The sequence below is a fragment of the Agelaius phoeniceus genome, chromosome 9 (assembly GCF_051311805.1).
Source record: "Agelaius phoeniceus isolate bAgePho1 chromosome 9, bAgePho1.hap1, whole genome shotgun sequence".
Lineage (NCBI taxonomy): Eukaryota > Metazoa > Chordata > Aves > Passeriformes > Icteridae > Agelaius > Agelaius phoeniceus.
The window spans coordinates 24,968,683-25,112,861 of record NC_135273.1 but is presented as its reverse complement, the minus strand read 5'-3'; the positions used below and the strand labels follow the sequence as shown (position 1 = coordinate 25,112,861).

Sequence of the window (144,179 nt, the reverse complement as noted above, 5' to 3'; positions counted from 1 at the left end):
TTATTTATGCTGGTAGCAACTTGTGCTATTCTCAAGAAGTGAAATCAGCGCACCCAAGAGACTCTGATTTGTACTACTTGTAAGTTGCTGCACTACTTAGGAAGTCAACTACAGATGCTTATAGAGGGTGTTCTCATGGGTTAATTGAACAGACAGATGCCAGTCTTACCATGCTGCTACCCCCAGGCAGACTGAGCAGGAGCTCAGTGTTGAGTGCTCACACACACAGGAACAGTTTTCTGACTGATGACAGCAAGGTGAAAGACATTGCCCTGGCTAGGAAAAGGCAGTCTGTACTCACAGCACCTATGCACACAAGATGCACATTCACATCATATTCTGTAAGGTTTGTTCTTCCAACTAATGGTTACCACTTCCTTGTGTCTGCCAGCTGAGTTGCTTGAGTGACCTCTCAATTTTTTAATCAAAATGAAACAAAAGGAAGTCACTCAGTATAAGCAAGTAAAAAATTAGTTACATCAGTCCTCCTCGGGGCCTTAAAAAAAAGGCAATCTTTGGCGTTGGGAAGTATACTCTTGCTAAAAATAGCCATGAGGAAAGCAGCACCTTTTCCAAAATATATAGCAATAGCTGCAAGGGAAAATGTGCCCACAGCACAACCAGTCATATACAGATTGCTTGGGGTTACCAGGAGGCTTTGGGACAATCGAGAGTGTACTTTACCAGAGAGGGCAGACAGAAAAGCCTCTAAGAAAACCAAGTGACAGACAGGATAAAATACCTCCTGAGGTGATTGCCAAACGTACCAGTTTTAATACAGCCATAAGCTAGACAGAGAAAATAGAACTGTGTGTTGGCATTAAAGCTGAACTGGTTTCCCTGATAGGCTTACTGCTGGGGCAGCTATTAACTCTTATCACGGGACACCTAAGCAAGGTTTTTCCTTTTTTTAAATGGCAGGAACTAAAAGCCATTCTGCTTCTGACAAGTGCTCTACTGCTGACTGTAAATAGATGTGTTCCTAATACAGTGATTGCCTAACGTGAGCTGTGATGAAAATACAGGAATATAGCTGGAGCACAGATGGCTGGAACTGGTTGTCGCCATCACCAGGGGCAGAGGGGAAACTACATTAGCCAGAGGTTGCACATCCAACACCTGATATTCTGGATTTGAGGTATTGTATGTTTGCTTTTCTTGCCCTAACAAAGCCCTGGTTACCTTCTTTCCAGGTGCACCGGGGCTGGCTAGATGGCATGGAACTTCACAGCTGCCTGTGAAGTTTTGTGACATCGTGTTTTGAATTTGTGGCTAAAACAGTGTTGATAACACACTACAGTTTTGGCTATTGCTGATCACCACTTGCACAGCACAAAGGCTTTCTCTTTTTCCCGCTCAGGCCCTGCTGGCAGAGTAGGCTGGGAATAAGGGAGAACTAGGAGGGGACACAGCTCAGTTGGTTAACCCAAATTGGCCAAAAGGACATTGTGTACAAGAAGGGTGTCAGGGATTTGAGCTTCCAAGGTGGCCACTGAGAAAGGTTTTATTTAAATTAGGGGAGGACATATATTTTAGTCAAATGTGACACCTACGATCTTCCCATGTGGAAATATAATTTGTGGACATGTAATGTCATAGTGATCTCTGAGGGGACACTAAGGCAACACAAAACTGATACTACAAAACAAGTGAGATAAAAGCAATATTTAAAAGACAAGGAATTTAGAAGAAAAATAACCTGAGACTGAATACTTAAAAAATTAAAAGCTGTGAAGAAAAAAATTATAGAATAACTCTGAGACTAGAGTGAGAAAAAGATAAAATAGGATGGGGAACTAGAAAAGAAAGGATGAAGAGGAACTATAAGGGTGGCTAAGAAAAAAACAGAATTAAAACTGATGAAGATAGGGAGATGCCAGATGAAAACAATTTATGCTTTCAGAAACAGTGCTCCTATTTAGTTACAGTCTGGCAACAAGAAACAGAACCTAGAGGTAAAGTAATTCAAACCCATCTAAAATCGAATAGTAAATTCCTCTTGCAAAATTGTTTTGGGTAATAAGAAGTGACCCTTAATACATCCCTAAAAGAGAGCCCCTCCATGTTCCCTTCTTTAGTGCAGGGTCACACTCTCTTGCTTTTGCACATTACAGCCCTCACATCAAAGGTAGAAAAATACTGAAATTTCATTGAAAGACCTTTCTATGGTATTTCCAATCCAATTTTCCACAGCAAAAAGGCTCAGAAAGCGTTACATCTGTCAGCCCTTATTAGGCCATTTGTAGCCAAGGAGAGTACACACTGTACAAAGGGACACAAGTACATACTGGAGCACTTGAAAGAAGGGGAAAAGCCTTCTGATTCACTGCAACAGAAGTATGAATGTTACAGCTGGGCTTAGTGTACAATATTCTTTCCCACTATGGTCATTCCTATTTTCCAGTGTGGTTTCAAGCTATATGGCTCCTCATTAAGTTATTAATCCATTCCACTCAGCTATTGATCTCCACCTAGCAAGTGTTACCTTGTGAAAATCAATCAGGTCAGTGAGCGTTGGGTGTCGGTTTGGATCCACCCCCAGGAAGCTGTAGAAATCCCCCGAAGCATCCACCAGGAAGTGCTTGAAGCCGTTCTGCTGGCGGTAGGACAAGGCATAGCCCCAGATTTTCTCACTGACTCGCACCAGGAACGCGCCTTCAGATTTATTCATCAACAGCTCCTCTGCTTCCTGACGGCTGATAATGCCTGGCAAGAAAAAACCCCGTGCTTATGCAGGTAACAGGTCTGCCAGAGGCAATCAAATGCAGCAAACACTGAACAGAAGTGAAATCACAATGGCCTAACTTCTGAAGGCTGGAATGTTTCTAGGAGGAGATGGAGACAATGTTTATGCTGTTTGCTTCTGAAGGGTAGCTGTAAGGGTTTTGATGGAGTCTGGTGAGATATGCTTTTTAATTTGATGATTAAGACTTGCTTTTTCCCATCCTTACTTCTTTTTCAAAGGATAAATAAATGCAACTGGCCTATCAAACCAGCAAATTCTGGACAAGCTGTCATTTAAGCAGACTAGAATAGCTAGGCATTGCAGCTTGAATTTGCAATGCATTGCTGATATTTGCAATTGTATTGCAGTTCTGCAGACTCTGTTGTCTTATAACTGCTTAATATGTCCTACAAAAGGAATGTAAAGCAAATGTCAGGAGAAAAATAATTTCTCTGCTTTTGTACATCCACACACATACACATGCATAGATCCATATAGGTAAATTTGAGGGAAAGGTTTAACGGGAGTAGAGTTTCAAAAACTTTCCCATTTTATTCTTTTGTGTTGAAAAAATTTTCATCTCTCTTGTTCCTTCTGATTCTGGGGCACAACTCTGAAGTTGCTGGTGCTTCTGCTTGCATAGAAGTTATAACAGATAGAACCTATTCTAATCACAACCCATAACAAGGGTGTAATCAGAATTACACCTGGCACTGAACCAGGTCTTACCATCCACCCAGAGAGCCTGGTTCCAGTCTGTCTGGTCAGCCTAGAGGACAGTCAGCTCATGTCTCAATTATCTGTGAAACACCAGATGCTCCTTCTCATCAGGAGCAGATGTTGAATTAGGCCATTCTGAGTGTGAACATGGCACCATACGTCAGTAAATAATGTATGTACATGTTCCAAAGTTACTCTCTGTGGGGATAACTTTCTCCAAACAATGTATGTAATATTTAATGGAACTGCTTGTCATCGTAGAAACCTACACATGTCCTAGAGAGAGTTCCATGAAGCCACCTTGTTTTAGTGTAATAACACACATAGTTCAGGGATTATCAGTTTGCACAGAGATGGGTTTACCTGACAGTTTGGAATGCTCTAATTAAGTCCTTAAGGAAAATTATGCATCTGGGAGACATAGGAAGGGACTGAGGAGGTCTGAGTATTAAAAGCAAGCACTGTGTGATATTTGGAAAGGTAGAAAAACATCTTCTTTCAATTTTTTGTCTACTTTGAGAATATGAATTTCTTTTACAATTTTACTTGGTGCAGTGACGAAGGGCTCAATCTCAATGGGGCTCAGAGGTCCCCTTGGGAATACCCTCAGTACTAAGAAGAAATGTACACATATATATAGTCTGCTGAATGACACCCATTTCTCTTTTATGAAGGATATTGCAACATCTTTGCACCAGACATGAAGAACAGGCAGTGCAAACATAAGCATTTGTTTAGAAACAGCAAGTAACTAACTGCTCAGCAACAGTGTCAATTGATGCACTTTCCAAAATTCAAAGTACTTTTCTTGGAGGTGTTCCAAGATGAATTATTAAAAATTTTTCAACTCTGTTCAAATGAAAATACAGTACCAATATGAATCCATATGATATTATGGGAAACATATTATGGGAAGCTGCACAACCACATCCCCAATACCAGGTACCCAAGAATTACACAAAACCCCATTCTGAAATCACAGTATCTGTTAACCCAGTCTTCTCTCAAACTGACCTAATTTAAATATGCATTAAATGTGTTATTAGTGATTATGATGGCTACTTCCTTGACAAATCTCTGCTGGAAATAAATGTAGATGAGCCACACTACCAATCTCACAGCATTTAATGACAGGAAAGGATAAACAGTGCCATCACCAGCAAATACTACATTAATTACCATAAATCAGTATTTACACTGTAGTTCTAGATTGAAGGCATGCTGATAACTTTTGAGATAGGAAGTGGGTGCTGTTATAACTACCTCTTCTCCAAACAGTGTCAGAACTGTTACACAGCCCTGACAGGGAATGAGGTAGACTAGACAATTCAGCCTTGGTGAATATAGAGAATTTGTAAAACAAAGAGAATTGTAAAAAAAAAGTGGTTGTATTATACAGTGAACAATATTAGGATATTTCTAGGGTTTGAATCACTATCAGGCATATAATATGAAATTCATTTAACATTGATTAGTTTAATGGCAAACAATCTGTTCACCTGCTCTCAACTCCCACCAGTGGAGCTAAAACACTGTAGGCTTCCACACAATGCCATCTTCTTTGCCAGAGCTTAGTTGTGCTCTGGGCACTTCATATCATTGAGTAGGTAAGAAATGCTGCATCGCTCAAAGCCAAGCTCTTTTTTGGTTTTAATTCACTTTTCTGCTAAAGATGGTGTAATAAATTATCAGCCAGCCACTCTCTTCCCTTTTACTGTCCTGATTCTGTTAATAGCTCACAACAAACCATCTCTCCCCACAATTTCCTCCCTCTCCCTGCCTCCCAGTTATTTTGTTTTTCTCTGGTTCAATTCTTCAGAGGGTGGTTATTACAGCAATGAAAGTTTCCCTCTACCCTTTAAAAAACATTATCCTCTTCTCAAGACAATTGGAAAAAGAGTGGCACTGTTCACTCCTGAGATGATTGTAGAAAGATAGACAACATCTGTGAAACGCCTACATTTAAAATTGTTTTAACTAAAATCAAGAATCTTTGGTTTCCCAAGGCTCTGATATGAGGTATAGAATCACAAATGCTCTTATCCGTGCTAGTTAGGACATTAATGACATATATTATATTAAATAGAAACCACTGATGCTTTGAAAACTAATTTCCCCTCACTCTCATTCTTGCTAATCTCTTAAAAAGATTAAACAAGGGGAAAGCCTAGTCCAGTTTTTGATGCTTATAGATATTAACAGCTCGGATTCTTAGCAGAGAAAATAACATTTTCTAAGACAGTTATTTCAAATCATAGAACATTTATCATCAACTGACATGTTCCTAACTAACAGCTTCATTTTTAAAATACAGGACAAGTTTTAGATTATGATAGGCACATCTTAACTTTTTTTTTGCAATTATGTTCTGTTTACTGCCACCAATCTTTCAAACAGGAAAAAGAACATCCTAACATTTAGGATGTATTAAGCTCATGTGAGAAGTGGTGAGTTCATTATTAATTTAATAAGCCCAGCTAAAAAATCCTAATGCTGCCTTCCAAGTTTACAGGAGCCTCAGCAGTAGAAAGTGCTATTCTGCAATATTCTGCAATGACACCTCAGCTTCCCACTCTACTTTCAGGGTTATCCTACATACATCCTTGAGTGAAACTCAAGATATATGTATGTATTTGTTGCAAAAAATGCCACACCAAGCGTGAATCCAAGGCTGATAAATTTTGCCAACAAGATAGACAATGTAATAGAAGTCTAGAATTATTTTTTCACGATTATATAGATAAAGTAACATCACATCCTTTGTTGTAACCTACCAAGGTTACAACAAAGAAAGAAAGAAATGAAAGAAAGAAAAAAGCTGAAGTAAATTTCAGGAAAAAGAAAACACTATAGAAGCCTGAAAATAACTTTGTTTAGAACAGATTTTATGGTCTTGGGCATTTTGATCAAAAGTTTGGTCATAGGTTTTTCTCCTTATTTCATTACGATTTTAAAAAATCATGCAGTTAAAAAATCATGCAACCCCCAGATCAAAACTGCCTGGGGCCAAAATCTGAATGAAGGCAATCAGTTTTGAAAGAAATAATCAAAGTAAACAGAAATTCAGAAGGGATTGATCCAAGTGCAGCCAGTGTGGTTTCAGAGGAGCTGACAGGCTGTGTCACATGGCAGTGTTAACATAAGCCACTGCCAGGAGGAGCAAGAGCAGCTTCTGAGAACACTCTGTGAACCTCATGGAGGGGGGCAGAGCTTCCAGAGCCCACAGAAGATGGAGATGCTCGTGAGGAGGCAAAACAAGGTAAAATGAAAACTGAAACTGGGGAACTAAAACTTAGAATAGATCTGACCTTTTTGATGTCCCACAATAAGGTGGGATAGTAAAGGCTTGGAGCAAACACTCAAATGACACTAGCAACCATCTCTGGTCTTTCATCTCATCTCTGGTGAGAAGATGAAAAATCCAGCTCCTTCAGCCACTCAGAAAGACCAAAAGCAGAAAAGCAGGGATGATGAACTGATGGCTTCCCTGCAGTGGAAGAACTAGAGCAGCTATGGTTTATACTCTCAAGGAAAAGCATCACTCAGAGCAAGTTTCCTCAGGTTGACTTTTCCAATTCTCTCCCACAGGTGCAAGTCTATACATGGACTCTGAAACTGACTGAATATAGTTCTGGTTGTTCATTGGGAAGGACACAATCTACAGCAGGGTCATGTCTAGACTGAATACTTTATGTCATCCTTGAGACTGCCAACGTCACACAGAATTTAAAGAACGCTGTTATCAGTACGGTGGTTTATGGACTGTGCTGCAACTGAAAGAGTCAAAAAATAACAAAGGGCCTAAAGTACCACATATAATAGTCATGCCTATATAAAAAAAAATCATTCTGCCTTTAATGATAAATATATACGAATAGAAGTCATACATTGTCATTTCTCTGGTGTTTCCAGCAGAAGTAGCATGCACAACTAAATACACCCACAAATACTTGCAGCAATAGGATCATACAGTGTACTGCTATTGAAGAGGTTTCACCCTCTCCTTCCTTTTAGTCACAATGCTTTTTTGAATAATGCCACAAGAAGAGATCAATAGTATTGTGTGAGAAAAGCTGGAGCTGAGAGGTAACAATAGCTCTGCCTCTGCTATTTCAGAATAGAAGCAATAAAGGCCAGAAAGCAAAGCAAGGGAGTAAATCAAAGACATCTGGTAATAGAAACAAAGCTGTTGAAGCTATTCACCATCTGCTGTTAAAACAGAACAAACTCACATGGGACTAGATCTTCAAAAGAGTTCTGTTTCCATTTAGACATTGAAATAAATGGCCAAGCTTAGTAAGAAAACCAACAAATAAGAAAACAAAAATTCAATAAAAAACCCAAACACAAAACCAGCACAACAACTGGTAGGTTTGTTGAGGTTTGGGAGGGAATTGTGATTTTTTGTTTTTTCAAACTCTGGCTTGAAGTGTCATGGCAAGAACCCAAGAGCCAAGGGGTTCTGAATTCCTATGTAATGCTTTTGCTATTTGCAGCTCGTAAGAATGCAGCTTTTTCATGCTGTGCTGCAGGTTGGTAATGTGAGTCCTAGTAACTAGTAATATTTATGGTCACAAAAAGCAAAACATAAATATATGTAAATAAAACCTTCCTTTCTCCATAGAACTGCACTGGTAGACAAAGCTGGGTTGTATTTAGAAATCAACAGGTAAAACACACATTTGAAATATACTCACAGATGAGTTTTGTCAGTACTCAGGGGACAGTGTGGGCCATCTTCTCTGAGCTACATAGGCAAAGCAAAGTGAGACTCTCTAGGGAGCCTCTGGACAAAGTTTTCTCTGCTCCACACTCACCACCTCTTCTGCACAATCTCAGGAGTCAAGCATGAGTAACATACCTCAGATAGAGATAAATCTGTGCTGGGGAAAGGTGAGCAGGAGCCCATTAGCCATTCTTCACCATTCCTCTCCTTTGTAACCATCCTGGCACATTCCTGGCGTATGCAGAATTGGGAAGCAACACCTCAGTGAGATTCAGCCAACTCTCCAGTGTGCCTTGCTCACTACAGGAACTATGCCCTGGGCTATGCACAGACACTATAGCAAACCAAGGCCCAGAGGAATAATGTATTTCTGATGGCAAGAGATCCCTTTAGGCAAGGATGAGGCACCTTGATAATTCATCATGTGCTAAATGAGCTCTCCTTGAATCTCTATACAGGAGAAATTCAAGGAAAAGTATTATAGATAAAAATATATAGGACTAGTTTTGTTTGGGTGGAGTTTTTAAATGGGTTTTTTGTAGTGTTTTTCTGATTGGTTGGTTTGGGGTTTTTTTTCTAATGTGGATTCAGCTCCCTGTTTTGTCAGGATACAACAGTTAGAATAAAGCAAACTCAGTCTTCAGAAGATTTCTTAATTTGCTAAGAATAAGATTCTCTAAAGCAATTAAAAACATACTGAAATTCTGAAAGGAATGGATGCCTTACTCCCCTGGGAATCTTAAAAAATCCCATCTAAATGAATAATGCAGTAATAAAGAGTAGTTTTCTTCAGGTTTACAGAAAATTGGGTGTGTTACATCCATTGTTGCCAGTGCAGCTCACAGTTAATTCCCTATGCACTCTGCAGAAAATATACCTCTTAATTGTCTCCTTCAGAGTTCATTCTACATCCAACTATCAAATACTGTAAAAACCCTTTATACCCACTGTCAAAACATTTACACCTTATTCACTAGCAAGCAGTGCAGCACATAAAAGACAGGTGTTGGCATTACTTGTCTGAATATACCAGTGTATAATAAAGCTGTAAATTTTGCTGTTAATGTCTCCTCAAAGCCTCATGTTGGTTTCTCTTCTTCCTTCTTTTCAATACAGCCTATAGAATGCATTAGCTGTGAGGAAAAGAATTTAACCTCTCTCTTCTGTTTTTACATTATTGTCATGTATCAGAAGAAAAAATATATAGCACAAAATACTTTTAACCTTTTATATATAGCACAAACCTTTAACCTTTAATATATAGCACAAAATACTTTTAACCTTTTACTTGATATATAGATTACTTTTTTTGCTTTAGATAAAGGCTCTTCTGACCTGAAATCCCTGCATTAAATCTCTGCTACTGCCCTTTAATTTTTGTTAGTTTTCTCTTCTTGTCTAAATAGCTTCTAAAAAGAAGCTTATGCTAAAAGATTGAACAGTTAACCATTCAATTTTCAGTGGCTTCTTAAACTAAAATCCTGTGTGTAATTTAGTATGTATGATCAGTAAATTGTCAGAAATTGTGGGTCAGGAATATTTCATTTTGTACTGCTTTCCCTGTTGGAACACTGCCATGTTTCAAAGTCAGAAGCCTCAATGTTCCAGTGAACTCAATGGAAGATCAACAACAGGAAGGTTGGGGTTTTGGTTTTGCTTCTGTTGGTTGGGTTTTTAAATCAGTAAATACTTCCAATCCTACATTAAACCTTCTACACTCTGTTATAGATACCTGCCATTTCCTGCAAGTAGCATGGAAAATAAATATATGCATGAGAATGTCTTCAAACTTGAGAAAATATCAGTACACTAATCCAAGCAGGGAATTTTGTTACAAATATTATTCCTGTAGGATGCATTCACCTCCTTACAATACAGATGAGATTGAATTTTTATTTCTATCATGTACAAAAAGTTATAGCAAACTATGCAGACCATCAACAAAGTTCTGTGATGGGGGCAGGATGTAACACATGCAGTGGATATTAAGACCTTGCTGTATCTACTGAAACATTGAAATTTGCTTAATCAGTAAAGAACACAAATACCTCACTAAAACCTGACAGGGCTAGAAACTGTACAGTGGAGTAATAAACACAGAGCAAAGAAACTGATTTATGCTCTGATCCTTGCTCAGTAAACTGAAACACCTCTGCCCTGGTACAATAGTCACTGATACTGTGTTTTGTGTGCAAATTGAAGAGTGGGACAGTTTTTTTAAAAGGTTAGTGGCAGTATTCATCATCCTTTCACCAGGCAGACAGAATGCTTGCATTCATTCAGTCTTGGTCTTGCAAGCAAGAAACAGGAAATTCTAGTTTGTGGTCATCTTTTGCAAGCATTTCACTTGTTTACATTACTCAACTTGTTACTGCTCATCTAAATTCTCAAAGTTTACTGAGTTTGAAAATGAGAGAAAAAAAACCTTCTAGTATGCAAATTAGATCTAAATCAAGGAAAAGGATGAGAAGACTGATATGTGCAAGAAGAGGGAAGAGGAAAAGCTCTCCTGGGACCTATTTATGTTTTCATAACTCTAGCCATCATTAGGCTCTTGTTTCTCCTAAATACTTCTGAGGGAAACACAGACATGAACAAACATGAAAGACTGAGCTTTTACCAAACCGATTGCACAAAACAAAACAAAGCCCAGAGTGAGATTCTTGTTTACTTTGGATTTCTGCAAAAAGGAAATATAGAAGAAAAGTAGAAAGTAGAAAAATTAGAGTAGAAGAGTTAAACTGGTCTTTCAGTAGAACCTTCCTGGGTTTGTACAACTGATTCCAAGGCAACATTGCCAGGTGACTCTCATTGCCAGGGGGAGCACCTGGACCAAAGGCATGGAACAGCATTGCTGCTAAGTAGCCTTGGCTGGGGTAACCTTCCTGCAGAGATCTCAGAGTCCATCACTGGCTGATGGGCAGTTGGAGTAGAGGACATGGGGGGCACAGTGCTGAATACACAGAGAATAAGAAACTTTGTGAAGCTGGGGGTAATTCTTTCTGGAATCAAAGGCTCCTTTAAAAATTAATTTAAATAAATATGTAAAAGCAGAAATTATTTGCAATTCAAATTCAGCAGTCACTGAACACTTCACCCGCTGAAGGCACCACGATGAGGACTGAGTGCCAGTTCCCTGACTTGCTGTGCAAGCTGCATTTGGAACTCAACCCACTGCTCACTCAGTGTGTGGAGATGTTACCATTTCCCACTGCCTGCAAGTGGAAGACAAGGGTGAAAAACTGTAAGTGTTAAAACTACTGTCAATCTCAGGGATTGTTTTGGAAAAAAAACCTGTCTCCTTAGATTTTTGTTTACTTGCAGCATCTTCCTTCTCTCAAGGCTATACGTACATTTAACCACCAGGATTTTCTTTTAAAAACAGTGTCAGAAGAAATACTTGTACTTGCAAATCTATAGGTGTTTAATCTCAACAAGAAAGACAAGTCAAGCACAAAACTTCAACTGTGCAGTCTTTTAAAACAGCTATGTATTTTACTATCTCTGAAAAAAGCATTACTGACTGAAGTGTGGAATACTTTACAGGACAAGTAAATCCATAATCATTATTTTAAAAATTAAATACTAGTGGATATACATATATATTTACTTATTTTAGCACCAGGTTCTTCTTCTGCACTACACATTTAACATATTGATGTTTCTTAATAAGTAAGATGCTTCTTTTTGTCTTCAATTAATTCTGAGATAAGAAAAATACTATATACTAACACCAAATATATTTTTTTTTCTTTTACAGTATTGATACATAAATTATTTTTGATGCTTCTGAATTGTGAATACTTGGTTGCTTAGGCACACAAACGTTTTCATTTGCAATGCAGACTGGCTCCTTTGTGTAACCTGTTCTAAAAACACAGCCACATTTACAGATATATTGAAGAGACAGTAAATAATGAACATTCATTTTAAAAGGCTGCTGTGGGCTAAGAAAAAATGAACTCCATCCCAGCCAAAAGCAGGACATTACCCCACCATTTGCATGCTCTATCATGAGTATACCACTTGTAGAGGAAAACAGGATTTAATTCAGCACCCATGGATTTCATAATATCTACACTGTGGCTGATATTATCCTGAATAAATTATATAATAAATCAGCATAAACTCCAGCAAAACAGCTTGGGCCTGATTAGACTTCTTCGCCTTGTATACTGTGCAGCCATTTATCCTGAAGCAGGTTTTGACCCATTATACCCATTTTTCCGTCATATAATTAAATACAGAAAATAAAGAAGAATTAAAAAATCAGGCCCATGTCCACACAGATTGGATTGAGACAATCAGCTGCCAAAAAGCTTTCTAATAATAATAGCAATAAATTACTCAGAATTGTAACATGCTCTGATTTTCTATCAAAATTAACAAGACAGCAACATTAAGTCCTAGTGCAGTTCCCCGTGTCACTATTGCCATAGTTGTAAATGGCTAGGAGAGGGAGTAACTGTATTTACTAAATGCAGAAAAGGAATTAATTGCTTAGGTAATAGGAAGCTACTGGCAAATTGCATCAAGCCAAGCAAAAAGCAGAAAAATGGACAAGAATATTCTGAAATCATGGCAGCCACATGACACAAACGATACAAAGGCAAACAAAAGCAAAGCAGATGTGTCTGTAACACTACATTTTATGAGTATTCCTGCCTTTATCATGTCATCTCCACTAAGCATTAAAAAACCCACCAAAACAAAAACCCACTCACACAAACACACACAAAAGGTAAAAATAAAAAAACAACAACTAAAAACTGGAGGGAAAAGCAGTGCATTCAGTCATGAGCCAAATTATAAAAAGCCTGCAATTCTTAGGCTCTAAAGCTCAGAGAAAAACAAGTGACACTTTTTCAAGCTCATCTCTTGAAAAATAGGAAAATAATTTTAGAAAAAGGTCATTCTCAGGCATTCTTTCCTTCTTCACATTGTTATAAAGCTTTTCAATATCTTGTATAAAAGGAATAGAATGTTTCATTATGAAAACAAAGAATGCTTAAGAATCTTTTCAATACATATTCCAGTTTTTCATGATTTTGTTGAATTAAGATAAATCCCAACACTTCAAATTCGGACTTAGAAACTGAACTCACTGTCTTTATCAGAGGTTTCACATGTTTTACTTGGATGTAACAACACAACCGAAATATAGACTATAGCTTCAGGCAAACAGGAAATATATCCTAGTCCTATTTAGGAAAAGTCTTAAAATAAATGAGATGCACATTTTAAAACACTGAAGAAAAGTTACCATGTTAGTGTTTATCAGGACGAAAACAACTGCATTGGCTTTAGACTGGCAGATGGATTCAAATAATTTTCTGTATGATGCATCTCTAAATGAATTCTTGAATTACTTTCCATAAAGTCAATTAATCTGCTGTTCTACCTAAAACCTACAAGCTTCACAATGACTTCAATGAAAGAGCGAAGTAAAATGTTGACATGAGTAATGATTCTTAGATATTCAAAATCTGCTTGTGTGTAAACTGAAACCCAAAGCTCTCCACAGACACCCATGCTTAGTAAGGTTTATTCACATGTCAAATTGCTGTGAACAAATGTCTTCAATAGTGTAACACAAAATACACCTGGGTAGGAAAGGTTTTGTAACTCTACTGATTGCTAACAGAGAGGTGATACCTAGGCTGGTCATGTTTTTTGAGCATTATGAATGTTCAGCCTTCTTTGGGAGCCTTCCTGCTACATTGCTAGCTTAAATGCTTTATTTATGCTAATATTGATTTGCTATTCAGTACACAGGGAGTGCATTATGAATTAAACTTCATTAATTCAGTGGTCTCACTGTAAAAGCATTTGCCCAATGAACAAACACTGAAATGTCTAGAAGATAATTGAGTTACATGGTAGTAAACAAAATATTACACTAAGCCACTGACAAGCTGCTAACTTGCTAGAGTTGCTAATGTCTTCCACTAGCCTTACATATTGATACTGATTTGTATTGATGTATCTATGCTTTTTATCTGACTATATGGAAGGTAGGTTTGGATTCTTCTTGCATCCAACAGAATTCTTCAGACCTGTAGTTTAACTTCAAGCAGCAAGGGGTGGCTTTTAGATCCTGGGGCCAATTCTCAATGTATTGTCTTTCCATGTGCTTCATGACACAGCTGAGGGCTGCTGCATGCTCCCAGGTGAAACTCTGAATTTCAGAAAGAACCTAGACTAGTGCCACAGATTTGGCCCACAGTTTATAGCCTCTCATGAACACCCTGAGCAGATACCAGCTGATAAAGGCAGTCACATGGTGCAACTGGCTCTGCAGGCACCACAGCAATGTGTGAGTACAAGGCAAGGAAGCTTTCCAGGAGGCTTTACTGATACCCTTCTTGGCCATTAATTAGACAGAAGAAAAGTAGTGGAATGCATTCTCAGTTTGTTTTTATCCAATAAGGAAGCCCTCCGTTTTAAAGAAAAAATATAGCCCACAATCAAAAATTACAGATGAGCCCTTCTCCTTTCTATATTTAAATTAATAGATCCAAAAAGTACAAAATCCTGATTATATAACCACAAACACATGCTCACAATGGTCTTTAAAAGCACATATATCTTACAGCTCACCTAGAATGCTATAATCTCAAGGGTGTTGAAGAAGCTGTCAAGACACATTTTCCATAAACTTAAATGACAAGTGTACTAGTAAATCACAGTGTCAGCAGAGCTCACTCAAAAGGAGGAGAAAAACAAAAGCCACAGTTGACACGGAGCCCTGGAAAATTCAAATTTTACAGCTGAATGTTTCAACAGATAACTAGGCAGAAAATATACTGTGTTCTTTACTTTACATGCTTTTCTCTCAGGTAAAAGAAAATGGTTTTTTCCTTAAATATATTCCCTTTGTGTAAAGTTTAAGAATGCATTTATTTTATAGGTACATTAGCAATCTGAAATCTCAATTCTATTTTTATCTGTGAGAAGCTTCCAGATGACATCACTGATCTCATAAGAAATCATTCTACATGTTTTTTTAATCAAGTAATTATTAGAACCTTTATCTCTAAAAGGGGTACAAATTTAAATCATGCTATATCTGGAGTAATTTCCCATATTCAAATTAAAACAGCAGGTCCAGATAGATTTCTACAAAGCATTTTCTGTAACTGCTTAAGAACCTGTACTTCTTTATCTAGCTCAAAGAAAAGTAAATGTAGGCATAATATTGATAACTAATTTTTCTTCTCACACACTTGGCTAGATTTGGGAACCTTAGGCTAGCTTTGTTAATTACACTGCTTTCTAGCTGCTTGCAGCATTCTTGAGCATTGATTTCTTGTACTGTTCCTCAGGGGGAAAAGTTACCTTTAATCACTCAATAAAGTGAGCCAGACACTGAAGCACTGTTGAAAGTCAAATGAGAACAACATTGGGATAGTAAAAACTTCACACCTACCAAGTGGCAGTGTAGTACCCATGTGCAGCTCTGCCAGTGACCCAGTTCTGGACATCCCCTGGGGTCTGACACAGTTCTCAGTTAAGCCACCCAAAACCAGGCACTAAATTGCCTCATTTCCTACCAGCAGTAGAGCTAAGGTGAGTGAGTAAGCAGCTAGGCTCAAACTCACAGCAGGACAATCTGAATGAGGGGTTTGAAGCCACTACTCAGAAACAGAAATTACTTCAATGGAGGAACCAGCTTCATCTCAAGTTCCAAAAAAGTTATAAACAGAAGCAGGCACAAATTTTTACTTACTTTTTGAATCCAAAGTCTGGAATTAATTGTGTTAATTAATCCAGTGTCTTTCATCTACAGTAAATTTCATTACTGAAACATGATAAAGGAACTCCACTCATACAGCAACAGTGCAGAACAATTTGTTCCTCCCACTATCTAGCTTCTCAAAATTTCTGTCACCACCCTGTAAACAGTAGCATGATTAAGAGAGAAAATAGGAGAGGGAATTCTGTCCCATGACTAATGAGCTACTACTTTCTTTTACTTTGGATTGAGTATCTATAAATGTTTATAGCACACCTCAAGTCAAAAAGAAGCATAGTAGAATGAATTTATAATAGCCACATGCACTCATGAAAGATCCATGCTGTGTTTAATTGTGAGAAGCAGTGGTAGCAGCACTGGCAGAATGGCCATGGAATTACATATAATTTAGATTTCAATCCTCTCCACTGTGGATTAAAAACTCTTGTGTATTTTATTATGGATGTTAATCTTGGATAGAGAGCAAGGGTTTGAAGCAGTCAGAGCCAATGCCAATCAGTGTGCCAACTTGCATGGCTCTTTTGGAGCTTTTCAAAAGAGTCATGAGTTTGTGATTTGACAATTCTATTCACCGAAAGGCCAGGAAAAGAGGGAAGAACTGACCTTTCTGAAATTGAAAAGGGAAGGAAGCTGTCATTCCCTTAATATTTGCAAGGGAAGGGCAAATTTCTGTCTCCCTCCCTCCACCCCATTCTGCCTCCATGCCAGCAGCACACAGTGCAGTGACACACGCAGGTTGGTTGCCTCAGTCACAGAAATCTCTTCCTTTCTCTACCATCTCCTACTGTTCACCTCCTGCAGGGAAAGCAGTTCAAGTGTCATGATCTGCTTCTAACTGGGTGAACTGGGATTAAGCTAAACCAGCAACATATTTTCTCTCAGCCTCATGCTTTCCCCCCTGCATGGCTACACACAATACCTGCTGGTACTCTGTTTGAGAGAGTTGTCTTTGCTTAGCAGGAAAATAGTATTACTTCAGAGGAGCTGTCAAACTAATAACTTGTAATCTTTTCCCTTGAGGCTAGATCAATAGGACTGCAGGTTCAATGCTTAGCAGAGCAAGAAGGACCAATAAGGCATCCAGCTTCTGGGAAATCAGGGAAATTTACTGACCTCAGGTCTGCAAGTCTTTGCTGGGCTTTAAATAGATAAAATAATAAATATAACTCAGTCTGTTGTAAGCGGATGAAAAAATATACAGAAGCCTGTGAAAGAGAAAGCACATTCTTGTAAGCATGCAGGCAAAGGAACAAGAGCTGCAGGCATGGCTGATGGACACTTAGATATAGATAACAATAAGCAGGATATGAGCAATTCATCCAGGACTAACAAGGTTCTGCACAGGATACCTGTGGTATGCTAGAGGGGGTGATCAGGAAACAAACAGACACAGCACTTAAAGGGGCACAGTATGAGCTCAATGTCTTGTGCTGGTAGTGTCTGATATCTTAAGGTGCCTTGTGCATAGATAAACTCCAACAGAGGCATCCACAATGCCACTGCAATGAGAAAGCAGGATCCAGCAGGTAAGAACCAGACTACAGTACCTGGAAAGGGTGCCACTGCTCAGATTCAGGCTGCTGGACAGATGAATTAGGCCCTCTGCATTTGCTTTGGTCACCATCAAATAATCAGAATTCCTTTCAGTCTTACTATAAGCAACCTTTGGGATTTTACTTGTGTGTAACACTCCCTATTTTGTGTAAAATAGGACTTTATATCTTTACATATGTTTTCTTCCAAATAAATCTTGTTCTTATATCACGTGGTTTTTATAAACGATTCTTCATATCTAAGCACTAACAGCAGAGCTTTCTGTCCAGACACACCTCTCTTTGTTTCATGCAATGTGATAAAGCCTGAAGGAGCTGCAGTAACAGAGAAATGTACTCACACCCAGACCAGCTCAAAATGGAGACAGAACTGTAATGAAAAAATACAGGTAAATACTGTAAGCTACCATGATGGCTTACTGAGCAAGATCATAATTGCTTACAATGGCATGATCTAACCATAGCAGATGGAGAAGAAAATCTTAAAAGTGTTTTAAGTGAAAGGGGAAGATGTCATCAAAATGTAGAGTAATTTGATTTTCAATATTTTTTCAGTAAATTCACCTGGGAGTAAACTCTCTGAAAAAGTTGCTCAATATTCTTCACTTATGCAAAGAACTCTCTGACAAACTTGAAAAGCCTCTTTTAAAAAATTATTATTTTTAACTAACCCTGCACTGTCTAGGCTCTGTACCTGACCTGTTTGTGTCAGTGAAACTGTTAGCACACCACACCTGTTTCCCCTTTGTGCTCACGTGTTCTTTATTATCTCTCATTCTAAATGTCTGCCATACCTGCCAAGAAAAATTGCTGCCTTCTATCTTCAGAACATGCCAAATCTTTAGAATATAGCTTCCAGTTAAAAAGCAGTCAAGAAGGACAATGTGTTGTAAAATAATAAGAAAGCTCATTTCACATTAGCAATTAGCCTATTTACATTAATTATTCAACTGCCTCATTCTACAATTTCCCTGCTGTTCTTTTGTGCTTCCTTTCTCCTTGCAGCCTGTTACAGCTCACATTACCTCACTTTGATACTTTGCTCCCTTCCAAGAGGAGCCATGAGTCTAAAACATTTATTTTGTTTGCTAATAACCTGTCTGCGTAGACACTTTGGAACTCTAATGGTGTAAGAAAAACAATTCCAAAGCCTTCAAAAGAACTGACAGACTGAAACAATCATTATGACCTAAGTGGAATGAATTAGTGTGTGAAGGATCAACTTATTTCTCAGAAAACAGAAAAACACCTCTCATTTCTTAAAAAAGAAGCCAAGAGCTGAATTGAAGCTGAGGAAGCATTTGAGTTTTTTCATGTTATGGGTCTGACTGAGGACAAAAATAATCAAGTACCAGTATCCACCATAGGACCTCAACACTTAACTCCAAATACTGTGTGATCTTTGAAAAATATTATCAGAATATTTTTGATAAATGTTTGATAAGAATATGTTCAGGAAATACAGAAAAAGAATGTTCCATCTCACAGGAAGCAAAAGAAGTAAAAATTATCATGACTCTAATAACAGCTCATGCTCATATCCACCCATGTAAAGAATATATATAAAACTACAAGGACAAACTGGCTCATGTCTGGCGCTGCATTAAAACCTGTATGTGTAGGTTATAAAAATCACTGCTTTATAATAATTCTGAAGTAAAATTACAAGAGTGTTACTATTTAAAGGCAATGGTACAAACCCAGCTTGAGCCAATCCTCAGTCCTTGAAATGCAAGACAGATTTTCCAGCCTCACAGAGGGTTTAGCAACCCCTCTGTATAATACACCAGAGGGCTCTCATTCATCCTGCAGCAGCACTGTGACAGGAATATCATCCTTCTGTGCCTCAGTTCAGCAGTGGGGGAAAGCACAGGACTAACAGCACAATCTCCTGTGCTCTGTGTAACCACAGGGTGGGGACAGCAGAGGTGGCAGCTGAGCCTGCCTTCCCACTCAGGCCTAACTACTTCTCAACACACTTTCTAATGTAGGTTTATGTGATGAGAGTGCAATTTGGTGTCCAAACTTATTCCATGTCTATTCTTCCTGCCAAGATTCCCAATAAAGGTGACTTCCATCCCTACCTAATTTTTCTGAGAAAACCACACAGATTTGGGATGCTGATTGATACTAATTGAGTGTGACATTACTTGTTTTACACAAAATCAACCAGGTGGCAATATCTGGCAGCCTGTGTTGACCTGGCTGTATCCCTGCAGCAACCACAAGCCACAAAGCCTACAGATATTTGAACTGCTGATCACAACTGTGTCCATCCTCTCTCAGAACTGACTGGCAGAGAAGAGAGAACTCTCTTTTTAATAAAGGAAGTAAGACATAATCTCTTCTAAATCAATCATCTTGAAAGAATCCTTTTTTTTTAATCTTTCCCAGACAATGGTTGAAAATAATTTTTTATTTCTGTAACCCCTTTTTTAAATCAAACTTTCCCTTCTTCATTACTTGCATAAATTAGAGAACTGGATCTGTCCTGCAAATGTATGCAACAGGTGCATTGATATTCACAATTTTCATTTGAGTCAGGAATTCTCTGATTCCATTCCAGATGTTTCCCAGCCACAGAATGTTTTAGATACCAAGCCTTGCATATAGCTATTTTTTTTTTGCATCCTTTAATTCCTGTGGAAGACAGTGAAAAGGTCTCAGTGAATTCAGGAGATTTTTAACAAACTTTGTATCTTTTTATCATCAGCTACAATTCTAGAAGAGAGAAAAAAAATCCCAGACCCCTAGGGCTCAGTTTACTTAAGCAGATAGTCTATGTGCACATTTTCTCAAATAGATGGAAAAACCTAGATAATGATAAGACAGTGAATTAGAAAATAGATCATTAATATCAAGAAGGCCATACTTCTGCTAGATTTACAACACTTGCTTTACATCTTCCTAAAATGCATTTATTGAAAAACTGACAAGCTCCTCTTCAAGAGCAGAAGAAAAAGCATGCTTTTGTGCTCAAAGCAGCAAACTTTATTCACTGTTAGATGTTTTTCAAACAAACCACTGCCATTTCTGTGTCTTTTAAAAATATTACAACACAGACTACATGTTATATTTCCCACTATATGAAATATTCAGCTATATGAATATTCTGAGTGCCCTCGCTGTTGTTCAAGGACTCAGAATAATTAGACTTTCCTTTATTGAGAACACCTGATTTGCAGAACCATTATCACTCTTTTGGTGTGCTAGATTTTCCTCTTGAAACAAGTTTCTTCCTGAAAACAGCATTAGCCATCTGGGTTAAACCTTGATCTGTAAACGTTTGCAACACATTCCTGATAAACTGAAAATTTTCTTCCCTGGCTCCCCTGACCTCAGAGATTATTCAGCTCCTGCATCTCTCAGAATTCTTTCAATCCATCCTTTGATCTGCTCTGGTCAACTCCTCCTGACTTCCCCTGGTGAAATGGTTCTCCACAATAGCACCCATGCTCCTGCAATTACATTTTAAAGGTACAGCCTTTAGAGCAACTACCTCATGTTTCCAGATCTGTGATATCAGCCTCTGAACTTTCCTTTCAACCTGAAGGCAAGTGGAGATCTGATAGTGCTGCAGCAGATGCTTGGCAAGCAAGCCCACAGCCACCCACAGACAGGCAGTGAATAAATTCTGTACTGTGCTCACAGCACACCTGAGAGATCCCTGTTATATTGTGTATAAACAGCAACAATCATAAAACATTGCTCTCAACTAAACCTGGGGAAATACTTTGCAATCAACACCCTCTGCAAAGACCAGCACCCCTATATTCTGAATAGAAAATAACCAAACACAGAACATAGTATGTGAGGGTGAACAGTCTAACATCTGAAGTTAAAAATATCAAAACTGTCAAAATAACAGCTGACAAACTAATTGGAACGGGAAAAAAAGTTCAGAAGAAGATTGCAAGCATAAGAGAAAGGTTGAAAGACAAATGGAAGAGCAAATATGGAAATAATGCACACTTCAGCTACCAGCAACATTTTGTCAAATACTTAGGGGAGGAAGAGTCTTTAGATTTGATGCCCTATGGAATTCTATCCCAAGTGTCTTATGCCTGCAGTAAACTGAAAACCACAGTTTGCTAATGTCTGTGACAATTTGGCAAACTCTTCAACAGGTAGAAGGGGAAGACTGCATAGGGAAGACTGATAACTTTCCCTTTACTCAGCATGGGTCCCAGAGGGGTTTGAAAAGAAAAATCCTGTTCAAAGCTAAACTTAGAAAAACAAGGAATGTGTCCCCCTTTCCAGCCTGTTTGAGAGACAGCTCTCCCATCCTAAACACCAATTTATTTCCCTGCTTTCAAAGCATATCAGCAACTGCAATCTTGGCAAAGAATGCCCTTAATTTAAATTAATAAAAACCTTTCATACAACTTGATACAACATTAGGATGCCCATATAAGTTTGATTAATATGCTTATAGTCATCAATTAGCAGGTAGGAAATCAGAATACAATTATTAATTTTCTGGTTATCACATTGTATACAGAGTTTACCTTTAATTTAATTCAGACCAATTTCTTAGCTTTCGTAGTCAAACAATTAAATATTTCTTTTCACTCAAACCTAAGGAAACTATTAGACAATACAAAATAAATAGTCACTGATTAGATTCAATCCCAAGATAGTCCTGGTGACACCTTAATCACTGGCACCGATTCTTCTTTGTTTTAATCGTTTAAGAATTGAGCATTGAGCACTGTGGCCACAAAGTGGGCATAAGCTACTTAAAAAAAAGGTTCATTGCTTCACAACCCAAATGAAGTAAAGATAATTTTATGATTTAGGACAGAATTCGAGTTGAGTTTAATTTATATAAAACATTTGAAAATAGATACTTTTTTTTTCTTCGCAAACTTAAGAAAATCATTCTAGATTAGAAGGGCAAATGAACTGGGTTTTGGCAGGGATCTATTACTCAAACAGAGGAAAACATAACTGAGTTTACATCCAGAATTCAGCTGTATGTTACAATTTGTATCCTTAACATCAATTTTTTTTAATGAAGAAAACAGTAAAGCCTATTTCAAATGAGCTAAAAAACATCTGCTGAAATTTAGATAACTGATGATGATTTCAAGAGACAAATAGAGATAGATAAAGTTGAAGCTGATATTTATTTAAGAACTTCTTGTGAATAAAGAAAGAAATGTTCTGATTTGAAAGAGCTTTTGTTACTACAGATTTTACTACCCTGCTTCAAATGAAACATTTTGTAGTGATTCTTCAAATGAAGACAAAAGGAAAACTTCAGGTACATTAAGCAAGCCATATGTTACCGTGTTTCATGTACCATGAAAATGCCTCAGACAATGTGTATTTTTAAACAGAATCCAGATTGGTTTGATGACTTAAAGTGGAAAATAAGCCAAATATATGAGGAAAAAGACGTTTGCATTATGATTTGTACTTTGCTACTTTAGCTACACACATCTGTCTCAAAGCTTCATCTCTGCATAACTAGAATAAGTTATATGTCCACAGTACAATTTGAAGACAGTGAATCAGCTAATGCTTAACTTCAGCTAAAAAGCTGAACAGCCTGACAGTCAAAGCAGGCAAGCCAAGCTCCACTGACCCTGGCAAAAACATATAATTCTGTAATAAACTGGTATCTACTTTTTCAGTACTGCTGCAATAGCTCTCTTAGTGCATTGCATTCAAAAAACCCTTAACGTGAGGCAGAATATTAAACTCCCACTTTGTGGTCCAAAACTGAGATATAAGAAAATACAGAAGTTGCTCAAGGATGTGAAGGACCTGATTATACCTGCTGTGAGAGATGCTTGAGGTGAGCCAGTGGCTCAAGTTGTCAGCTGTAATTCTGGGCTTTGCAGAATGGCTTTCATTTGTACTGCCAATTTCTTATACGAGTTAAATATATTCTGCTGCCTATTTGTTCATAGACAAAAATAATTCATCATGTATCCTGATTCCCTGAATTCAATACAAAATAACAGGAGGCCCAGGATTCAGACTCGATGATCCTTGTGGGTCCCTTCCAACTCAGCAGGATCCGTGATTGTGTTTGTTTGGCTTTCCTCAGACTTTTTGTCCATTACAAACAGTAACACAGACAGCAGCTAACACTACCAAACACTAATTATTGCACATGTAAGAGCCTCTTTAGATTCCACCACTGCAGTAGAGTTACAAGGCAGCTGAGTTGTTCACAATTTACAATTGTTACAATAATCTGACCAGAGCTGCAAAAGCCAAAAGAACTCATGCAGCAAATAGGTACCAAAACAGCACATACAGGAGTCCCTGCAAAGAAAACAACTGAGCTTTAGGCTGGGAGTGTAACTTGACTGTCTTTGTCTGGCTCTTTGAATGAGAGAAGGAAAAATCAGATACTTGTCTCACTTTTATAAGTCATTGCATTCAGTTTCTCAAGATATGAAGAGCATGATCTGGGAAATTAATAAATGATCAAGAATGTCTAAATCCTTTCAGAGATTAGCAAACTAATCCAAAAGCCACCAAAATTAGTAGAAAGACTGCACATGCATTGGCTCAAGCCTAGATACCTCCTTTTACAGAAACATCCTGGTTGGAAGCACGTCTGGCAAATGTCCACAAATGAAATTTTAATCAGTTTATCTTTCAGAAAGCAACCACACCTAATATCTTCCCTAAGGAAACACACAACACTGTCTGCATCACTGTTTGTAAGAAATGAAAGTATTTAGAATTTACAAGCTGTACATGACTGACTTCAGTGTCTTAGACCAATTGAGCCAATGAAAATAACAGCTTGTTGATGTCTTTTAACACATAAGGATTTGTGTCTCATAAACAAAATCTGAAATACATGAAACACTACACTTATTCAGAAATCTTCCTTGCCTGACTCACTTCAGAACACCCACACATCATCATCCTAGCCTTAGAGAATCATGAATGAGATGAGGGTCAGCTTAGTGCTTTGAACTAAGCAATAGACTCATCTAAAGCAGCAATGAAAAAAAAAAAACAGATTTAACTTTAAAGTCTTGCTGGTCCTTCAATTATGTCAGCTATTAAACCAGAACTTTTTTTTCATGTCTAAGAATACTGAATATAAAGATCATTGCTAATACATATGAAAATAAGACATCTTACCTGTGAATTTGATATCAAAGATTCAGCTGCATTCCTAACACTATACAAAGCAAAAGTCTCAGAGATGCTAGCAACTCCAGCAGATAAGACAGCAAATTTTGGATTTGCATATGTCCCATTTCAAGAAAGCTGCCCTAAAATTATACACTCTCAATTATTTTTGAGGGAAAAAAAATTTGTTTGCAAAAGAAAGTAAGAAACAAAAAATGCTCCCCCAGTTTACAAAGTAAAACAATGATTAAAAAGATATGAGCTCAAGTCATTCTTTGCAAATCTTGCAAAAGCTTGAACCTCGGTCATCTACCTACCACATCATTGTAGTATTTTCCAGTTAATTTTGGAGTTCTTCTCACCCTATCTTGGTATCAGTAATCTCACTTGACTTGCTATTTTACAGTAAGTATATTTTGGCCCAAATATTCCTGAATAAAACTTTGGTGATACGAGTCCCACATTAATCTACTTAATAAGTAGATATAAAACAGGAAAATTGTATGCTAATAGTAGGAAAGATGCAAAAGTCTTGTTTTAACAGGCACTTGGTTTCACCATATCAGTAAGCTTTTTTTTTGGGATAGAAGCTGGCAAGATTAATTTCCCAAGCAGTTGCTCACAGCCCTGTTATACACAAAATGAGAGATGAAGGAATTACCATGGAACCACTGAGCAATCCTGTTGGTGCTCCTCTCCAAGCCAGCCCGCCGAGGGATCTGCTCCTCCTTGAACCAGCGGATGATGACGTCTCGGGAGAAGGGCCGAGCAGGGCGCTCCCAGATGGTACTGCACACAGAGTACAGCAGGGTGGGAAAACAAGGGACAGCATAAATAATAGTCTCTTTTATATATTGACAAAGCATACAGCTGCAAAATGGTCAGTGTAACTTCTGCTCAGTACAACTCACTGAATAACTTTCTAAAATTTGTTAAATTTACTTGGTGTTTTTATGGAAACCACAGTAGTGTGAATTTTATATTTGCAATGGCACCTTAAACATTTTCTTACAGAACTTAAACTGAAAAAACAATTTTCTACAATGGACATTTCAGTCAGCTTTCCTTTTCCACCTCATCTTTATTCCAATGTAAATATTGACAAGCAACTCTTTTTTCTTGAGTATATTCCTTTTTACTGGCAAAAAAACCTAAATCACTATCATCTATAATACACTGTGTCTCCAAACAGGAAGCAGTAAATGCAATAGAGGGAATGTTTAGTTTAAACTTTTATGTTTCCTTTGCATTCTCTGCTTGACAGCCTGCCTTACTCTTTCTACTACTTTCTATGTGTTTTAGTTAGTAGGAATCATCCTCCAGTTTAATTCTTCTCCTCTCCTGCAATTAATTGTGCTCCCTAAACAGCCAAATGAAAGATTAAAAAATACCAAAGATATTTGGTTTTGCCTGAAAAAATACCACAAAAAACTAAAAGCCTCTGAAACTTAGGACTGCTGTCTGTAAAAAAAAAAAAAAGAAAGAAAGAAAAAAAAAGCTGTAAAAAGCTGTTAAGCAGCAGGCAGTTTTAGGCTTGAGGCTTAAGACATTTGTCCATTTGACTTCAGCCTCACATGCTGATCTCATACTGTCTTCTCAAGGAGTCATCTCTGTGTGAATTCTAAGAAATCAGCCTGAAGATAAATGACATTTAGTTTGCATCAAATACGTTTTTCTTTTCTTTTAAACATTCTTTTTTCTGATCACAAGGAAATAGCAAGACTGAGGACTCCCAAAACCAGAAGAACAGCTTGTTGAAATGGTAGGGATTGGAGAGGGAGCAATCCAAGAGAAAACTGTTTCAAAACCACTCCAGCACAAACCAACCTGGACGCTGCAGGAGACAGCAAAGGACTCGCACTGTTGTTGTTCAGTTTGATGTCCTGATCATTGCTCAGGTTTGTCCCCTGGAACAAATAACTCAGGCCAGCCACCCTTCCCTTCTGGATGGCGCGCAGGGACTGCCGTCGGTACTCGTCCCGCGCCCTGCGCGCTTTGTGGCTCCTCTCCTCGTCAGCAGCCTTGGAGCGGCGCACTGGGTGGAATGGATGGGAGGAGAGATTGAGGATTGCAAACAGCCATGGAGCCCTCTGCTTACAGAGCAGCTTAGTGCCCTTATTCCTACATGAGCTGGTTTTAAGAGTGTATAAATTGAACACATGACAGAAGGCAGTTAACTGGATGGCTTCCCTGATGCTTCAAACACAGGCCCACCTCTAGAAGGAGCCTCAAATTATCAATGATCTGACCACTACTGGCAATTACTGAGCTTCTACATATTGTGATTAAATCTGACACTTCTTTTGGCTGTAATAAGAGAAATTCTGCTTGGGGATATCTTTTCCCTTGGAAGTGCACCAAGTTCTATGTTTCAAGAAAGGATGTTAATTACTGCTTTAAATTAAGTCTGTGTCTAACAGTGTTCTTGGCCACTATGAACATAACTAGAATTGAAGAGTCAACTCCCAAAATTTACCATTATAAAAACTGACATGTAGGTTGCACTTTGTCAGTGCCATTTGCTTTCTGAAAGGCCTATGCTATCTTTGTCATGGTACTTATAGTCACAGACATTTCCAACTTGAAATTTGCAGTCTAAAAATGCTTTCAGTAACAATGGATAAATTAACAGCCATTGGAAAGGGCATGCTGATGCTATGGATGGGGCTGCCTCACACTTCAGTCTCTGAAATTGCATATGGAGAGCCAGAACTTGTACTGGAAGATTTAGTACACACCTAACCATGGCACTGACCAGGGAGCTACCCATTTCTGTAACCTGCAATGAGACTGCTGTTCTGGCCACTGTGGCTCAGGCATCTTTCACTAAAGCTTCTTCATTTTAATGTTCCAACAATCCTGTCTTTGACATGGTATAACTTAAATGCACCAAGAATTCTACTGCAAATATTCATCATCTATCAGCTCTTTTCTGGTGCCTCAAGCCCTGTTTGGATGATGTTTTTGAACAAATAACTGCAGGCAGGCAAATTATTGCAGTGCAAAACAAACCTTTAACATGCAGTGAAGTAAATATTAAAGAAGCTAGCTATGGCCTCCAGTAGCAATTATCAATCCTACCATGACTATCCTGGCTCAGATCATACCCAGTTCATAAAGTGAGCACTCCATTTCCTACTCCCCTGTGACTGTACCTGTGACTAGGAATGCATGATATAATACCAGACAGCTGCATTTCATTAGTCTGCTTGCATCTCTCTGGTTTGCACTCCCAGTTTAAAGCAAGCAGAAGTATAACTGGATTTAACTCCCAAATTCTAAGGTTTAATGGAATCAAGAAATAAAAGCACTCAAAGCCAAATGAAATGAAATAAAACCTTGTGGGCAAATGAGGGAAAGTGAAAAGACCTTTAAGCTGAGAATTATATAATATTATCATAAGCAGGAAGATTTGCAGGACTTAAAGCTCATCAAGATAGCATAATAAACGAGTCATAGATGCTTCATGTGTATACAACTGGCAGGATTCCAGTTTCACTTAACTACATACCCTGCAGTTTTGGTGAAACACAGTAACAAACAAATGCACAGCACAGGAAACACAAGTAACAGACTACTATTTATCTTAGAGATCATTATTTTTAAGGGTAGATAATGTCATTTACATATAGTGCTTCAATGGCTCCAGTATGTCTGTGATTTATCCCTTATAAAGCCACTCATAATGGTCACTTTAAAGATGAACTTTGTGCTTGCAGCACAAGGAGAGACTGCAAGGAAGATGAGTGTTATGCAACTTTGCAAGACATCAAGAAACGCTCCACTGTTTGCCACCATCACAATATTCACTTGGAGGGCAGAATGCGTGGAGCTTTTGGAACTCGTTTCCACTGATGTACAGGCTGCCTGGCAATGAGAAAGGCAAGGTATCATGTCCCTCTTTCCTCAATAATAGGCACTCTTTTCAATAGTCATTCCTATTGTATTTTTGCCAGCCAACAAATCTGTACCATCAGAAGTCAGTGACCCAGACTATATTTTCCCAAACTATCAAACTTTAGTACTTCTTATCACAAAATGTATGACATGAGGTAGCATACTTAAATATCAATAGCAACTGTTAAATATCAATATTCAGAAAACCTTTTGAAAGTATGACATGTAGCCCTCTCTATGCAGACATGTACATGTATGTATGTGTGTTTAAATTTATGTACATGCTCATACATGTGTGTATGTGTCTGTGTACACATAAGGATAGGGAAGGCTGCATATAGATATTGAGATTTTAAATACAAAATCATCTCTTTCATGTTATGAAGAATTTTTATTGAAATTTCCCAGTGGAGGTATCTGAATTGTATCACTAACCATAGGGATACATAGGATCTCTTAATCCATTTTTCTCATTACTGGACTCTTGATTTTCTCCCTATCCCTCTCCTTGTAGTTACTCCCAAAAACATCCTTCTCTTTCCTCTACCTTTAGATGTTGTCTAGTACAGCTTCACCTGTGGACCTGTGTTCCTAGGTTGTCCTAAGTTTCTTTTAATCTCTAATTGGTCAAGGGGCTTTTTGAGCAAATAATGACAGTCACTGGTATCAATAACCACCATGTTTGGTGACTAGAAATAGTATTGGGAATAAAGCCATCACAGTCAGGAATCTACAGAAAAGTTTATCACTACACCCCAGACAAAATGATATATACCACATGAACCATCCTCCCATACTGACATTTCCCACAAATTTATCTATCCTGAGAAAGTCATTTAGAGTCTGAAGATAAACCTGGGTGTATTTTTGTAGAAAGTTTTTCTTACAATAGAATTTCATTACTATTCATATTTTTCTTTATGGCTTAGAACCATCTCACTAGGAGGGAGAACTTTACGTCTGGATCAAGTCTAGCACAAATATTTTAAGATAGAAGAAGCCAAAATTCTACATTACTTTTATTCTTAGACATATCATAACCTTTCCAGTAACAAGAAAGCAAAAGTAGTCAGGACTTCTAGTACTGACTTAAGTAGAAACAGATTCATTTTCTTAGCTGGCTGTCCCTTTACAGTAAATTTACTTCTGGCATGACCCCTGTGAAATACACTAGTAGTGTAGCCAGTCAGTATTCTCAGTGGGGAGATTAGATATCTGGAAAAAAACCTAAAAGCTCTGATCACCATAACAGATCCATATATCTAGCATAAAGAATTACTACAAATAATAATCTATAATTACATCTTTCTTTTATTTCATGAAATAATGCAAGGACTGACAAGGTGGGGAAATTAGGAATTTGTCAAGCCCATGGGAGATTTACAGTTCAGCAGGTCCTATAAGACCAGCTCCAAGACTAGTTTTCTCTTCTGGTGTTGGTGGTACCAACTACAGGTACATCCTCTGGTGCTCATAAAATGAAGAAATTTTGGCCCTTCTGGAACTGGAACTTGTGTAGAAATGCCTGAGCTGCTCAGAGAGGTGTGTACCACTGTGATTGCAGCCCCAGCACAGCAGGCCAAAAATGGGTGACCAAGCCCTCCTGGAAAACTGGTGAATACATCCAAGACTGGACCATGCTGCCACCATTGTCTGGTTGTCAATACTAGAAATGAACAGTTCTAGTAAAAAGCCAGCTCAGAGATGTCTCTGTGAAATGCAGTGTGAACATCCTCTTACCAACAAAGAGCAAACCACAAAGCTGGGTATGCAGGGGCTCTTTGGGTCCTGGAGGGGTTGGCTTGGGATCACCTTGTTTTCCATGAACAGTTTATGAGAATCTGTTCTTTCTCTATGCTAACCTAAGGTGCCTTTTTTCTTCTATATTTTCTTCGGGAAATCCCTATTAGCAGTCCTGGCAAAGTTCTAATACCAAATATTTTGATATAGATGAGGATTAATTCATACTACGCTGCAGCTGAACTTGATCAAATAGTTTGTCAAAGACTAAGACCTCTCCATTTTTTATAATCTATTTTCTAAATCAATCTATTTTTGATTTACAGTCAGATATGTGAAAGCTGGAAAAAACCCAAACATATGCTATGAATATCCATTGTAATTTTAAATTTTTTTTTGTCTGAGCTTTCCCCTTGTTAAAAATTCTTGGAAGCTTGTTTATGAGCTGTTCAAATTGACTAACTAATAGATAAAATTCAATCTTTAGATTTTCTGAGTGCACATACAAATCACTCAGTGTTTTTTTCCCTTTCCTAAGTGGAAAATATAACTTCCCACAAATACTCTGCAATATGGCTTCAGTTCAGCAATCTTATCTAAAAGCACATGAATAATCTCCTTCCTATTCAACAATGCACTGCGAGACCTATTGGAGTTCAGAGGGCACATGTATATGTAAGGTTGAGCACTTGCTTAGTTAATGCATAGCTGAACTGGGGACCACTCACTTTAAAATTCAGCATTTTATCAATGTTCCTGCAGTAAACTCACTTGAACTTTTGGGGAACATAAATACCCAATGAATTTCTTTAAAAGTCAGGCAAAAACAAATCCATAGACACATTCATAGAAGAACATAAAAATACAACAATATAAAAGAAGCTATAATGACTCAGCCTCGTATCCTTCTTCCAAGAGAGACCAAAAGTAGGTACTCAGGGAAAGGCAAAAGAATAGATCAACTCACTCATCTCTGTCTTCATTTCTACTGGATTAATTTTTTTCTGGAAATGAATAAAGCTGGTCAGATGGCATCTGAGCACTTCCCTACCTGATGCAGTTTGCAGGGCTTTGTAAGTGTATTAACAGAATGCCTTTTACAATATTCAATCAGATGAATATTTGTGCTACAGATTTTCCTATCATGTTTCACAGATTCTTTTTTTGCTTTCTCAAAGAGAGGTCACACTTAAACTAGAAACCTGAAAATGAGACAGCACACTAGAAATGTCCAAAACTAATGAGAATATGTAGAATATGTACCCTCTGCTATCCAAGTTTAGTTTTGTGTTTCAGTTTTAAAAATAAGAGTTTTGAACAGTAGAATCTTTGAATAAATCTTCCACAAGTCATCTTTTCACTTGCCAACCATTATTCCTGCTAAACTTACTAACTTACAACTGCCCTCTAAAATGCCCCAATATAAATCTTTTATATGAAATCAAAGTGTGTAATTGCTCTTACAACATAATTTTTCCCTTTTAGCACTGATTTCCCAAATTGTTCTACACTTGTTATTTCATATATGAAAAGCCCTAAAATCATGTATTTCAGTTAACACAGTAGTTCTATGGGCCATTATTGTTCTCTGGCAAACAGCAGAAGCAAACTGAACTGAACAACAGAAACTAATATTAGCACCACTTTGCTAATTGCCTTGGCAATAAACAGCTGAGGGATAATGTGATGAGGAGAGATGAATCCCCATCACATTCTGAATTCCATCTACTAAACAAATTAGTAGTGTCATCAATATAATTGCTACATTCCTGTCCCCAATACCTGCTCTAGCACTACTGTTCCACTGAGCCCCAGCTCTGTGGAACAGGACTGGGCTCACTTCAAGGAGGTAAGAGCCAAAGGAGCCTGGCCTTGTTCCTAATAGACAATATGGTCTCCACTGCAGGTTTGCAGTGGCAAAAAATGTAAACACTACATCTACTTGTAATTCTCTCATGCATTCATGCATTTATTTATTGCTTAGAAAAGCTGACTCATGGACAGCTTTGCCTAACTTCACTACATTTCCTCTCAGTGCCCCACAGGAATATTGCAGACAAAATTGAAGGATTATCATAAAAAGAAAAATATATCTGGAAATAAAAAATGAAAAATCTGGCGAGCCTGAGGTACTAACTAATTTCATAGCAATTTTAGATGTTCCCACTTCCAAATATTTGTTGCTATCTGCTGCACATTTTGGCTCCTGCAGTAAAGTTAAGGAAATGGAAGATGTTAATACACCTGAAGAAACTCAGTGCAAAGTTTGATAGCACAGTCTAAACCAGACAGCAACTGGTCTCAGAGAAGGCATGAACACTGCATCTTCCTATCTTCAGTTGTTGCACCCATTTGCTAATGGAGCACAGTTCTGATCCCTGAAACCAACAGGGATAAATTGAGAGTCTGAGATAAGCATAAGAGGATAAACAAGGATATGGAACACTCCAGTCATTAGTCTGCAGTTAGTTTAATGCTAAATCAATTACTGCTAACAGCATAACTCTGGCAGCACAGAATTTATAGCAGGCTGCAAACCCAGCAGCAGGAGAGAAGGTGCTGAGGCAGAGCAGCTGCTGGTGACCAGGCTCAGCAGCTCTGAGCCACCTGAGCTGGTCTCAGTCACCTCTGGCTGAGGGGACAGGCCTGCAGGTACTGAGGCACACAGACTGGAGGTGATGGAATTCCTCCAGAGCATACAGGAATACCCCAGAGCTTCCACAAGAAAAAGGACTGGTGGCAGAACATCTCCTCCAGCATGTGATGCAGTCACAAGTGTTTTAACAGACCAAAAATGCCATTACAGAACTCCTGGTCAAAACTTTCCATAGCTTATTCCTTTTCCTCCCTCCCTTCTCCCATAATTATTCTACTGCATTTTTTGAATTATTCTACTGCATTTTTGATATCTATCCCTGCACAAACAGCATTCCTCAAGAAAACAGAGGCAACAATTTAAAATATCAGCTACTTCATTTATGTAATAGTAAGAAAATGATACCTGGTTTTAGTAGTGTTTGTAGTATTTTGTTTTATTTCAATGCAAAGGTAACCTGGATTCCTTTTTTTCTTCTAACATTATGATTGAAATGTATTTTCTTTCCTTATATAGTACGAAAGAAATCCTTAAGTACATAACACCATCCTCTATGCTGGGTTGCCAGCTGATGCTGATTTTCTGCAGACCTAAAGGGCAACTTTTTCCTGAACTCACTTTACTCTCACATACCCAAAATACAGAAAGTTAGTTTTCCTTTCCATATAAACATGTACACCTGGATTTGGATAATTCTCCAGAAAATAATTACTTTATCTTTATTGACAGGGTAATATGCAGAGGTTTTGTTGATCAAAATTAACATACTCGGTTATGAGCTTGGAAAATGGCACCAGTGTATCATATAGATTTAATTCAGCTTGTACAGAATGATTCATTATCAGATCAATTCCAGGTAATAGCACTACAGTAATTAGTCCTCAGGAATTAATGAAGTGATGACTAAAGCCATAAAATAAACTAATTGTATATTTTCAAATTTATTCATAATGTGGGCCATTACTTATCTACAGTATTAGTGTATACATCCATATAATATTACAGTTGTTTTGTTCCTTATACACATTTTAAAATTACCAAAAAATGAAATTAATTACAATTATGATAGTCATAAAGAATTTCAGGCTATCTAAAAAGGAACAGTACTTCCATAGAATGAGATCATCATCATCAGGTGTTTTTTAAGAGTAACAATCTAAGTATGATTTACTGTAATCTTTTGGAATGAAGTGAGTTTCAGCATTGATATCATAGCTTCACCCTACTACCATATGGAAGCAATTAAAATACTGATGAAGACAGATTCTATCTCTTCAAAGATAGCTGAGGACAAGCTGTCAAAATAACTATGCCCTGAGTTATTATTACTAAGCCAAAACTGTTTATTAAGTACATTAGACAGAATTTAATGATCTCAGTCATTGTACACAAAAACTTTTCTATATGGCATTGACACACATTCAGGAAGAAATCCAAAACTCCTGTTTGTAATTTTAAGCTGGCAATTTCCACCAATATAATACATCACTTTGTATTGCTCTAGGTAGAAGATTTTTTGGCCACACCATCTCCATTCTGTAAGTTTCCTTTTATCTGCTTTCAGAAATGCATGATTGCTGTGCAGGTAATTTTACTCACACTGTTCTTCCCACTCCTGGTCATCATCGCTGTGCTGACTGTGCTGCTGAGCTTGCTTCAGGCTCAGGTACAGCTCCTTTGCCCGGATTTCTTCCTGCTGCCTGATTAGCTCCTCACCTTTCTGTCTTTCCTCTTCTTCTCTTTTCTAGAGAAAATGAAGCCAGAAGTGACTAAAGAGGAAGAATGTGCCAAAAGTTGAGACATTGCTTCAGTTGCTCCTTATCTCAGAGAAGCTGCATTACCCTGGACAAATCACTCTCTCTTCCAGCTTTGGGCTTCTCACCTCTCACAAGTGCCATCACTGAACTTTCCCACCTCCTAGGAATTCCTGAGGAGGGTACATTTTGAGACCACAGGTATCAAAGGAATGAGGAACATGTAAGCATCTAAGATTGGAAAACTATACAGAAAACATTTTATCACATGGCCCCAAAGCCTGTGCTATTCTCCAGTCTGTAAGCAAAGCTTGGTTTTAGTCCATGTGTACCCCCATTGAAGATACTGCTGCCTTTGAGCACTACACACATCATCCACAGAACCTTAGAATTCACCAACTGATTTATTGCTGCTCTTGGTTTAGCAACTGTCCCAGTGTGTCATCATAACCAATACAGGGAAGAATATTTTCCAAAAATTAATATCACTACATTCTGGATTAAAAGGCAGATCCTTCAGCACAAAACAGTCACTTTGTAAAATGTAGCTAAGAGTAGCAAGCCAAAAAAGTTCCCTTCCAAGAAAGCCTTAAAAGAGATGGAAATTGAGAAAGATTGCTTCTTCCGTTGGCCTCCCTCACATTTTCAATAACATAGGAGCTCAATTAATGCAGAACTAGGAATCTCTATCTGTTTTCCAATGAGTTTTCCCAAATCCCTTAGGTAGTGAAGAAGCAGATTTATATCATATAGTTTAATTGAAGCCCAAAAACCTCAAAACTGAACTTCATTAAGCGTTAATCATATTATTGCAATAACTTGAACTACAAATAAAAACAGTTTTTATTTAATTTTATAATGGAACCAGCACTATACCCTTATGGCTAACAAACACACAGTTAACAATTATTTTATAAATCCCTGAGTAAAATCACCCTGAATTACTGTCCTAGTTACCTGCCCTAAACTGTAAGTACAGGAAACCCAAGTAGATTGTTGCAAAACGTTAATCCTATGAAATGTCTAGGGTGAAGGTTAAGGGTCCAGCCCTTAATATTATATGGGTCTGTGAACAATACATTAGACTGCTCTTAATATTTCTAAGAAATAAAAGCCTAGTATTGTTCTTCAGTGGATTCTAATGCTGCTATCTTGGATTATTTCTAGCATCATCCTTCCATTGTTATTTCCTGGCTCCTAAAAACATGAGCTGAGTGGACAGTTCAGTAATTTTGAGAAGTAAATGCTTTCAGACAATGCTAATTTCAAAGCCAAGCAGCTTCCTCAGAAAAAATAATTATGTTTTTTAGTATCTCTGTAGAATTAAGGATTGCACATTTTAGCTGCAAGTAAATAGTTCTATTCTCTTCTTGAAAAAAATATGAGTTCAACTGTTCTTTATTCTTGTGAGGAGAACATTTATTCACTTAGCTTCACTACCTAAAAAAATTCAATACATTCAGTCTATCCTTCAGGAAGATGGACAGACACAGAAGCAATCCTGGGTTATCAGAATATTTTCTATTCAACATCTTAAACCACAAGGTAAACTTAAAATAGAGGAGAGGGGGAAATCAATCTCATTGCAGTTTCCCTGAATCACACCAGAGTTTTGTTGTAAGTTTGGGCTTGTTTTTTAATGTAGCTGTTGTCGAAACATTTCTAGTAAAAAGATGGAAGGGTCTAAGAAAACAAACAAAAAGCACCCCCACACAACACCAAAAATTAGAATTCAGGTAGAGTTTGCGTTCTTAATGGAAGGCAACAATGCCAACTAAGAAAATCCTTTCTCTTTAACTGCAAAGGAGATTTAAGTCAAAGAACAGATAACAAAAGCTTAACATGGGCACTTGATTCTGAATTCACCAAAACTTTTTCACATAAAGAAGAGATTTCCTTTTTATAGAAAGAGGAGATTTAACTTATATTTATTAAATTAGTGCAGAGATGTGCAGGTATATTGCCCAACTCCCTCAAGGTGTGTGTGAGAAGAAACAATCCTTGCTGGTATGACACTGGAAAAGAACAGTCATCATTTAGTCAAGTACGGTAAACAGTGTGTGTTTGAATTTAAAATTAACAACAATTGAATTAACTTACTCCACTGGAAGAATACAGCAAGCAGTCTGTCTGCTTCTCCCCAGGAATCTAATCCTGCACATCAGAGCTGGGAGTGAAGAGCTGTGATACCTACAAACACCATCTTCTGCCTGACAGTTGAGAGAGATTGTAGTCTTTGCCTGACCCTTTTAGCTCTGCCAAAATAATTAGCAAGTGACAATTCAGTTCAGAGTTGCAAATTGTTGAGAAATACCAAGCTGCTGAAACAAATCACACTGGCAATTCGACAGGCAGCAGTAATCCTCTCCAGCCTTTACTCCACTGCAGAATTTGAACATGCTAAATGATCTTATATATCCTCTGGCAGTTGAGAATTTACCACCAACTTGTTTCTGTCTATGTGTATCTCACTATGTTTGACAGCTTTACTATGAGCAGCTCTAAATAATATTTAATATTAGCCATGGTTAAGTTTTAATGTTTTAGTCCAAGGCAGATGAGAGGAAATTAGGTCATCATTTAGTTTTTGCTGCAGAAAGATTTTAAAAATACACTGAGGAAAAGGTAAAATAGAGCAGTGGGGTTTTTTACAGAGGACAACTGGGCTTCTGGTTGCCACAGCTCTTGGGGTCTTTCTGGGGAGTCTTACAGGTTGCAGGGCAGCTGAATGACCACTCTTCTGCTGCTCAGGGCAAAACCCAACCCAAGGTGTGCTTGTTACAACAGCCCTCTCTGAAGCAAATACTACCTGGGATGCTCTCAGGGCTTCAGGCTGGCAGGAAGTGTCCTTGGCAGCCCTGAAAGCTGCAGCCAGCTGGATGCACTACAGTTGCATTGAACCTCCTGAGCCCACTCAGCAACCACCTGGGCAGGCAAGAGAGTCAGGGCTCCAAAAACACAGCTGAGAGCCCTCAGGGACTCCCTGCTCTGAGGAAGGAAATCTGGAAACCCCAGGGTCACCAGCTGCAGCACAGGCTGCTCTCAGCAAGGCTGACACAGCCAGCTGAGTTCAGAGCTCAGACGTCTCTCCAGACACATCTGACAGGTGCCAACAGAGCTCTGAGTAAAGGCAGAAATATGTCCAACTCCTTCCCAGACTTGTTCTGAGAAAATTCTCTCACTTGCATCAGAAAAGAAAGTGTTTGCAGAGGCATTATTTTGCTCCACTACCAGTGTCTCAAAAAACACAGGCTTTGCATCACTTCACTGTGAATGTGTTTGCACAGAGACAAACATATGAACTGCACTCATGCTTTATGCAGAAGCTATGAGATTCCTGCCATAGGTGTGTCCCAGGACATGCTATTCACACATCTCATGCAAGGAGGTACCAACTTACTCTGATCACAAAGACCCTGTGTTCCATGAGATGGAAAGCAAAGCTAAGAACTGTTCCTGGTTGGGAGATATCTGACATTTGCTGCACATGCTGGAACAGGCTCTGCTCATGTAATTTGCCATAGATCCAGTGACCATCTACTTAAAATTTGTCTCTGGAGCATAGAGACTCTTCACAGCTTGAATTCCTAACATGTAAGCTACTCTCATTAGTGGCACAGATTTTGCCATTTACCCATAGAAAACACCTGAGCTTTGCTAGTTTTTATCAGCAATCCAGACTGAAGACAGTGGCTTCAGAAGCACAATCATTACTGATGTCACTGAGGAAGATACTTTCCTTTAAAATTAATAACAGTTACAAGTAGGATAGAGAACACCTGAACACCCAGTTCCCAACCAAAACTAACAGTTTCCTCATTTACAACATTGTTCAAGAGACAACAGCATTGGGGGAAAAAAGAATTACTGAATTGTAGTGACCCAAAAGGAAGCAAAATGAATTATTGTAATTGCCATTGAAATAACAAAACTAAGGCACTTTCAGAATGAATTGGGTGCTGAACCCCAGAAGAAGCTGTTGTCATATTCCTAGATTATAAATATGCTCTCTTTGGGAAAGAGTTCAATGTTTTCTTGGCACAGCAAAACACAGAGCTGAACTTACAGATTATTTGCACTTGGAGATAACTGTGCTTGACGTTTACTTGGAGACAAGAGTTTTTTTCAGATCAAGACAGAATGCTCACTGCTCTATCATAAGAAGCCCCAGTACTCCAAATGGCAATGGTGACAGTTCACTGTATTCCTAAACTCTACATCTGGCAGCAATTTTCTGAAGAATAAGGTCCACAGCCCTTGGGGGCACAGTAAAGCATTCAGGCATGCATTGAAAGCTTATCCAAGCTCAATAAAAAGTGTATTCTTTCTACTGAGCATAAGGTTAATTAGATATTTCCTGAACAGAAGCACTAATTGTTCTGTTCTCTGAACCTATCTTCTTTGATGAGACACATTTCATCTCCCAGGGAATTTTTAAGAAGCAATTCAGCTCTGCTGTCAACTGTGCTTATATTATTAAATTTGGCACATATCTGATGTTGTCATAAGGAGAGTACTTTACTATTAATATTCTCCTGCTTTATGTAGACCACATGAAAACTGAACTGAAAGATCTCTTATTTCTGAATGTAGCTGAAGGATACCCACCCCTGGCTGGATGACACTCACATCTTCAATTTGCCTTAGCTCTGCACATTGTTCAGACTCCTAATGACAGCTACTGATAACCATAGAAAATTATGCCTATGAGCTCCTAGCCTTTGTGAATTAGCAAAAAGATTAATGATAGTAATTGGCTCTCTTATTTGTCCTTTGCAATAGGTGCATAAAAGAATAGCTATCCTTAAACTGCAAAAATAGAGTAGTCAACGTTTATAGTCTAGCATCATAAATTAAAGACAATTCTACTTAAAATCACCAAGGAAAGCAATGCCTTTGGAATAGTGTTGGAAAAGGAAATAGGGACCATTACTCACTTTGATATGTAAGATGTCATTTATCTAGTGCAGACAGCCCTGACGTCCCATGATTGGTCAAGAGGAATAAAAGCTTCTTAGAAAGGAGTTTTTGTGACACAATATAGTCAGAAATTAAACATGCCAGCAGAAAGGAGACAGTTTCAATTTCCCAAGTCAAAGTGCTTCAAGAGGATGAAGCATTAGCAGAGAGTGGACTTTCCATACCTCAGTCTGGAGACATCTTTAAACATGGTCTGGTCATCATCCCAGAAGGATGATTACCAGTGTGTTAAATATTTTAAATCTGTTGAAGCAAGCTTGCCTACAGATCTACATCAAATTCCACATCCTTTTCTTCATTCTATCAATTGCTTCTGTCATACATCAGTAGATTCATTAATTCATCTTTTTCCCTGAACCTTAGTTGTATTCCTTCCTTCTAGTTGGACGTGGATGCCAGAAACACAACTTTCTTTCCCTGTCTATGCACTATGCACAACGTAGAAGATCTGATCTTTCAAGAGTGTGTAACAGATAAGCTGCTTTTCTGAGTAGCAAAGGAGTGGTGTCAAAGTACCAGGAATCAATACTGCATTTGGATTTCTGCTGGTGGAACCCTATTCCAGACCATGTCTCTGCCAGCAGATCTCAGATTATAGACCTAATTGAAGAGCCTATGCTGAAAGTGGAATAAGACTCAGTCTGTTGTTGGATTAATACAGGAAATTATGGGGAACACTTGATAAAGGGCATTTAAAGAAACAATCACTGCATCGTATCTGGTTTCCAAACTAATTCTTTAAGTCAGGAGTTCCTTTCAGCTGGGTCTTGTCTTGAAAACTTTGGTCCATTTACTTAAATTTTTGCAAAGTCTATCTTCAAATGCTTGATTTAAGAGAAATCATTGGGAAGAAAGGGTTTCTACCTTCCTTAGCAGAACAAATATGTTGGCAACTTTAGGAAGAGAGATAGAGAAATCTCAGACGAAGTTAAGTATTTGAATTTCAAGGTAGAAACTGAACCATAATCTCATCTCACTTCCAGCAGTGCTCCTACCAGGCACACAGCTGGATGGAGGACACCTGCTCATGTCCTGGGAAACAGTGGAAACACAGATCACTGTGACATTACCTTTCCATCAATATGAACATGAACAAAATTTAGTGCCATTCTTTTTCATTTTATCAACAACTGAACAACTAGTTTCCCTTAATAGAAAGCTATGAATACTGGCCACTGAAAGTCTCAGAAGTTGCTCACTCTACTCTTTGAAACAGAACAGTAACAGTGAGCTTGTGGACATTTTCCCCATCAAGTGTCCTGTGAGTCAGCCACATAGGCATGAGTGAACACTGTCAGCCTTTGTTCAAGAGGCCTTTACTTTCCAGAGAGCAGAGGAAAGAGTGTTTAATTAGTTGCTCTGCTCATGATTCATACATTAATAAAGCAGAAAGGTATACTTCCATTACTCATTGAATTCATATTTCAAAGGCCCCATTCTCTCCTGTGAATTCAAATTAATTGTGCAAAGGTAAATCTGCCTCCTCTGCAGGAACTGCCCTGGCTTTGTGCTCCACAAACACCTCAACTCCCAGGCCCATAGTCTGCAGAGTGACAAGAAATTTGCTATTTGCAATCAAACCACAAATTTAACATTAAGTTTTCAGCATTCCTCCCATCACCAAGGGGCAATGGGAGAAGTCTATCCCCTCTTTCCATACCTTAAATCACTGCACCAGGAAAGGAAGAAGAGACATAGCAAGCTGTCAGCAGGGGAGAGGAGGGTGGATGGAAGTTACTGGATCCTCAGAGTCAAATTTTCTAAAGCTTTCTCCATGGAAACTCAGCCTCACCAATCGTGTGCAGTCCCAGCATGCACATCCCAGTCTCAGAGGACTGTCCTGACTTCTCTACATGAACCCATTATATTTCACTTTCTCATTTTTAAACAACATTTATCTTTATCAAGTAATATGAAAAGAGTGGACAGATGTGTTTCCTATTTTGTTTTGAAATTGCTATTTTCAACTAAAAAATGTGAAAAAATTATTATTCCCAACAAACATTAAAATATCATAACTGAGCTCATAAAAAGTTCATTGTAAAGTAAAAAATCAAGCAAATTAACTTCTCCCAGAAAAGCCAACTGGACTTTTCCCATATGTTGAGTAGGGGAAGGATCCACCCCTTATTATTTTGAAGGAAGTAGTGACACAGTTTTAAAGTTCATTATGTGAACAAACTCATCCAAAATACACAGAATACATTCAAGCAAACTAACTTAAAATGAGATCTTTCCCAATTGTACATTTTTTTCCCCCGGATGATTCATCCAGCACAGCTGACTGAACAATTCTGTTAATGTGTGAGCTGAATAACCAGTTTGATTGTTCTGGCACTTCTGAATGAGACCTGTAATTTTTTCTCATCGCTCACCCAGCTGTTCTGCTGAACACCATGTAACTATCTGTATATTCCAGAATGAAAAATTACAACTCTGGATTTTAAAGCTTATTAATAAGCATGCACTGAAGGTGACAAAAACTGTGAATCTATATGAAAACACTATAAAAAACCCCTAAATTTCTCTATGCAAACCTTCAGTTCCTCCTGAATTTTTTCTTCCTCCAGTTTGGCTGCTTTCCGATCCTCCATTTCTATTTTCCATTTTTCTGCCACTATTCTGGCTTTTTCTTGAGCCATAGCATCACGGAATTTCTTTGTTATTTCAGCTTCCTTTTGTCTCCTTCAGAAAAGGATGTGAAAACAAAAATTTAATGCACTAATTTTCTTAAATTGAGGATCAATGCTTACTCACTGGTTGCAATAAATAATTAGCATAAGACTTCATGGAAAGATGCAAGCAAAGAATTAAAATGTATTTAACAAGAGACCTAGCACAAATGATATTTGAATAAACCATCCAGAAAGCAGACAATTTACAATTTCTGATAAATTATTAATTAAAATGGTACTTCTAAGTTAGACAAGTACTTCTTGGATGTCTTGAAGGCAAACCTTATATTTTTCTATTAGTCTAGCAAAGCATGGTTGGGAATTTACTGTCTTTCAAATACCAGTAAAAATGTCTCCCAAATTCTTATGCTAGATTGTTTATTCATACTGACAATGTAAAAGGAATTCAGAGGACAGGTTGAAGGTTTCAATCCCTGCTTAAATATGCAAGCACTCAAAGCAAGAATAATCTCATATGAAAAAGGATAACATAGAATAACCTGATATTAAAGATTCACTTTTCAGTGCTGCACTACAAAGGGAAGTGTGTGAGGCAGGTGGCCTAATTTCTAACAATATCAATCATCAAAACACTTTTGAATCTCCCCCAAACCTGGAAGAGGCCCTGCTAGAAACTGCCGCATGGCACTTTGTATAATGAGTTTTGAACTGCTGGAATAAAAATTAATACAAGCAAATTGCAAATAAAACCAATTTCCAAAAGGATTTTGTGTACTAAGCCCCCATTGTGGGCTCTGAACTGTGATATAACAAACATATCTAATTTAATCATCTCAAAACCAGACTGCTTCATTTTTCTTTATTTGCAGGCTGGTTAATTGCTTTATCTAAATTCCCAAGAGAGAAAAAAGTTGGCACCACTTTTTTTGCAAATAGGGTTTTTGGCTTTCAATATTCTATAAAAGCAAAATGACATTTTTAACAAGCTGAAAACCTGACAAAGCAAGTGAAAGCAAATGTTCACAAAACATACTTACCAGTTTTACCCACCATTACCTCCCACCTTTCCACAAGGTCATGCCTCCCATTATGCCAAGTGGACCCTGAACTCTTAAATCCTCACCATAGCTCTTCTGCCTCCTTCTGTGCCTGCAGCCTGGCCCGCTCTGCTATGAGCTCCTCCGAGATCTGCTCGTAGGGTTTGTCCCCCGGGGCTTCTCCCATCACCCAGACCCAGACCTCGCCGTCCTGGCCCCGCAGCCACTGCACGCGCTTGCCGTTACCTGCAACACCAGCGAGAACACACCACAACGTAAACACCGCCTCCGATCCTGCACAGACAGACATGAAACCGTGGGACACCTGCAACTTAGAAAACATTAAGCATGCCATTTACAATTTGGAAGAAAACATTGCTCAGAGGTCCAAAGAAATCTTCAGATCTGACCGAATCATGTCAAATGCTGGGGAAAAAAATTAAAAGGTTTTCATGCTGAGGATTACGCAATCTTTAAAGACTCACTGTCCTACAAAAATAAAAATTATTAATTCAGGCATGCATTTCCCAGAATTCCACTATTATAATCCCTTTTTAATTGCTATATTTGCTCATTTCACTCAACAAGGGATGAATGAAGAGTGTGGAAAAAGAGATGAGGCAAAACCAATAACCAGTGATATTATGTGACTAAAAATGCTTTGTGCACAAAGAATGTCCAGTGTTGAACAGGTAGAGAAACTTCAAGGGAAAACCTTCAAAGAATGCAGGAATTTCCTGCTCAAACTGTGTGAAGCAGGAGTTTCAGGGAGTCTGCATGCTCAGAGCATACCACTCAGTGCTTCAGAGCCTATTCTTGCTCACAGAGGCAATTGAAAGGGATTGAATTTCTGGTTCAGTTTTCATGACACAAACTACACAAAAATCTATGGTTACTGTGTTGACAGAGTGATTTTAAGAGTACCACAAAAGGCCTGAGACCTCTTTACAAAACAGACTGCATTTGGTGAGCCATCAAGTACAAGAACCAACTGTAGGACTACAAAGGACACTAGATTAGATCCTACCTGAATCCATTTTAATAGTTATTTAGATTACCTGACTTCGTGTGGTTTGGTCTTTTCCTTCTGCTTTTATAAATACAGCTGTCAAATATTATAAGCATTTTGGAGGTTTCATAATAAGGAATTTGTAGAAACACCTCTTATGCATCAATTTTTATGTTACATTTCTTGCAAATTTCTTGCAAAATTGTCCTCCACAAAAGGAAATTCTGCAATAAAGACCATTGCCAAATTAACACTGCATTTATTTCAAAGAATTCAGACTACAAGGCCACAAAGGGTCAGCAGTTTGCATCATTCCCTGTATATTACAGTCCCCTGGATTTCATCCTCTCACACAAACATTGATATGAGAAAATTGTGCATCACAAAAGGAAACTTCTAAATCTTTATCTTCTAAAAGAAATCTTGTCTCATTTAAAACATGGTGAAATGGACAGAGTACCATTTTCCTAAGGATTTTTTTCCAGTGTTCCGATAAGAGTTAAAAGAAACCTATCCTATTTGAACAGGCAGGTTTCACTTCCACTTTTCCTCCATCTCTCTCTAGCACCATCAGCTTAGCTGCTCTCACCTTAAGCTACCACTTGTTCTGTGTGAGGACATATCCATTTAACCAGATTAAGTTTCCCAATGCACAATCAATAAAGTGTTTCTGACATCCCAGGCTGAAGGCAGAAAACTGCAGGAGGCAGCGGAGTGGGGCTGTTGACAGCAGCAATGTCAGCACCAGCCCACACTCACAAGTGTTGACAATCCAGACTGAAGGCAATGAATGGATCAGATCTCACCACGAAAGCTGATATTCTATATCAAATTTGAAAATGTAATTTATACGAATCCCCAGTGTTGGCCTAATGGTACTAACTTCAAAGAGGGGTGGAAATTTAAGCTAATAGCGTTTTCCTTCAATAACTCTCAAAAGCATTTGCTTTTTCACAGTCTATCAGATTATGTCTCAGGTTATAACTGTGAATGTATTTCATTGTGGTTCTTATTCTGTACATTGTGTTCCTGTCAACACAACATTTATTTTGAACTTGTATTTTTTGGATACACCATTAGAATACCATCTGCTGAGACCTGACTGGCCATATCACTACTTGCCTGCAAGGTTTTCTCCTACTACAGTTCCTGGTAAAGTACCTTGAGAAGTATGGAATGAGTACTCCCAGGAACACTAATTCCATAAAACCAAAGGCAGTTTTTGTTTTAAAAGCACAACATGTCTTCTTTCTTGTGAGGAGTCTGAATATCCTAGTTTCTCTCCTTTATTTAGTACATTAAAGAAAATATTACAAACAACACCCCTTCCATTAATTGATCTGTACCATAACTGGTGGATACAAAATACTAGTCCAGTTCTGAGACAATTTCACTATTTCTATTCATTTATGAACTTACTAGAGGGAACCAGGAATGAAAAAAATATATATATAACTTTTCAGGTAAGCAGACAAATTTTATCTTTGCTTCTCTCAAGGTTTTCTGTGCCAAAGGGTTATTAATGTGTTTCTCAGAGGCACAACTAACCCATTGCAACCCAGCCCAATAAAACAAATAGCCGATTTGTCGATGTGTCTTGAGAAATTGTTCTTTCTTCTTTTAAAACAATGGATCTTTTTTATAAAGTTCTAGCCAGTAGATGAATAAACTCCTTTGAAACCATCAGTATTGTTGGTTCAGCACTACACACAGACTACTGTATATGTATAAAGTACATGTTCAAATACAGTCAAAGCTGAAAGATTTGTGTATTAAACAAATGGCAATTTTAACCTTCAGCATTAAACAGATAGACCCTCATATATATATATAATTTTTAAATAATTCGGCTTGAGCACAGATGCCTTAATTCAGATTTTTCTCTAGAAGAAAAGAAAGCCTTTTCACATCCAACCACTGAATTTACTTCAAGAAATGACTCCCATGTAAACCTTCCTTAAACCTCTGCTCCTATAAAGCTGCAGCTGGGCTTTACTGTACAATCTGATCATAAAACTCAGATTCTTAACAAATAATAACATCAAAAATGAGTGTGCAGGAAAAAAAAAGAACACCTCAGAGAGAAAATCTGGCACTGTGAAAGCAGAATTTCTGCCATACAAAAAGCCTCTGTGGCCTGCAGAATCACATTCACAGTGAGAGGGTCAGCTTTCCTAGGCTAATGATATTTTAAACTGCAGAACCTATGGCAAGATCAAGAAAGTCCTGAAAATTATTTCCCCTAGTACTTTTAGGAAACTGGTGTTGTCTGCTTTGCAAGCAGAGAATTACTACTATTTAGGGCTGATTATTACAAAATAATTCCTGCTTTAAAATGCCTCTCAAGTATTAAACTTTTTCTGCAAAATAAGATGTTTTGTTAATACACTTTACTTCCAAATGAAAGAGAAAAACACAAAAAAAAAGAGAAAAATTCAGCTAAATGTAAAAGGAAGAGACAAGTCCTGACTAAACAAATTTGAAATGTAGATGAGAAGGAGGCAAGAGAGCCTCATGTTTACTGGTCAGCAGTAGGGCTTCTGAGCCCAGTCACAAAGCCTAATGCAGAGTCAAGAAACAAAAATTAAAACTCTTGAGCCCCAGTCTTGTGCCTTGACCACAAAAGTACTTTGTTCTTCTTGGAGAGACTGTGACAGGCTGCAAATAATAACCTTAAGGAAGCAGTGGACATCAAAGTTAGTCTGGATTGGACAGTAGAAGTGGAAGTACTTTAGAAACAAGCAATGCTTTATTAGGAAAACCTACTGAATAATTTACTAGGTCTTTGCCATCCCTACTCTCCCACCATTTTTCACCTAAAACAACTTTGTAGCACCAAAAGAAGACAACATGTTCTTTTCACCTGAAGCTCATCCATGAATTAGTATCTCACATGGAGTGCCTCTAAATCTACACCCATGCTGCTTTGAGACCAGTAAACTGGCTTCTGGCTCCTTACTCCAGACAAATGCCAGGTCAGAAAATGCAAAATCAGGTCTCTCAAATTTGCAGCACAAAGGGATCACAGCAAAAACTTTCTCGGAGACCTAAAGTCAGAACCAATAGCAACTCAAGTTTGTACATATAAATGCACACAATCAAAAATAAGACCAAATCATGTTTTCCATTTGTCTGTTATTTGCACAGCCAATTCTATAACAGCAATGAAAGTTTAAAACAATGCCCTAGAGAGCAATTGGAAACTCGAGCTCTCACCTATAAGAACTACGAGGCTCTGCCAGCAGCACTCCTGATCCCACCCACAGAGTGCTGGAGTGCTACCAGAGCTGAGCCATGGGGCACCACAGGCTGCTCTGGCCTCTGAGCTGCCCCAGGGCCAGCAGGGCATTGTCACCTTGTCAGTGCCATGACATTGCCAGGGAGCACCAACACTGCCTGGATACCTGGGGATAGAGACAAGCACCAGGATGGGGAATCCCAGCTCAGGCACACTGGGTTCCAACCATATCAGCTCAGACCTCCACGCTGTATCTGAGTCATGGAACAAACACAGACACACTCCACACACAGCTCTGGAGACCAGAGCTCCACACTGCCTCTGCCAGCTGGAACAGAGGAGCTGAGCCACTCACTGGGTTTAGGAGTTTCATGGGTTCTTGGGCTCCTTTTTTACATCTCCAAATAAAAGTGCTTTGGAAATAATGGCAATTAGAGCAAATAGAATACTGCTGGAGTCAGCTTCCTTTCTCCAAGCTTGGTCACCATTGCTTTAAGTTAGAGAATCCCCAGCAGCCCCCATTTGTGTCCATCCCCAGTGTTTACACAGGAGCTATTCCAAGGGGCTAGAGGCCTGATTTGGTGCCAGGATTTCCATCACCCAGTCTGCCTGCTCAGTCCAGTAAAATGACAGAGAGCACCAAGCACCGTCCTGCCTCTCTGTGGTAGGAAACACCACAGGGCGTAAATTCAGAAAATTTTGTGATCACTGATTTATACTCTCACAACCACAGGACAGCATTCAAATTCTGCTGAATGTTGTACTAAAGAATCTGCTATTTCCATGAACAGCCTTGTTTCTCTGGGCTTCCCACCATAATTCTCCTGCTTGGAAGCTACAAATCTCTGCAATAGCAATTGACTGTCCTCCCTCAGCCGCTGGGAAGCTTTGCAGTCACACAAGTATCTTTTGACTCTCTACAGAAAACATCTCTATTCTTTATTCTCTCTGGGCTAGAAAAAACTCCTGAAATTTCTTAGGCATTTGAAACAGGCTGCATGTGCATTAAAAGCTGATCAGCCTGATCTACTTTTGCCATGGAGAGCTAAACCATAGCTCATGGAGTTTGCTGTGTTGTAGGGTTGTGGTTTTTTTCTTCTGCAATTCAAATATCGGGTATACTCTGGTCTAAGCACAATGCCCTTTACTTGAGATTTCTTGGCTTTCCAAGCAAATTATTTTTTATGGCTTCTTTCAAGTAGAGGCTTGAATTTTGCTAGTCTGCAGGGTAGATGAGGTTCCATTCAGAGTTTCATTTAGCTAGAGGACATGTGTTAGAAGCTCATTGATTAGGATGAAAATGAGGATGTGAGCTTTAGACTCTTCTCAATTCCTTGAGCTTAGCCAACATAAGTATTGAATTATCTTTCTTTTCTTTTTTTTACTAACACACAAACAGAATTTCACTTCTTTCTAAGGAGAAAACCTAGGAAATTACTGTGAATGTTTTTGAGAGACTATTCAAAGGACAGAATGTGCTTCTCAAAACAATAACTGCTATAAATCCATTAAAATATACAGAGAAGAACTAGATGATAATGAGGAAAATAATGAAAATAACATCATCCCACAATAAACTGAAGATCTACAATTAATTTGTGCTCTGCCTCTGCTAATTCTATGCTATGGAGCATAGAATCTCTCTCTTCCCAAAACACCTTCAAAAAACCCCTTCATTTCAATTCTTAGAAGAATGGGGGGAAATTCTGCCCCTGACATTTCAATTTACACACCTTTGAATTTCAATACTGTGTTATGTGCCTTTCCATTGAGGGGAGGATTTGCAAAGGCAGAAAGAAATTCAGCTGATGACATTAATATATCAATGAGGGTTGCAGGATTTCAGCATTGCTCAAAAATCAGCCTTTTATGGCTCTCCAGCTGCTTCCTGATCATATAACAAACTCAATCTTCTGTTTATGGAATTACAGCCTGTTACCATGGAAATAATTATGCTGCAATAAACCCCTGCAGCATCAAATAAAGGAAGAGTGACTGAAGAGAGCAAATATTAAGGGAGGAAGCATTTACTCACATAGGACTCTGGTAATTAACAAATGTAGCAGGGATACTGTACACAACACTCAAAGGTAAGTGGGTTTGCATGAGGACATGGTATGTATATATGTAACACACACACACATGGGTTTGCATGTTAAAAACCAAAAAGAAGAAGAAAAAAGAGACACAGAAATAAAATACCATTTAAGCTGCATCTGCCCAGTATGTTCCAAACAATTTTGTGGCTCCCTGGCCAAGGCACACCCAATTTTGGGGCCAAAATTGTTACCCAGGAGGTAACATTCAAAACTCTTTCTTTAAAGACATTTTTCTAACTCCTTGTACAATCTTGTCTGTCCATTTAATGGCTGACCCTCTCACTGTAAACAACATAAAAATATAGGCAAGCATCAGAGGAAAACTGAAGGTTTTAAAATCATTCCCATCAGTATTGCTCATTTGAGATTTCTTTTCTTCATTAAAAAATTTCAAGAACATAGCACCATATTTTCTGATTCTTCATCCAAACTGAATCTTGTAAAGTGTAAAAGCTATATAGAAGGCTTAGTTTCTCTCACAGACCTATCACAAAGCTTCCAGGTTTTCCCTTTGAGAATAAAATAAAACCAAGTCTGCATGGCAGCTTCATGGTCTGCTGGAAACTCAAAGCAGGAGGATAAGGGTTCTGTGTCACAGAATGAACAGGGAGCTATGGATCATTTTCTGTACCAGGCTCTCCTGATTAATGCAGCGTGCCAGGTTTGCACTCACTCCTTTATCAGGCACACAGGACCATGGAAGCAGGGAGAACTATACCCTGCAGTGAGGCTTTTTGGCACCACAGCAAACAAGTGGACTCAAAGGTTATTGAACTGCCATCAGTGTCTGGATAAATCCACTGCTGACTTGAACACATTGAGTTTTCCTGTACCTTCCAAATCCTGCTCTCAAAACCTGGTTCCTTTGTCCTTGAATGTTTTAGTCATTTATGTAAAAAAATGGCAGAATCAGCAAGAAAATATTGAATTAGCTTGGGCATATCCTATTCTCCCCTTGGCCACAATTCTGCCCTCTTTCCATATCAAGTATTCATGAGTTTGCAGACAGTCACCACCTCATATCATTACTGAGGCACGGTATGTGGGAGAAAGTCCAACACTGCTGTGTCCAGACAGGCAGAGGAACACGACACTGCAGAGAAACACAGCAATGCCTTCCATGCCAGAGGCTCACTAAGCCAGCAGCCTCTCTCAGAGAATGCCTGATGTCAGATGTCTCAGGGAACAGGAGCACTGAGGATTGCATGTCTGCAGGAGAAGGCCTCAGGTAGGCAGCAATATTCTGCTGTCACTTTTCTGCAAAACAGAGAAATCAGCTGCAGGACAAGATAGAAAATGGAAAAGCACAGACTTATTGCTGATCATAGGACATGAGTGAAGCCCATCTGGATTTGTTCCATCTGGTGTACACCTAGGTCATCCAGCAGCTGGAGGTCTCTTGATAGCCCTAGGTTCAGAGAACTGAGTTCAGAAGCTGTTCTCTAACCCTACCTCAGCACTCAGCCACACCAGGCACAGGCCCTGAGCAGCTCAGTTCTGGCCTAAGGTACAGAGCATAACAGAGCTGCAGCATATCTCAAGCTGCTCTACATTGTGAGTGTTACATTAAAACTTGTCCAATGACTTCAAATTAGGTGGCTCAGTACCCTAACAAAAATGGTTTTAATGTTCTTGCTCCTGTTCTCTTGTTACTTTTCCATCTATATCTGAATTGGAAACAAAGGACAGGACTGTTCAGAATTCAAGATCACATAATGCCAGTAATTTCAGAAATACTGAGGTCTGATGTCCCTGGTTAGATCCATATCCAGTGATACAGAGAAAGAGACACTGAACACTGACAGGAGCTTGTCTCCACAGGAGATAAAATCTTAGCTAAGTATTTCCAGGGTCTGTAGAGGCCTGAGCATAAATAAGGAATACATTTCCAAGTTCAAAGTCAGAAAAATGTCACTGCATGTCCACCCACTGAAACACATGCTCACTCACTGGCCTTCCTCTGACACTGATGTATTCTCCAGCCATCCACTTGGTATATTTGAGATACTTGCTTGCAAACAGCATCATCTATTCTCTAATGACCTTTCTAACACAAATGTCATTTAGATAGATAAATTATTTTCTAGCCATGCTGTGATAAGCCTACCCTATTTTCTCCTAGCTTCTCTTGTTAAGGACAGGTAAATAAGAGCATTTACAAATAGCTCCCATCTGAGCACCACAAGCTGCAGTTCACAATGAATAAATGGCAGAAATAACTGCAGCAGGCCAGCATTGTCTCCCCTCCCACATGACTGTCCTTCAGCTACCTAATGCTCAATAGTTTTTGAGATCTCATTTTGGGAATGCTGACAGTTCTGGATACTGCATCAATGTCAAAACTGAAATTGGCAGGGCCCTCCACTTCCTCCCAGCTCAGCTGTAGTGGCTAAAGAGCTCCTGCCTAATCACACAAATATGTTTCTGTGCAAATTGCAAAGCTGCCTGTCTGTCAAATCTCAGAATATCCCAAAGGATCTTGAAATTTTGAGGAGACTTCTCTCAGTGATTTTAGCACAGTAGGAACAAGCAAACTGTTTAATTACAATGAAGATATGTTCCTGAAACCTCTGCCCAGGAACAATTTGTAAGTGAATTGAAGGTGGACCTCCTAGAATTCAGCTCACCTGTGATACTATTCCAGCACCAGCCAGCAGTCATTATTCAATTAAAGCTACAAAAGGTTTCCTATACCTTGAATAAGCTCACTAAACGCTGTCATTTTGATGGGACCCATATAATGCCCAAATTCTACTAATTATTTTAGGCAAGGTACAAAAAGCAAAAAAAAAAAAAAATGGGAACAATTTATTCAGTATAGGAATAAATATAAAGGAAATACTTCATTCTGAATGATGTTTATGCATTGCTTCCCTTTAGACATCAATCTGTGTTTTTTAATTGGCAAAGAAATTAAAACCATTGAATAATCTGAACACATTTCATTCACCCTCAAAGTGAAATAATTCCTTCAACACTGACTCATTTGATACTAATTTCAATTTTAATTTTTCCTCAAGACACAAGGAACCAAACAATCCAAATAAAGAAGCAAGCACTATTTAGCATTACATTTTGCAGGTGACTAATATTTTTTTAGAAATTAGGAATAAGACTACATAGATGGGTGCACTATTTGGCTTGCTAAACACTCTCAACAACTTAACGTCTTTTTTCATGGTTTGGACTTGTTTTCTAAATGGCAAATTTCATAGTACTGAATAGGACATTTATGGACAACCTACATTCAGTGGCAGTGCTTTAAAAATGCAGATTTTGGCACCTTTGTTAGTTAGTTTCCAAACAATTAAGAATGATCATGTTAATGAGCATTCCCTAAGTCTGAGGATGATTTTAACTCTATCACAAGGCCTTTCTGACCTGCAAATGCCAATCCTTTTGCCCCCAGCTCTGCACTTGTGGTTTCAGTAAGACAGCACACTTAAAACACAAGAACACTTCATCCTTAAGTCACCATAGGAAATCAAAATTGAACTCACAATCACTGCTTTGTTTTGAAAAATCTAATCCTTTTTCTGTGCTGCTGGGTGCACACATCCCACTGTAGCTAAGCTCCTGAATCCATGGGGAATTGCAGCAGCTGGGGTATAGAACTCTAGATCAAGCAGAAGGCACTTTTCAGAGCATTTTAATTAGAGAAGTGCCCATTAACAGCTTTTGTTCAATCTCATCATATCCATCCCAAAGAGATGGGAAGAAGTTTTCATATGTGGCTATTCAAACATTGAGGAAAGCAGAAGGATTTGAAAGGCAGTGCTATAAAGATAATTCTAGTTAAATTAGTATAAAATTATTTTATATAAATGCTATGTTGTATTCACAAACAACATCCACGTTTTCAGAAACTCAGCACAACATTAGCAATATTGAAGTCTCACATCTATTCCACTCTTTCAGGCTACAAAGATATCTACAAACTCAGAGTAAGTCCTGGCCTAAAAAAAGTAGCAAGAACATAAAACATGTCATGCAGCAGAGTCAAAACCAAACCCACAGGTGAGAAAACTCTGATCCCTCAGTTTCAAGGGAATAAAGAACATGCAATTGGGGTAGCTTTGCATTTCTTGGTAGCCACTAATTTAAAACAGGAATAAAACCATTCTACAGTCTATACTGTGTAGCATGGAAAGAAGGTCTGGAAATTCACTTTTGTATTAAGGGCAATTTAAAATTAAGCAGCTTCAAGGTCCAAAAAATGCTGATGTCAATTGTCTTCAAGGCAAAAAATATTTTAAGATAAAAAAATATTATTGTCATCTACTCTGACCCCTTGACTCTATAGACAAGACTATTGCACAGTAATTACTATTTTATATCCATAATTTGCAGTTGGCTTTTTCATCTTTTTTGTTTTAAACAAGAAACCATCTTCACTGAGAGACCATTTAACATCACATTGTGGAGCTGTGCAGTAGAAATCAGTTACAAGTATCTGTACATTTAATGATCAGAACACCTGAAAGAAGTTATATTTTCCAACTCTGGTGCACATCAGTTTCATGAAAGTAAAAAAATATTTCCAGCAGAACCAGATGTCTGACTTGCAAATCTGATTCCAATAGTTCTTCACTACAGTTCTGAAGAAAGTAGAAATTTCCTAACAGTGGGCAAAAGTCAAACCTAAGCAATACCTTTAATTGGCAATTTAAGAAGGTAAAATGGAAATGGGTTTTTCTGAATGCCTATTTGTGACTACCTTTGTCAGAGCAAATATAATCTATAGGGTACTCTGCTGGTCTCCTTTCTCCTATTACTTACTAATCAGAAAATTACTTACCCAGAAAATGGTCTCCTGTAGTAGGAAGCTGAAGGTTTAATGTATAATTTATATATGGAAATGTAGGTGTCAACACTGTGACAATTCATCAGATAAATATTTTTTGCAGTTAGAGTTTTCTCTATCTGTCTCCCTCAAAGAATGAGTATGATACAGATTATCTCAATGATGTGATGTTTTGGTATGTGGAGCTGAACTGCATTTTTAATTTTTTCTCAGCTACAAATCAATCAAAATGAACAAGGCTTTTGTGCTGTATGAGAGAAGCTGTTCTGATGCCATCCTTCTCAAGAGGGCCATTCGCAGTGAGAGCACTAACGTGAAAAAACTAAAAATTTAACAGAATGACGTTTTCCAACATCCACCTTGCCATCTCTGAGGGTCATTTTCAACTCTTCTATGGCCAGCTAGGGTGTTCTGGTCATTCCCCCCTCATTTTAAGGCTACTGTTGTAACTTAGTCCAGTCATTCCATGCAGGTCTGTGCTTCAAGTGAGTCTCGGAAAATCGTTTTGCTTTGAAGCATTTTTTCTAATAAGAGTCTTGGAATTGATAACTATCTAAGGGGCACTTTGTAAGGTTCAGAAGCTCTAGATATTTCAAGTCTGACAACTGAATCCAGCAATGTCTCTGTATTGAGGTGTTTCTACCATGGGTGTCTTCAAACAAGCAACATTTGAAATGGGATTGCAGTCTCATAACCATTATAGAGCTTTCTCAAAATCAGCTACCAGAAGTTATAAGAAACTTTGAATATTCAAGCTTTACTAGATTTAAAGATATGATAAGATCTTTGGCAGGGAAATGAGTGGTTTACATATCTCTGTGACATCTCCTTGTTGAGTGAGGAATCACTGCAGTTACATTTCCAAGATGAAAAGGTTTTCTATGTTACACCAGCCTAACAGCTTCATCTTATGAATGGAGGAAAGAGCTGGAAAGGCACTAACTCAGAGAAAAGAGCAAGAAATTATTTCTGTTTACTTGAAACCACTTGCACCCAAGGCCAAAGTTGGAAAAGACATTTGAAGAAGTTATTTTCTGATGTTTCTTCAATCACTGCCCTATTTGCTTTTCAAGTCAACACACACATTCAGCATTCATAGCAGCCTCTGGGTGGAGCTCCATATTTTAACTACATATTGCATGCAAACACATTTCTGGATTCTTCTCTTTGGTTTTGGTTGTTGGCTTGCCACACTATTGTCCTATTCCCTAAACAATCTCTCGGAGACTATTTACCAATGCAGTTGGAAATTTAGTCTCATATAGTATGGCTCTTTTGGTGTTACATTTATTCACAAAGAGCCTTTCATAGCAAGCTCAAATTCATAAAATTATTTCTTCTACAGCCAGATGGAAATATTTAATGCCAAGTCATGAAACTGCAACAGCATAGGCTTTTGCCTGACCTAGAATGAGGATGTCAGGTGACAAAAAAAAAGCCTTAGGAGTAGAGGAGAAACTTGGTCATGATACATCAGTTACCACCGACAACATCAGCAGTGACTCCCGACTGAAACAGGCACTTGAAAAGAATTCCCCTTACTCCATCACTAAGATAGTCCCAAAACAAAGGACTAGCCTGGAGATACAAGGAGCAGGAACACGTTGCTTTTGCAGCTCCTGACTGTCATTTTGCCCATGGGGACAGCTGGCACTCAGCCAGTTGCAAGCCCACCATCCCCAGCTCTGAAGCATAGAAGGAGGTCAGAAATCTTACTCTGGTTGCGCCTTGCTGTCTTTCTCAGCACAGCCTCCTCCATTCGGGCTTTTTCTTCCCTTTCCCTCCAGCGCCTCAGCTGCTCTTCTCTCATCTTGTAGAATAAAATCTGCTTCTGCTCTTCGTTCAGCTCTGCCAGGAGCTCAGGGTCAATATACATATCACGCAAAATTTGCTGCAGCATGGTGACTCCAAAAAAATAAAAATAAAAAAGATAAGGAAAAACAAAAGAGAGAGAAACCTGCTTCCAATTATACCCACTACAGTGACAAAAGCCCACTGATTGCACTCCAGAAAGCAAACTGCAGCAAAGGAGCTCTCCCACACCTGCCTGCCCAGGAGAGGCTTGATTCTTGCTCTGGCCCTTTTCTTGCAGGCATATTCTGCTCCTTGTCTTGACAGGGACAAAGTTCTTTTCTTATCTCATCCTCCAAATGTAGGGACAGGTGTCAAGTGAATGTGAGAAAAATGAACAGAAAAGGCTAGGGAAAAAACATAAAATGAAAAGGCTGGGAAAAAAGTAAAAGGCACTTGAGTGCTCCTGACTGCAAGCCGGTAAAAATAAGGGATTCTTGATTGAACCCAGCAGCTTTGCTCCCTTGAGCAGTAGGAAATTCAACATAGAGAGTCTCAGAGTTTCAGGTCAAGCAGCTCCCTTCAGCAGCAGTACACTCCCAAGGGCGTGAGCGTTGCCCAGGGGTTTAAAGTGATGTCATGGTTAAAGGTATCACCTACACCCACAATATCCATGTCACTTTGGGAATTGATCTCCCCTGATAAGACAGGAGTTTGCATATTATTTCTCAGTCTAGCCTGTTAACTAGTCTCAACAGAGTAAGGCATGTTAGAGGTCATAGTTACCTGGTGTTGACAAATACTGTCATGCAGTAAATTGACTAAAATGCTTCTAAAATTAAAAGCAGATGTTACAAAAGCCACAAGAATCTTTTTATCACTTTATAAATAAATCAATATGAATTAAACAAGACTAAGTTCTCAGCAATTCACGCAGGCTATGCAAGCCCTGATGTTAATTCACTTTCCACTTGCTGACTGGAGAAAGTTACAATGCTGCTCTTCCAGGAGATTATAGCTCTTTACTATGTAGCAGTTTTATCAAAAACAGCAAAAATAATATTTCAGCACTAGGGACAACAGCCACTTAATTATGTAAAAACCCAAACCAAACCAAAGCCAACACACTAAAAAGCAAACCCTCCAGATTCAGAAGCCTATTTTCACTGGGCAGGGGCTCAGCTCCTCTGGAGAGTGAGGGCACTCTGTGGGAGGGGGCTGGTTTGTGAGACAAACCAAAGTGTGGCCACTCAGAGGCACAACAACACACAGATCACACCAGTAGGCTGAACCACATCCCACTGCTTGATTTTTACACAAGAAGGAAGAGAAAGACCAGGCCTATGTTTCCTCATGAGAAACCTGCTTTATAGATAAGGAGCTATCAAAGCCCTGTATGACTTCCAAGACCTCATAATCGAAAACATTTTGCTAATGCACCTATATGTCCTTCTTTTGAGGAATATAAAATACTATTGCCCTAATTTAGATGGAAAATCAAACTGATGTAAACCAAAATTCTGATGAAGACATTTTATCACCTGGAAACACAATGCCAAAGATGCTGGAATGATGCTTTCAGCTGAAATAGGATTTTAGACCCATCACGTATGGGCTGTAACAAGTGTAATCCACATGCTACTCTGCCATTCAGGATTGGTCTTATGTTCACATTTTGTCTCCTAAAACAAAATGCTTTTATTATTACTATTATTTTTTTAAGAAATACAGCTTGGCAAGAAAAAACCTAGAGTAAGAAAGATTTTGTTATGCTCTTCTATTTTACTTAGTCAGGTATAGAAAGGGGAGACCCTGAGGGGGTTGGCTCTTATTTCTCTGCTTCTATTCAATTATATTAGATCTGTGCCTCCACATTTTGGCACTAATTGAAAAAGACTCGCCCTTGCAAAGGCTTCAGGGCAAGCAGTTTCACTGTTTTACTCATTTGTCATCATTCTTTATTTTATTTTGCTTGACTTCACAGACCAGAAATTAAATCCTGATCAGAAGCTATCACGGTGCAGAGAACAAACTCTTCATCATGGATTATGTGTATTTGAGCATGACAAGTAGCACCATCTCTGAGCAGCATTCAGCTGCAGAAGCAGCTCAGGATGGAGATACAAGACACAAGACAGAATGCAAATATTCGGGCAACTACTCGTAATGTTCAATGAGCAACCACACAACAAAAGCAGCAAGAGCAAATAGATGGAATGACACTTCACAAACAACTCATTGCCTGAAGATTATTCAACAAAAATATTTGAGGATGGTAACCAAATGATCAAATGGAAATTATCTGTGTGAGAATTTTTTTTTCTTTAACAAAGTAAAAGGTCACGTGGTCATGTGGAAGAGTTATCATCTAATCACAGCAGCCAATCCAATCAATTTCCTTGTTGTAGATTCTCTTTGGGATGCAGCAATCCCAAAATAAAAAACTGAAAATACAGAGGAGAAGAAAGATAAAGAAACATCCCACCTGATATAAGCCAACATCCAACAGAAGTAGAAACAAACATCATAAATTTTGCCATTAATTTTTAACCTATTATACACTGATTCTCACTGCAGTTCATGTTTCCACAAATATTCCAAATACATAGATGGAATTATCACAAAAAAATTCTCATGATCTCTCCTGACTTCTCAGAAAATTAAGCAAATCTATGAAATCCAAAATAACCTTGAAGAAACACCAAACCTACTATAATCTTGCTATTTCTAGGATTAGCTCATATTTTGGAAAGTGATGAGCTTTGCATCTCTAACCAATGTAGAGTCAGAAAACTCAGGAATAGGAAATAACTCAGGTAAAACAAAAAATAAAAATTTTATTGCAAAATAATTATTCTCTCTCCCCTTCCTGTCCCAGGTCAAATTAATATATAGATAAATTAAAGACTGAGAAGAGCAGGGAAATTTGTATTAAGGATGCCTGCTTCCTGATTTTGGCCATCCATCATCTTTCCACCCTTCTGAGAAGTATTTTGAATAGTTTAGGAGGACAATGAACTCTCCCATTGTTTTTCCACCTTGGTTGCCCCTAGTTCCATAGTCCAAGCTAAAATCATTACAGAAACATTACAACTCAACAGCCTAGGCACAAAATAAAAGTGGCTATTAACGGAGTTCTTTGTTGGCAGTTAGAACCCTACAATAATTGCCACAAAACTTGATGCTCTAATTAGTAGCAGTCTCTGCAAGGAGCCCAGAGGTGTTTAAAATTTAAGCTTGGAGTTTCCTTTAGTCTTAAATGGCATCTTCTGGGACTAGACACACTCTGCCCTACCTCTGGTGTAGCATCTGGCTAAGCACTCCTCAATGCTGACACTAGAATCCATCTGCTGGGGGAAGGGAAGGGAGGGAGAGGAAAAGGTACAGAAAAACATTATCATTTCATTTTTTAAGGGAAAGTCCTTTATTGACTAAGGGCTGCAAATCTCTTCATCCATTTTCCTCTAAGCATGTGTGTCACAGATATCTTTTCATTAAAATCCTTTTCTTAGGATTTTTTCTTCCTGAGAAGCTGAGAGGCTCCAGGAACAAAATGTAAACAATGATTATCTGCTGCTGTGGAATGCAGCAGGTGGATCTGTGACTGGTCTCCTGTGGATGTTTGGATTTAGTGACCAGTCATGGCAGAGCTGGCTCTCCCTCTCTGTCCGAGCCAGCTGCCTTTGTTATCATTCTTTGCTATTCTATTCTTAGCTTAGCCAGCCTTCTGAAATGAAACCTTTCCTTCTATTTCTTTTAGTACAGTTATAATGTAATATATATATCATAAAATAATAAATCAAGCCTTCTGAAACATGGAGTCAACATTCTCATCTCTTCCCTCATCTGAGAACCCCTGTGAACACTGTCACACATGTGCACCTTCCATTCCCTGAACTGAACAGCTCACTGGCAATGCTGATTATTGCTGAGCCAGGAGGGCAGCATTTGTGTTTTATGACACAGCCATATAATCTACTCTAGTCATGTAATTTACATTAAAATATTGTGCTATAACCTACACATTACAGGGGAAGAGAGGGCTGTAATGCATCTCTCTCCCTAAAGCTTCATATGATTAAGAAAATATTAATAAAAAAAATTCTTAATAGGATTAAGAAAAAAAAAAGTAAAGAAAAAATTATTAAGAAAAAAACCCAGCAAAGAAAAAAATCATGTTTTTCAGACGATCATGTTTTTCAGACTCTGAACTCCATGGTCTTAATCAATTTCTTGTGGTTTGTGTCTTAATATTTTTCATTTTTTAAGAGGAAGGAGCATGCAGTATCTTAATTTTTCAAGTCCTGCTGTGTCAGCATCAAAAGAAGAACGGTAGAACCTGGAACTGAACGGTGCAGGAGGGAGCTGACCGTGTAAAGGGGAAAGGTAAAATTAACATTTGGTTGAGGTCTCCAAAACCCTACAAATCTGTCACTACAAAAGCAAATGTGCTTTGGCATTCCCCACGAACTAGCCTTATGTCTGATTTGAAGTCGCTGTTAATTAAAAGCTAGAAAAAACCAAAAAACCAATTGAGAACCATCTCTTCCCCACCTCCTCTATCACAGATGGGCACAGCAAAACCTGCCTAATTTTACTCCGTTTCCATAGTCAAGTCTGTGGCTCCCTCTAAGGGCTGAAATGTGTTTCTCAGCAGCACAATCTGCAGCTGGGTCAGAATGATTGTTTCCCTGAAGCTGCTATTCCATTACAAAGCACCACATAAAGCAAAAATGAGGGTATGTTTTTCCAGACCTTCCTTTTCAATAGAGCTCTAACATCAGTAAATCAGACTGCAGTGTGTTTTGGAACATGGGCAGGCTTTGCATGCTCATCATCCTCTCTGTACTCATTAAAGATTGCTATTTCTGCAAGGCACTGTGTTAACAACAAAGAAAAGGAAAATTAAAAAAACTAAGATATGCATAGAAAAATAAGAATTAAATAGATAGATTAAAATCTCATCTTAATGAAATGAAATGCAGCAAGAGAGCTACAAACCAATCCACAAGAAAATACATCTTATACTGTCAGCCTTACAGCTGCAAGTGAAACGATGCTAACTGGGCATTTTAATAGTGCAATGAAGATTTACAGTGGCAGGAGTCTCATCAGATAGATGGGTTTTGCTTGGTTTTATTTTAATTCAAATCTGTTATTCCTCAGTTCCACACAGAAATCAGACAATCACAGTTACAGAGATCACCTACAGTAGGGAAAGCAAAGGGATGGGCACTAACCCAGGGAAAGCAGTATTTGCAGTCCAGGGCTGCAGAGAGCAGAGCCATCTGTCATTACTCTGGTCTCCCAAGGTTAGTTTTGTACTCTGCAATGCTACCTGCCCTTCAGAAGAAGTCCCATCAGTGATTATTTTTGCCTGGCACTGTGGCAATCCTACCTAGCACGATTACTTTAGGGCTAACCCTTTGTGTTCCGTGCCACAGCTGTCACACAGACAATTACATGGGGGCCTGTGATGCCTTCAAGGTTCAGCACAATTTATTAGAGATTTGGGGACCTAAGTGGAAAGGACAGCCCTTTGATTTTTCTTCAATTTTATAATAGATATTCCAAATTCTGAACTGCATTACAAAGGTCTGACAAGTATGTAGAACAATATATACTTGATGTTTATTGCTACTAATACACTAACAATAGCAAGACACAACAAAGAGCTGGCAAGTCCCATCATAATTTTTCAAATGGAGAATAAAGCATCCACTATTAAAATAATTCAGAACGATAGTGAGTAAAGTAAACCAAACAGAAAAAAAAAAGCCAAGGTTCCTTGGCAGAGTTGATCTGAGAAAACATGGTAAAAAGGCTACAACCAGTGTTCCCTAAGCCAGCCACTGAAGAGAGAGACTTTGCAGAGGAAGGGCAGAAGATGATGACAGAACACTCCCACACACTGCAGTTAACTAGAACAGAGTTCTTGGTACCTCACCAACCTCTCCCTGGGATTGTGCTGTCTGATTCAATTGGAGTATATTTCATTGACAAAACAGTAATCAAGCTCTTCAGGTTGGGCTCTCAGCTACAAACGGGGTATACTTGGTTGGCAGGCAGCAGACTCAACCTGGGAAGCAATTACAGCTCACTAAGTGTCTGCAGGATCTAACCTTGTCAGATTAAAAGGCACACTGCTAACAGCCTCCAAGAACTTCCTTTGTTCAAAGTGATATGCAGAATGCACTGCCTCCTGCTCTGCTATTTACACTTCCTTGCTCACATCAGGACATTATATTGCACTGTATGGAACACAGCCTGTGCTTACACTGCACACTGCAGGCCAGCTTTGTGCTGGCTAAGTACAAAACACATCAGCCCATCTGTTTCTCAGCAGAAGTCTCCAATGGAGACTGAAGGAGGCCATCCGTGACCCTTCAAAGCAGAAATGGTTTCCTTTCAACCCTGGAGTGATAGGCTTTTCTTAAGGGTCTATACACCTTTTCTTTTTATTGATTTACCTTTATCTGATCTTTATAATGATCTGTTAACCAAGGAGGAAACTCTAAGAGCAGACAGCTGCCTGAAGAATATTGCTGTGGTCTGCTCTTCTTTCCCTGCCCCTCAGCACACACCTTTCCAGACCCAGCTGTCTGCATAGCAACAGCACACTTATCTTCAAGCAGGAATTCAGCATTCTCCTCCATATGAATTACTTGATTTGTGTATCCACAAAGCCCAAAGAGACCTTTGAATTCCATGACCTAATTGCTACATGAAATTATTCCAGCATTTGGTATGTTTTCAGTGAACTTCATTACAATGAGCTACCCAAGAGATATCATGCTCTGCATTATGCAAGTTTCTCCTCTCAAATATATATTAACTAATGAAAATGCTCACTAAGTTCACTTTTTTCCATCTCACCATAAGTGCATCAGAACATATCGTGTAAGAGCTAATTTTCTTTAATATACTCCCTGGTACCATTCAGCTGCATTTTACATAATGCAGCAGTTGTAGCATATCAACTTCACATCATATCAGACACTTCATTATGGCAGCTGAATTGATTACTTGTGCAATTGAAGGGCACCAATAGGAAAAGTTTTAATCATTTAAGTGACTCATCAGCTTTATATACAAAATATCTTGCTTTAGTGGCACCATGCAAGTGACTTACTCTCAGGCCATAGCATTTTAAGCCACTTCTTATTCTTGTCATCTTTGCAGTACAGTCCTACAGATTTACAAAAGGCAGAGCATAAACTGAATGTTGACTGTAAAGGATTTCTTTTGACTATCAGGCTCCTGTTTGCAAGACCTAATAAAAATCCAGCTAGACAAAAGCAGTTTTGATTCTGATGGGAGTTTTTGTGGGTCTGTTTTTGTTCTGTTGTTCTTTTTTTTAATTGTAACATTTCACTCACCATAAGAAGCCAGCCTTTTCTTTGTTTTCAAGGGTCAGATGGAAAAATCCACAAACATTTATATTGTTCTATCATATTATTGTTCTATATATTGTTCTATTATATTGTTCTTTTATTTTCAGCTTCACTTGCTGCCCCTCTCCTAAGGTAGCAAAACCTCTGCTGCAAAAAAGTGCCTAACTTGCTGCTGCAGATCACATTTAGCACTTTCCATGTCCTGACACTGAGGTGCTGTTCAAAAGTTTAAAAAGCAGCACCTAAAGGATTTTGAAAATCCTTCCCTTTTACTTGAAGTCTTATTAAGACCTTCTCCACTGCTGTCATATACCATAGAACAAAGAGTAGCTCAGGACATTCCTGAAACTTACTTGATTATTTTTTTTTTTTTAACTTAAATCATCTTCACAGTTTCAAACCACAAAACCTGGATTAATCCTACTGGCTCATTTTCACAATACAAGCCTGCATAGCTTTGGCATTCATGTCTGTGCTCTATTCACCTGACAGAAAACACCATTTTCAAAGCTATTTGCAAAATTATGACAGATCCAAGTTTCACAATAGGAATATGTCCCTATCAATCCCTTATGGCAGACTTATGAAGTAAGAGCAGCTCTACTTCATTCTCTCTGCCCTTGTCATATCCTCAGTCATGAGAGTCACCTCCTGATTCTTTTCCAACAGTACCATGCACTGCACTTCTCCGGGCTTTTATTTTCTAAGTTTCTTCTTTTTATATTTCTATGTTGCTTCCTGCACTAAGCCTTTGCCCACTATCAGCAGCTCCTGCCTGAGAAGGATGACCAGCTCAAGCAATTTTATCCCTGCTCCACTCATTGCAACAGAGGACTGCAGTGTTTTCATGGCATCCCAACTGTTCCCTCTCCCAACAGGAAGATGAGCCCCTCTACAATCCCTGTGACCCAAATATGCAGAGGTAATAAACTCCATTATATTAAATATATTGTACAGTATGACCACAAAATGACTAAATATAAATATTTATGTCTAAATACTCAGAGTTGATTGAGGAATTTCTTCCTGCAGAAACTCTTGCTTTGCTGTAACTGACACTGTACCATGCAAGCTAGTTCATGCAAAGAGACATCACATGAGCTGGGTAAATATTCTAGCCACTCCTGAGTGGCAATGGATTCAAGCAGGTTATGGCTACTGCTCCAGGTCTTTCTATCCTTTTAGTAAGTCATCTTAAGCTACCTTCATGCCCTCAGTTTAAAAAAAAAAATTATGATTTCTAATTGACAAACAAGCATCACATACATGTGCTCATCTTAGAATTCTCTAAGTACCTCCTTATTTTACCATGGTGCAATGAGCGAGCTGCCCAGGGGGCAGGTGATGTATCCCTACTACTCTTTTGTATTTTTCTACTCTCTTATTGTTAACCATATGGATCATCAGCAGTGGGGATCTCTTCCATTCCCTGCAAAGCATTGGAAGACAGAACCTGCTGTTAGCTGCCCTCAGAAATCTGCAGTAGGGTTCAGGTCCAGCCACCAAAGTACACTCCGGTCACAGGCCTGTAATGGTTAGAGTTTCCAGCTGAAAGCCACTCCCAAGTGGCTGCAGCTGCCCATAGATCCACTTCTATCACAGCTGGAATATCCTTGAAGTTTGTTAGCACAGCCCTGATTTGGTTCCTGTCATATTTTAGGGTTCTGCTGTCTCGTACCAAGCTTTAATCACCACACTCCACTCTAGCAGCTGCCTTCCAGACAGGCCCTGTCATCTCTTCCACAGAGCCCTCGGCCCGACTGCACAACCCAAGAGCTGCAAGCCCTGCTCCTCTCACACCAGCACACCCTGCAGAAGCCTTGAGCACTGCTCTGCTCCAAACTCCAGAGCAGCTCACTGCTCTTCATCCTCAGCCTCCTCTCAGTGCTCTCCTCACATGCCCAAAGCCAGGCTGGCACACCATGCCATGGCTGCTGTCAGCACAGCCTGAGGCCCAGCTCTCCGTGCCATGGCCGCTGTCAGTGCAGCCTGAGGCCCAGCTTTCTGTGCCATGGCCGCTGTCAGTGCAGCCTGAGGCCCAGCTTTCCGTGCCATGGCCGCTGTCAGTGCAGCCTGAGGCCCAGCTCTCCATGCCATGGCCACTGTCACTGCAGCCTGAGGCCCAGCTCTCTGTGCCATGGCCGCTGTCAGTGCAGCCTGAGGCCCAGCTCTCCGTGCCACAGCCTCTGTTAGTGCAGCCTGAGGCCCAGCTCTCCGTGCCATGGCCACTGTCAGTGCAGCCTGAGGCCCAGCTCTCCGTGCCATGGCCACTGTCAGTGCAGCCTGAGGCCCAGCTTTCTGTGCCACGGCCTCTGTCAGTGCAGCCTGAGGCCCAGCTCTCTGTGCCATGGCCTCTGTCAGTGCAGCCTGAGGCCCAGCTCTCTGTGCCATGGCCTCTGTCAGTGCAGCCTGAGGCCCAGCTCTCCATGCCACGGCCTCTGTCAGTGCAGCCTGAGGCCCAGCTCTCTGTGCCATGGCCGCTGTCAGTGCAGCCCAAGGCCCAGCTTTCCATGCCATGGCCACTGTCCAAAAACTTGTGCAGAGCTCCAGGCACACTGCAGCTACAACAGGCATGCCAAGGGGAAACAAAAATCATATAGAAGGATATGTTTCTGTATTTACACACTCCTTTATCACACAAGAATTGTAAAAAATTATATATGCAACTCCACTCAAAAGAACAATCCTAATTTCATCACTTTCTATATCTAATTATATATTGTCATCACCAAAGTGGATGAGATGAAGAAAATTCACAACAATTTCAGAAGAACACACTCAGTTCTGAGCACCATAAATACTTGCACATTTCCTTCCCTTGTCATTTCTCTTTCTAAGTTCGTGTGCATCAGCAACAAGTCTTTTTTGTGGATTTTACAGGCTCTTCTATGCCCTACAAAGTCAGAATTTCAGGTAGTTTTAATAATTTCTGGTCTTCTTTGGAAAAAAAAAAAAAAAAAAAAAAGGAAGCCATTTTTTTACCTCCCAAGCAATTTTAGAATACCATGAGCAAAATGCACAAACCCTTTTCTCTGAACAACGAGGGTGCTGGATTGCTTTGCTGCTCTTCAGAACAGGGAATTTTCCACTCAAATTATGAAAAAGACTATTTCATTTCAGGAATCTCTCACAAGGAACAAGCATGGTTGAGTTCTCTATATGTTCTAGAGTCCCTCCAAAGGTCAGCTGGAATGATCTTCCAATATCCCTAGGTGAGGACTCTGGTCATTTTTTATACAGCTGACCTGTAGGACCTACCTGCTTCTTTCTCTTGATATTATAATTTTCAGTGCCTCAGGAGACAGAGAGCTGGAAATAGAGCAGCTCAAGTCAGAATTCATTCACTGGGCTTTGAATCTGTCTCTTGAGCCTCAGCATGTGCAACTAAAGGAGAACTAGCCTAAAAAAACCTCTAGCTATTAATGAAAACTATTGGAAGCAAACCTTCAAATACTCAGAGGGCCTCAGAAAGAACTGACACCAAAAATTAATCTCAGCAGTGAAATTCCTCTGATTTCCATTATAAACTGAAAAAGAACAGCAGGATTTATATAACAATAGGTAATTAAAAAGTGGCATGGAAGATAGTGACTATTTCACTGATGTTAGTTCTTGCAGTGTTGTTTGAATTTTGCAGTGAAATACACGAGTTCTCTGAGCCTGACAGAGATAAAGCACAAATAACTGAATCTAATAGCTGCTTCTAAGCCTTATCCCTGAGCAATAAATGTACTAATTGCAGAAAGCAGGATCTAGCTTTCCTTTTGTGCTCAACATGTTGTCACACATGGATGGAAATAATTAGCATTTATCAGAAGGGTTTTGGCTCAAAAAAGTTCAGTGAAAGCCTAAGTATTTTGGAGATATATCAATAAACATTTCATTAAGAAAGGCTGGTTGGGGCTAGGTCTGTCTATGCCAGTGAGACATTCTTATTGCTCTGGCCCTAATACTAAAATCCTGGATGTACCTGAATGAATTCTCATCTAAACCTACACTCAGCAGACAGTAGGCAGAACAGAGGTGTGTGCATCATAGCCCATTCCCAAACCAGCTTTGTGAGCCTAGCTGGGTATCTCTGCAGCCTTCTAATTGAAATACCAAGGTTTCAATTCCAGAGATGATAGCCCAGCACAGCTCTGGTTGTGGAAGCATAAAAAATGAAGCTGAAATCTTCCAATGTAGAAGAAAATGAAATGTCAAAACATCAAAAAACTTTTCTGAAACCAAGTTTCTGTTCTGTAGCCAGCCTCTATTGGGACACATGTTATGAAGCAAATTATCTTTTTACTGAACCAGACAGGAAGAATGAAAAATCTATAGCTAATTTAAAATCTACCTGCTCCACACAGTATCTAAAATATTTTCCAAATGCATAGTGGCAGAACAGTTCTCCTAAACAAGGGATTCGCTCATTTGCCCTCCAGATCATCATTGATACTCCCTTAACCATGGCTTAGTGTCTAAAAAAAGTTCATTAATTTTCTTTCACAAAGTTTCTTACCAAGGTCCTGATGAAAAAAAAAAGGATTTGAAAGTAAGTTACATGAAAGGACATGACATCTCTGAACCTCAACTAAACTAGGGAATCCATAGAAAAGTTCTCTTGCTTTTTTTTTTCCCCCTTTCTTTTTTCACAAGAGAGTTGACCTCTGACAGGCTAGGATTTCTACTATGCTAAACATTACAGTGAGAGAACCAAGGAATGGAAAACTGGCCTGTACTCGTGATAATAAAGACTTCCCAGGTAAAAGAGAGTGGCAATGTTTTGTAATTATACTGTCCTTTGGTCACACAGATCCCCAGCTCCTGCCCCCCAGAGCAGAGCTAAGGAATGTGAAATTCTGTGATTGCTTAGGCTTTAATGCCTTCATGCAATTCACAGATTTCTAATTCACCACAAGGACTCACTACCTAATTACTAAGGCCTCAGTGCTCCAGGGAGAAAGGGAAGTATTAGCCCTGCTTTAACCCCTTTAACAAAAACCTACAAAGAAGTAAATCTTCACACATAGCCTTCAGACACAGCTGCATCTGTGCAAGTCTGTGCCACAGCCTCTCAAGCAGCCTGAGGACTTCTGTGGGCAGCAGCCTCTGCACAAACCCACCCAACTGCCACAAACACACAGCAGCAGCCTCTGCACAAACCCCCCAGACTGCCACAAACACACAGCAGCAGCCTCTGCACAAACCCACCAGACTGCCACAAACACACAGCAGCAGCCTCTGCACAAACTCACCAGACTGCCCCAAACACACAGCAGCAGCCTCTGCACAAACCCCCCAGACTGCCCCAAACACACAGCAGCAGCCTCTGCACAAACCCCCCAGACTGCCACAAACACACAGCAGCAGCCTCTGCACAAACTCACCAGACTGTCACAAACACACAGCAGCAGCAGCCTGCATCACAGCAGAGGTGGGCCAGGACTGAAGTGCAAGACTGGCAAAGTAGAAGTGAAACTCAAGAAGGTGAATGACCTGGACTGAGCTCACAGAAACCACTTGTCCCAACAGCACCCCTTAAAATGTTGCAGAAGTGAAGGGTAGTCAATCCAAATCCATTGCACACAGAACTCTTATTCCTCAGCACAGAGTGATTTGGCCATCCTCCTGAGATTAATGGTGCTCATGCCTTGGAGCTAACCTGACCTTCCATGACACTGTTCCAGCACCAAACAAAATTAAGAATAGTGTTTTGAAAACTCTGAGAAACATTAGCATGTGGGACTCATAAAAGTGACTCACACAGAGTAGAAACCAGAGCATTGCAGCCTTACTAACAACTTGAATCTTCACATGCAAGCTTCCAGACTAAATCTAAATTCTGCCAGGATCATAAATTATCACATCTATTCCTGTTAGTCCTTTCTTGCTTTCCAGAAGCATCTCTTCATAATGAGGACTGAAATGACATCTTTTCTACCTTCCCCCTTTTCTTATAAAGGGTAGCTTCTTTCTGGTTCCTAAAATCACAGACTTCAATTTCATCAAGTCTCTGACCAGTACAAGGATCTCCAGATAAGCTTCTTTGAAATGTGAGTCAAGGGAAAGGCAGGATATGGTGGTAATTTTTTCTTCAGCTGAAGATACTCAGGCTGACAGGCCTCTGATGATTTCCATTTAGTATTTTTATTCTGTACTAAAAAGCATAAAAATCTGTGAGTGTACGTATATTTTTAGTGTACCAGCACCAAACAAAACAGAAAGCAAGAACTGGTGCATAAAAATTACAGTAGGGGAGAGCAGAGACAGACAGAACTATTGAAAAATAAATAGATTTGCAGGATACTTTATGGATGTACAGAAAAGGACACCTGAAGTCAGTGTCACTATAAATGTTACTGATTTAATTAATTAGGAATACCAAGCTAAGCCAGTCAAAGTGAAAGAGTGACAGTAGCAATTCATACACTTGTTCAATAAGTCTTTTTTCACCATCAGGAAATGTTCCATTCGGGAATATGACCATTAGGTATATCCCATTTAAAAAATCCTGACCAAACTGCCAGAACTCCAAACATGGTCCCTGGATATGCATAAATCCTGTCTCCAGTGAGTACGTAGGGACCAGAGTGCTACATGTTCATAGTGGCAATTTGTCCTGGATTTGGTGATATCTGCAGCCAACTCAGGCCTGGAGTTACAAGAGAAATATAAAACACCAAGAAATACAAGAGAAACAGCATGCTCAGATCAAATCCAACATGGACAAGAACATGCAGAGTAAATCCAGTGCACAATAGAGATGTGTGCTTCTTTTCAGGAAATCTTGGACAGAACTCTGGTAGGTGTAATTACATGTTTTTACCTATAAGAATATATAACGATTTTCATAATAAATCAGACATGTACCTCTAAACTCAATAATGGTATTTGCTAACATGGATTCCCCATCAAAGTACTTCAGAGAAATCTGAATTGCAGAGAGCAATAAATCTCTGATGCCCTGCACACAGCTGGAGCAGCATGCAGGGAGCTGCAGTCCCATCTTTTGGAGTGCTGGGATGTTGGGCACTGCTCCCTGTGTGGTGAGGTGTCCCCATGAAAAGGATGGCACTTGCTGTGCATCCTAATGTGCTGCTGTAGATCAGCCTATTCCCAGTTCTTTCCCCAAAGCAGTTCACTGAAGCACGACCACAGGCTCCAGCTTGCTTCTCCTCTCAGATATGCTCACCCTCTGCTCTAACTCCTCCACTCTCCCTTCTGTTCTGTTAGGTTTATTTTCATCACAGTTACAGAAGTTTCGTGCTGAGCAAGTAAAATGATAGTTCCTTTTCTAAAAATCTTTTGATGTTTCCCAAAATAACTGCATCTACCAGACCTGTGAACCAGACCAAAATACCCTTTCACTAGTATTCAAAGGCAGAGAAGATAAACAGTGCTATATAAATCAGATTATCTTCCCCAGTGCAGAAATTCCTTTCCAATAAGTCTTTTTCTGGTATTTTACTGCTCGAATCAACACAGATACACACCGTCCACTTTTTTTTTCTCCTGGGAAGAGGACAGTTTACTTGAAGCCACTATCAAATGAATCACATTTCCACCTTGTAAAAAATTAAAGCAGCAAATTAAACTGCAGATGAGAGATACATCACACAGCAGAATATTAGATTAACTTAAAGCAATCCGTCAACTAAGAAAGGAAGAAAGACTCATCCATTTATTCTAGATAATTTCTTTTGTGGAAAGGAAGGTTTTTCATTGGTATCTGCAGAGAAAATCATTTCTGCCTGCCTATCAGTCCTGGCATGTGCCTCCAAGAGGAGGCATAAATACAGCTCAGGACCCCCAAGTGGAGCCCAGCTTTACCTCAGAAGCTGTAGAGGCACAGGGCCTGCCTTAGACCTGAGCACATTGTCCCTCTCAGCAGTGCTGACCACTTAATGCTTCACCAGAACTGAGCTTCTTCCTCACCTGAGGAGCAGGGACACTGCAAGTTCCTCTCACTCCCTCTGTCACTGACCCTCTACTAAGTTACTGATGAGATATCTTTTGATTTTCCAGTTTAGTGTAAACTTTTCCAGTGCAAAAATTGCTCCCTGTGCATTTGTACAGCACCCAGCTCAGTCAGTACCTCATGATGGTAAGAACCTTGTGCAGTGTCTCTTACAACAGATTTCCAGGATTATATGCAAACAGAAAGAGCATTTTAGCTTGACAGTGCTGTTCTATAAATTTGGATTCCCAAACCATCTTATTTTGTCAATCTTTGAAACAGATTAGTTTGCATATAAAATCACAGTTCATTTGGCACAGGATTTCCATACCTGGCTGCTTGTCAGTGCTTTGTGCAGTGTTATGAACCTCTGTTCCCCCATTAGTATTCACTGCAGCAAGATGATGAACGACACTGAAGATGTGTTTATCTGATGTAATTTCTTACTTGTCTTCACCCATTTACTATATACCTCATTTTGTTTCCTTTGTTGTCTTCAGTCTTTTACCTAGGAAAACTGTTAAATTTTTTTTCATGATTACCACTTTCTGCATATCCAGCTTCTTTGAAAAAATTCCTATTGACTTCAGAACACACTGGAACTGGCCTCTATGGAGGATGAATGTGTCTGGCATGCCTAATGCTGCAGTACCACCACCTACTCATCCTCTCTGGTTCTTGTCTGTTTTGGGGCTTCACATTTTATCAGCTCTGCCAATAAAACGTTAACATTTACCCTCCTTGCTTGCATTTCAGAAATATCCCAACCTCTGGCCATGCTGGCAGCATGTGGCACTCCTACCTAAGCCTCAGCCTGCACTCTGACCTCAATAAACAGTGGTACCTTTGATACCCAAAAGCCAACAAGAACCAGCTCATCTTGTCAATCTCTGAACCAGCAGGAGGGTCTCATCATTTTGTGACATGCAGCTTCATCCATGACTGATCTTGGTCCCTTTTAAACAGTGAAGCATACATGCTCTACTTCTCCATCACCTGTAAAAAGCATTTTTTTCCTGGATGTGACCATGCAAACATAATGCAATACACACAAGAATTTTCCCCATTACAGGATGTAAGGTAACAATCTTTACCTTAGGACTTGTATTTTCCTGCAACTTTGCAGGACAAGTCGTTTCAATTGGAAAAAACAAATTATGCCAGAAAGAATTCAGCTCATCCTCCCTCTCCGTAAGGCCAGCCAAAGGGACTGGCTTTTTAATTATCGAGCAAGAGCATCAGTAAAACATCTCCACCTCCTTCACAGGATCCTCAGGCTCCAAACTCATTATCAGATTGCTTTTTAAGAGTCAGCAAATGAAACTCCCTCCAGCGTTATAATCACCACAGTGATTATAATTCCATGGTGCAGTGAAGTTTTAGGTCGCTACAGACTTGGAGCCAGTGTTACAACCACAGACTGCACCACACAGCCCCCACCAAGCAGCACCACACTGGGAAGCTCAATCTGCTTACTGGAACAATCTTTAAATAGTATTAGCTGGCAGACAGCATTTCCTCCAGCTCAGGCTGCAGCAACACTAGGGGGTTGTAATGCATCCCAAATAGAACACAGCACATGCTTCGTAAGCTGTCCTATAACTGGCTCTTATTTATTAGAGACTCAGCTCCCCTAAAGTGGGATTGGAAAGGCAACAGGAAGAAAAAAAACAACTCTCTTATTTTTCAAACCATTATGTTCAAACTATTGCTTCAAACCCAGCAATTTTTTGATAACCATTTTTTTGGAAAAGCCATGTTTTTTAAATAACCATTACAAAATAATAACTGAGAACATTTCAAAAAGCATTCTACTTGATCAAAAAAAGTAAACCAGAGATGGTACCTTCAGACTCTAAAGGTTCCTTTACAGGAAAAAAAATCCTCTTTTATATTTTAGTCACAGACTTGAAAGATGAGTGTAAAGGGCTTAGACCATTTCTCAAGCACTTAGCACCTGCCAGGTGAGGCCCAGGTGTGGATAAAATTTGGCTAGACTTTAGAATCAGCTTTTAGGAACACTCTTAAATCTGTCTGCAAGTAGATGCCAATCCTAATCTAGTTTCTCTTGGAGCTCTGTCCCTTATTAGATTCAATAATCACTCTTCTGAGTGACGGCAAAAGGAAATTCACTAAAAACTGTTTTGGAGATCTGAAAGTGTCTCTCCCAGTGTGATAATTACTATGTTTCCATTTCTGTTAATGACATCTAAGAACTGGAAACAAAAGTAGTGGCGGAGGATTAAGTAATTATGGAGTATTAGATGCATTTGAAGAGCAGGGTCACAGAAAAAGGCAGGAGGAGGAAAGAGTGAGCATGCTGTGGGCTGCTCATCAGCTTGAAAGCTATAAAATATTCCCCCTTACTCACAGCGTGGTAGCTGTAAAGGACACAGACTCACAGTACAGATCAGCTGTTCTTTATTGTCCCCATTCTGGAGAGATACAGCTTTTATGGGTAAGTAAAGCTCTTGTTAACTATAGATAGATACCATCTCTAGTCTGTGCTTAATTTTCTCTCATCTACAAATTGCAGATGTATGTGACAGAAATAGAAAACTAATTTAAGCTCGTTTAAATATACAGGTGTAGTTCTATGATAAATGCAATACTATAGGTGACCTAAAATTCTTGTGTCTTCTATTTCAAATAATACTTAACACTTAAAGTCACATGAAAATTAAGGCTGGTTTAAAGAAAACTAGTAAATTATAAGAATGGCAATGAAAAGGGAACTTAAAGCACTGGAAAATGATGAGTTCTTATGAAATTTAAGCATTTGAAAGCAAGCTGAAATTCATTCCTCTCTATTGACAGTACAACATCCATCAAAGCAAATATGCTCACATGTGCCTCTGCATAGGTGCTGCACATTGCCAAGCACTACTGGAAGGACTGGAGCTGCATTGAGGTGGTCCAGACTTTGAATACAATTATTTATGACTCAACCCTCAGCACAGGGAAAGCTGGAGTACAAGCCCTTAGCTCTGACCTTTCCATGTGAAAGGAATATCTTTCATACTGGATTTAAAATATACCTTTGAGACTTGAATTTCCATTTGTTTCCAGATCATTCCAAGGTATTGCCTAACTGGATCAAAGGGCTCAGCCTTCCACTTTCATTCATGTGATGAACTCACGTCACAGTTGGATCTCATGACATCAGCAGAACTAATCTTAGTAATACTCAATATGTTTAAGGGTGAAATAATCTCTCTCTAAGAGCAGTATGACAACTGAGATGCCATTTACAGTAATTACCTTCCTAGTCAATTAAATGATTATTCAAGTAAGGTTAAACATTTCAGTAGTTTTGGGACACGGATAAAAAAAGCAGGTCAAAATTTAACTTAAAAGCACTTTAGACAGTCAGAGAGATGGACACAAAACATAAGTGGACTAAACTAGTATTAGACAGGTATTGCTTCTGGCTAAACTACCTCTACTGTACAGGTAATTTCTATAGGACTGACTTCCTATTGCAATTCAGGTGGAGACAGCTGAACTTAGTGGATTGTTTCTTCTACTCCTACATCATTTATGTGTACCTGTCCTACTTTCTCAATGTTCTGCTCAGAAGGTTTATCCTTTTGATCTATTTGCTGGTTGTGGCTCAAAGTTTTTATGCCCACTTTTGTTCCTGCTCTTTCCAGCCTGATTTTACTCACACAGCACTGTTTCTGCTGCCCAAGTACAAAACTCTGGGCAGGATAATCAGAAATGACAAACAGAAACCCACACACTTCTAGGTACAGGTTTGTCAAACTTTAAAAAAAAAACCCAAAACCATTCATTCCTTTAAAACCATAAAACAATTCAGATAATTTTTAGATGTAGGATATGTTACCTTCCTTACAGCTAAAAATACTAAAAGCCAGCCTGGAAAATATTACAAATTCCTTGTGTGTGCAGTTTTCAGCATTCCCCAGCACCTTGCCATTTGCTTCAACAGCATTATAAACCCATAATACATCAATACCATAGGGAAATCCCACAGCTGCTGCTTTTAATACAAGTTGCTTTTCCTTCTTGATTTTAAAGCATTGTATCAGATGCGCTTAAATAAATCAGAGTCAGGAAATTTATTGCTGTCTAGAACCAAATGAAAATTCAGCTACTCTTCTTTAGAACTAGAAATAGACTGCAGCAAAGGCAATAAAGCCATCCTGACCTGCACAGGCTGCAAGAGGGGGGACAGGGTCCCAAAAGCAGTTTTGAACCAACTCCTCAAAGGCTCTCAGCCTCATTTCTGAGGTGCTTTGTAAAACAAAGCTCTTACACTTGAGGAAGGATGAGATTGTGTCTGAAGGCTCATACCTGGTACATGTCCATCTTTTCTGTTTCTAAGGACTTGTTTGTATCACAGTCTCCAACAATCTGGAAAAAAAAAAGAAAAAACAATCCCTGTCTTCTCGCTCTGTTGCAATCCAAGTAGCTTAATATCCATTTGCCTAAACTTATCATTCTTGTGCTTTGGGATCTCTCCACATGTGTAAAAAAAACCTAAATTAAGTAAGTAAAATACAGTGCTGCTTGGAAAGAGCTAAATTATCTTTTCACTATTCTAATATCAAAATCAAATTTTCAAGGGGAGCTGTTTTCTAATGGAGATACAATTTAAATTAAATCTATACAGAAAAAGTACTTCACTGAGGGCCCGGTCCAGGGAAGGACAGTGACAGTATATTGCTGTTTATAAACTGGAATGGGGACTTTGCTATGGTCTTTTGTAGTTAAGAGTACAAAACTATATCCTGTCAAGTCTAAAAACATTTGGGAATAAAAGCAGCTCAGCTTCACTGAAAGATCTGTAGAAACTCCTTCAAAAACACCAATTCCAGACAAGAAAAACAAATATCCATTTAAAAGAAATTACCCCACATTACGAATTAGAGAATATTTTAAGACTATTAGAAATATCAGAAGTATTTGGAATCAGTGCTGTTTAATGCAGATGTTGAATCTAACATCCCAAAAGTATTTTATCTAAATAATTTTATCATTCTTTAACTTTTATGTGCAAAAACAGAAGAACAATTGGAAGAAATCTAGCCACAAAGAAATTCAGCCAAGACAAGCTCAGCACAGCAAAAGAATCTTAGGACTTGCTCAGAGACAGTCCCTCCTACCCCTTATTAAATGTTTCTTTTTCTGAAAAGCCCCTCCCACCCACTTCAATAATTTTGATATTAATAAAATTATTTAGATAATTTCTAATGATTGCAAGCATTTCTTCCAGACAAGTAAAATTGAGAGAAACCTGCCAAGATTTTTGAACCAGATAGTTCTGGGTAATGTCAAAGAAGCTTGCACAGCATTACATAAAGATGAATTTATCCAGGAAAATCTTATTGCAACCTTCAATGCCCAGGCAACACCAAACCTACTCACACAGCAAAAGTAACCAGGTCAACATCATTAAGTTAAAACAAACAAGAAATTAGTCAGGAGGAAGAAAAAAAAAAAATCGAATTTTCAAAATTGCTGAGGCAATTTTTAAAGATGCTAAGGCATCTGTGTCCACCTGCATACCTAAAATCTGATCCTTCTTGCTCTGCTGGAAACAAGCATAAAAGTAACACTTTATAGGTATTGAAAAAGGGATGCACAAGTAAGCAGATGCTGCTGAGCAACTTGGGTTTGGAGCAGAGCTCTAAATGGTAGGTCACAACTTACAGCAGTGTGTTACTTGCATTAAGCACCACAGAGCTCATAAGGCCATAGCTTTTAAAATGTGTGTCAGAACTGAGAATGATCTTTTTTTATGGTACAAAGTCTCTTATACTGCATAAAAATATCCAAACACACACACCCACTAAGCAAGAAAAGATATTCCTGACACGTCCATTATGCAACCAACTTCAATCCTGTCTTCCAAGGACCCTCTTCACATCTCTCTCATTATAAAATAGGTCAAATGCACATGTCAGGATCAAAATCATAATACTCAGCACTACAAAATTTCAGACAGTGCCACAAAAAAATTTTACATTTAACAGAATTTAGGCAAATTCCCACTACTGTCCACTTTATTCTGGAGATCTCTGTGATTAATAAGGTACCTCACTCCATAGGTCATGCAATACCCTTATCTTCAACATTTCAGGAACAAAATCTTCCTCTCTCAATGGCTTTTTCCAGATCTTGACTGGAGTCATACAAGCAATTAGCAAGAACAAGACAGGTGCAGGTAGAGGACAAGTTGCAGACAAAATACACTTTTTTGGCATTGTACCAGAGAAGCAAAAGAGAAATGAATGCCCTTTCCAGGCCTACAATGTATCTTTGTACTGTAGCTCTTTAAACAACATTTGTCACACACAAGCAGAACAAATGCTCAGGCCTATGACTTTACTTGCAGAGAAGCCATCATTAATTAAACCCTAGAAGTTCAAGAATCTTAATCTGGACAGTGGAACCTTTGTGCTGTGCCTGTTTAGGTGGAGTCAAGGCACAAAAGGCCAATAATTGCATTTGCTTTGTTATTTGCCATCCCTCCTCATAGGTCTCCTGCCCCTGGCTCCCTGGTGGGGCCTCCTTGCTCTGCCAGCCGTGTCCAACATCCACCTCCACTCCCAGGAGATTGTTTAGCAGGCAGAGCTGAGGGCTGGCCTGATGCTTTCACAGCAGCAAAAAGGCTTCTGCTTTTTCACAGCTGTTCTTTTGCTTGGCCAAAAAGCCCCTTGTAGGAGTTGTCAGCCAAAGGAAATTAGTGTTTTCTCTGCCATGGAGTCTAATTGGTTTTTTTCTCCACTGACAGCTCTTCAAGCTAAATTTAGGGAGCCAGGAAAATTAGACTGAATGTTATTTGGCTGAGACTATGGCCCACTTCCCATACACACATGATAACCATAGGGAAGGGTTCCTTTAATTCACTGTACGCTGCAAAACTTAACATGTATATTAACTGCATGATCAAAGGTATCTTTAGAGACCAACATCACTCAACAAATGCAGAAAGCTAGATCTCCAGTAAGCAAGACAGAAATTTCATTCATTTCCATGAATGAATCCAATTTATCCCCAGCTGTCACAATTTATCTGATTGCTTATCTGTTCACATATAGCTTTGCTGCACTGACAATTTACTCCTCTTTCACAATACGTGATGAAATCAGCACCTCCTGGAACCAAACAACTGTGAAAGAAGCTGAACTTTGATTTAAACCATCAAGTTTTGCTGACCCCTTGTTTATTAAAAAAAAAGCCTAACTGAAAATATTACCCAAACACAAATTGTGCTGATGGTGCTGTACTCATTGCTTTTGACCACAGCACACTTGTGGCTATTCCTGCAAGCATGACTTCCAGCCTTTGGATCTACAATTTCCTTATCTTGCACAATAAATTGCAGTATCTGGGAGCTCAGGCTCAGCATTAGCCTATGAAGCTGGGCTATGTCCAACAGACCTATCCCCTAAGCACTAAGTCAGTTAAATTATCAGGCAGGTAAAAAGGCACATACTGGTACACAAGTTTACAACATTGTGATACCTTTACACTGAAGTGAATTTTACCCCTATTCTCCATCCCTCAGAAAAGGAACAAGTTTAATGGAATACAATTAAGCAGCTTTTCATGCTCTTTGGCACACGTGTTCTCCCTGACTGCACTGGGCTGGCTTTATTTTGACTTATCTCACTGGCCTGTTTTAGGTTATCATATTTTTCCTCTTATCTGCTTTCAGTCAGGGTTTTGCAGCCATTTTTCTTGTTGACTCCACAGGGCATAACATCAGCCACAAGCCAAGAGGATCTGCTTTCCCCACACACACTTTTTACTGCACTACCTCCTCGGTGGAATTCAATTACCCAAGAATAAAGCTAAAAATAATAAAAAGATAAGTTGCTTCCCACCTCCCAAACAATCTCAATTTCACAATCAATTGCCATTTTTTTCTCACCACAACAATCTATCAATTTGGTTACCACAAGAATATCAGTATCTCCTTTTACCAGGGCTTCTGAGTCTGCATTTCTCAACTAGTTTTCTGAAAACTTCTTCTGTCCATCTCAGTTTCTTTTTCTACTTTACTGCTAAGTGATTTCTTTACCTCGTTTTCAAATTTAAAAAAAAAAGCCATGCAGGACACCACATCAAAGAGAGCTTTTGTGGCTGTCCTACCTGATTTGTGGCAATTAAGAGAATTTTAGACATGGATTATAGAAAGTTTTTTAAATCCTCGTGATTAATAGAGAACATTACAGCAAGCACTAGCCAGTCAGGCTTAAATTCCTGTCTTCATCAGCCATTCCACCTATGGCTCAGGCTAAACAGTGAAAATCTCCTTTAAAATCTGCTGCTTTCTCATGTTCTTTGAATAGTAAAACATTCAAAGATCCAGCCCACAGGATCATAGGCTTTGAATATTTTAAAGAGCTCAGGATGGGCCAATGCAGTCCAGAAAGGCTGCAAAAGCAATGAGCAAAGGTCAGATTTTGGGGACAACACAGTGGGCTTTCCCCTGTTTTCCAGTTCTAGGCAAGAGGTATTTTTAGTGCACACTTAAGTATTTTGCCATTAACATTGAGAAAAATTACCTATGGTCTAGACCAGAAGAAAAGAATATTGGGGAAAATATGGGCCTTTTCAGATTCTGAAAGTAGATGGAAGGAGGTATTTCAATTCCCAGGTAATGACAGGGCTCCAGCTTCCTAGGAAAAGCTATACTCATACATTCCTACTCCTTTCCTCCTTGAAGAGAGTTGCTGAAGAATGCAGAGGAACAAGAGTTAAAAACCAGCCAGGTCAGGAGTTGTTCATAATTATATCCCTTTCATCCTCAGGATATTAGTTTCAAATTCTCTCCCCAGGTCCTGTTTAATCTCGTGATTTTTCTCCTACATCTTATCACCCCTGAGTGCAGTGACAAAGACACAAAATGTATCTTTTAACATGGCCATAAGTGGCTTTCCATGGAGACATAGATAATAGCTTATCTGATTTATAGGACAATTTCCTTGCCATGGGTTTGAAAGCCTGAAGAGATGGAGGATCTGTTCCTCCAGTACTCTACTTCATGTACCAAGATAAGATATCTCTATTAGAAAGAATGTAAGTCAGCCCAGTCCCAAAACAGTTGCATGACTTTCTAGAGATGAAATACAATAATTCACCACTGGAGAAATTAAAAAAAAAAAAAATCTTGCCTTGGATTGAATTGCATCTTTCCCCTCCCCTCCCTGGTAACAAAATCAAAAGCAGCAGCTTTTGCTACCCTTGGTTACAGCAAAATGCTGCAATCATGGAGCTGCAGCACTCACAGCCAGCAGCAATGTGCTTGACCTTACAGGCCTTATTTGCTCTGAACACACATACACTCACCAGCCCTCCTGGACTTCTCCATCCCCAGTTTACACCTTTATGTCTCATATGAAACAAATTTAATATCATATTCCCAGGCAAGGAGACCTGGAGCTTTATTTTGACTACTATACAGTAATACTTCTACTCAGCACACAGGTACATTTATTACCATAGGTTCATTTAGGACCTGCCACAACAAACCAGGAATTATTTTATCCATTTCAGGCAAGAGCATTAAAAAAATGCTGTGAGAAGATGGAGACTTGCAGCTACATGATTTTGCAGGCTGCCACCCTAACATGAATGTCGGTCAACTATTACTTTTGCTTTGTTTTAATTATATTGCTAGACAGACCTATCAGCTATTTTGCAGTATTATGAGTTGAAATTTTAGTTTCTTCAGGCTACATCTTAGGCTTTTTAGCTATTCTTGAGCTGCAGAACTCTAGGAGTTTCTCAGCCCTAACCTTCATCCCTCAGCTGTTACACAGGATACCTCAAAATAGAGACTTAGGTTTCCTGCCCTGGTGATACAATAAATTTACCAAAAACTATATTCAAGAGATGACAATTTAAACAAGAAAAAAAAAAAAGAGTTATTTTCTCTCTCAATCCAAGTTATTTTGTGGCACTTATCTCTAGTCCATGTTCTGCAAGCTAAATTACAAACAAATTTAACATCAATACTTTAATGAATTTAAGTGCAATTAAACAACATGAAACTTCCACCAAAGAAGATCCCTGTGGAATTGATGACTAAGTTAAGAAAGCATACCTGGGAAAGGATACATAGTGTCTGCTTTTACTGTTCTTTAATCATCTATTACCAGAGACATTACACAAAGCTAAATAGACCTCTATTGTAACTACCTCATCTTTATACTCTGGAAAAACACATTATCTTGTTTTTCTGCTTTGAATAATGCTGATTATAATAATCCATGGAAGAACCTTTTAAAATATACTAAGTGACAGAAGAATAAGTTCAGTATGTGAAATTACTGAAGGATGAGGCAGCAAAACACAAGGCATTTGACTGGATTAAGTTCTTTCAAGCCCTCAAATTGGCTTATACTGACCTCACACTGCTCAAGACCCAAATAACAATAAGTAATACCATGAGAAGCATTTATATTCAAGTATAGAATCTATACTTCCTCTAGAAAAAAAAAAAGAGAAAATCATTTCTACACATGGGAGCAGCTATAAAAAGAAAAAAAAATCAGAAGCCATTGCTGCTTTAGAAGGGACAAAACCAGTTGCTGAAAGAGGGAGATGTATGGGATTCTCTCACTCCCTGAGGACTTTACAGGTGAAAAACTAGCACTGAGAATTGACACAGCAGTGGTTCAAGGGATCCAAAGAGCTCACTCCTCATGGCTCTTTCCCCACTCCAGAAGCCTCATGAAGCTGCTGTGCTACAGAACATTTTCTGCACTATTGTCTCTGCTCTCATTAGCATGGTCAAAAGCCAACTCCCACAGCAAAAGCCCAGTTCCTCTGTCTCTTACTCAGTATCTTATGTACAGATTTATGTGTGAATTAATAATCTATGCCTTCAGCTCAAGAAAAAGGCCTTTTGTACCTCAGTCTCAAGAGATTTCTAAACTCAGGCCCTGCAGGCAATGAGTGCCCATTTCCCTCTCTTCTACGGTGAATCACTAAAGCTGATGAGTGATATTCTAGCAAAAATGCTGATTCAAGAGAACGAATAGTATTCCTTCAGAAGATGTTTATTCTGCTCAAAGCCTCCTCAGAGGCCAGGGGGGCGGGCAGTCCCTGCTGTGTGAGCAGCTGGCTGGCCTGGCTGGCACCCTTCCAGCCTGGCTCCCCGCCACGCAGCCCGGCTGGCCAAGAACCACTGCTGCAAAAACCTGAAACAAACCCTTCTGGTTTGCCTCTAGCTCCACTGTGCCAACAAGCTATTCCAGCATGGGATGAAACAAGATGTCAGCACCCCAGAATTTTTCACAAAGCAGAAATAAATTCCCTTTTCTGGTCAGTTTTAGTCACAATCTGTATATGTTGTACTGCTTTTTCACATAAATAACTATCTTAAGTGTCTGCTTCACTGCCCCTGCAGAAGCATGGCCTTAAACACAAGAAGTATTGAGGAACCAGTCCCAAGCTAGTTATGCTAATCAAGTTTTTATGAATAACAAGCATGATAAAATTCTGAGTCCCTGAGAAAAAGGTTCAGTATTTTAATACTCTTATAGCTAAATGCTGCTTTCTGTGAGGCTTTTAGAAGTAACTGCTCAGTCAGCCACCACTCATACTACTCATTTCAAAATACCAAAGACCAAAACCAGAGGGGTGTTGTACAAGGACTTTGTCATCATGCATATGGTGCTATTCTACTATCTGTTTTCTGGAGAAATGACAAAGCATCCAGATTTCTAGTTACCACTGTACTGACCAGTATAGACTGTCCCCTGTTATTTGTAAAACAACCTCCTCCATCTTAAGAAATCCTGCCTTTCCATAGCTTTATAGATCCTCATTAGAAATATTTTAGCAATCTATTTGCAAACATCACTATTGCTCTAATTAGAGAGCACAGTACTAGAAGTCAAATGCCAACACACTCTGGGTCTTGATAAGATGATAGCAGAATTCAGTAGATAATTCAATCTCACAGGCTTCTAATTTATTTCATGTTGCTCAACCAGCAGCTGTAGCCTTCTGCCCACTCCCACTAGATCTTTAAGATCAAACCTGATTCAACTGTCAGGTGGCTCAGGTGGTTTGGGTTTTTTTCTGTTTTTGTGTAAAAAAGCTGCATTCTACTGTACTTCATTTACACAAAATTATTTATTCAGCAAATTTTGGCAAGAGAACTGGACCTGATGAATTCAGCTATTTTTCTGGAGATGGCAGCTTCTTTAATCTGTTTTTAAGTACATGCTTTTAATTTTTTAAGCTAAATAATTTTTCTTCCTAATAGGCAGTAACAGCTTTTAATTTTGTTCTACTTCAACTCCCTTTACCTCATCCTCTTTTCAAAACAGCTCAGGACACTTTTGTTCCTCAGAGGTAAATTCCTGTATGCACTGAATTTGTGTGTTTTCATTTAAAAAAATCTCACATTAATTAATAGATACATTAGGGACAGAGAATATAGTGAGTTCACCTAACAAAAATAAGTGATCAATTATTAATCCTCATAAAATAATTTCTGAGGCATGATTCATGAGCCAGCATTTTCAATGAAACCATTTGTAAAGCAGAAATGCTATTTTACTACAGTTTTGGTAACATTCTACATTATATCCTAAAGATTAACTGCTTAAGACATCAGATTTCCAGCAATATTTCTTACATTAATTGCAGCCACTTTAGGTCTTTTTGTTTTAGAAAGCAGATGGAGGAATCTTCATATTAAAAGGACAGAAAATTCCTGACAAAACAATAAAATAAATGGTAACCAACTGTCAGAATTGGTTCTGATACTAGAGAGTTTATTAGAGATTAAAAGATGATTGATTACATCATTAACTGTGACATGCAGAACAGCACTGAGATCAACAACAGCATTAATAAAGTTGGAAGCAGTAAGAATGGGATGTGTTTACAAAAACAGTTGCAAGGAATGTGGGAAATTAACATGCAGAAGTCTGATCTCTGCACAAGTCAATTGTAGGATTATAGTAAAGCACAGAGATGCTAAACACAGACATGATGAAAAAGGTTAGTCTCTCTGACTTGTGTGGAGGTTCACCTCCACTACCTGTTTCAACCTGTCTCTGAACATATTTTTAAGGAGCCAGTAAGAAGGTCAATAAAGGAGATACTGTTAATGCATTTCAATTTCTACAAACCTTTCAATAACCTTTAGCTAAGTTATCTTGGGATATGAGAGATGATTATCTGATGAAGTCTGGAGAGCTGAATAAAGGCTGAATTTACAATAGAAAGGCAAAATTATTAGAGGTTACCTTTGGTGGAACCTGTGCAATTCAATATATTCATAAATGACCTAGAAATAGCAGATTTTCTGTAAATACTAAGCATATTGACAGAGGAATTACAAAGGAGGACAATAATCAAAATCCATCTGATTATGACAGACATGGAAGAGCTAATAGTGAAGGATAATTCCTTTCTCTTATGACAGCAACTCAAAGGCCATTAACTTTGACCTTTTTGGTAAATATTTTAAAACAAAGGGAACTATCTTCCTCTTAGAACAGTAAAACTGTGTGATGTGGAGATTAAAATTATGAATTCATTTATATAGGGAAAAAAAAATACAAATAAAAGTTGATCAACATGTATTAGATATATATTGGTGTAAATACTAAGTATGTTTCTAAAGGCCAAAGTTGCCAGAAACAAAGGGAGAAGTATTTTAGCCCATCTGTTTCTTGCATCCTTTCAGGGGCTGCTACTGGCCACTGCCACAGTAAATTGTAGAGTTGCAAGTATTTTCTTTATGATAAACAGGTATTTAGAAATTACAGGCCTGATGTGGGTCATGTAATCACTCCTCTCTCCTCCCCACCTCAAACTCTGCCACAGTTATTATCTGTTAATTTCTGTTTCCAGATAGAATTTATCCCTGCATGTTTATGCCTGCACAAGAGCAGTGTGCTGAGAAGTGACCCCACCTTTGACCTCATGCTCTTGGAATAAATGAGCATATTTAGATCTTGAACCTTCAGAAAATTATTTTATATTAAGACATTAGTACTGAAAAGAACTACCACAAAGAACTCAATATTTTCCATGCTGGCTCACCAAAGTTTTCTATCCCATTCTGTTTAGAAACCCTGAATAAGCACCTGGAATACCTTGGGCTTTGTGGAGATGACACAGAAGCTGAAGATCAGATCCTTGAAAGTTTGAATGGGATTCTCCTGGCTATTACTGAAGATAGTTAAGTATCACTCTGGATCACCAATTAACCATTTGCACAATTCAAAAGAATTCATGGCAGGTTTTGTTTATTGTGATAATCTCTATTTCAAGAAGTGATTGCTGCTGGAACTATAGCTGTCCTCAGGCTGTGTTGCTTTCTTTTCTCTCTGTATAAAACTCACAAAATTACCTGTGACCAGATAAAGTTTCTGGCCACTAAAATACCAAAAGCTCCAGAGAAGTTCCAGGTTTAATATTCTATTTATTACCAACTCCTAGGATTAATTTAGGGTGACCCTATCAGGTCAGGCATTTTAAAAGTAGTTTCTAGTCTACTTATACAAGAGTCCCTTAAGCCTTTGCACATTCTCCTAAAATGACATCAACCTGCATTTATTTGAGTCTCCTGGCAGATGGTGATTTACTATCTTCAAGCCAGCTGGCCATATTTTTGATGAAAAAAGGCTAAGGGAATTGTCTGTTCTAATTGCTAGTCTAATAAAAGATATTGTGCCTACCTACAGAATTAATTGCTAGGCCATGCCTCAGGAATAGCATCTTAATCCCTGACTTCCCATGCCTTATGCAGGCATCCTTTTATAGTCAGAGAAGATGAAACTGTTTTCTTCTTTGCCTGGCCACCCCCTGCTTCAATTCAGCATGAAGCAGAGTAATCAGCTGGAACCACACTTGCTGCAATTGAAGCAGATGACTGTGCCCATACATTCAGACTCAGACAGCCTTTAAGGACCTTGTTAAATTGGAAGCTTGGATCCCACAGATACCCACTCAGAACTCTAGGAAACAAAGAAACATGTGAATAAAACAGCTGCAATCCTACTGCAGGTACTGCTAACACTCTTATCACTGCAGAGCAGAGGTCCTTCCACCTACTCAGAGCGAGTGGGATCTTCCCAACTTTGGCAAAAATCCTGAAGGGCAATCCACGATGTGCAGTGAAAGCAGCCCACATGCTCTCAGAGATAGCCAAAAATGGTAAGTCATGCTCAAATATTACTGCAAGGCATCTTACAGCACATCAGCTTCATCTTTTCACTCTTGAACTTTGTTTCACAGCTACCAGCTGTTGCTATTGCAATTGTTTCATTCCCTCTCTTATCTACACAGAGGAAATGAAGATACCATGTATTGAAGCAGATTTGGTTCTAGCACTGATACCTTTGCTGGAGAGCACAGACCAAGAAATGCTGCTGCACGCCGGGAGGGCCATTGGCCGTATCTGCTACGATAACCGTAGGTATCCTCTGAATCTGCTCTTCCCTGCCCCTAAGGTATTATTTTAAAGGGCTTTATTTTAAAAGGCATTGCAACCTGGAACTCATAATAACTTAATGAGTCCTGAGCATATCATGCACCTCAGCCTTCAGTTAGGTATGCAATTCACAGAGCTCACAGACACCGGGCTGAATGCACCCCAAGCACTGCCTGAACTCTGGGATTCCCCCCTACATTTTTGACTTCAAGTGGCACATCTCTGTCAGAACTACTTTGAAACCACAAGAGGAGCAGAGCATCACACATATCTTAACCAATTTTGCAGAGTTGCCTTGGGTCCAAATCCTGAATAGCTTGGTCTTCTTCCAAAGTAATAAGAACATCTAAAAAGCAAAGCACTTGTTTAAAAAGTATTTTTTTAATCTCTCTTTTCCTAACACACTGAGATATTTATCTATGCAAGGAACAGCCTTCTCTGAGAACCACTGCTTGCACACAGGAGATCTTGGTGCTCCAATTTCCCTGGATACCAGCTTACTAGCTGGACTCAAAAGTTGAACAATTTTCATTTACTTGCCCCAAACAGTTTAAGATTTTTTTTACCTTTAACTCCCAGACTGCCCAAAATATTTACTGTATACTGAAAGTAACATGGAAATTTTCACCCAGTATCTCATATCTCTGCCTTCAACCTATCTTCTCTAATCCTTCTAGTGTGGATCTGCACAACTTAGAAATTTGTGGGTTTGCCTCCTTCACTGTTCTTATGAAATCCAAGCATGATAGGTACCTGGTATAGATTCCACTAAGCTCCCTGCGAGTTACATGTATTTGTCAGAGAATTACACAATAGTTTAAAAAAACTGTTCCCTAAAGTTACATTCCCAGCTCATGTAACTCCTGTACACAGCACTGCTGCAGCATATGGCCATCCTGCACATCTGCTTCCCTTCTGGCAGAGCACAGACTCAGCACAGATTTGCCAAGACAACTGTGACATGCTTTAATAAATCCTATTGCTAACACAGTAATAAATGCATCAAAGAGAAGAAAAATTAACTTCACCAATTCCCTGTTTGAATTCCAACTGCCTGTACTACAATAGCACCAGAGCCTTCCTGGTGTCTGCCATGCACTCTGTCACCCAAGCAGCAGCCCAGCTCTCAGCAAGACACTGCTGCAAAAGCAGTGCCATTGTGCTGTTAAGCAACCATCACTGACCAACTTTGCATCTTACAATTCTCAGCACCCTCAAAATCTTCAGATATTAAGCTTTCATTCACTACAAAACAAACTGCAAACAGAAAGAAAACAGTTATCAGGGTTTTCCTCAACAAGCACATGTGGATGGAGACAGTGGCTTGATACCTTAAGTCAAAGTCAAACCAGGAGGTTTAGCAAAACCTGTCCCAAACTTGCATTTCCTCCACACTCATATTAGCCTGGAGTCACCACCAAAAGCTTTACAAGTTCTAACAGTGTGAGAAAGAACCAGAGTACCTTGGTGCTAAGCATCTCAGTTGGAACCTTTCCACTGATTTCATCAGTTCCTGATTTAACCACCTCTAACACCTTTGCTCCATTGACCAGGCAGCCTTCAGGAAGAGCTGGTGAAGGTTGGAGTGATCCCATCACTGGTCCGAATATTAACTGACTATGCAGAGAGTGAACCACTTGTCCACGTTGCTCTATTGGCCTTGTACAATCTGGCAGACCTTGGTAAGTAAGGTCTTTTTTAAAGTTTTTTTTTTTAGGTTTCTGCATCTTAGAGCAAAATATCTCCACACTGTCACTGCCTTTCCATGCCCACAGCTTTGTGGGTTTGTTTGTTTCCTGCTTTGTTTCTGGGATGGGGTAGGGCTGGTGTTTGTGCTTTGTTTTTAAAACACTGCTGATGTCTAATCAGGAACTGGCCACAGTATCTGGATTGGAGAAATAACTATGGAGTTATTTCTTTTATGGAGTATCAGCAATCACTTATACTACATCAAAACAATTAAGTTTAACAGCCAGCTTTTGACCCCAAATGAAGAGATGGCATAACTTCACATGATAAATTGACAGTTTTCAACTACTTCAGATTTAAAGCTTGTTTATTAAAATTTAATTTCTATTTAATAATTAAGTTTCTATACCTTACTAAAACACCTTCCATTTTCATTTACACAATTTTCAAAGCAAAAGCATCTCCACTAATTTAAAATATATTTGCCCTACTTTACACAAGTTGTGAGTGGTAATGGAAGAAAAAGACCAAGTACAAAGTTATTACTACTCTCTATATATGGTCTGGCTAAAATTTCATCTACTGCTTCCTGCATTTAGGGGGATATGCAGGGAAGGGGACAGGATATCACACTGTCACATTCTCTAAAGAAGTCTGTTCTTATAATAGAGTTCTCTTTAGAGTCTGTTCTTTGTTATATCTGTTATACTTTTTAGTACCATATTTAATTGAAATGTATTTTATGTCAAAGAGTGGCAAGCTTTGCTAACATACATCTTGCAGATGCTTAGGATGGCAGCAAGACTAGAAGCACCTAATCAAGACAAAAAATATACTGCTACAGCAAACTGACATGTGCCAATTGTTATATTAAATAATCATACTACAGATGGACTTCTACGAGTCAGTGAAATTTAGCCAGGATTAATTTGACACCTGTGAGGTCTACAGAAATTACAGAGAAAGAGTTAAAGAACTTTGGGGGAGAAGGGATAGAGTTTTGCTGTCTCTGTGCTGTCCAAAGAAACAAGAGTCTACAGAAACAGAAAAAGCCTTCAAAGACAGTGTCTAATCACTTCAGATCATAGGGAGATATCTTTAAACATTTAATCAAATAAAAATTCAAAATCCTGACTTTATCACATACACAGATTCAGCCAAGGAAGCTCTAAGCATGACAAAAGTTGCAGAACAACTGGTGAAACAGCTGAGGAGAGCAGAGAGCCATGAGAGGTTAGAAATTGTCTTTGAAGTCCTGCAAGCACTTGCAGAAAATGGTAAGGCTTCTTTTGGTCTGGGTGGAACAGGGGGAGACTGGGTATTGTAATGGTTTAAGCTCTGGGTTCCAAGTTTGCCATGGGATCCTGCTAACAGAACCAGCAATGCTTTCAGGAGAAATAAGCCCCAAGAACACGCGAGAACCTGGCCCAAACACGTGAGAAAACAAAGAAAGGAAGGAGAGAGAACCATTCCACTGCATTTCAGTACATCCAAAAGACAGCAGATTCACACTTACTCTCCATGGTGGCTAAGAGGAAAGCAGCAACACAGATGATTTTTTTCATTTTAAAGATCAGAACAACCGGGTACCAGTTCAATCCCTGTTTGGGCCACTTACATAACTGTTGGACTCGCTGCTCCTTGTGGATCTCTTCCAGCTCAGAATATTCTGTGACTCTGTGAAGATGGATAATCTTAGCAGCAGTGCAACAAGCACTGACACTGCTCCACTAAAAATATCTAGATATCTGGCACAGATTTTAAAAACATGCAAGTTCATGACTGGCAACACAGGATATGTCAAAGACCAATGCAGAAACCTTTGCTCATTCTGCCTCAGTGTCATCCTAGCTCCAGAAAGCTGTTACAAACAAAACCGTAACAGTGACTGCACCTGAAAAACAACTGGCTAAAGTTCAAGGACGTAGCTTTCTTGCTTGAAATGCTTCCACAAAGAGATAAGCAGCTTTTAATGTGCTTTTACTGTGACCTCTACAGATGCTCTGAAAGTGCAGTTGGTGGATGCAGGTGTGCCAGAGGTGCTGTCTGAGATCCTGCTGAGGCTCCAAGGCAGTTCCCAGGCTGAAGATACATGCATTGTGAAGGCTGCATCAGATCTCATTGTCTCTCTGCTCCTTGGAGGTAAAAAGGGGAATATTACAGGCCAGGTACATAAAGAATCAACATCCAAAAGTCTCTTTAGCAGAAGAGTTTCCATTTCTGTTGGTTTCTTTTATTTAAACAGAGACCTATTCACAATCCCTTTTATCATCCTTGCAGGAATTCTTCTCAGGCATGACACTTTTCATTTCTATAGCCTATAGCCCAGTGCTTGTGCCTAGCAGTAACTTTATATTAAGTTACTTACTTTATATTAAGTTACTGCTTTATAGTAAGTTTATATTACTGCTATCCTGTATTTTGGGCAATATGAATTAAAAAAAAAAATATCAAGAACTGGCCACTTAGACTGCATGCCACCACCCTCCACCCCAAAGCAATCAACAATATAAAGGACTTCAGTTATTAACCTTAACATCAAACTAAGTCATCACTGACTGATAGAACAGTCATCACTGACTGATAGAACAGTTCAGTTTGGGGGTTAATTATAATCAGATATGAGATATTCTCTATTTTGCTAAGGGCTAAGGGCTGTGGCATCATCTCTTAGAACACAGATACTTGCACCACATCTAGACACTTGCAGGTACCAAGACTGGGCAAGGCTTATTGCTTATTTTACAAAAGAGATGGTAAGGTTGGTTATTCTCTACCCTTCAAAGATGCAAAGCTACTGTTTGTGAGTGCAGAGAAACCAACACTATCAGATTTCACTACTCCCTGGTTCTGAAATAGTTACTTTCTGTTCTGCAGACTAGAGACTTGCATACTTTTAAGTTACAGATGCTACTGATACTAAAATAATGTGGGGGGCATAATTGTAAAAAAAAGGGTGATCAAGTATGCAAGCCTTTGCAATTTTTTTTTTCTGAGCCACACTGTATTAGAGAGGAGACTCTAGAAATACTTAATGGCAAATATATTTGTTAGAAATAAAAAACCAAACAGATGCCAAAAAAAAAAAAAAAAACCACACACACCAAAAAACCACCAAAAACACACAGAAAAACCCCCAAACAAACAAAAAGCCCAAACAAAAAAATCCCCAGAGTTACTGCTGTTTTACATTTTAAATCACTTTTAGGAAGGGAGGGTTACTCAGACATTGAGATGGGAAGAAATCTCAAGATAAGCCATTTTATCTTTCAATTCCTATTATAAAAAGCAATGAGCCTTTATACTCTGCAGAGAGAAAGAGATATTCTTCTGAGCAGACTCCTGGAAAGCATGCTGTGCTCTATCAGTCAGCCAAAGATATGCCCCCACCCCACACTTCCTGTCCTATCTCACTGATAGCTACTGTATTGGCTTCAAACTCAATTAACAAAATTGCTCAACTTTCTGCATTAATAGGTCCTTAATTATTAGAAAAATATCCCTCACATCTGAATGTTGTTTTGTTTTGTTTTTTTTTAAAGCAACCTATCACCCACACATCTCTTCACTTCCACCTCACAACCTTTCTGGAGTCCCTTTCTTCCTTGCCTCATAACCTTGCTCTGAATCAGCCATTGTGCATCAGGGCTCTCCAAAGGCCACACAAGTGCCCCCAGTGCCTTGAACTGGCTATTTCAATTTACTCAGCTCAATGGCTTGCTTTGTCACTCACTCTTCTCCCCCCATCTTCCCCACAACAGCATGAGATGTTTCATGTGGAAGAAGTGAATAACCCCTCTCATGCCTCAGTGTGTGCCACTGATGTATGCACAGTTTTTAATCTGAGAGAAAAAAAAATCCTATGGAAATCTGTTCTCAGCATCAAATGACTTCCAGGCAGTGAAAAAGATGACAGACAGCTTTTGCAGCTATGAAAAGTGGCTGTTCCTATCAGACTTTAACTATGAGCCATTAAATTGAACGTTCTGCTACTATCCAAGCAAAAACTCCATAGGAGAAAAAAGCAATTTGGAGTTCTGTGACAATCAAAGCAAGGTAACCACTAATAGGCTCTGCCTATTTGCACTTTACTACATGAGGGGAAAAAAAAATGTTCTGACATTCTTCAGTTTGAGAGGTGGGGGAGGAGAGAAATTAAGTTCAATTAAGGTTAGTCTATATGGAGATGAAAATATTTCCCCTGTAGAATTTTATCTGACCAAAAGAGGTGACCTATTTCTATGGAACCTGCTTTTAAAGAGGACTGGGCAATTTTCCTCATATACTCTGATCTCCAAAGATTAGAATAGGCAAGAGAACACTTGAAGAATGACAAGCAAACCCATCAGAATGTATGCATAAAATGGTATCAAAAGATTTCTGTGTGAGTAGAATCCTAACTATTTCACAGACTGACAGTTCTCTCATGAAAATATCCAACTATGCTTTACAAGCATTTGTCAAAATTCTGATCTAACATATATAAGAATACAGAGGAAAAGCAGGCTACTAAGTGAAATGTTAAGAGATGAAAAAAATAATAGGCACTCATTCAAAAGACAACAGAAATGTCTATGAATTTGAGGTGGAAATAACATCCAAACCATCAAAAGTGTTAAAACTACTGAGGCCCTTTTAACATGCTATACATACAAAAATTAGAAGTCTGTACACCTCAGTCTGTAAATTCAGTTAGAACCATGAGAAGTACTGTTGCATACAGGTAGAGAAATTACAAAAGAAAGGCCTTATAAAATCAGGCCTTGCTCTGCTGAATTATCAGCTAAGCCTCTAAGCTCCCATAAGAAAGAATTGGAGGAATGTGAAGCTGTTAGCAAAACTAACTATTCTGGTAAGAGAACCATTTGCACCTGCAAAAAACAAGGAGTCTGTCCCATGAGAATCCACAAAGAAAATATGTAAACACCTGGGTAAAGAGAGAGTCTTACACATACACACACAGGCATTTTCTAACTAATTAATTGAGGGGAAAGAAAGTCATGAACCAATTAGAGTTAGACATGAGCTCTTGAAAACTGTACCAAAATGAGCTGTAACATTTGGCTTTTCTGCATGAAGAAACTGAGTCCCATCTGCTTATTACTGCAGCAAAGTACTAGAGCTACTTTTGGCCAGACCATGTATTTGCATGTGGTGTGTACAGTTCCACAGATAACTCTTTATTCCAGGTGAATATGTCTTTCTATTTAGTGTTCACACTGTTTTGCCATTTTTAAAATACAGCTTTCACAAGGTAAAAGCACACAATAAGGACATGTTCATGTGTGTCAGGCATATACTTCTCTTGAGGCATAAAAAACTGCATAAAGCAAAATAAAGTTATTTTCCAAATGGCATCTTCAAAAGACTTCCTTCAGAAAGGATGCAATCTGTAGCATAGAGGGCTTCCTTTTGCTCTTTGGCAGAACCTTCTCATTTCCTAATAAGGTGAGCTGAAGAGGCTCTGAAAACAAAGCTGCCACCTCAAAGACAAGAGGAGAGATCCAGACACGCAATGACAAAATACTGCAGAGCATTGCTGGGCAAAAGTGGTCATTTTTTTGGAATGTACAAATCTGCTCTTTCACTGGGATTTAATAAACCAGATCTCTCCAGGTCAACTCATTTTCTGAGCTTCATGTGAGTGCAAAACAAATAGACTTCTCATTTCAGAAAATAGGTTTCTCAAGAGGCAAGAAAAATCTAGCTCTAATTCTTTCAAGGAGTCATTAATGACAACTTATCTCATGAAAAACAAATAACAGCAGTACAGAACTAGTAATCAGATTTACCATTGGTGGGTAAGATCCCTGGTTTCACAATAGTGTTAAACCAGTAGAATAGCAAAATTAAAGAAGCATTAAAACTGTCCTGGTGAGAAATGGAAAATGCCACTGGTATTCTACACGTATAGTAGAAAATGCAGCAGCACTGAGGGAAAAAAAAAGGGACTGGGGAACCTATAGTTTTGATTTTGACAAATTGTGATTGTCCCTTGAAAGCTCTCTCAAGCTAAGCTCCACTGGAGTCTGTGTCAGCATCAGTTTACAGGTAGCTGATGCTCACTTCTCTCTAAACAGCTGAAGGTTGCAATAAACAATGCAAAAGCCATAGTCTTGAATCTTAGCAAGACATGAAAACAGTCAAGGCAAAGACTGAATTTGCATCATTGTTTCTTACCTCTCTCACCTGCTTGGTTCTGCCTCTCTCCAGATGGGAACTGCCTGCGGCTGTTCCAGCTGGGGGTGATCCACCAGCTGCTGGACCTGCTGGAGAAGCACGTGCGGAGCGGGGACACCTCAGTCCAACAGGCTGCGCTCAGCGCCCTGCAGAGCCTCGCTGTTCCAGGTGCGCAGCTGGACTCGCCCTACTGCCATCCTCTGTACACACAGGCATCCCTGCAGCCCTGTGCCATCATCTGGGCCAGGCCCTTGTGGTTTGAGGGGCAATCAACCTTTCCCCCCTCCCCTGCAAAAACATATATTTGAATAATTCACCAGGAATTCCTTGCCATAGACACATTTTATGAAAAATCCTTTCCTTCGGATTTTTTCTCCTGAGAAGCCGAGAGGCCTCAGGAACAACATGTAACCAATGATTATCTGCTGCTGTGGAATGCAACAGGTGCATCTGGGATTGGTCTCATGTGGCTGTTTCTAACTAATGGCCAATCACAGCTGGCTCAGACTCTGAGTCACAAGCTTTTGTTATCATTCCATTCCACTTCTATTCTTTGCAAGCCTTCTGATTAAATAATTTCTTCTATTATTTTAGTATAGTTTTAATATAATATATATATCATAAAATAACAAACCAGCCTTGTGAAACATGGAGTCAGATCCTTACCTCTTCCCTTTTCCTGGGACCCCTGTGAACACCACCACAATTCCCCATCTACATAAAGAGTTTAAATATCATAAAGTGTAATCTCATTACCAGCTGCTGAAGTACTTTCATATTAATAGCACACAGCAGCTCAAGACAAAAATCAGAACAGGATTCCTAGCTTAAAATACAGAGAATGGGGTGGAGACAACTGGTAAGGATGTCTAACTTTCTCTTCTATAAAGCTAATATTCATTTACACACAATTAGTAAATCTTAATGTTCTTTGAAGTGGATTTTAAAAAGCTCAACTCAGTTGTAAAATACCAATATATAGTGGGTATTTTCACCCCCGAGAGTGATGCAGGGAGAGAATGATGATCTGACTCCATCTTATCAGAAGGCTAATTAATTACTTTATTATGCTATATTATTCTATACTATATTAGATTACATCTAAACTGAATCTGCCAAGCACTCAACTGCACTCCACTGCACAGCATCTTGTGTCTGCTGACCAACAGGCCCAACATACACACACACACTTGGCCCCGATAGGCCAAGGAAACAAAACACCATCACTTTGGGTAAACAATCTCCATATTGCATTCTACATTTGCACAAATACAGGCACAGCAAATGACATAAGAATTGTTTTTCCTTTCCCTGAGGCTCAGAGAATGTGAATCTCAGAAATATTCTTGGGAAGATTGCCTTGCTTTTCTCTGCGAGAAGAAATCTGGCTACACCAATATACACCATTTTGATTATCTCTTCTGTTCAAGTTATTATTACAAACCATTTTAGATGTTTCCAAGTGTGTGGACACTTAAAATGCTATTCCTACAATATACTTTTCATTATCAATTCATAAAAATATCTGTAATTTATCTGTAATATCTGTTACGTATTCTCTAACAAAAGCACTTCTAGAAACACAAACTCTATCCCTTTGAACAATATAATCTGCTACCTGAAAAAGAAAAATGAGAGACACTGAGTGCAAATCCATAGACATGAATTAAATATGGGTGAACACTTGGAAATAGACATAGAAAACTCTTCAGTTCAAGCATTGATCTTAAAAGATAACAGATGCTTATAAAAAATTAAGAAGTCATTATGATCTAGTAAAAGGAGTCAGTCTGTGCCACTGAAGAACAAGAACATTAAGAGTAAGTTAGCTTAATAGACTGTGCTTCTCCATTTGCCCAATAAAAGGATGAGGGATATAACAGTTAATTCCCTCATTTCACTGTCCAATCTTCCTCACCACTCCCCCAAAAATATATGCAGAGGATAGAAAAAAAAAAAAATGCTCTGGAGGAAGCAGCTTGTGGTAGCACAGTTAAGCAGTATTAAGACTCCTTGCAGACAAGCTTCTGATTATTACAAGGGATTTACTGCACCAACCACTGGAGCAAAGACACAAAAATGAGGAGAGGAAAGCACAGAAACAAAGGCATGAACAACAGGGCATCAGTGAGCTCAAATACAAAAAGAAAATCTATTTCCAAGAAATATGGCTGAGTAAATCACTTCTGCCCCCAGTTCAGTTAAAGTGAGCTAGCACAGAACAGGCTTCCTCCAGCGACTGCCCAAGTGGGTGGACAATCTATTACAATTAGAAAAAGGAAGAGAAACAACCAACAATGCTGTGGTTTATGTACTTTGTTCTGGGCAGGGCTAAGACCAAAAGTGACCAAAACTACCCAAGAGCAGTTCCTACGAAAGCTTTAGCCCAAAAGACAAGTCTAAGCAATCAGGTAGCCCTGATTTAATTTCTGAGCTCACTAACAAGTTGGACTTTTCACTAGAAGCCTAACACAGCACACAATTCACAACAGTTGTGTCATATCTACATTTTCAGATGTTTGTGCCATTACTGAGCCTCACATCAAGCCCTCTTTCCCATTTTGTAGTTGTCAGCAAGGGTCAGATGCTGGAGGAAGGTGTTGCCGAGCGGATCGAGGCGCTGCTAAGGTCAGAGAGCCCTCCTGTGCAGTTCAGACTCCTGGGGACGTTACGGACACTAGCAGATGGTCAAGGTAGGCACCTGCCAGTGCTCACTGACATCAGCCCTCAGCTCCCCTCCTCCCTCCCCCTGCAAAACAGGCTGAGTGTCCTGCTAACCCAATTCCACTCCATCTGGAGAGCTTCCAGCAGAGATTACTGCCAGAGGCTGCACGCTTTCCAGACTGCCCCAGTTAGCCTCAGAGGTGGTTGAGAAACAAACCACATGGAACAAATCTGTAGCAGTCAGTGAGAACGGGCAAAGGCCTAAAAAGAAGATGTTTTTCACCACATGCAGCAGCAAGGCAGGAGTCTGATGAAAAAGAGACAGATTTTAATGTCAAATCACAGGACAGCAAATCAATAAAGAACTAGAGAACACAAGAGGAATAAAGGAAGCTGGGGAGGAACAAGGCAGGAGAAATTAATTTCTACCAGTCTTTCTATAAATGTTGCCCATTTTATCTTGCTTATGTGGCTCAAATGTTGAACTTACTTTTCATGTTAATGTATTGGATTATCTACTTGAACTTCATTCAGTTTAACACAGAGGGGGGTATGCAAAAGCAACAACAATCTTTCTGTGCACATCATTGTGCATGTTTCTCAAAATGCAATGTTGGAATTACATTAAGATATACTTCAATATCCTAATTTATCCTTGGGCTTACTTAGCTCTTACCAGACAGTGACACAAAACAAGGGTGCAGTTTGGTATGGTCTTTCACATTGCCAGAGCAGCTGCTCTACAGCACTAATCAGTACTGATTCCTTGATATGCAGGAATAACATCAGTTAAAACTAGAATAGTTATGACCATTTTGTGATGGGAAGTGATAACTGATGTAGGACAATTACAGACATACTTCATTAGTTATATGGAAGAGAATAAAACCTCACTCTGCTACACTCCATTGCACTACTGCAGACACCACTTAATATGAGAACTATTTGCATCTTTCATCAAATTAACATGCATGATAGAAAATTTAGATCTAGTCCTTCTATTAATTTGCACTACTTCCAATCCAGTGAAAAGCTGCTTTCACTTACATTTCACTGTGGTAGGAAATAAACATTGGAAGACACATAGAAACCTAGCATCTTCTTGTCCTGAGGCTTTGAAAAAGTCATTGTAAGGTCATTTCTCCAAAGTCATATCTCAATTGTGACAAGGCAATAAGCATTTAAAATTGAGACATTGAAGTAACATAGATAATTTAGTGCTTGATAATTTAGATCTTTCAAAATTTTATTTACCAGCCCTAATACAAAGTCAGAATTTGGCAGAAGGTACAACTTCTGAATCTGAAACAAATTAATTATCAAACTGCAAAGTAGAATAAAATATGTAGGAGACTCAATGTTTATCCATTCCCACTTATGAACACACAATTCTCCCACTTGTATTTACCTTCTCTTCTGTTTACCCATGAGCTAACATTGCCTTTAATTAACTCAGCCTGAAACTCTTATGAACACATATCTACTAAGAAGTCCACACTAAATTAGTTAATTGCCTTATCTAGTATAAATTCATTACTCTGACTATCAGCAGGCATGCTGAGGCTCACAGACTAGAAGAGGCAGGTTTCTTGCTAACCACAGAAAACTGCAGGCAGATCCATCAGCTTCATTACTCTAAAGAGATGTGAACTCCTGGCTCTTCCACCATTCGGCCTCAGAGGAGCAAAATAATTTGTGCACTTCAGTAGCCAAAGGACTTTCAGCACAACTGAAAGTTCACCCTTATAAAATGACAAATTTGAATAAATTATAAGTTAAAAGATCTTCCTGTTAAGAGTAACTAACTGGAGTTTATCTCAAAGAGCTCTACTGCCTGTCAAACTGAGTAAAGAAACCGCCTCTGCCACAAATCTCAAACTGGTTCCATCCTCCAGCCTCTTAATTCAACATCCTGTACTAAGCTGGATTACTGTGCTCTCTGCAGACTAACAAGGAACATCTGACTAGAAACAAGAGTCTTGTGTTACAGGAGATAACATGCAGGTAGCTCTGCAATACCCAGTAACTCTTGTCTCAAAACAAAGTATGCCAGCTAGGCTATAAGCTCCCAGATTCCTTGTGGGATTTTGAAATGTGGATTGTTCCTTAGCATACTGGACAAATTAAAAAGCAAGTGTGTACACTTCCCCACCTCCCTCCCCCAAAACAGACAGAGCATGGGCTGACTTACAGCTTCTGGAAAATATCCAGAGTCATCATGGGTTTATTGACACTGACCTTCTAGTACATGCTCCATCTCATTCTTCCAGCCTATCTCAAAAGAAATGCAGTGTACAGAGAAAGGGACAGGTAAAGGAACAGGAGCAGGGTGGTGCTTCTATCAAATCCTGTAACCCTTCAATTACAGATGTTCACATAATTAGAGTTCCACTTCTTAGGACAAGTTATCTAGTGAGGTTTTTTTCAAATGTCAACCACAGACACAAATATTTCTAGCAAGTCTTGAGATAGGGTTCCTGAAATGCAGGGGAATGCAAATTAAAAGGCTCTTACACAGTAAGGGGAATTTCTGATAATGCCTTATACATGGTGCAACACATATTCTTCAGACTCAGGCCATCCAATTACTGACATGCTGCCATTCTGTACTAAGCCTTGGCTTCCCACACTACCAACAGTAATGAATTATCACCAAAATGAATTATCACTGAAACAGTATGAATAGGCTCCCCAGAGTGTTGCAGACATCTTTTTGTGAAAATCTTTTTCTTGAGATTTTTTCTTCCTGAGAAGCTGAGAGGCTTCAGGAACAAAATGTAAACAATGGTTATCTGCTGCTGTGGAATGCAACAAGTCCATCTGTGATTAGTCTCATGTGCTTGTTTGTAATTAATAGCCAACCACAGCATAGCTAGCTCAGACAGAGAGTCTGAGGCAGCTGCTTTGTTGTCATTCTTGTCTTTTCTATTCTTAGCTTAGCTAACCTTCTGAGATGAAACCTTTCCTTCTATTCTTTTTCGTATAGTTTTAATGTATATATATCATAAAATAATAAATCAAGCCTTCTGAACATACAGTCAACATTCTCATCTCTTCCTTCAACATAAGACCCCTGTGACCACCATCACACCCAGAGCCCACACTTACATTTGTGCAGGGCTCAAAGTGCAAGTGCCAAAAGCCAAGTGGGAAAGGGATGGGTCTCCTGAAGTATCACAACAGAATATTTGTTTTCAAAGACAGAAAGCTGCTTATTTTAAGCCCTACTTCAGCAGCCCCTTTAAAACGATAGATCTATTGACACAGCTTATTTTGTCCTTCCCCTGCACGATTCCTTTGGAAACTATTTCCAAGATCTTTTAAAAGAAGCTCAGAGCTTCAATTAGAGTTCTTGGAGGTTGCTGGACACAGGTCCACCACCCCAGTTACTTCTACATTGGCATTCCTGTGGCAGACAGACTGAGGGGTCTGATTTTGAATGCCTCTTGGTGATGCTCTTCTCTTCAGCTGATGCAGCTGAACTCCTGGGCCAGGACCCGCTGCTGCTCGACAGGCTGGTGCAGTGGTGCAGTGGGAGCAAGCACAGCGGCATCTGCGGTGAGGCCAACCGGCTGCTGGCATCCATCCTGCACCACAACAGATCCCAGGTACCAGAACCCTGCTCTGACACCTTTCTACTCCATCCTTCTCAAGTACTTTTAAAGCTTGTAGACAGAGCTAGGGATTAAACAGCACATGCAGCTCTATAATGAAAACCAGGAAGGTTCACAGTGAGAACCTCTCTGGTCTGCCTCAATACCAGTAAGGGGGAGACCTGTGCACTCCATAAGCACAGACACCTCACAGAAACCAGCACCATGGTCACTTTCTGTCACTTGTCAACACTGACCCTGCTCTAGTAAGGCTTGACAAATGGTAATGAGCAGGTAAAGCTTTTCTATGGCAATAAATATGTTTCAAATTAAAATGGTAAAAGTAATAATCCAGAGCTGTCCTAAATGTCCGTCCTCTGGAAACTCCAAAGAGCCCACTTATCCATGATGGACAAATCTGGCATGATCTTTACATGCTGGCATTTTCAAACAGGCTTCTGGTTTTTGTAAATTGTGCTATTACACACAAGCATCCCAGACATGCTTTACTATGAGGTAGTGACTAAAGAAGTAGATACTCTCTGCACAAGCTTTGATAAAGCAAAACTAATCCTTGCTAGTTTGATGGCTTGAAATGAAGAGTGGAATAAGGACAAATTGAAACAAGAAAAAATATATATTTGCCTTACAGATTTGCATCTATAGTTAATTCTAAGTATTGATATTCCAGGTATATTAGACCAGCCCCAAGCAGACATGTATGATCAGTGCCAAAAGCAATGTTATCCCTAGTCTTTGAATATTGTCAGTTTGCACTGCAGCTAACAAAATTTCACTCTATTCAGAAGCTGAAGGGTGCAATCTCATTTCCCTCTTCATTCTATTGCATTCCTATATTAGATTTCCATCTGTTTTACCTTTGCTTTCACAGGAAGTGGTCAAAGCCATCCAGGCAGCACAAGGAGTGAAGCATCTGGTTTCCATGACAACAAGTGAACAAGCTGCCATGCAGAATGAGGCTCTGAATGCTTTGGCAATAGCATCTGCCATCGATTTAGGTATTTTCCTCCTAAAAGCATTTATCTGTGTAAGATCCTCAATTATTAAGAAATACTGTCATGCTGTTAATTCTAGGTAACATGTACAAAAAAAAGCATGTTTCTTGTCTAGATTTAGCTCTTCAGCATGAAATAAAGGTTGTCATCATTCAGATCATAAAATCAATAGGCTTTGGGAATGGTCTGAAGGATTTTTTTAATTTAGGATACAGTCAAATTATCATGCTGTGTGGACAGGCACTATTTGAGTAGCACAATATGATGGTAGAAACCTACAAAAAAAAGGGGGAAGTGAAGGTGGAGATAAAAAAAGATGACAAAAGCTAAATGAAGGACAAATAATATACTCAAATGGACAATGAAGACTAAGTAGCAGAAATAATCTTCAAACAAACATGAGGAAAGAATAAAGCAGAAGCATAAATAAAAAGGCATTGTAGAAGCTGCAAATAAAACAAGTGAGAAAACAGTCAAGATTCAAACTACCTTTCCTGAGCTAATTTTCAGAGTTAGGTACAAATGTTTTCAGACTTTTCCTGTATAACTTGAAAATAGGTCTGAATTTATTACAATAAAGAGACACCACAGAAACCTAAGTACCTCAAAAGATAAACTGAAAAGAAAAATGCACTTGAAATTTGTGATTTTCTTTACCAACACATAAGACTGAAGAGCCCAGTTTTACTGCTTGTCTACCATTAAAACTCTCCAACTCATTTAGGCAACCTTTCTAGCACTGAACATTGCAGGTTTTAATTTACTACAAGGTTAATTATATACAGTCAATAGTAGACTGGTCCTGTCTTCAAGAATAAGGCCAGTAAAGAAATTCTGTACAGAAAAGAGCACAGAAATTCTTCAGTGCAGAAGAGAGATGCTCAAGACATCCCTGTATAGCCAGTTTGAAATGAAGCCAGTGCACAATTTTCTTTAAAAACGGAAACATATTCACTTTATAGTTTCTTTTCAGATAACAGCTCAGGGTTACCATTTCTTTACTTATTTTTCAGAAACTCTTGAAGAATCTTTTAAAGAATCACAGCTAGTTCAGAGCTTACACAAACTTCTACGAGATGATAACACAAGTCCTGAGGTGAAATACAATTCAATGGGCCTTTTGTGCAGACTTCTTAATTCAGGTAACCTCATTTTAAATTGTCTGTGACAGAAGGATGAATGTTTGTGAAGAAAAGTGGTTTTTGTTACCAAAATATGCTTCCTGCAATGCTCTAGTGAATGAGTAAAGGATATTAGAGGTTCATTCTGTATTGATCACCAAAAATCAGAGTCAAGTAGTTTCCTTCTCTGTGAAAAGCTGATTAAACCTTTAGTTGAATAAAATAAAGAGAGGAAGGCTTCATTCCAGTGAGTCAGTGGCATTACCAAGTCTCAAAATAGCAAAACTAGAGTCCTGGAGTAAAAGCATCTTTGTCCAACTTCACCATGCACAAATGCCTGGCAGTCCCAGAGCATTTTTGTGTCCCAAGCAAAAGTCTGTACCATGCTCATAGGCGGGCAGACATTTGCTCTGCCTGCGCTGTGAGCAAACCAGAAGCTGAGATAAAGCTGCCATTTTAGCAATGCTGCCTTCACACAGTGACTGAGTAAAGCACGTGAAAGGCACCATTTCAGTTTCACTCCATGGTCAGGGAAGACTTCAAATGCTTCCAGCAGGATGGGACTATCCCAGATGTGTACCACTAAATGAAAACAATCACCTTGAAAACAGGAGTCCAAAAATCTCGTGGCAGTTTCTCACATCTTAAAAAAAATTACATAAATTGAAAATAACAATTGTAGTTGGGCAAGGATGGATCACAAGGTGAGCTGCCTTTTAAATCCTGTATTGACAGACAAGCTGCATTTTGCAGTATTCTCTATTTTATCCCTGTAGCCACACAGATACTGGAATAGGGATAAAGAACTTGTAGCTTCTAGTGCTACTATGAAGTATTGACATAACAGATACAATCTATAAGACTTTTTCCTAGAGATGTATATACTTAGCATTTTATAGACTAACTGTAAGGCTAAGAGCTGAGTCTAACTAACATGGAATGGTAGCAAAAAGCAGACAGGCAAAAAAGTGCCAGAAATTGTCCTGTATTAGAATTTCAAAATCTCCTTTTATTTTCTGTCAATTAGTTCTTAGAAGTCAAGTAAGAGGAAAAAACCTTAATCTGGCCAATACTTCCAATGGCTGAAAGGGTATCTATTGAAACAAATGTTTTAATTGAAGCAGCTTATTACGAACAGCAAGTACTCCAAACTTTTATCTTACAACAATTGTTGGGAGCCACTAGGCCATGGCAGATAACCAAAAGTCATCATTTCAATTCCCATTCAGGTGATCTGAGACAAGAAATAGAAGAGGACAAGATCAAAGACACCCTTGAGCAACTCTGCAGCCACAGCAATGCAGATGTGGTCAAGGGAGCCATCACAACATTACAGGTTTTGAGAGGAGAGACACCCCACTAACCTCCCTTCTCCCACATGGCAAGGCAGCTCTGCTGCTGAGGCACACACCACCAGCAACACTTGCCTTGGTCATGCTGCTGCACAACCAGCACTGCTGAAGGCCAGTGCAGCTCCTGCTTTGAAAGCTGTGTATAAAAACCTCCTCATTAGCACATCTCTTTGGCCTGATACTTGCACCACTGCTGCTCCTCACTGAGCCACTAACACACAGGAAAAACACAGCAGCAGGAAAAAGTCCTGTCAAGCAAATGGGGTTAAGAAACATCACAGGAGAAACATCAGGCAATTACCACTTGTTATACATTTTTCAGCAGCTTGGTTTTGTGAGATTGGTTTTGTGAGATTAGGATACACACTTGCAATTTTTCTTGTATCAATGGGACTATAAAATAATTGTATAAAAGCCTTAAGCTTTTATCATGCAACCTGAAACATGAGTTAGATTATATTCTAAATACTTGAGGCTACAGTCTTGTCCTGACTTTAGAGTTGCACCTACTGGAATGAGACTCTGCAGAAGCAAAGTTTACATGAAACCACAGTCAGTGAACACACAGTACTTGGACAAGACAAAGAAATAAAGCCAGTCAGAAATTACAAGTGGGCAGGGGTGAGGATGTGGAGGCAGCCAGCATTCCCACTACCACCCATAAGAGAACCTGGGTTTAACTTTAGATAATGGAAAAAAAAAAGTAAACATTTCTGTGGAAGCCTTTTGTATTTAAAAAGATCACTAGATGAGAAGGTAACAGATTTATTCCACAACTTGTTCTTATGGGAAATTTTTGAAGCAGTTGAAGGTACATTGCAGAGTCATGCTGTCCAGACCTAGAAGATCAAATTCAAAACAATGAAGTGGTAGAGACTGAAAAGCTTGGGAGCAATTACTTTTTTTTTTTAGCCAGCAGAAAATCTATTGGGGAAAAAAAATAAACAACACTGATCTTCAGAAACCTATTATAAAGCAGACTATATTTAGAAGTCAACAAGGTTTCATGTTCTCAATTTGAGAACAACTGGCATATGTCTGCAAACAAACACAACAACTTAGTTCCCACAAAAGCTTTCCCACTTGCAAAACCCAGTAGCACTACTTAGCCCATGACACTCATCACCAAATATCACTTTCAGGAGTGGCCTTGAGAAAGGGCATTTCATAAAACCACCCAAGAGAAGTGACACTTGCTGAGTAACACACAACTAAGTTTTGACCACATAATAGGAGAAAAGAAAAACAGCACTTTTAACTTTTTTCAATTTCCAGAGATGGAATAGTTACTCTACACCATCCTGCAGCTCTTCACTTGTTCATGGCTTTCCATTAAAAATACAGAGAAAAGCATCAGTCTCATCTATTATTCAACAACTCAAACTGAAAAGAAAAAATATTAAGAAATATTTTCAGCAAAATACAAAACCAAGCACTCCTGGACCTTCACCATTTCTGGGTTATCCACAAACTGCAGTCTCAGTAGCCAGTCTAAACCTTCAAGAGTGAAATAATAGTGACTGTAAGCAACAAATCTCAGGAATCAAACTCCAGGAGTAGAAAATATTGAATTTTATTTAATCAAATTTAAGGCTTGAGAAAAAAAATATATTGAAAGTCATTCAGAAAAGCCATCTCAGATGAGGAGACAGGAGCTCCCCTCCCAGTGGCTGAACAATGTTCAAGCTGCATGACAATGCACAGGCAGTAAGGGGAAGAAAGAGGGAAGGATGGGATGGGGATACAAAACCCAAGGAAGGCAGTTCTACACCTAAATCAATGGCCACATCAAGCTCCATGGACTGGGAGCACAAGTCTGTCCACATGGCACTGCATGAGCTCACCAAAGCTAAAGATCTCTTGGGAAGAAACATTCAGGTTTTCACAAGGCAACCCAAGGTCCTTTGGTCACTGCACTTTTTTCAGTGCTTCTATTCATCCTCCTCTTCATGTACAGGGAAACTGTGTCCAAATGCAGTTGTATCAATAACACCAGAGGCAGCTGCACTGTCAAACACACTGACACATACATACATTGCTTAACGGAAATAAGTTGTGCTCATTTCTGAGAAATAAAAGATATCACATTGACGTTTGCTTCTCTCAGTCCAGTTCTTCAAGTCTGACCTCTTTTGACATCTTCATGAAACACCTTGGTTCCACTGTAGTGTTTGTGAACTTGTTCCAAATGCAACCGCTGAAATCTCAACATCAACAATGTATCAGACCTCTCAGTGAGATCACTGAAATAATTTTCCTTTGAGGCTTCAGAGGCAGGCTCACACCCAGCTGCTTTTGCTGACAAGACTTATTTTAGACCATAACCTAAATCTTCAGCCATGAAGTCACTGCAGGTCCACAGAGAAGGTGCTAAATAAAACTAAGTAGAAAGTGTTCCCCTTACAAGTCTGAAATTACACCAGCCAAGTATGGGTGTACTTCAGAACATACAGGGGCAAAACAACCTAGAGCCCCAGGATTTAAAAAATTACACTGAATAAGCATAGAGAAGTTTATCCACAATGGCAAAAAAGACAAATCCCTCCATGAATTTAAAGGTCCTCAAATAAGTTGAACTTCCCTCAAATTCAGTTCCAAATAACTGAAACACTGATACAAAGGCTGGTGTTAATATGGCCAAAGCCATTAAGAATTAACTGTGGAAATACAATACTTCAGTTAAATTCTGGTTTGCATACAAACAGTGCTTCAAAAAAATGAAGTATTAATTAGTCTTCAGGTAACTTGGCAAGATTTGCAGACCCTGGAATTGTAATCTGTAATGCTGGCTCTTGTCAGCAGCTAATTTCAGTGCATGAGCTCCACAGCCATCTTTGACTCCAGAATGATTTTCACCAAATCGCTGGAATTCCTTCCTAGCACTAGCAGCTGCCTGTGTCAGAAACTGGCAAAGGGAAATGTACTCTCTAGCTGGTGTTTTCAATGCAAGGTTTTATGACTAAAAACTTCCAAACAGGAATCTGCCTTCTCTGATTTTACATACATCAGATTATCACACATAACCAAGTAAGTCGGCTGATGAGGTGTTACAAAGTTTCAAGCACCAGAATTTAAAGCAAAGTTTGCTGGCCACTACTCTGCTGCTTACCAAGCTGTATTACAATCACACATTTCTGGCTGCTTCTCATGGATCAGATTCAACAAAAAGGTAACACAGACCTCAAATTCATGGCTTTACAGAAGAAATGCCTCTTGCTCTCCCCTCAGTGATCTACTGCTATTGTTTTCTTGTTGTATACCCAATTTAAAAAGTCACAGTGTACTTCCAGCCATTTAACTTGCAGGTTTTTAGATGAGTTAATAGCAGACTATTCTCTGCTACTGTAAGGAAATCAGCCATCCTTAGACAAGCTTCCTTTTCCTGTTGTGTCTCAATCACTGGCCAGAAAAAGAACTATGAAAGCTGAAGTACACATGAGCACTGTCTGAAGTGCTTCACAGATTACAAGCAAGAAGGGTGTCTGGACAATTGTGTCTGGACACCAGACACAAAGATTCTTACTGTTGATCAACTTTTGCCAGTGAAATGATTGTTAATATATGCATAATAGGAAAAAAGAACATAATATATTTAAAAGCTTGGCTTCCAAAGAAAGCCATATACTTTAGAAAGACAAGTATTAAATCTTCAGGCACACTACATATAGTAAAATATCATTATAAAAATAGATACTTTTCTAAAATTTACACTGTGTTAGGCAATGTAAGTGAACCTGCTCTCCCTGAAAACCCTGGTGTCACCGGAAGCAGTAAATGATGTTAGTTATATGGCCCACAGTAAGACTGACAGCTACAGCTACTTCCAAAAACACTTCAGCCACAGACTTCCACCTTACAGCTAAGGAGACAACACCAAAGTCTTACAGAAGAGACTGGAACCCCTACTGACCTACAGATCCATCTACTAATCCCCACAAAGGAGGATTGGAAGAAGAGTTTCATTTTCTCTTGATTAAAATGAAAACCCTGACATAAGAAGGACTAGTTCAGTTTCATGTAGAAAATGACATTAACACTGAATTTGCAAGTCTTTCATCAGTCCTGGTAGTGGCAGTTAAAACTTGTGAAGATCAACATAGCAGTTGTGACAGAAACTAGAGGAATAACAAAAGCCATCAACAGCTAGCACAGCATGCTTGCTACCTACTGAAACAAGCTGCATTCTGAAGTGTATGCAGACAGCCCTTTTTAAAGCTATTACTGATCATTGACAGGATAAGCATTTTTAAAGAGGTTTTTCTTCTATAAATAAAGAATATTTACATTTTTCTCAGACAGGAAACAGCATTAGGGCTTTACACCCTCTTGCCTGAAATGGAGATTTTTAAGACTTAATGCTATAGATAGTCAGATTTTTCCCATCCTGGGAGCAGGCTTGAATTATTCAAAATAGCGTGGGATTTGCACAACCTAAAATCAACTAAAGATCTGGACATTTTGTGATTTTTTTTCCCAATTTCTGGTTATGGTTGCTGGAGATGCTGCCAAAAACGGCTGGATAAGTCTACTGGAGAGATTAACATGATTGCAAGGTTCTGAAGAAATCAGCAAGTGACATTTGACAAGATTACATTTTAAGACAGAAGACAGAAGTGAAGACAGAACAATCTTCATAGCAATCCTTCAAGAAAAGCAGTTTCATGGCTCCCTGCTACAGTCTTGAAAATCTGCTCTGCCAGTGTCCTGGGAAATTCCATTTCTTCCTCAGAGACCAACGCTGGTGCGCTGAGTTGTCTTGCCAGAAAAAAGGTAGACAGCATGTATTTGGTGATTGTTTTTTGTAACAGCTTTTAACAAAAACCATGAGCAGGGGAAAAAAAAATCCACATAAGGCTTTTAACAACAGGAGTATTTCATGGTCTGTGCATTTCTTCTGCCTCGGTGTCCAATCAATCATCTTAACATACACTGTCTTGCAACATGGGTCTGCTTTCATATTCAGAAGGCATTACTTGCCTTTACAGCTTCAATATCAGAAATCAATGTCCTGGCTAGGAAAATCCCAAAAATCTAAAAAGATAAAAAATACACCATTTTGTGAGATAAAACACTTGTAATGCACCAGTCTGCAAGATGTTTGTTGGCAGGTTCAGATATTTCATAGCCAAGATCATCCATCAAAACATAGCCATTACTAAAAGGTAATAAAGGCAACAGAATCCTGCAGGTAATAAAACTCATGAGAAAGATGCTTTCATGTAAAACTTCAGCAGCCTTCAAAATAATAAGCTTTCAGATGCCTTAGAGCTAGAACAAACCCACTTCACCAAGCCTGAGTGTCATAAACACCCATGCTTACCTACTGCTAAAGCTACAAAGCAGACATTTGCATTCGTTCCACAACTTTGAATAACAACCCAGTCAGTTTTCAGATCAATTTTTATAAATACAGACAGAATGTACAATTACCAGTACTAAAATGAAATTCTTGTCACAGACAACAGAGTAGTCCCAGATTATTCAGAGACATCTGAAATTTGAAATTTTAACATTCATGTCAGTTCTCAGGGAAATCTTCCTTTACAAACTGAGGATAAACTTGTAACTCAGCAAACTCCCTAAAGCACTCTTAGCAATAATATAAAACTGGGGTGAAGTTTTGGAAAGCCAGAAGATTTCATTTAAATGTCAGGTTATGTCTAATTCTCAGTCCCACAATAAAATAGCTTAATGCACAAGAAAGACCCAATTGGAAAACACAAATAACTGAAAGTGGTTTCACAGAGTCTTGGGACATGAATAGAGAACAGCATTGTCAAGTTATTGTCAATCAACACACTGCCAAATGATTAAACTTTGTGTCTTGACCCTCTTCCTAGCAAGAGGTGCTGTTCTTAGCACAGCATTTCTCAACCCCATAGAAGCATTATCACCAGATGGTGATAAAAACATATCAGACCCTAAGCTACAGAGGGCAGTATTACCAGGGTTGGAGGAAGGACTTTTGCTAGTACTCCATACTAACTATTGTCAATTACATAGAAAATACTTTCCGTAGCAGAATTAAAGTTTATTGTTTCCCATTGAAGTGAAGGAATTTCATAGCATAGAACGCAGTACAAACAACTGCCACAATGAAAGCAGCATCCACCTTGAAAGCAGTAATGTAAGATGCTTTAGTGAGAGTTTCAGCTCCCTCTCTGATGTACCAAGCACTGATGAGGTAACAGAAGTCACCATCTTCCATCTGGTTCTGCTAACATCACATTTGCTACCTGTTCACCTATTTCCCTGCTCTTACATTCCCAACCTTTTTGAGCAGCATGCCACAGCCACTTTAGGTCAGCCACTGCAGGTTATCTACAGCCAGCTGAGGTAGCCTCAGCATGAAGGACAAGGCTGTAGCTTAGTTCAGATTTGTGATAGAAAGCTGGAGCTCAGATCTACTGCAGCAGACAGCAGATCCCCCCTCCTTAATGACGTTGAAACACAGGGAATATTTTATATAATAATTGTATATTACATATGACCATATTAATATTACAATATATATCCCAATTATCACACACTATTATTACTGCACTGTATTTTTATTATAACCTTCACTGCTTTGTGCAACAGGTGTTTTCACACTAACTCCCCTCTACTATAATAGGTGCTCCTACCATCCTCTTATCAAACCTAAAAAATCCACATTCAAAATATTTATTACACCTGTCCATAATTACTTTTACCTTCAGCAGGTCTTTACCTACAAACATGACAATTTTTCAAAGAATCATAGCAATAACAACTAACCTGGAGCAGTGAGATAGCTATGAAGACACCTGCAACAATGTAGATATTTCGGGGTAACCAAGCTTCAAGTGCATGGATACATCCTTTGACAAAAATCTGATCATCCCATTGACTTTTGCTCTGAATGTAAAAAGGAAGAATAAGAATTTTACTTTTCTGCTCAACTTTACTATAAGATCAATCACATGATCTAGCTAGGCTAATGTCTTGTCACTTTTGCAGTAAAGTTTTTAACCACACTTCAAAAATACACATGTGAATTGGAGAATGTCAGGCATTGATATTTCTATCTTCCTGAAAATCATGTTTATTAGAAACACAGTAAAATTAGCAGATAATAGACTAGCAGATGATAGATGGTCAAATTAGCAAACAACAGATCAGCAGATTTAGACTATTACAATTGGTAATTGAAATGAACACTTGAAATCCAAATCCTATCCCTTTTTTAAATCCACCTTTCCCCTCACCTGTTCCCACTTGTTTTCTCTCCCCTCCCACAGCAGGAGGTTACTTTAAACAAAGGACAATGTCTACCTTGCTCTACACCTGTAGTATGATGTAGGACAGTTATTAGCTCCTAGAATTTTGAGCTGACACATCTATCAGCAATCCCACCAGTTTTAGTTTTGTCTATGCAGGCACAGAACATGACAGACAGCACCTTACCTTCTTTCTGATATCATAGCCACATTGTGTATTCACAACTTTTTGCTGCAAAGCAAAAGAGATTTTAAATAAACAAATCAATTTACTTGTACTCACTTCTGTTCACAGCAAGTTTTTCTATCTTTTATATCCATAAACAAATCAATTGTCAGAGCCAAACATTTTTTAAAGCATTTTTAGCAAGAACAAGCAAAGCCCTAGCAGAACAGAAGAAAATTAATGACAAAGCAAAGGTGTGTACTATAGATGATGATATCAGATGATATCCTGCATCAGAAATCTCAGCTGCTTCTATCACTTGCATTCAACTAGCAACTTTTTAACATGAAAACTGCACTACCATCACACAGGTGAGACATCTGCATTTACAAAACTGATAGTAAGTTTTATTGAAATATTAATAATAGAATCTCACATTAAACAGACTTAAGCATCCTTCTGCCTCCTTAAATACAGCAGCAGCAACAGAAAAATGTGCAGTTGAACAGTACTGCTCCAAACTAGGCTAGAAAATAATTACTGGGGAATCTGAACATGGAATATGGCCCTGACAAAGGCTTTCCTTGGCTGATTGCCAATACAATCAGAGAAGCCTACCAGGTATTAAATATAACTTACCAATGGCTCTCAGCACAAGGATTGCTGGATGGATTTCAAGCTGTAAGTATTCCCAATAATACCATAAAGCACTCTAAGTTAGCCCCTACCTCCACATTTTGGCATCTGCTGCAACACTCAAAAGTTTCACAAAGTTTAGTAAAACAAGTTAACCAATAAGCACCTAAACCTTGCCAAAACCAAGGACTGTCTCAGAAGCTTTCAACTTCATACATGAGTACTTCACTAATTACTGACAAAGCAGCAAATGGAGCTACTCCTGCCTGTCTGGCAAAGGGGTGGTGAAACATTAATTCCAGCTGGGGTAAACACACTCTTAGAGGTCTCAGCTCTTTACACGCCTGAAAAAGGCCAGGGATCCAAGGAAACAACACACTGGGAATAAAAAATAGCCAGCCACCAGTGCTTCAGATCCAAACCATACCAAAATGGCTTGAATTCCTGGTGACAACACATTTTCACTTAACAGGTTGCCACATTTGGACTCTAAAAAGAATGCAACAGAAACACAAAAAAAGGTTTGTCTGCACAAGAGTGATTTTTAGTCATTTAGGACACCTCAAAGCCCTTCAACACCTTATTCAGGAAGTACTTCCTGTGATAACCTGACAATCTCAGGGCAACAACAAAGCCAGGAAACAACTTACAGCAGGATCAGGTATACAACAGGAAAAAGGAACTCCGCACTTCTCACGACTTTTGCTTTCACTCTTGCAGTCAAAGTAGATGTTGAAGTCCCAGTCTTCTGGACCTTGGGCCCCACAGCAATGGTTCTGCAGCAGACAAATACATTCCAGAAGTTTGTTCAGTGGATAAATTATCACTAAAATACCTCCAAACAGTGTTTGCTTACAAATCTTCACTATCCCTAAGTCTGTGCAGAATCAATGACAACAGCAGAGTAAAAACAATGAATAGACATGAAATCCAAGCTCTGTGAAATCAAAGCAATACATCTGGAATACTGCTCCTGGAAACAAGGGTCAGCATGTCAAGGAAATTTCATAAAAATTATCATTTTAGATGTAATTGTCATACAATAAGTTCCACTGCCAAATTTTTTAAGAGAAAGCTTTTTCTTAGGGAGCAAGGGAAAGGGGAGCAAATGAGAAAGGTCAAAGGCAGATGCATGCCTGAGAGAGCTTCCACAGCAGACATCAGAACAAGCCTGGACCTCAGGGTATCTTCCCTCCCTGCTGCCTTCAATACAGAAGGAAGGAAACCAGCAGATCAGTAACAGTACTATTAGCTACAAATGATTATGATTCTATTAAAAAATGAAAACTTTAAAATCTATATTCTCCTAGAAGGCATCAAAGAAGTGACAGGATATGAACTTACAATTCTCTGTAGTGAATCAATGATGTTCTGGAGGTCAATGTCGTCTCGGTAGGATTTAATGTTATTCTCAAAGAATTCTTTTACCCTGTCCCTCACCCAGTCCTGGAACAGGAAAGCCATAACTGCTACTGCCAGCTCCAACAGGAATATAAACACAATTGTTCCACAGAACTGTAAAAAACAAAAGTCCTAAATTAGAAAATATTAATTCATTTTGAATGCATTCCTATACCACCAGAAACAGATACAGAACTGGGTTCGAATTTTGATTCAGTACAGACACTGAGCACAGTGAGTATACAAGGTAAAGAAACCCCAAGAGGAAGAGTTGTTTTTTTTTTGTCACCTGAACTTGACAGTAAAAAGACCATCAGACAGTCATTATTCACAGCAATGAAAACAATAATAAACGAGAATCGGTAAAACACAGGGCTAAAGAAGTCTTGATTACCTCTTGGATTGTTTCTAATTTTATAATTTATTTTTTTTTAATTTTTTGTCTAGCTTAGCTGTTTTTAGCTCTGAAGCAAAGAAGAAGCCTCAGTATAAAAAGAACCATTTAAGAAATTTTACATCAGTCTCTCAAGTCCCAAAGTTTTGCCAACACGTACAAGAAACTTCAAAGTTTTTAAGGGATTTTGTTCCACTATATTATACTCTCTCAGTGATTCCTAACTGACTAAGCATGTTCCATAACAACACAATGTTAGATTCTGATATACCTACTATAACATCACTGCAGAGCAGAACAAATTAAAAAAGTCAGGGAAGAACATGTTCCACAAAGAGGAGAATAGATAAGCTAGGACCACTCTGCTTTCAATGCCATTACTCAGAGGTTTATCAAGGCAGCAAGTTTACCATGTATTTTGCCACAAACCAATTCTATCATGAATTATCTGGGTTTGCTCCCAGTTCATCATTTGCAGCTTTCACACATATAATAACTCCCTCATGTAATGATGTTACTTACAAACTTCAGCAGGCAGATGTTTTCTCTCAGTGCTCCCACACAACCAGCAAATCCCAAAGTGAACATCACTATTCCCACCACTAAGACGAGCACCACTGGGTCCAGACCATGAAGACCAGTCACCTTTGTCAGATCAGACAATACACCCTGCAAGAAAAAACCAGAACAGAATGTGACCACTGTAAGCATCTCATTCACTCAGCATTCCTTCTGGATGATTTCCACGATGCCCAATGAACTGGCTGCAAACTCTTGAACTTGCCAACAGTGACACCAACAAAAAGAGTCTTGTTGTCAAATGGTCACTGACAATACCAGTTCTCTTCACCCCAGCAGAGGAAGTATTAAAGTTATAGCTAGCAATTCTTCTAGTAAGTCAGTTTCTCGGGCTACATCGTCCTATTTGCCAAACAGAATTCCACAAGATGGTGCCAAAAGCTCAATTCTACCACTGAATGTTCACTTAGTTTCAAGGTAAAAGAATTAATGTTTTATATCAACTTGAAATGCATCAATCACAAGGGCACTCCAATATCACGGCCTAAAAAATATATTAAGAAAACTTTTCCAATTCTAATGTTTAAGTGGGACAAAGGGAAAGACATTCTAAGGACAAAGCACCTTATGGATGACATTTGAAAGAGGGAAACCTTTTTTTTGTTTTCACGGGAAGCATATTTTTCCTCTCTTTTTGGTTACAATCCTTCTAGTGTCAGAGAGTCTTAGTAGGGCTACTCCAAACTCTTTCAGAAATATAACAGCATAGTCTAAACACTCCCCTTTCACCCCTGATATTCTTACACCAAAAACCTTTACCTATTGTCTATATTTGCAATTTTCCCAACATAGAAGCAATAGTTTCTTTTTTGTTAACTATCCAAAAACCATTTATCCTGACAATAATCTTTGCTATGAAGTCTGTGCACTTAGATTGCTAAATCTATGTGAATGCAATGCTAACACTGCGAAAACCCTCCTTATACTTTCTAGATTAGGTTTTAAGAAGTTATTACACCAGCTACCATTAAAACTCCATCAAATAAATATAGCAGGATTCTCAGGGTATGTGCAAGAACAAGATGGAAGATGTAGAACACAGAAGGGACAAACAACAAACTCTTCATGAGAATGATTTGCAGGGACACCCAGGCAGCCCTGAAGTAGTCTGAGTGTTCATCATACAACCATTAACAATACACAGAACATCTTAGTAAGGAAATATTTTCACTTTTGAAACAAAGAAATAACAAAAGTCAACACATGTTCACTATTTTTGTTTATAGAGTATATTCTCAACCTAACCATGTTTAGTGTAAGAGCAAAATATCAGAGACACTTGGAATAAGCTGCTCAATTCCTTCAATAAAATGCAAATTACCATCTTTCTACCAGGTATACATTCTAGAATAAAGTGCAAAGGATATGCATCCCAAGATAAGACCTTGGAAAAATCTCTATCACTTCTTATTCAATTGCTTACTTAACAAAATAAAATCTACAGCATTAGAAGAAAATGTGCCCTTGGAGGAACTCCATCAGCTGAGGACATTGATTAACAGCACTGCAGTGTTCCACAAGACTCCATCTTCTTTCATAGCATGTTCCATAGCAGATTCTGTCAGAGCTGTTAATTTGGCAACAGCAAAACAGAGTTGTTTATATCAAAACTGGCTGATGGGATGAAAAGGAAAAAAAAATAATTAAACTGAAGGACTCAGAATTGCCTTGCAACAGCTGGTGACTAACAGTTCAAACAGGCTAGTACAAAATGGTCCTAGTTTGTAGATAATGTTTTACCAGTCACACACTTTCATTTTTAAAAACTGTTACACCTCACAGCTAAAAAACTTGGTCTACCTGGTTAATTATGAGAGTCCCACCTAATCAAATCTTGGCTCAGACCCCACAGTCAAGAAACACCTGTCAGGATCAGATGGGCTAATGCAGCATCCTTGTAGAATCAACATGCTCTGAAACCAAACCCTGTGTGACCAGGATGCTCAAACATTCATAACCATTGCCAGCCATCTCCTTCCCACAACCAAACTCAAGCTTTTTGTTTTCACACAATCTCACTTGCTCAAGCAACATTTTTTGGAAGACAATTTAGTCTGATCAAAGCATGTTACAAATAGAAGTAGGCAGGAACTGGCTTTATTATTCAGCCTCAGAGGTCACTGGTCCACAACACTTTCTTCACATTCACACTTAATGTTTACAACATGCTCTTTTTAAAGAGGGTTATGGGGATTTTGTTTAAGAAATGATGTTAAGTCAAAAATCCTGAAGGAAGGAAACAATGGAATTAATTCAGAACACTCTAATCCCACCATACCCATTTTGCTAAAGACACTCCTGCCTGTGCCATCTGCACTGGTACAAACAGGCTGCCCTTTACAACACAGATTTCCTCAGGTGCACAGGAGAGCAGCCTGATACCTGTACTCAGTGTCAGACATTCTGTAACAAAACTCACACTTCAAGTCTTCCTTTCAGTCACACAGAACAGTGACTTCTTTGTCCATGCCCCTGAAGTCTCTCTAAGCAACAGTCTTGATTTGAAAACTGCCTGTACCCTCTCCATTTGTTATTAGCCACTAACTTGCTGGAATGAAGTGAGGCTGGCCAGCCTTTAGTTTCCCAGATCTTCCTTTGTGTCCTCCTTGAAACCATTCTAAGCAAAACTGTTTTGCTGATAAGAGGGCTCAATGTTATTCACCTTGTTTCTATCAACACTTGACAATAATTCACTCTTTGTGACTTTTGCAGTATCTGTTGTTGGACAGATATTGACTCTTAAAATTTTATGCAAGTTAACTTTTATGTGACTGCTCAGAATAACCAAAGTCAGTTACAAAATCATAAGGATAGGCCAATTAGATAGACCAGTTAGAGAGATTGGATCTTAACCAAATAAGAGAAGTCACAATGGCAACATTTTTCCCTGTAGTATTTTCAACACTTCTCACAAACCAGCAGTCTCATTTCAATATATTACCAGCCAAAAGAGAAGCACAGGATTTGGAGCCAGAGAAAAAGACTGCTGAGGAATTAATCTGTACTTCTAATGCACAAAGAACAAAGACAAAATCATAGAAATGAAATGGACCTAATGTACTCCATGTTGTGGTAAGAGACAGGATGTTTAGAACTCTTCCACCACCTGTAGTTTATCTTTGGGTTTACCACTGCAGCTCAGTTTCTGCAAAGTTTTTCTCTTACTTCCCATCTATTGTTCACCGAGATGCTTATCTGTGAAATACAGGCACGATTGGCTGAAGAATGGCACTGCTCTGAAAGACTGAAAACAGCACAGAACAACTGACAAAAATAACTAACAGATTTCATGAACCATTCAGAAGTTCAAAAGCACAGGAAAGGCTTTGAAGCATTTATTTGCAAGATAGCACAGAGAACAGAAAGAACTCAGGAAAAGTTCAAAAAAGAAAGACAGAAAGAGTCTGCCTTTGCCTTTTAGTCACTTCAGTGTACCATAAAGCCAATTTGGCAAATGGAGATATTAGTCTCCAGCCACACAGATCATATGTGCTTCTATAAAAAAACCAGAAGAATGAACATTACAGAACAAACTCAAGGCAAGTTTAACATTCTCCTTTAAGGGTTGGAAACAAAATTCTTTTGTAACAACAAAATAGGAGGCAAATGTATTTGCGTGTCAAGATAGATTTTCATATAGCAATGACAGCACTAACCTAGTTATGAGAATGTGTGCAAGCACATGGGGAGCAGGGAGGAGGAGAATAAATACCTCAGAATTAAAAGTACCATAAAACTCACTTCCAAAAAGCAGAGGACTCAGAACCTCTGTGCATGTGGACAGCTGCTGTATGGAACCACTCCAATTAAGGAAAAGTGAACACATGATGGTAATTGAAGTCTTACTAGTTTGTGACACAACTGAACAGAGAGGGCACCTGCCCTCCACACCTGCCTGAGATGCAGATCAGTGACTCTAGTAATGGTCACTTTCTCCTAGTGCTTGACTTCATTAAACCCTTACTTTTACAGCCACTCAGTGGAGGAACCATTAATTTCCATACCTGTATCATTCTGTTCCCTTGTAACAGGAGAACTCTGAGCACATGTGCATGTAACTTCCTTCAGCTGAGGAAGTTTCTTAGTTACAAGAAACCTTTGCTAAAAATAAGAATTATTCAGCTACACCATGTTCCCCAGTGTTGCTCCTCTACATGGAAACAATCACTTAAGCACTCCTTGGGGAAGAGAGTGGACAACAGATGGCCAACAGACTGGGAGCATCTTTCTGAAGTATTTAGAAGATGCACATTTAGATTTAGTGGTGCTATTCAACATATAAAGACAGCTCATACCCCTCCCAAATATTTGTTTGTAATAAAAGGAGGTGAGTAGAGAAATACAGATTTGTTGATCAGGGACAAGAAGTAAATTCCAACTAAAATCAGTTTAGATTATTTGAACACGCTCCTGAGTACAGATGCTACATTTAACTTCTGCTGCTTCCTGAGGAAGTAGTTTTACTGGAGCAGGAGGAGGCAGCCACTGAAATAAGACCAGCCATCTCTTATCCTTACCTTTTCACTCCATGCCCACAGACCAGCTGCAAGGAAGGCCACTCCAGCTAGCTAAAATTAAAAAAAATATATAATTAGATGTAATAATCAACCACATTATCAAAAAACTTACCTAGTAGCACTATTGCTCAAATAAAACAAATACTGCCTGTCATTTGAGACAACAGTAATGGGAGTCCATCTCTTACAAAAAGAGTCCATCTCTTACAAAAATTATTTGAAGGGCATTTATTCCACAACATTTATGCATTTTATAAATTACTTTTTAAAAAGTATTTTGATTCTTCATGATAACTCAAAAAGCACATTATTCAAGAAGAAGAGATACTTAACAGACAGCCCCACAGAGCACCATGCAAGTGGGAGTTATCCTTGTTCCAGTGATTTGCTAGAAAGTGTCTGCCTGCCCACTAATGAAGATGTCAGAATATTTAATGCATTTTGAAGTTATTCCCTATTTAGTCACTTAATAGTACCAATATTATGGCTATGACAGTAGCCACGCTTGCTCCTTGTGACTTCTCAGTGCCAAGGCTCTCTGTATTAGCCTCTTCTCTGATTAGATACCATTTGTATTTGAATCCTTATTTTGTTTAAGCCCATCTGAATCAAGCTGGATTAATGGTCCATTTGCTTACTTTCCATAAGTATAAAATCTAATTTATAACAAACCCTCCACTAATTCGTATGTTTGAATAATAAATACTCCTGAATTACAGTCACTCAAAAGAAGTTCCTTGTTCTAATATTTTATTCTCTTTCTTCAATGCTCAGGCAACTTGTTTTTAACATCCAATTTCAATAATCAAACTAAAATGACCTCTCAATCTTCCTGTCTATGCAGGAATTATTATATGCCATAATCTGGATTAAGCAACCAAAACCACCACTGACACATGGAGCTAGAACTGAACAAAGCAGTACTAAATAAATTGCCAGAAGCAATAGCACAATTGTACACAATAGAGTACTCACCTTGGACTCTGAATCAGCTAAGAGCATCTAAAGTGATCATTTGGATCAAAATGTAACTTGAAAAATACTATTTAAAACCACATCAATGTAAACAGAATATTGACCCAAATTAACCCTAGATCTTAACCCAGTGATCTTCAGATCAAAAAAAAGGCAGGGAAAATAGTCAGTAATCAAATGTGTATGTCATTAAGTTGCACAGTGCATATAATTGATGCATCCTTCATCCTTTTCACTCCAAATGCTCCAGGAATGCTGGGAGACAGATGAAGACAGCTGGTATAATTTGCAGTAATCAAGGTAAATTACACAGACAGCTGGATCTTTGGAAATTTTTTCTACAGAACACAAGGTGGAAAAAAATAACTGCGAAGACATATTCCACTCTCTGTATACAAATTAAGGGTACTAGAATACTAATATTGTGCTATTGAATTTATAAATAGGGTGACCTCTTCAGACTGTCTGCCTTCCATTATAATTACCTTCTTAATTAAATTTTAACGAATTTTTGATTAAGTAGATTTTTCACTAGCATGCATTATTCTCACCTTTGAACATGAACTTTGCTCATGCTTTTATAAAACATTCAGTTTCAAGAAAATATACTACTTTTGCAAATTTATTTCCATAAGCATCTGTGCAAACTAGCTACAAGTAAAATAGAGTTTATCAGAAGAAAAATAAACTTAGTCTCATTAAAACAATGCGGATAAATCTAAAACTTAATTCAGCTAAGACAAGCAATTCAAAAATATCACTAGAAGCAACCAAGCCAGATACATTACAAAATTATTTTGCAAAAATCCAGTAAAGTATGGGGTACTTGCAGAAGAAACAAAGCCATCAGCCACTACATTGACAGGTGCAATAACCAAAACAACCAATCTGCAACAACATAAAATAGTAGTGAAATGAAATTAAATCATTTTGCTTCAAAGACTGTGTGCAAGGTACTTTAAAGTATCTCACTGAAAACCACTGTACAAGCACACCATGCTGATCAAACTAGCTCAGAAGTGGGTGTGATTGAGCATGCCCAGAGCTCTACAGAGAATCAGCCCCAGGAAAATCCCCTCTCTAACACACCTGCACAGAGGCACCCAAAGGATGTCTGCAAGGCAGACCAGGGAACTGATCCTGCCTAAACTAAAAGCCAAGCTTTAACCTCCTCCAGCTCACTGAGCTAAATGGCTGAGGAATGGGACAACAGGCAGCTGAGAAGAAGCAAGGACAACCAAAAGTGTTCCCAGGATGAGAGCAGGCTAGTCAGCTATTTCAAAAAGCACAGCATTATGCAATTTGCCTTTCACCAGAATCTGAACAACATGTAAACAAGAACAAACTGGATTTCCCAATTCACTGCTGCACTGCAGAGCCCTTCAAGCCATTTACTCCATGAAAAGTTAGATGGAAACATACACAAAGCAGCTCAATTGTGCCCAGAAACTGAAACACTATTTACCAGCATTTGCTTATTTCCTGCTTTAGAACTGATAAATCCACTTTTTAAACATAGTGCATCAAACTGTAGGCACTGCTCTGATGTACAATACTGATGTCAACTCAGTGACACTGTGCCCAAATTACCACTTTTAAGCATCACCCATTTATCCATTCCCAATCACACTTTGAATTCCTATGATTCCTATGACTGCTGCCAGAATCACACTACCAACTGAGAAAGCAGGGCTAATCTGTTTCTCAGATGTAGGCAGCTCTTGCAAGACAAAGCTAGCAACACAAAGTGATTGTGGGTCAGTGTGTCCCTAGGTCTGATCAGCAGCAATAGGAATTGCATGCAGTTTTTGTGTATTCTCACATTTCCCACTCCCTGGATAATCCTGTTTTACACTGCAGCTCCACCCACGCTAGAGCAATCAGCAGCCTGCAGCCCCTTCCTTCCTATCCCTTACTCTTCAGAGACTCTTCCTCTCAGGGTCAGGAAACCACCTGGTGCTGCATTCTCTCCTCTTCCTGGCACAGCATGGCTGTTACAGAAGTTCCTGGAAAACAAGATATGATGGAAAAGCCAAGCTAATCTTATGCTAACCTGGGTGTTCTCTTATTTTTCCAAGAGATAAACTCAATTCTTTTCCAGAACTGAAGAGAATTTTTTACCTTCATCACCATGTGCAGGGCCTCCATTCCCTTTCTTAAATCTCCTACAGGATGAGTGACAAGTTCTGGTTTTGCCTCCAAAAACACTTAAGAGTCACACACAACTACTGACCTATAGAAGACAAACCCAGGTGATTGTAGCTAAAAGCTATTTTACCCTCCCCTCTCAATTCATGTGAGAGACAGTGAGCTCATATGCAACATAAAAGGCTTTGGCAGAGCACACATGCAATCCTTCATGTGGGAAATGTGAGAATTCACTGAACCAGCCACGGCCCCACAAGGTGCAAATCTACCCCAAAAAACACCCTTTCCACTGGAGGCACAGCAGCAAGCACCAGAGCTCTCACAGAAGAGCTCACTCCATTGCAGAACGACTCAGAACAGAAAGGTGCCAAAACCAAGCTCTCCACTTGGCATTGTTGCAGTCTTTAAATTGCACCATGACAAATGAAGTGATTTGACCAAAAAAAAAAAAAAAAGCTTTTAAACACAAAAAGGTCCAGCCTTCTTATCTTGCTCTCTGCAGGGCTATCTTAATGGCTGCAGCACTGCCTTATCACCACTCATTAACAAGAGTGTACTTGGACAAGCCAAGTCTTGTGAGCATGCCTAAAAAGCAAGATGGAAACAAAGTAATCACACATGAAAATCAGGCTTAGGCAGAGCCTTCCTATGGCCTCCGCTCCCTTTCTTAAAAGAATAGAGAAGTGGTATTACAAGCCAGCAGCACATAACTAAAAGCCAGAACTTTCTTTTTCCAAATCACTCCCCTGAAAAAAAAAAGAGACTTCCAAAGAATGTAGATTTCTAAAGGGTGATTACACTGAGCTTGCCATTAGTCATATTTGCCCTCTTTGAGTTCAATATTTTGTTTAATTCCAATCTATGTGAACTGCATTTGGAGCATGACACAAATTGCAGTAACCACCCAGTGAAAAGTCTAAAACTTCTGGGAATTACTACATCAGCACATGGTTTAAAGTTTATACAGTCAATGATATCTTCAGAGCTACAATGGGAAAGTCAACATTTACCTTTAATAAGGATGACAGAAGAACAAATGCAAATATCTTCCTGCAACTATTTACTATTACCTGGTTTGTGCATCAACACAGGAGAGCTCTAACAGCTTATATGGGCAAAAGGCTCTCTGACATCCAGCTAAATCCATCCCTCATCCACCTCTAGAGCAACCAGGCTCACTAACAAATGCTCATAAACAAGTTTCCAAAAGCACCTGTCCTGCAACCCAAAGAAAGTGAATCAAAACAAACATTCCCTCCTTAAATGCTACTTGTGGATTATGGTTACATTTCCCTTTCCGGCTTTGTAGTTCTTCAGTTTTTCTAAGGCACACAGAAAATTCAGTGTTTCACCAATGGTGAATCTGTAGTCATTCCAGCCAGCAGGATTTCACAGGCTCCTGAATCTTTGTGTCAGCTAAATGATTCATGGATTGCCTATAGGGGTGTCTACCTTCAACATTTACATAGCTTGTTCTACAACTAAAGGTGCCAAAAATCTTATCCACAGAGCTGTAGCTGCACATCATTTACTAGGTCAGCCTGATAACATCAACAGAAGCATCAGACCCTTTTGTTGAGGAAGCTACCAGGACTACAAGTACCTGTTCAGAAAGCTAATTCCTCCAGCCAACAGACCAGCTGAAACACACAGGTTGTGTTATCAATTCTCCTCCATGTTTTGGCATCTCTTTAAAAGTTGTTCTTTAAAGAACAGAAAAATTTTTAGATCTTCATCATTCATCTCAAGAGAATACAGTTTTTAAAAAGTGAAAAAAAAATGTAGTGACTGCAGAGAAGAAAAAAGATATAAAATTTATTCCTGTGAAAAAACAGAGGCAAATTCTTGACAGTCTTCCTCCCCTTACAGCAAAGACAAAAAATTTCAGTTTAAAAGATTGTCAGAAACAGTCACTCAAACTCCACTTCATGAGACACTCACTAGAGTAACGTAGAGGTCTAGAGGAATCCTAATATTCATGAACAAGAGTGTTGATTTCTCACATACCCACCATGAACTTCTGAAGAGCATCCACATAGTTATCAAGTGATTTCTCTGAAAACCAGAACAGTTTGATAACCATCTCTTCTCACTGTGCCACACTCCACCACGGGTACATGGGAATTGCACAACACAGAAGAAGAGGAATGGCAGAGCTGGTGGCTTGTAAGCACAATTTCTGACCTGTTGAAAGCATCCTCAATTGTGACACAGAAAGTATCATGCCCAGTGATCACTTTCACGATGCAATATTGTAGCAAATCAACCTTTAATGGAAGAGAAGTTTCTGCAAATCTTTTCTGCCCAGGTATCCACAGGAGGATAACTCCCCCGTGGTTTAGTGCTACAGTATCATGCTAGAGCACTGCACTATAAAGAAAAGGTGGTGACAGGAGCAAGGAGGTCTGTGGTTATCAGCAGCTTTACTGCTAGCACTGGACAAGTGACTGTATCTGCACTCTTCCAGGACTACTCGTGCCTTTCCATGACTGCAGCTCTAGGACCTCAGGTGCAAACTTGTTAACATTTGACCTGAAAGTTCCAAAAGGAACTACTGAGTTTGTCTGAATTGCTTCCAGACCTTCCCCTCACAGACATCTTAACTCTTTCTGGTGCAACATTATGCTCTAACCTTTACAGGGCCTTCTTTTCCAAGGCAGGTGCTTCATTAACATCTAAATCCACTCATGTACTGTTGCATCTTTTCACACTCACGATTCTAAATGTTACAGGCAGGTTAGTCCATAGCTAAGTATTTCAAGACTGTATCAGACAATTCAGCTGCCCACAGAGCATGACATGTGCTGCCAGCTGTTGACACATCCCTGAAGAAGCTCCTTTCTTCTCTTCTGCATAGTGTATTGACAGCTACACCACCCAACAATGATCAAAGATGGTCTGAAAGGAAACATTATAAGAGGATTCTTTTAACAGAGAAGCAATTTGACATGGATAATATGGATACTGAGTCCTCACATTTTCAATAATAATTTCTCATAAGGGATAAGATTCTTCAATTACAGAACACCTGGGGCATACTATACATCAGTTTCCTGCTTTCACACAAATATTTCAGCTTGTTCTCTTGACCAGAATAATGAAGTTAATAAAACTTAGCTATGCCCTAAGCTATTTCAGCCTCTACATTTTGTACTCACCCAAAAGACAATGTTGTAGCTGAAGAGCAAGTATTTGTACCAACAGCTGACTTCTGCATTAGAATATCGGTAATAGTGCATCTTCTATGGCACAGCCTCTGCACAAAAGAGAAAGAATGACAGGATTAGGCAAAGATTTCATGAATAAATGTTTCTTCCCAGGTCTCTCTTGCTCTGTTGAGAAAGAGCACAGTAATCTGTACCATATGCCATCAAAAGGCATTTTCAAAGTCAGCTCACACTTCCACTGACCCAACACTACCTTTCAGTATCTGTTGCTTAATAATCTTATCTTTAAGCACCCTAATGTTATAACAGGGCAGGCACACCCACAAAGGAAAGTCACTATACAGTTAGCCTAGGAAGATCAACATAAGCAAGGTAACACTCATCTGCCTTCTCACTCCTTCAAAACCATTTTACTACTGCAAATGGCTGCTTGGACTTATCCACAAACCCTGATCATTGTACATCCAGCAATCCAGCTAGCAGGATATCCAAAGTGGTTACCTGGAATCTCTCAGTGTCTCTGGATTGCTAAATACAAAAGGTAATTGTACCCAGCTCTTCCATATTTGTGTGCTCCTTTACCAGATCATCTCCTGTAAGAGGTTTTATTCTCAAGAACCAAAGTCCCACCATTTTAAACCCTCAGCTCTGTGGAGTTTGGTTTGCTTCCTTACACACACTAAAGAGATGAAGTTCAACCACAACTCTTGCTCAAGAATTTCAGACAACTACAGCTGTTCAGAGAATCATAACTAAACCACCTCTGTAGAAATGCCATGCATAAGAGAAACTGAGAACAAGCTGTGAATTCAGAGCAGGAATAAGCACTTGCACAGCCCTCACATTCTGGACAGCTGAGTGCTGCCTAAGACTGATGAGCAGCATTTCAATCCTCCACTTCCTTGAGGTAAATGTTAGTGGAAGGTTTGCAAATCAAGGAAACAAGAATGCAGAATTTCCAAACACCTCCTAACTAAAAAAACATTTTGTGCCACGCTGGTCATTCACAGACAGAGTGCAAAAACCAAGCCTATCCTGTTAAGTCTGAAACCCAGACCATGGAATGGACAAGTGAACTGCACCACATCCACAGCTATCAGAAGGTAAACTAGGTTTTTTGGGGTTGTTTGGTTTTGGAGTTTCTTTTCCTAGAAAGGAATCTGCACCTCAGTATAAAAACACTCCCACTTACAGAAGAAACAGAAGTTGGCTTTGAGAATCCCATCCAGTACAGACTAGAATGTGAATTAATACTTCAGCTTGCTATTTCTAGAGTTCAGATGTTGATTTCCATATAACTTTAACCAAACACTGAAAACAGGTTTTCTTCCTTCACCTTACAACTTCTAATGTGCACGGTCCATTTATAGCAAAAAACATTTAACTTTCATTAAAGCAAAGGAAATTGTCCTTTATGGCAGTATAGGCAGTGACTGGAAAGGACCTTCCTCCATTTGGTCAGCTGTACCACATGAAATGAGTTTTCTAATTCAGTTACTGACCTTTGCAACCCATCCAATGTTACAGACAAAATTTAGGAACCTTTACAACTGTTATGAATCATAGCAAAGAACTCTTGCTTAAGCACCATCCCTTTGCTTATCTAAGTCCACAACTGAGTGGATATAGGAAAAGGAACAAAGACTGGTTTTCCCCACTTAATTTCAGTTTCTAGCTCCAAATGGCAATTTATATGCCAACAATCAATATGCACACACTTGGCCGAGTCAGTCAGTCTGATGTGCCTGGACAAGAGAGGAAAGAGAGGGTACAAGAACAGAATAGCACTAATCTGAGCAGGGTGCAATCCCATTTTACAGCAATACACTGGCTGCCAGTGCAAATACATTCTGCAGATGCAGACACACTGGCCTCCATCACTGTTGTGCCCCCTCCCTCTGGAAATCAGGAACCTGATAAGAGACAGGAGCAGCAACTACAAAATGCACATAAGGAGCATTGCTTTTGGTGCTGCTACATCTACAAGAGAAGGCAGCAGGTTGCATTTAGCTAGCACATCATTAAATTTCACAAAAATGAGGTTCTGCTAGACAAAGAGGCTTAAAATATAACCTGAGGCAAAAAGGCAAGCACATCACTTCACAACCTAAACTACAAACATCTGAAGACTTACTTTTTGTTAGGTTACCCTCCCTGGCACTGGACTTATATGCAACTGTTCAGCTCCAGCTTCACTGAAACTATTCACAGGAATAAGAGGATTAAAAGTATCCTTATTGACAAGCACTACTCCCCACCCACCTCACTGTTTCGACCACCAGCTTGCAAGACATTTCTCCATGCTTCAAACAACTGCTAAAATGCCCCAGTCAGTACCAATCACAGTATTTTAGCAGAATGAAAAAGAAAAATGCTTTTTCAACATACATATTTCTAAATGCTCAGAATGATGGGGGGTGTATTACCAGTACCAGCAAGAAGCTGTCCTATGACAGCACACAGCTCTTCAGACAGATATTAGCTTCCATACCACATGCATATCTTGAGCTGATTTGGCTTGCTCTGTGCTTACCTTCATCAGAATTCTTTTGGTGGTTGTTGACAGACCACTGAACACAGTATAGCTGGTATGGGAGTAGCATAATGAATCTGAAGTGCAGGTATGTGATTTTTTCCACTAACACTACAAACAAATGAAGCAGTCCACTCAAGACTACACAGCTACCCTCCCGGTGTTTATACTAAAAGCAATCATGTTTCCTAACACAGAAGGCATCTGTAACCAGTCCAGAAATCTGCTTGTCAGTAACTCACTTTGTGCACAGCACAGGCTGCATAGCTATGGTTAGGCAATCCTAAAAACACTTGGAAGATTAAAGCAGTATGTGGGCAGCGCAGACTAATAACGTTCTCTACTGTGTTTCAGACAAAGCAAGTCACAATGTGTCAGCTGACAGTTATCACCCACTCACAGCAACAGGAATTTCTAAAAATCAAATACAGAGTCTTGCTGCTTTGGTAGAATATAATTTTGTCCTGGTGTTTACAGCTTTAGTGAGAGGCGGAAAAATGTAGTCATTCATCAAGAGGACACTGCCATTCCCAAAGCTTTTTGACACCCACAATTCCACTCTTACCTTCGAAATGCTACAGCAGTGACACTCCTCATCTATGTTCCTAATTCTCATAAAACACAATGTGATCTGTTAACTAATCTAATGTAGACATGCAGAGAAATCCTCATGGATAAGATGTTAAGTCAAGAACAACTGCAACAAAGTAATTTTCTAGATTTAGGTCCAAAAATTATTTTAATCCTCCGGAGACATTTACTTTACAAGGCAAACCTAAGTCACACTAAAGTTCCAAGTTCAGCCAATACTGCCACCATATTGAGTCCTGATCCCCTTCCCTGCCCCACCTAAAACCCACAACCATTAATCAACCTATTCAGAGGAGCAAGCAGCCACACAGCAAACCACTAGCAAATCTTCAGCTCAATCCTGTAATCTTGTACCACACACCAAGAAGTAAACAGGTTTAAGCCTTCAATCCACCGTGCCAGAGCATGTGCAAATGCCAGCGTGGGGGCAGGCAGGAGGTGGCAGGAGTACAAGGATAGGAAAGGAAAAGCTTTCCCATGAGTGTGCCCATGGAAACACAGCACCCCTCCAGTGCCAGCCTGTACCAGCAGCACACCTGAATCCAACACACTGAAAGATGAGGGGAACAGGGGCACAACTGAGGCAAGAGGGAAAAAAAAAAAAAAAAGTCATTTGCCAAGCTGTTGGCTTCTCCACCACTGTTCATCAATACAAAGCATCTGTATGAAGCTGGTGAAGCAAATGGATGTAGAATAATTTGCTGAGGAGCAAGATTTTTTTTAAAGTACAGGAAGAGATGTACTTTGGTGTATGATTTGTTTTGATATGACTCAATTCCATTCCATCAGGACCAAATATATATCAAAAAGCATCAGTTCATTCAAGATATGGTGCCATTAAAAACAACTGTCATTCTTTGAAGGTGCTCAATCATTTGGGGTTTTTGTGAAGGTAAAAGGCAGCCTAATCCCTGACCAGGAAAAATTCAGAGGTATTCTTAGGACCTTCTAAAAATGGAACAACCAAGAGGCACCTACAGATTGCTCTTTCCACATCCTACAGAGAAGCTGACCATCAAAGGGGTCCTAATGTTCAGAACAGTATCTGGGTGCCAGCCATCAAATCTTCACCTGAAGGGGCTGAACTGGTACAGCCAAAAAGCAAGATAAATTGACAGGATGTGATGCTCTTACAGGTTAATCTGCTCCTGGAAACAGACAGTCCTGCTGATGACTCAGGAGCTCCAAGCAAGCATGTGTCATTTTGAAATTTTGTCTCCAAGAAACTCAGACTAGGGCCTCAAAAAGAACAGACTAGCTTCTCCTAAGGAACACAAGTATAGTTCATTTAGATCTGCTGGAGTTCAGATGAGCAGAGAAATATTTGCTCATTCTCAGAAGAAACCTGAGGATTAATCAACAAAAGGGTATTTTTTTAACCTGAAAGACTTATGATGAAAGGCAAATATCATTAATAGGTTATCCCTGTCTCACCAGAAAAATAATGGAAGTAACAAATCTCAGAACTCAACAGAAAAAGTGGCCAAAGCTGGGCAGAATTCTTAAGACATCATCTTTTAAGACCCTTATTTTGTACTGTGCTGAAGACTCAAAGACCTCAAAGAATATTTCAAGCAGAAGTAGCTCCACTGTAAGCACTAAAAAACAATCCCTCAGAGAAGAACAAATCCCCAACCTACTGGGAAGGGTTTCAGGTTTCACTGACCAGGGTTTATTCTATTACTGCATCACAAACTACAACTTAGGAAAACCTGTCAGAAACACACACCAGTGTTTCCAAAGCCCAAATAAAGGAAGCAGTAATTCAAAAGAGCTCCACTCCAGGTCTCTATACCTCACACTCCTTATGCTGCGCTTTTGGCCAAGCCACTACTTCTGTGTGGTTGAGTTGCATCCAAAACACCACGTAAATGCTCAGAACTCAGAAAAAGTGGACACTGCACACTTTCAAGAATAAGCTACATGGTCTTCAAGAGCCTCTCCTGAGCTCCCCACTTGACTAACATCACCCATCCTTTGGCATATGGGCTCTACACTGCACAACTGTAATTCGAGGAGCTATTCAAGTTATGATTCATGGAATATTTTCAGCTCCATTTGATTTCTTAAACCAACAGAACTTCACTAAAGACTTGTAAAAGGCAAGCAGAATTCAGTACTGCTCCCACAGCAATTCAAAAGCTGTAACAGAGGACAACAGCAGTTCTACCTATTTCACTTTTCACTGTTCTTCATACAGAAGCTACAAAAGATGCAGTTGGCTGGCCTTGCTTCCATGTGAAGTAGTATTTATTCCTACTCATCAACAAAAAGCTGCTAATAACATTTAAAAAGAAATCAGCAAAACAGAAGAAGCTCCAAAGAGTTCATATTTTCATTTATACAAACCAGTCAGAACGCCAGTCAATAACACCGTACAATGAAAGTCTTAACAATGTAAATTCAAACTACAAATACTTTTAGTTATTGACACTGAGGAGAGACACAACTCAATTATCCAGAGAATTTCAGTACATTTATGTTAGTTCTGCCCCACTGACCTCAGATTCATTGAACAAGTAACTGAACAGCTGAGGTGGTTTCTGCTAAACATACAGAGGTGCTTGACAGAGGTATCAAGTGAAAGGCAAGGATCTCCTACCTAGCTCAAGGAAAATCTGCTCAAAGTACCTGACTGCAAACAAAGCATCTACTCCACATTTGACTTAAAGCAAGAGAGAGCACAGGAAACAGAGAGAAAAGGAAATGTTACACGTAAACTTCATCTAAAAGACAGCAATTTTCCAAACATAAGGAGAGGGCAGTAGAAGAGAGACAGATCCTTTTGTAAGATACTCATCTCTTCACTAATATTTAAGAAATGCAGAGAAAAGCAGGAGCACAGGATGTAGGGCCTTCACTGACCTAATCCTATTGGTTAAAGCTCTGGAGTTAAAACTCAGTTGGATTACACCAAACTAAGTGAAAGCAGCACCAGATATTATCACTACGGTTCAATAGATGCCTCATTAACAACTTAGAAAAGTTTAGAGAAATATTTTGTGCCTATGGAAGTTTTCTTTAATAAAGCTATTGGCCAGTTTCATCTGAATAGGACCTTGCCTGTGCTGCAATTTATTCACTATACACAACAAGCCACAAGTCATGCTTTCCTTTTACTTCACAGCAAGTTCAAGTATTGGGAAACACATAGAAGCCAGTTAGTCATTCTGAGCAGGAATTTATCCACCTCAGGCTGCAAAACCTGTCAGGACAAGTAACCAGAAAAATCTTAGCTGACCCAAACTTCTCAGCTGCTTTCTATTGCCTCTCATGAGAGCAGATACATACCAACTCTCTGTAACATCAACAGCTGCAAGGCAAAAGTCAAAGTCTTTATTTAAAAGAAGCATGTAATTTGATTTTTTTTCCTCCTTCTAACAGAAGGTTTGGGGAGCCTTACAAAGCAAATATCTTATCTGAGGAGCCAGAACTTCCAGTTTGGGGAATATTTTTACTTCTATTTAGTAATCCAAGAATAACAGAATGTATTTCATACACTTTGTCAGCTCCTTCCCACAGCTCCAGACAGACCAAAAGGTTTCAAGAACAGAATGGGTCCCTCCCATTGCTATACCATTTCATGTCATAAAAAAAGACAGGAAGCCACCACCTTTCTTTGCTGACAAACACACTCTCTCTTCAGAGAGCATCCTAAACTTTTATACATATGGTGACTTTTCGCCACTTCCAGGAATGCCAGTTGTTCAGTCTCCAGTTATATTTCAGTCTGAAAGAATATATCTTTATTTTCTCTTTTCATAAGAAAAAAACCCCAAGAGACTGATTATAGCAATATACAACAAAGAAGTGATGAGCATATAATTTGCTTTGGGTTTTGTGGTTTGTTTCCTTAAAAATGCTCCTTGCTTTGGATGTAATGTGCAGTCTGTCTACATCCACACCATATTTCTTAACCTTCACACTGAATATTCCTATATACAAATTTATATATATAAACATATCTTTTTACATAAAACATCTTATTACATATAATAAAACAGATATTTATTTTAACAGTTTAAAACAGATCAAGGTATTTCTTAGTTTAAAAAAAATTAAAATTTTAAATTCCAGGGTTGAAATCTGATCTCCAGAAAAGAGCACACCAAGTAATGACTGCAATATCTGGATAATACTAGCTACATTCACCACTCATTCTGTTTAAACAATGCTGACTCCATGTCACCGAAACAAGAAGTGGAGTTCAATCCACAAAACCTCCTTTTTTTCCTCCTCTGTCACCTCAATTACCAGGGCTATGCTTTCAACACCAGAGCAACACTCATTTCAAATGAGGCACCAGGGAACGCTACTTTTTGGGGAAAGGCATGGGGGGTTTGGGGACAATGCCCCCAAAGCTTTCTTTTGCTGCCCTCCACCTCCAGCAGCTGCATTCATAACAACCAGGACAGGCTCATTTTACTTGCCAGGGACGACAATCACCAGCTTCCAAGCCACAAGAGAAAATGGCTCTCTGTGGCCACGTAGGCAGCTCAACCACTGTGAAATTCATCTCCTTACCTCCTTTCTGGTAAAGAAACACACTCATGAAACTTGCAAAACCCAGCTAGAAGATGAACCTCTAAGGCAGCAGTGGAAAATTTTAAAGATGTGACAAAGCAGCCTTCACCAATGTCTCACAATCTAGCCACTTCAGCAGAGTCAGTGTCTCAGCCCAAATACACAGCAACAATTAATGCCCCAGGAGCCACAGCGAGTAGGCTGGCAGAGCACCCTGCACATGCTACCACACCACAGGGAGAAGATTAAAAAGACAAAAACCAATGCTGCTTCAGGACAAGCCCATGCTTGAACAGCTCCAGCCCTTCCCCCAAAGCCAGTGCTCTGGCAGGTCGTGAGAAAGCCTCGACTGTCTAGTCCAAAGTCTCTGCATCCGCCCCTGGGGAAGGAGGAAAAACAGGCTTTCCACCTCTCAGGATGATGCCAAGAACAACACAGTGCCATTCAGAGATCAGGGCAGCAGAGGCTGTGAAGGGACACAGTCAGTGCTCCTTCCAACACAGACCTCAGTCTGCAACAGCTAATTACAAACACCAGCAGAATTAGTAGGTGCAGAGCTTGGACACAAACACTTCCTAACCTGTGCCTTCATTAAAATGAGGAACACAGCTCCTGATGGAAAAAACGTGACAACACAGGAAACTGCCACCTGAATGGGCTGACAGTACAGTGTGACTGGCTACACAAGCAGCACATCTCAGATAAAGCACCACCATAGAGCTGAACTGCACCTTCCCCTCTCACTTGCCCCAGCTGCACAGGCTCTTTGAGTTGAACCCTCTCCTGTTTTGCAAGGGCAGACCACTGCTATGACCACTTAGTCAAAATATCCTTTGCAAGCTCAGCACGAAGGACACTTGGCAAAGGAAGCTGCCTTGATGTCTTCCAAGAGCCATCTCACCAACTGCTTTCCAAGAGTCATCTCACTAATTGCCTTTCATTAGTTTCAAGTCAGACAGCTTTTTTGATGAACCTTCCTGCTCCACAGGCTCACCACACAGCCAAACTGAAGTTACTCAGGGCAGGGTGGAAAGTTTTGCTGTTGTTACCCTTTATTAGATACAGCTCCACCACTGCAGGCATATTTCACCCCCATAAGTCCTTCCCTGAGCACCATCTAATAACAAACTGTTGAGGGAAAAGCAATATGCATCCAAAGAATCAGCTCCATACCCTGGCAGCCAGAAGGCTGCTGTCCCATAAAAACCAAAGTCCAAGCTCTCAGGTGCCTCCCTTCAGATCCAAGTTACTTGAGGCTATTTCCCTTTGTTTTCTATTCCAGAAGTTTCTAGACGCCAGCAAACATATTTCAGCACCCATTTTATGCCCCAAAGCAAGAGTACACAACTTGCCAAGCTGAACAAATGAGGTTTTAAAAAATTTTTAAATTGACAGCATTCAGCTGCCTCCAAATACTCTGCTTCATCCTGCAAGGGCAGCAACTCAAACACCTGACTTGGTTACCTTCAAGTCCATCAATTATTTAGACAAAGCTCCTTTCCAGAGAGACTCAAGTATCAATTATTTAGTCTTTGAGCAGGAAACAAAAACTGTTAAGAGAGGAAAACAGACTTCTGGAAAGGGCTGTTGGGACACATGAACACGTTTGAGGTTGTAGACAAACAACCTGCCTGAATCAGTACGAGAATGCCAAAATAGAACAGCCCCTAAAGCCAAAAGCTCACATGCACACACGAGCTCATCAAGTGCCAGAGCCAATTAGTGCCAAAGAGCCCCAACTACATCAGGGGGTCTCAGGACAGCTCTTCCCATGGAAGACCTTTATCAGTTTGGTATAAATGCCTGTTCTCTAGCCCAGGAGCACAAAATAAAGACAAGCTCTTTTCTAATACTCCAGAAGCCCTTTTACAACACCAAGACAACATTCAACCACGCTCACTACAAAGATCAAGGGGAAGCAGAGCCATGGGTTTATTACAGCCTTGCCTTTCCCACTCAGGTTCAGATTAAGAACGAAGACAGGCCTAAGATTTTCAGGTTTTGCAGAACTTCTAAAGACAATGACACAGCAAGAGCTCTCAGAGGAAGCACAGATAAAGCATTCATCTTAGGTATGAGCAGAAATCCTTCCACTCACATATATCACACATAAGCTGTGGTACAATGAAAAGGACAAAGCACTGTTGCTTGGCTCCCAAAGAGTTGAAGAAAGACAGGAAACACTGGAGCAAAACAAGTGCTGATCCCTCCCCCCTGCCAAATGGGGATTGAGACACACTTTGGATCAGAAAAGAAAACATACCTATTTTTAAACCCAGTTAAGAGCCCTGGGTTTGGATACAGTTCCTATTGAGGCCAGCATATTTTATTTTCACTTGTTAAAGGTTTTCTGCACAAGTGATAACAGAATTCACATGTGAATAACCAAGCAGAGTGATTCTTCTATCTGAGGGCTTCAGTTCCAAGAGTTATGTCAGATTGGTCAAAAAAGTTTAGCAAAAGCCTGGCCATTCATGGCAGCTGTTTCAACTACAAACATCACAATCTCTTATGCAGTCAATTTTTAAGGATCACTACTTTTGCAGGTGATCCTCAACACCTGCACTTTGCTATTATCCTCACCTGTGACATTCCCCAAAATAGAAGAATTTCCCAACAATGATTTTTCAGCTGACCATCTGAAAGCAGATTTCATCCAGAATAAAGTTGTTTTACAACACAAAAAGAAGTTCAAATATGACATTCAGCTATAGTTAAGTAGTTAAATTGCACATTTAAAATTAAGTCATCAGAGCTTAGACATTTCAGCCCTTCCCCTTCTTTTTAGATTGCGGAATCAAAATTCAGATTCCCGTATTCTTGGGAAGAGCCAAACTGTTACTCCTTAAAACCCACACATACCTAACCTTGATAAGCTTTAGTCTGACTATCTCTGACGTTGTTCTTAACCTTCATGAGATACTTTTGACTGAGCATGAGCAAAAGAATTCAAGAGAAGGATCCTGCTCCTGTCCAAACTGTGCCAGGGGCTGAAGGCAGCATCAGGAACTCCACCCAAGCCACCAACAGCAAAGCTCTGGAAGAGCCAAAGACTTTAGGACTGGGGCAATACCAGAGAGGAAGACACATGACCATTCTTTGGATCTAGAATATAACCTCTGCATCTAGAAATAACTTCTGCTTAATTCCCCTTTAGTAACAGCCTGCACCATTTACTGTTGGAGGGTCTAATTTACTTTGTCTGAGCGACTTCAGCTTGAAGCAAGATGCAAACCACAACACGTTCATGGATTTTGTGAAGTGCAGCTCTCTTAACGTTAGAAATGTACCACAGGTGGCAAAGTGTGAGAGTCTGTTCTACCAAAAAACAGGAAGTTTTGACACAGGAAGCCACAATGCAAAGCAACATGGCACAGAGAGCTCACAAGTGTGCCCAAAATCCACACATTTTTTCCATACCCCACCCAGGTCAAATTTTTCGTAAAAGCAAAAGAATAAAGGGAGGATCTGTGGAACAGTTTTGACAATCATTCTGTGAACTCCACTTCCCCTCACACACACCCCAATGAGAATTCTGAACTAACACAGGGACATCAAAACAAGCGTTTAATTTATTCACACTTATCAGTGCTCACTGTGCCACAGCTAATTCACAATGAGAAACCTGACAGACTAAGAGAATCAATTGTAGCAGTTTGTCAGCAGAAAAATTCCTCTTTTTTCCAAACACCCATTTACAGGTAATGGCACATTAGTAGCCACCCAATAAAGCTTTATAAACTAAATAAAAAAACCCTCTAAGAAAATCAGAGGTCAGCCTCAAAACAATCCAATATTTCTCAGTTATTCATTAGAAACATACAATAAACCCATTCATCATCCAGATATAACCAGATTCACAAGACACCATGTCAACAATTTTCTTGCTACACCCAGGAACAAAAAGTTATGCCTTCAATATCAAGGAAAGTATCCCAATTAAACAGCATCTTAGGGCTCAGAGCAAGGGCTTTTTATGGTCCTTTCATTAAGTATTACAAGGCCTAACACCAGTAAAAGGCAGCCCAGAACACACCCCCTTGCAGTGCTGTGAGGTATGATACCCATGCGAGGGCTCTGCACAGACACAAAAGATCACACTGTTTCCTTCTTTTCTGCCACCCTCTGCTCCCCACAAGGAGGAGGAAGGACAGGAAAGAGGCTTTAAACGGGAAAGTTTGTCTACAATGCACTAAATGTCACACAAAGCCTGTGCCCAGAAAAAAAGAACAAGACTTAAATGGGTTTTCTCCTGATTCAGGGACCGGAGATAATGCTACAACACAAAGGGAGCTAAAAAGGAAGCTAACTGGATCAACTTATACTAAAAAAAAAAATAATCACACAGAGCACACACCACCCAGAAAATCAGCTTTCCATGATCGTGATTTAGACCCAGACTGCACCTTCAGCAAGTACACCTAGGAACAAGATCAACAAGCATAAAACAAAATGCCAACTGTGAAACTTACTTGTTTTTACTTGTAACTTACATTGTTTTTTTTCAATATAAACACACTTACAAACTCTTGGAAAGCTATTCTAAAAATTCCTGTTTCAGTGGCATTATAGTTTTGAACAAGACAACCTTTTAAGGACAGGCAACAACACTATATTCCATCCTCCAAGAACAGAGCTAAAAGGATATAGGTCAAACCCTAAAAGTGCTTTCTTCCAGTGTCATCAACCAAAGGATAAAGAACACCATTCTACAAACACAAGTGTCCTGAATTCCTCTAAAAAACCCAAACACACAATCCAAATCCAAAGTTGCAAAGCACTTTCCACCACAGCTCATTCTCACTTCACACCAGTGACCAGACTTGAATTCCCACCTGATCCCTTCTCTCTGCACACAATTCTTCAGTCAAGCAGATGCTGCTAGCACCTCAACCTTCCACACCAAAAGCTTCACACATTTATTGTGAGTATAAAATGTCTCAGGACTGATGCTTTACTCCCTGCTGGAGACAGCCAGAAGAGAGATGGATCATCTCACCAGAGAGCACTTAGGAACAAGACACACCCTGTGCTTTCATTCTCTAGGAACTGCTCTCCTTCCATTTCATCCAGAGTTCTAGGTCACAAGGCTTATGTCACTGTAACAAACAAACAAAAACCCAACCAAACTAAAAAGCAGTGCGGGAAGAATTTTGTTCTGCCTGTTATTTTAAAACATCCTTCACACCTCCACCACCACCTCCCTGGAAGATCCACTAAAGAAAGGAAAAACCACCCAAACAGGTAGCTCCTTTTACAGCATGGGATAGGTTTCTTCGTGAGGTTTTTTTGTTTGTTTGTTTGTTTTTTTTGTAAATTCAAAATGTCTCAAAACGCTAAATCTACATAGAGCACGGAACATAAAGCAAGAGCCAAAACGGAACTGACCACGGAGCATCACCTCTGGTACCCCGCGCTCCACGGCCGGGCCTGTTACGACAGAAGGCTGAAAGGGGGGGCAGAGAAGTCGATCGCTACCACAGCCGACAGCCAAATTAAGTTAAAAGATTTTAAAAATTAAGTTACGGGCCTCAGTCCTTACGCCCACTGGGCCGTGTCTCCCTCTAAACACCGGGGGCTTAGGGCAGGGGTCGGCAGCCGCCGAGGCGACGGCAGAGAAGGGAGTAGGCGAACTCTGGCTGCAGCACTCCGAAAGGCCTTTTTCTGTTATTTTAATTTTTGTTATTATTACTATTTTTCTCCCGCGTGGCACCTCAGCGAGACACGCTAGCGCGAACTCCCAGAGGAAGCCTCACCCGGCCTCTCGGGCTTCCTTTAATGGGAAGGACAATGGCAGGGGCTCGCCACAGCCCGCACCGCCAGGAGGCTCCGGCAGCAGGCAGGGGCTGCTCCCGCCCGGCCCGCCGGCCCCGGGGATGCTGCAGGGCGCGCACTGCTCCGGGGAGAGGGGCACAAACGCCGGCCTTCCAAGACGGGGAGAGCAAGGGGCACTCCGGACGGCGCGACCCCGGGGCGGAGGGCGGGCGGCACTCACCGGGGCAGGCGCCTGCTCGCTAAGTTTCGCCGAGCTGGGCGGAGGGTGAGGCGGCGGTCGGCGTAGGTCCCTCGGCTGCCTCGGCTAGTCCATGGACACGGCAGCGCTGCCGGAGCCTCCTCCCCGCGTCAGCTCGGCCGGAGCGCCAGGCGTGCCCGCCGGGCGTGCCCTTGTGCCGAGCCGCCCCGCCGCTCTCCCGCCGGGCCCGGCCGCGCGGAAATGAACGGCCCGGCCCCGCCCGCTCCGCGCTCCACACAAAGGGGGCGTGCAGGAAGCCCGGCTCTGCCTCCGGGCCCCGTGGCTCCCGCCGGGACCGCCCGGCAGGCGCCCCTCCAAGCACCTCCGGGGCCGGGCGGGGGCTGAGGGCGGCCCCCGTCCCTGACGGTCCCTCCCCCGCAGCCCTGCGAGCGCGGCCCCTCGGTGGGGCCCGCGGCTTTGTTGTGCCGGGCTCATTCGTGGCCGGGTGCCTGCGGCCCCCGCCCCGGCCCTGCGTACGGGGCTCGGCCCAGCCCAACCCGCCCCGGCCGCGCCTCAGCCCGCAGGGCTCCGGAGCGTGAGCCGGAGTATCAGAGACAGCACATGCCGAGCGATACTGCAGGCACGGCCGAGCCTACCTGGAGAGCCGGAAAGCGAAAGAAACGCGCATGAAATAAAATGATCCTGAAGAGTATTTTGAGTCTTCGGGCGTCCCAGGGCTTCTATGCCTCCCGAGAGAGACGCTGAGAAGAGAGGAGGAAGGGGAGGGTAGGGCTGAGCTGTTTAAAGCCGTGCAGTTAGCGGGTGATAGCTCCCACCTGAGGCAGAAGGGAAATGCTCCCCTGCCGTCTCGCTTGGCTCCCGACCTCCAGCTCCCCTTCTGTTCCCTCTCCACACCTTGTGATCTCCCTTGACACTGGTAAACATTTCTGTCACCTTCATTCCCATCCTCATACATAAAGCAAAAGTAATGTCTTCAGTGCTTCGCTGTGAAAATACATTTGTGGCAGGAAGGCAAGGCCAAGGGAGGTCGTGCAGCACCACCGTGTTCTTACCGGCTGCCTCATATTATCTACGCTTTCTTCACCTGCTCCAGCCCTTGGACTTGGAAGAATTCCTCATTCCCCCGGTCAGGAACAAGCCTGCTCACAAAGACAGCAGCAATCGCACTGAAGCGAAAGGAACTGTTGCGCAATCAAATGGTATGAGCTTAGCACTTCTCTAGTGTGCTAATTCTCCACTCATCAGAGCTGACAACCAAAAGCGTGCTAGAATTTATAGTAAATGCATATTTCTCCTCATCCGACCCCTTCTGATGTCTGACAAAGGAGATAGACACCCGTGTGTCACCCACTCGCCGCTCACATGATCAAGATTCCTTCTCATTACCCACATGCAGTTGTTTAAATAAATGGGGGGTTGGGTTTGGTTTGGGTTTTTGTTTGGTTTTGGATTCTTTTAAAGGGAGGGAGAGTATTTACCAGCCTCCCCCAAGCTTGCTCAAGCCTTCTTAGAAACCAAAGCAAAATTGAACTGAGTGTTAAAGCTGGCAGAAGATGCTAGAAGAACTACCTGAATTTTGAGCAGAATCTAAGAGGGGAAGGGGAGCTCAGAGAAGTCACTGGATTATCAGATGGTAAGAAGAACTAAAAGAGATCCTTTCTCCATCTCAGAAGTACTGAAGTAATCTCACAGAGCACTGAGTCACATCACCAGAAAGTCCAGAACCAAGGCAGAAAGCTCTAACATGCTGATTCTGTAAGAGATAGGAAGATGGCGCAATAGTAACTTCTAAGATTCAGTGGGGAAAATGGGAAATTTCAGGGAAATGCAGCAGCTTTAGGATGTGAGGACTGTGGAATTAGGAAGGGCATTTGTCGATAAAATAAGGTTCTCTTGCAATTTACTATTTGTAAGATCGTTAGTGTTAGCAGTTCACAGCATATTTTAATTGACTGTGCTCACTGTTAGCATGGAGCTGGTTCCAACAGCCTCTCTGTGTCCCATTTATTTGCCTTTGACATTATCTCTGCACAGTGCTTCACTGTGTTGCCAGAAAAATTGGAGTAAAAATCTCATCCATCACAGAAACCATTAACTAAGTGCTAGGGCAAATTGGAACACTTTTAAAAGACAGTCACTTCAGCAGTAAGAGGTGTAATAATCCCACAGGAATGAAAATAGGAAATTTGATTTTTTAAGTGAATATGTGCATGCCGATGTTCATGTGTGCTTTGTTAATCTTGTTTCCCTCTGACTACTACAAAACGTTTTCTAACATAAATGAAATCTTCATGAGGGGTAGCTGGTGGAAACTGGCCTGATCAGAGCTGTTCACCACTGTGTATGTTCAACATTATCACCAAATAGCATTTTTCAGTGTAAAAACAGTCTATTTATGGAGGGAGGCATCCAGAAATCAGAGTTACAGTTGGAATTGTCATGTGGTTTTGATAATTATGAGCTTAAGAGAGAGGGGTGTGCAAGGAAACAAAGCCCACAGAAGCTACTGAGAGACCTTAAGCAACTTCAAATACAAAGAAATCAGTCGCTGGATCTAAAAGAGAAAGCAGAAACATTGTAGGGAAAGCCTTTGTAACACGTTCGAGATCGATTAGAAGACTAATAAATTAGCATGGAACTGGCCAGACAGCCAGTGACATTCGAGGGGATCCGGCTAATCAGTGATTTGAGTTTGTCCTCATTCCCAGAGCGTTTCCCCACTCCCCCTGCTGTTAGCGGCGGCTGCCGCAGCTCTCGGCTCCGGTCCCCCCGAGCGGCCCCGGACAGTCCCTGCGACAAAGGCAGCCACGGCAGGAGCGGAAATTAGTACCCAAAACCGCAATAGGCTAAATGTTGTAATTATCATCGTGAGTCTGCTAATAATTTATTCCCTCCACTTAGAAATATCCATATACCATAGGCTCTGCCGTCAATACAGTATATCCTTCCTCCAAGTTTCTTAAAAGGAAAACGTCCACACAAGTGAAAAGATGGCAGGAATAGATGTCTGTTCCCACAGCTTCCTTCCAGCTGAACCCGACCCTACGGCGGTCTGCTCCTGGAACCCGTTCAGCAAATCTTCCACTACAGAAACCCCTCGGCTTCACCGCTCCCCTGCACTTCGGCTGGGTAGCAGTGACATCCAGCGGTACGGAGAGAAACAGAAACTTTTTTTTTTTTTTCCCCTACCACAGTGCATCACAGGAAACGCATCAGAAAATGGCAGGGATCCCTTGGCATTCCCGTCGGGTTGTGGATATTCGCGGATGGCACCAAGGACAGGCAGTTTGACAGCGCGGGAACAGATAACGCGCACGGGGAAACAAAGATGCGGAGCCAAAAGCATCCTCTGGGGCAGACAATCTTTCTAATGGCCCTAAAAGGACACTGCAAATAGGAAATGCAACTGGGGATCCCTAAGGTTCAAATAAAAAGCACTTTCTTATATTACACCTACATAAATTCATAGCATTTTCATTCATGAAATACTTACAGTAAACCCAGCTATGTGCTGAAGAAAAGATAGATGAACTGACAAACAAGGAAAAGTTGATTGAAAAAAAATTCCTACAGCAGAGTTGTGTTTCTCAAGCCCTACCCTTGCACCTTTTGCACTTTCCTACTCACCTGATCCATCTTCAACCTTAAAGATGAAAATAAACAGAATATCATTCTGCATGAGTGCAAAATGCACATCTCAGAATAAGAAACAAACTTTTAATTATTAGTTTCCAGTAACTAGCTGTGTGTTAAAGTATGATGTGATATTTGATGTGCTGAGAAGTGGTTTAGATTTTGGGTACATGCCATGTTAAAAGAAAAGAAATAACAACATTAAATGCATACAAGGAACTGGACCAGCAGAGGTAGCTGTTAGCACAACAAAATTAACAACTGTAATTTATTTTTTTTTCAGTGGACATTCTAAATTCAGTCTGCAGTACTGGAAATTCACTTAGATGTAATTTGTCCCTCCTTTACTATTTTGCTCTAATTTTACTTGATTTTTGAAAGACAGGGTTAGAAAACTTTAAAATGCACATAAGCTTCTATAACTTTCAAATCAAGAAGTGCACCAACTGTTTATGGGAAATAATACTGTTTAGAGCAGGACAATACCTCAGAGTCTGATGTGGTTTCTGTATATAGCCCTCTGGGGAATGTGCCAAAGCAGAGAACTTTCAGTTTCCATGATTACATTAACAAACTTAAAAAGACTTCATGGCTCTTTCTAAAACTGTTTTTACATTATAGGAACACTTCAGCATGTCATAGCATTAGTGATTTATACGTTTGACAGCCATTATACTCCAAATTCTGGACAGCATAGCTCCCTGCTTCTGTTGCCACTCCCTTTGGGTAGGTTGGGAGCAGGGCTGCAGCCCCATGGCGTCCTTGTCATCATCTCAGGCTCCCTGCAGGCCCAGCTCTGACAGAGTGGGTGGAATTCAGTTGCCTGTACACAAAATTGTAAGGAGATGCTTTCCAGATTCAGCAGGTTCTACAGGCACTTCACTTTATCTTCAATTTCTAGGAATTTATCTGTCTTCCATCCCATTCTCCAAGGACTGTTTATGCCTTTCACATTTAATGTTTAGGCGAAATGCACAAACAGCCCTTGGGGCAAGGCCTGAAATGCAGATCTAAGATCAGTACCTCCTTTGCTGGTCTTTGTGCAAGACCAATTCTCTGCAAATGGCAAAGCTTTCTATTTCCCATGAGAAAGAAAACACAGAACTCTAGAGAAGCCACGATCCAGAACACTCCTGCTAAAG

At 39.6% G+C, this 144,179-nt stretch overlaps 3 protein-coding genes across 5 annotated transcripts in view; 1 reads left to right on the top strand and 2 right to left on the bottom strand.

The window, feature by feature from the left end:
- Positions 1–56,405, bottom strand: part of SH2D4B (SH2 domain containing 4B) — a 62,438-nt gene extending 6,033 nt beyond the window's left edge. The window contains exons 1-7 of the mRNA XM_077183304.1: positions 56,094–56,405; positions 43,314–43,473; positions 42,092–42,239; positions 34,420–34,564; positions 26,415–26,622; positions 25,249–25,376; positions 2,486–2,706 (exon numbers count right to left, since the gene is read on the bottom strand). Coding sequence (XP_077039419.1) covers positions 2,486–2,706; positions 25,249–25,376; positions 26,415–26,622; positions 34,420–34,564; positions 42,092–42,239; positions 43,314–43,473; positions 56,094–56,277 — 1,194 coding nt within the window. The 5' untranslated portion in view covers positions 56,278–56,405. The remainder of the gene's footprint in view (positions 1–2,485; positions 2,707–25,248; positions 25,377–26,414; positions 26,623–34,419; positions 34,565–42,091; positions 42,240–43,313; positions 43,474–56,093) is intronic.
- Positions 56,406–73,748: 17,343 nt separating this feature from the next.
- LOC129123220 (rap1 GTPase-GDP dissociation stimulator 1-like) lies at positions 73,749–104,780 on the top strand. The gene is given in 14 exon segments (XM_054637483.2): positions 73,749–73,908; positions 73,911–73,962; positions 85,578–85,688; positions 86,544–86,666; positions 86,799–86,924; positions 88,497–88,625; positions 89,784–89,909; positions 90,631–90,774; positions 94,846–94,980; positions 97,380–97,505; positions 100,945–101,084; positions 101,962–102,088; positions 103,099–103,227; positions 104,436–104,780. Coding segments are annotated over 14 exon segments (1,689 nt in total). The 5' UTR covers positions 73,749–73,821; the 3' UTR covers positions 104,570–104,780.
- Positions 104,781–106,107: 1,327 nt separating this feature from the next.
- TSPAN14 (tetraspanin 14) lies at positions 106,108–140,478 on the bottom strand. 3 transcript variants are annotated; one of them, XM_077183306.1, is made up of 9 exons: positions 140,457–140,478; positions 125,774–125,871; positions 119,493–119,543; positions 114,919–115,065; positions 113,946–114,116; positions 113,252–113,377; positions 111,987–112,031; positions 111,318–111,437; positions 106,108–109,589 (listed from the first exon to the last, which is right to left on the bottom strand). In XM_077183306.1, the coding sequence occupies exons 2-9, from the start codon at positions 125,852–125,854 to the stop codon at positions 109,518–109,520; spliced, it is 813 nt and encodes a 270-aa protein (XP_077039421.1). In that variant the 5' UTR covers positions 125,855–125,871; positions 140,457–140,478; the 3' UTR covers positions 106,108–109,517. The 3 variants fall into 3 exon arrangements, with proteins under 3 accessions (XP_077039421.1, XP_077039420.1, XP_054493533.1); XM_077183305.1 differs by lacking the exon at positions 140,457–140,478 and adding an exon at positions 140,040–140,208; XM_054637558.2 differs by lacking the exon at positions 140,457–140,478 and adding an exon at positions 139,426–139,775.
- Positions 140,479–144,179: the final 3,701 nt, after the last annotated feature.

Bases quoted from the DNA above. Each gene is read 5' to 3' on its own strand.
- TSPAN14 (XM_077183306.1), bottom strand. From the start codon at position 125,854: ATGCACTATTACCGATATTCTAATGCAGAAGTCAGCTGTTGGTACAAA. The intron at 119,544-125,773 runs GTGAGTACAAAA...TTTTAATTTTAG, and splicing joins GCTACAACATTGTCTTTTGG to CTAGCTGGAGTGGCCTTCCT. The intron at 114,117-114,918 runs GTAAGTAACATC...TGTTTTTTACAG, and splicing joins ACATCTGCCTGCTGAAGTTT to TTCTGTGGAACAATTGTGTT.